Genomic DNA, 117,815 nt, shown 5'->3' with positions numbered 1-117,815 from the left:
TATATAAGCATTCAATTCTGCTTCTTTGGGTCTTAACTTTTCTTGTGAAGATTGCCAGGTGCATGTAAAGAAGATATAATTAAAACTCATATGCTTTCTTTTCTTTTTCATTTTAAGACTTTATTTATTTGACACAGAGAGAGTGTGTGTCTGTGTATAAGCAGGGGGAGACTCAGGCAGGAGAGAGAAGTAGGTTCCCTGCTGAAGAGGGAGCCTGACGTAGGGCTCCATTCCAGGACCCCAGGATCATGACCTGAGCCAAGGGGAAATGCTTAACCCAGGTGCCCCAAAACTTGTATGTTTTCTCCTGTTAATCCTGTTAATCTGTTTTCTGTCAGTTAAATTCATAGGTCCATGCAGAGACCCTAAGAGAGTAGAGGAGAAATTATTCATCCCCTGGAGCATTATTCTGATTCTGTGATTCAAGATGAGCTATTTACTTCTTCATATTTTTTGGTTTTTTTTCTATAGTCATCAATAACTCAAAAGTAAATTTAATATGAAGCACAACATAAATCGAGCGCGTCATTATTAAGTGGTGTCATCATGGTTTCCCCTCTGCTGAGGCTGAAATTGGTTGTGGTCTTAGGAAACCAAGTTTACCTCAATCTGTTTTCACATCTCTGAAATAGGAGAAATACTAGTGTCTTCCTCACGACAGTCTTAGAAGAAGCAAAGCAGGGGTAACAGAAGAATGAGATAGTGATTTTTTGAAAACCTTTTGTAAACTCTAAGCATGAGAGAACCACAAAGCAAAATGATCCCTAAACCAGGGGATTTTCACAATTTTTCATTGAAACAAGGTTCTAGACTTCATTCCTCTCCTGATTGACTCTGGGCAAATCTTTTTACACTGAGGTGGCTGTTTTCTAACTGGTGATGCAGACATATCAAAGTTAATGAATAATTATGCCATGTTTACACTGCTAACAATTTATTTGCATATATAATAATTTGTAAACAGCTTGTACTCTTCGATCATCTCCAACTATCTACCAGCTCTGGTTTTATGATTGTTTCTAAATAAAACATTAACTACTTTGGAGGCCATCCAATGTCCCCACGGTCAGCAGAGCAGAAATATCTAAGGAAACCACCAGAGCACCTGCTTTCCTGGACACAGCAGACTAAGGTGGGAAAGCAATGCATGTGTGGCAGATCCAATAACAAAATCGAAAGTCAGAAAACAATCAGAAATTAACGAGATTTATTTATTTTTTTAAAGATTCTATTTATTCATTCATGCTACACATAGAGAGAGGCAGAGACACAGGCAGAAGGAGAAGCAGGTTCCACGCCAGAAGCCCAGCACAGGACTCAGTCCCGGGACTCCAGGATCGCATCCTGGGCCAAAGGCAGGCGCCAAACCGCCGAGCCACCCAGGGATCCCCTTAACGGGATTTATTAAAGGGTGGTTGAGGATACTTCAGTCAGTGTGGGAAAATTCAGTATTTCGAGAAGGCTTGGCATATGCAGCATCTTAACCTCAGCCTGCCGGCAATCGGGCACCTCTCCGGCTGAGAACCACTCCTTAGCCGCGGGATTCCCAGAGCGCCTCGCGCGGCTTAGGCGGGAAAGCCACTGGAGGTCACAGGACTGGTGTCGTGCCTCCACGGTGACCGTTGAGGGAAGGCGCCTGCGCGTCAAGCTAAGCGCAGGGCGCATGCTGTGAGGGGCAGGTTTTCAGGTCGCTGGCGCTGGCCCTCAGACGTTACGTAATGTATACGTTTCTTTGTTTTCTCTCATATTTTTGTTTTTTGCTTTTTAATTTCTTTTTCTATCAACTCTAGACTACTTTTAAGTTTCTAAAGGTTTTAAGGGTGGAACATACAGGGAGAAATGTTATTTTTATTTCTTATTTTTCACGGGAGGCTCTTCAGACGAAGTTAACTCTGGCGTCTAGTCCGGGCTCTGTCAGGATCGCTGCAAACGTGCCGTCTTCCAGTTGAATTTTCTGATTAAGAAAAGCGAAACTGGGAACCAAAAAAAAAAAAAAAAAAAGGAAACTTACATGAAAAGATCAGTTATAATTGGGACATCAGAATCGGCCAAAATCTGGGATATTTTCTGTTCCCGTTTTTGGTGGTTCCACAGAGCCGATAATATGTCATTGTATCTGGAGCCTGCTAAAGTTCAGTGAAGGAGCGTTACCTCGTTCAGTCATTTTGAAACAGCAAATTTATAACAAAAATTTTAAGATCATTTTTAAGAATTTGGCATGGGCAGTTTTCATTACCTAATACCTACCTAACTGTAGCAATGTAGTCAGTGCTTGAATTCTGTAATTTATTAATTAATATGAAATTACTCACATAAAATTTATTTTTATTTATTTATGTGAAGTTCTTTTGATCTTACATGTAGTAAACTAGAATATTAGGGTTGAAAATAAGATCTGAAGTTAAAGCTCATATTTGTGTCACAAGGTTGAATTAAAGAAAAGACTTTATCGGAAGATGGCCACTGCACAATTGCAGAGAACTTCCATGGTATGATTTCTTATACTTTTAATATGTTGGGTTTTTAAAAAAGATTTTATTTATTAATGAGAGGCACAGAAAGAGAGAAAGAGAGAGGGAGAGACATAGGCAGAGGGAGGAGAAGCAGGCTCCATGCAGGGAGCCTGATGTGGGACTCCATCCGGAACTCTGGGATCATGCCCTGAGCCGAAGGCAGATGTTCAACCACTGAGCCACCCCATATTTTTAATATGTAATTTTATTGTTTCTGAAGTCTCAACTTTTTATGTTCTGAAGCTAGAGTCAGCTGTTTGAGGATTTAATGAGATCAGGAAACTCCATATTTTAAGAAAGGAAGATATTTACTAAACTACTTAGAGTCAGGGGAGAATTGTATTAAATATTTGATGATTCACATTAAATAACTGGTTCATATTCAATTTACATTAGGTGTTAATGAATGCTTTTCTGGTGCTTTGATGAGATTATCATTTACAGCAGTCCATTCCTAGGAAATGAATGTCCATGCCTCACAAATATAAAATCCTCATTTTTGCATAGATATAGATACCTGGGTCAAACCTAGTCAGTAACTAATGAGAAAAGCAGTGTTAGCTATCATGTATTATGCACTCACAGATAGTCAACCTACAGGAGGATTTTTAACACAATTTTTTTTTTCTTTTAAGATTTTACACATTCACTCATGAGAGACACAGAGAGAGAGAGAGAGTCAGAGACACAACAGAGGGAGAAGCAGGCTCATGCAGGGAGCCTGATGTGGGATTCGATCCTGGGACTCCAGAATCATGCCCTGGGCCGAAAGCAGGCGCTAAACCGCTGAGCCACCCAGGGATCCCCTAACACAATTCTTAAGTACTTTTTGCATTTTACCTTTAGGCTGCAACCCTGGAATTACCCTGACTTTCTGGGGATTACTAACCACGATGGTTAGGAATTTCTCTTTTTTTTTTTTTATGGTTAGGAATTCTTTGGGAAAGTATCATGCTTATGCAAAATTAGATCTACTTGAAGTTCAAGAAAGTGTTATTTTTAACAAATCTAAATAATAACATTTTAATTTTCCTTGAATTTAGAGTGCTTTGGTGTTTCCCAATAAGATATCAACAGAGCAGCAGTCTTTGGTGTTGGTGAAGAGGCTCCTAGCAGTTTCAGTATCCTGCATCACGTATTTGAGAGGAATATTTCCAGAATGTGCTTATGGAACAAGATATCTAGATGGTAACACAATGTTTATGTTTTGTTTCTTTTGATTTTTTAAAAATATTTTATATATTTAATCATGAAAGACACAGAGAGAGAGAGAGAGGCAGAGACACAGACCAAGGGAGAAGCAGGCTCCCTGCAAGGAGCCCAACATGGGATTTGATCCCAGATCCCGGGATCATGTGATGGGCCAAAGGCAGACACTCAACCGCTGAGCCACCCAGGTGGCCCATCGATTTTTTAAATTTACTGTTTATTTTAAAACTTTCTTTAGAGGAAAAAAAAAACAAGTTTCTTTAGAGGTGCCTGGGTGGCTCAGTTGGTTAAGTGTCTGACTATTGATTTCAGCTCAGGTCTCAATGTCAGGGTTGTGAATTCAAGCTCCATGTGGGTTCTGTGCTAGGTTGAAACCTATTTAAAAACCAAAAAAAAATTTTTTTAATTAAAAAAAATGAAAAAATAGAAATTAAAATAAATAAAAATAAATAATTAATTAAAAAAACACTCTCTTTAAGCATTCTTTTTTAAAGATTTTATTTATTTATTCATGGAAGACATGAGAGGCAGAGGGAGAAGCAGGTTCCCTGCAAGGAGCCTGGCGTGGGACTGGATCCCGTGTCTCTAGGATCACACTCTGGGCTGAAGGCATCCATCGCTAAACCACTGAATCACCCAGGCTGCCCATCTTTAAACATATTTTTATTTTGGCTTGCTTTAAAACTGATTTTTTTTCTTGGAGATTTTTTAAAATAATAACTATTGAGATATAATACACTTGACAATTCATACATTTAAAGTGTACAGTTGAATGATTTTTAGTGTGTTCAAATTGGTGTACAGCTATTCCCACAGTCAATTTTAGAACATTTCATCACCATAAGGAAACTCCACACCCACTAAGTCACTCTCCATTTCCCCACCTCCCCAGTCCTAGGCATCCACCAATCTGTTCTCTGTCTCTATGGATTTGCCTATTCTGGATGTTTTATGTAAATGAAATCATGCAATATGTGGTCCTTTGTGACCAGCTTCTCTCATTTAAAATGTTTTTCAGATTTATCCATATGGTAACATGAGTTAGTACTTCATTCTCTTTTATTGCTGAATAACATTCCTTTATATAGATTACCACTTTCATTTATCTGTCAGTTGATTTGTTTCAGTTGTTTCTACTTTTTGGCTATTACGTATTTTTTTCTTTTCTCTTTTTAAGATTTTATTTATTCATTCATGAGAGACACAGAGGCAGAGACATAGGCAGAGGGAGAGGCAGGCACCCTGCGGGGAGCCCAATGTGTGACTCGATCCCAGGACCCCGGGATCACAACCCGAGCCAAAGGCAAATGCTCAATCATTGAGCCACCCAGGTGCCCCCTGTTACATATGTTTTTCTTAATTTTTTTTTATTTGAGAGAAAGCACCCATGAGTAGGGGTTAGGGGCAGAGGGAGAGGGAGAGAATCTTAGGCAGACTCTGTGCTGAGCGAGGAGTTCAGTAGGGCTCAGTCTCACAACCCTGAGATCATGATCTGATCCAAAATCAAGAGTTGGATAGCTGAACCCACTGAGCCACCCAGGTGCCCCATATTTTCTTTGGCTGTTATAAATAATGCCGCATTCATGTACAAATTTTTGTGTGGACTAAAAGGTTTTTTTTTTTTAATTTTTATTTATTTTTTTATGATAGTCACACACAGAGAGAGAAAGAGGCAGAGACATAAGCAGGCTCCATGCACCGGGAGCCCAACGTGGGATTTGATCCGGGGTCTCCAGAATCGCGCCCTGGGCCAAAGGCAGGCGCCAAACCACTGCACCACCCAGGGATCCCGACTAAAAGGTTTTTTAAAGTGTAATCAAGAGGCACCTTGGTTTCAGTTCATGTCTGATCTCAGGATCATGAGACTGAGCTCAGAGTGGGGGCTCCATGATCAGAGTTGGCTTGAGTCTCTCTCTCCCTCTCCCAGTGCTCCTCCCCACAGTGTTCTCTGTCTCTTACAGAGATAAATAAACCTTTTTTAAAGTATATTTAAGGGATGCCTGGGTGGCTCAGTGGTTGGGCGTCTGCCTTTGGCTCAGGGTGTGATCCCAGTCCGGGGATCAAGTCCCACAGCAGGCTCCCTGTGAGGAACCTGCTTCTCCCTCTGCCTGTGTCTCTGCCTCTCTCTGTATCTCTCATAAATAAATAAATAATCTTTTTTAAAAATAATAAATATATAAATAAAGTATATTTAATACCTTTGGAAGCATTTGATCATAAAATTTTCCCTCAACTTCTCAAGTTTATTTTGCCTGACATTACTCTTTTTTTTTAATTTTGATTTATTTTTATTTTTTTTGCCTGACATTACTCTTAAAATGACAAACTAGGTAAAAACATTCTGGTGTTTTTGTTTTTGTTTTTTTTTTAAGATTTTCTTTGTTTATTCATGAGAGACACAGAGAGAGAGGCAGAGACATAGGCAGAGGGAGAAGCAGGCTCCATGCAGAGAGCCCGATGTTGGACTCGATCCTGGGACTCTGGGATCACGCCCTGAGCCAAAGGCAAATGCTCAACCACTGAGCCTCCCAGGCATCCCAGCATTCTGTTGTTTATAGCTTTATACAGTGGTAGTATATGTTCTTGTGCTATTTTAAGGAAGTAAAAATAATACAACCTATTTATACTACAGTAATAATTCATTACCCAGCATATAGTATGTACCTAATTTTGTGCACTAACTATATGCTGGGCAATATCTTAAGCACTATGTTATGTATTATATCTTGTTAATTCATATTACAGGCCTGTGAGTTAGATATTATCCCTATTTTTCAGATAAGGAATCTGAGACAGAAATCTCAGTCCTTTCCATTGTATTATTGTTGCTTTCTTGCAGGTTTCTATCTCTGATAGTGAGTTTTCTTCTTGGCCTCTTACAAGTGTTTAATTGGAATAAGGGCTCATGCAATACTCTGAGACTCTTGGATGATGATGGTGTAAAAGCATTATATCTAACTTTAAGTATTCTGTAACTTTTCAAAATTAAAATTTGTACCCATCAACATGTGTTTTAATCATTATGATGCCATTTTATAATAAGAATTAAAAGATTATTTGTTTTTATAAAAATCTTTCTTCTTTTAAATTATAGTAATATGGGATCCCTGGGTGGCTCAGTGGTTTGGTGCCTGCCTTTGGCCCAGGGTGTGATCCTGGGGTCCTGGGATTGAGTCCCACATCAGGATCCAAAACACAGAGTCTGTTTTTCCCTTTGCCTGTGTCTCTGCCTCTCTCTCTCTGTCTCTCTCAGGAATAAATAAAATCTTAATAATAAATAAATAAATAAATAATAAATAAATAAATAAATAAATAAATTATAGTAATACTTATCATCTGGAAGTTCATTGCCATTTAATAATATATCTCTAATACAGAGCTGAAGAAAATAATCTTCACTTAAATTTCTAGTTGTCTACTTATCTTAAGCAACTCTATATTGATATCATTTTGGTGTTTAGATCTTTGTGTCAAAATTCTGAGAGAAGATAAAAACTGTCCAGGATCTACACAGTTAGTGAAATGGTAAGTAAAAGAATACCTAGTGATATAAAATTATCCTTTTCTTAAATCACATTTTTTTTGTACCTTGGATACCTTTCATTGCATAACCCAATTTTAGTAATTCCCCCTTTAACACTAGATACTATTTTTGCAGGTCTTTGGATTTTTGCATTAATAATTTCCTTTATGTTCTATATGAACAGAATTCATTTTCCTAATAATGTTCCCCATGAGTAGCTGTCAGATATTTTACCTTCTATCCCTAGCTATCCTCCATCAACATTTTATGTTTCTGCTATTATTTGTTTTGTTTTATTATTTTAAGCTGATTGATAAGAAGGGAGCTTTGGGGATCCTGACTTGCTCAATCAGTAACACATGTGACTCTTGATCTCAGAGTTATAAGTTTGAGCTCCACATTGGGTGTAGAGATTACTTAAAAAAAATCTTTAAAACAAGGAATTTTAATAGATAATTCTATATTATTTAGTATTGAGATAATACAGAGACTATTTAAAATAATTCTCTCCTGGAAATGCATGCAGTCTAATAATGAATCCTTCATTATTTTTTAGGATGCTAGGATGCTATGATGCTTTACAAAAAAAATATGTAAGTCAACATCTCCTTATCTTTTTTTCTACAGTTTGTACTCTACAAATGTAACAGCAATTCACAAAGTAAAACATTAATCTAACTTGGGCATAGGCCAGTTCAAATTACTCAAAAGTTTGAACATTTGGACATTTTAAAGACTAATATTCAACTCATTTAAAGCCAGTAGAATTAATACTTAACAAATTTTGCCAAGCCAGTTTTGTTAACACTTGTTTTAGTAACACATATTAACTTACAAAAACTTAGTGAATTAATAAAAAGTCTTTATTTATATAAAGGTTTATTTATTTATTTATTTATTTATTTATTTATTTATTTATTCAGAGAGAGCGAGAGAGAGGCAGAGACACAGGCATAGGGAGAAGCAGGCTCCATGCAGGAAGCCTGACGTGGGACTCGATCCCAGGTCTCCAGGATCACACCCCGGGCTTCAGGCGGTGCTAAACTGCTGCGCCACCGGAGCTGCTCCATAAAAAGTCTTTAAAAATAGTTCATTTATTAGTTTCATATGCCTTCTACAATTTTGTTTAGACTAATAATTTAATAAATTATTTCTTTGTGAGAGTTCAAAAATAAACTTCCATGTGGCCTGGGTTAAATTGTTACAAATTCTGAATAAGTGAAATTTCAATTAGTAAGGGTTTATTGTAGACTATAAGCCTTTTTATTTACTTATGTAAGTCAAGCTCTAAACAAAATTGTAAAAAAGATAAAATTTTATCCTTGGTCACTGACCTCCTTTATTAAGGGCATCAAATATTTAAGACTCGTTAAATACTGAGTGCCTGCTATATACTAGACCTATATATTCTAGGTAGGAGCTGGGCGAACTAACAGTGGTCGACAAAACAGAGGAGTCTCTTCTATAGTGGGAAAGCGGTCAATAAAACAAGTAAATCAGATAATTTCCAATTGTGTTAAATGCCAATAAAATATTGAGAGAAGGTGTGTCACAGGTGGAGAGGTGGGGTAACTTTAGATAGGATAGACAGAAGAGCTTCTCTGAGTAGGTGACATTTAAGCTGAGACTTGATTGAGAAGAAACCAGCCAGGTATTGACTTTGGGAGAGAATATTCCTAGCAGAACAGCAAATACAGAAAGTTGACAAGTTTAGAGTTAAAGGAACAGGAAGAACGCCAGTGTAAATGTGAATGGAATGCAGTGAGCGGTGGGGGAGGGTGAGTGGCCTAGAGGAGCCTAGGGAGATAAACAGGGCCAGAGCATTCAGGACTCTGAATAGGTAGGGAGTCGGAATTCTATTTTAAGTGCAAATAAAAGGTAGGGAGTTGGAATTCTATTTTAAGTGCAAATAAAAGCCATTTGAAGGTTTTAAGTAGAAATATAACATCATTTGATTTATATTTTAAATTAAAAATCACTCTGGCTTTTAAAAATCACTGTAGCTTTTAAGACAATATACTGTGGAAGGAGAATAAGATTGGAATCAAGGAGAATGGTGTTTAATCTATTAATACAGTACTGGTGAAAAATCACTGAGGCTTAGACAAGGATGGCAGTGAAGGAAAGAAATGAAAAGATTCAGGATATATTTGGCAGTAGAACTGATTGGACTTGTTGATGATCCAAAGATCATCCAAAGATCCAAATCAAGGATGACTCTTAGATTTTTGGCAGATTACTTGAGCGGATAATTTTCTGATTGTCTGTTCCTATGGTCTCCAAAGCCTCTTCCCTTTATTAAATGAGCAGAGTCCTGATCTCCACTTTACTCTTTTCAAAATCAGTTCTTACTTTGGTAAGGCTTAATGTGATATTTCACAGTATATATTTTCCTTGTAACTAGCAGAAATACCTATATTTGCTTAAGCCAATGACATGAATGTCAAACTGTAGTTAAGTCAACTAGAAATAGATATTTGGGAGATTAAAGAAGGATATCCAAAGTAATGCTTTATATACATCATATTTCCTGCAAGATTATTTCTTATTAGGAATAAATGTTGAAATAAGACAAAGAATTCTTATAATCCATCATGAAAAATATTTTATAGAGTAAAAGTAAGATTTTTGTTCTTTGTTATATTTCAGCTAAGGATGGTTGTTCTAGCTGTAAGTATTTTTAAATTGTATGTTCTTTTTAAAAGACTGTCAAATTTGATCTTGCTTATTTAAATAACACTAAAACCAACAATTAGATTATGTGACTTTATTCAAACAGATTATTCAGTGGCAAAAAGTAACAAAATATTTTGGGGGGTCATTTGTATTTTGTTTTGCTGAATCTATTTAATAGTTTAAACATCCAATTTAGTTCTCCTTGAATACTTAGCCTTATATAACTCAATTATAAATTATTTTTAAATAGGTGTACACCAATCCAGAAGACCCTCAGGTAGGTGTGCTTAAATTAGTAAGGAAACATAATATCTCTAATAACTAAAAATAAGATAAAATTATAATAATACCTTATGCTTTTTTTCCTTTATCGTATGCTTTTAATTGTATTCACTTTCACATGTATTTTCACATTTGAACCTCATAAAGACTTTTCTGAGGTAAGACAAGGCTTGTATTGTTACATTTAAACAGATTAATATATTTACTACCAGAGAGATTGTGTGACTGATCCTGGACCAAAACCCATTAGAAATAACCTAAATCTCCTGACTTCTCCTTCTATATAATATTCTTACAGAATTATGAAGCCGGTTGAGTTTGACAAAAATAAAATACTTATTCTTTGAATATTCATCCCAATCCAGTCACATCTGCCTGTTTAGCTGACAATTAAAGAAGGAATTCAAGAAGTGACAGGGAAAACCAAATAACAAGAAACAAAAGGGGAAAACCTTTTGAGCACCTACTATTATTAGACTTTCTTTTTTGAGGCTTTATGTGCATTATCTCATTTATTTATCATAACCTTCATAAGGTAACTACCATTATCATCTCCACTTTATAGATAAGGAAACTAGATAGAAGGTTTCTTGCCAAAGTTCACAGTGGCAGAACCAGAATTTGGACCTAAGAAGGCTAGTCCATGATCTTAGTGCTTAACTATTCTACTACTTAACCATTATAACTATACTTACAGTTTTTCATTCAGTCATGGAGAAGCATTTTTTTTTTTTAAAGAGAGCTGATCCCCATTCCTGTGTGAGCACTGAAATGTAAAGAAAGCAATAAAAAAAAGCTTCAAGAGGGCTGGCAATATGCCTTCTCTTTGATACTCATGCTTGCAGTTAACACTTAAAATATGTCCATGGATGGGACGCCTAGGTGGCTCAGCAGTTAAGCCTTTGGCTCAGGTGGTGATCCTGGAGCCCCGGGATTAAGCCCTGGGATCTAGCACTCAGATCTGTCTCTGGATCGAGCCCCACATTGGGCTCCTTGCATGGAGCCTGCTTCTCCCTCTGCCTATGTCTCTGCTTCTCTCTCTCTCTTCTCTCTGTGTCTTTCATGAATAAATAAAATCTTACAAAAATATATATATATATATATATGTCCATGGTGACGAAGAAAATATCATGGGCAAAGGCTGTGAATTAGTTCATTGTTCAGAAGCTCAGTACTTGTTTAGAAAATATTCATTTAGTTTCAGATGTTTTATATAGTTGAACATTTGTTTTTCAAAGAGCAACCTTGTTGATTCACTAATATTTTTTGATTGTTTGGTGTTCCAGGCACTTTATTAAGGGCTCTGTATAAATTATCCTATTTGTTAAATATTCACAACCACCAATAAGATAGCTACTATTTTCAGGTGGCCCGGGTGGCTCAGCGGTTTAGCGCTGAGCCTTCATCCCAGGGTGTGACCTGGAGACCCTGGATCAAGTCCCACGTTGGGCTCCCTGCATGGAGCCTGCCTCTCCCTCTGCCTCTCTCTCTGTCTCCTCTCTGTGTATTCTCATGAATAAATAATAAAATTAAAGAAAAAAAAGGTAGGTACTATTTTCAACCCCTTTTATTAGCTGGGGAAACTAAAATCTAGCAGGCTTAAATAACTTGCATCTGGTTACATATAGCTTGGATTTAAGCCCTGTGCTTAAGCCATTCTGCTAAAGTAAGAGATGATGCTGCCCCTCTTAACTGCTTACTAAGCAGTTCCTTCCCTCTGGTATATATGATACACATTGCAGTCAGTGGGAGAATAAATATATTTCCAAAGCTGAAGCCCCAAAACTCAAACTATGGGAATTTACAATTAGGACTTGAAGGATTCAATGGACCAATAAGGATTAATATGGCAGAAAAAAATTATTAAATCAACATTAGGCATACAAAAGGTGTTTTTAGCTAGTTGGCTGCAGGTACTATATATCAGACATGTAACTGTAATGTTTTCTATTAAAGACAATTTCAGAATGTTACCAATTTAAATTCAAGTACACTAGTAATGGACCAGTCATGGACTTCATAAGGTATTGTTTTATCATTTTCTTTTTGCACTACAGATTACCACTTATTCATATTAAAACTATATTCCTAAACTTGTGGATTAATTCTGAAACTTTTTAAACATCACCAAGGAGGTGTGGCTGTACAAAATATCCTTTGAGTGGCTGCAAACCCAGATTACGTGGCTAATTATATATTATTTTAATTGTGAAACAGAGCCAAAGAATAGGAAAGCTATTGTATGCTTGAGTGATTAGAAATGTAATTAAAGTCCATCACTCATTTCCTTTAAAGATCTTATATAAAATGCATATCAATTTAAATAAAATTATTAGCTTATAATATTAGTGATATTAAATTTTAATAATAGTGACATTAAAATGCATTTTATGGTAACTTTCAACTTAAAAACTTAATGATATAATAGGAATAAAAATCTCAAATAGTAAAATGGGTATTTATGTTATTAGAAGCCATGAGTGTCATAAAAGAAATTAATGTGTGATTCTCTTCTAGTAAAAACCAAAGCAATGAATCTAGTATGTCGTCTGCTGACACCAAGAAAGCAAGTATTCTCCTCATTCGCAAGATTTATATTCTAATGCAAAATCTGGGACCTTTACCTAATGATGTTTGTTTGACCATGAAACTTTTTTACTATGATGAAGGTACTTTTTGTAATACATCTATACCTATATGTTTTATTATTGAAACAATTGGTTACCATTCCAAATGATTTTAAGCACCTCAGTTGTATTTTTTGATATAAAATTTTCACTTAATGTCAGTATTTGAGAAAGACTTGAAAAAATAGACTTTCAGACATACACAAACTTTTCCAGTGATGTGAACATATCCATGTGAGGTACAACCTCACTCATAATTAAAGAAATGAAACAGGGCAGCCCGGGTGGCTCAGCGGTTTAGCGCCGCCTTCAGCCCAGGGCCTGATCCTGGAGACCCAGGATCAAGTCGCACATCAGGCTCCCTGCATGGGGCCTGCTTCTCCCTCTGCCTGTGTCTCTGCCTCTCTCTCTCTCTGTCTGTCTCTCATGAATAAATAAATAAATAAAATCTTAAAAAAAAAAAGAAACTTAAAAAAAAAAAAAAGAAATGAAACCGTTGAGATGCTACTTTTCACTTACCAGAGCAGTAAAACTTGCAAACCAATTATTGGCAAGGGTGTGGGGTAAAGCAGGCACTTTTATAAATCTTGAGGGAATGTATATAAGCGCAACATTTTTAGAGAACAGTTTATCAGTATCAAAATTTTAAATGCACATTCTCATTAATCCAGAAATTTTATAGCTAGAAAAGTATCTTGGGAGTATACTTAACACAAACACGGAAGGTTATAGGTTTATAAGGAAACTATGCAAGCTGTTAAAAAGGACGTACTGATAATTTATCCAAGGAATATTAAAAATAAATTTTAAAAAATGTTAAAAACAGCCAAGTAGGTAGGGCATCTGGGTGGCTCAGTTGGTTAAGCCTTCAACTCTTGATTTCGGCTCAAGAGTCATGATCTCAGGGTCCTGAGATGGAGCCCCACTTTGGGCTCCACACTCAGCACCAACCTGCTTGTCCATCTCCCTCTGCTCCCTGCTTCCAGCATGCATACAGGCACATGTTCTCTCTCTCAAGTAAAATGAATAAGTAAAATCTTTTTTTAAAAAATCAGCTAGGTATAAAACAGTATCATTTTATTTGTGTTTTGTAATATGAAATATATATATTTACATGTGTAATATCTTCTAGAAGTACATAAATCAATAACAACTAACATTTATTGAATACTTACAATGTTCCAGTTCTGGTCTGAGTATTTTGCAACTTTAATTTGTCTAATACCCACAATGACCCAATGGAGTAGATATTATTATAAGTACTATTATTTCTCACAGATGAGAAAACCAAATCAAGGATGATATATAATTTATTCAAGGTCCTATAGCCAGTCAAGTGAAGGAAAAAAAGGTTGCCTTTTTTTTTTTTTAAAGATTTTATTTATTTATTCATGAGAGACACAAGAGAGAGAGGCAGAGACACAGGCAGAGGGAGAAGCAGGCTCCATGCAGGGAGCCCGATGTGGGACTCAATCCCAGGTCTCCAGGATCAGGCCAGGCTGTGCTAAACCGCTGAGCCACCTGGGCTGCCCAAAGGTTGCCTTTCTATACTATTTGAAATGTCTTCAATCTGTATATATTATTATTATTATATTACTATGTTCTCTTCAATTTCATTCCTCAGTATTTATGTACAGTTTATACTTATTTTTTCCAGTTACACCCCCAGATTACCAGCCTCCAGGTTTTAAGGATGGTGATTGTGAAGGAGTGATATTTGAAGGGGAGCCTATGTACTTAAATGTGGGAGAAGTCCCAACACCTTTTCACACCTTCAAAGTAAAAGTGACTACTGAGAAAGAACGAATGGAAAATATTGATTCAGCTATATTATCACCAAAACAATTAAAAACACCACTTCAGAAAATTCTCATGGACAAAGATGATGTAGCAGATGAACAGGAGCATTATATAAGTGTCAGTACATTTTAACAAGTTATAAAGTATAAATAACAAATGTTTATCCAATTCTAAGGACTAATAGTTCTCATTAATATTTACATAAATACTGTATTATAATCATAAACTCAAGGTTGGTAGGGACCTTAAAGTATAGGCTTTTCATTTTAAGACTTTTTTTTTTAAAGATTTATTTATTTATGATAGACATAGAGACAGAGAGAGGCAGAGACACAGGAGGAGGGAGAAGCAGGCCCATGCCGGGAGCCTGACGTGGGAGGGACTCCAGGATCGCGCCCTGGGCCAAAGGCAGATGCTAAACCGCTGAGCCACCCAGGGATCCCCCCATTTTTAGACTTTTTACGTTGGTGCAAACATTATTCTCAGAAATTTAAAAGCACAACTATTTTAAGTGAAGTAGGGAATGGTCCTGGAGGCCCGGCCACTCACCACCTCAACTACCCTCATAGTGGACTAACTAATCTTTCTTTCTTTGTTTGAAAACTGAAAGTAGACATTAAACTCGTTTCTATTTCTGCCATGTCGTGACTGAACTTACTCTTCACTAACTCCCTGAAGAGGGTTGGGGCACTTTTTATTCAGTTTGCTAACATCTTTATAAAAATTCAGAGATAATAGAAGCATTAGTTGTGTGAACATGTCTAGTTCAGTGCCCTCAAAAAGTAAGAACTAAGGGTTCTTAGAACCATTATATATTTTTGAGAAAATTGTATATTTGTCCTTAAAGCATCCCTGCAAAGTAAAGTAGTAGTTTATACTTTGGATAAATGTGATACCTTGTCATAGTAATTATAGGACTTTATTTCTAGCAAAGTGTAAGTTAGTTGTAGCGTTATGTTTAACCTTCACATAAAACACATTTGTTCATAAATAATTCTACCCAGTTGTTTTAATTTCTTTCTGAAATGTGTCCATTTTTTTCCCTCATGTAATTATGTTGATTACATGGATTGTAATCCTGTAATCATTACAGGATGATTTTGACGTTGAAACTAAAATGGAAGAGCAGAAAAAAAACCTTGAATCTTCTGAACTTGGAGGTAAGAAGTTAATGAAAATGTAGATTAATTCACTTCCAGTTCAGTTCTATACCATTTTAACTCTTTTTTTTTCTTTAAACAGAACCAAGTTTAGTTTGTGAGGAAGATGAAATTATGAGGTCTAAAGAAAGTCTAGATCTTTCAATTTCTCATTCTCAGGTATAAATTTGATAATTGATCTCACTTTTAACTTTTTTTCTGAAAAAACTATTCTTATTTAGTTATTTTTCAGCTTTTCTTATTTAGTCAAGGTCTTTTAGAAAAATATTAGGTCTTAAGAATGCTTTTTAACAAAATTTGAGAAGTATATGTTGAAAAGTTTTGAGTCGATATTATTGTGGGTTTGTTTAGTAATAAACCTAAATACTGTTCATAAAATTTCAGAATTTCAGAGCTAGATAGGATCTTCAGCAATTAGACCATCACCTTTTGTATTTACAAATGGAGAATATAATACGTTTTTGTTGCCTGGAGCAGACATGATTAATTTTTTTCCCATAGATAGTAAAATCTTGATGAAAATTTAAATAAAAAGAACTTGAAAATAGTGGGACTGATTATTGTCCACCTTCCTCTGTACATCCCATTTCTCCAGTGGGAATAAGCTAAAGTTCTTATCTTCTGGGGTCACCTGGGTGGTTGAGCATCTGTCTTTGGCTCAAGGCATGATCCCGGGGTCCTGGGATCAAGTCCCACATCAGGCTCCCCCTCTGCCTATGTCTCTGTCTGTCTCTGTCTCTCATGAATAAATAAAATCTTAAAAAAAAAAGTTCTGATTTTCTGAAAGAGTGGTCTAGTGCCTGGTGATCATTTGGGAATTTTTCAGTTCAGTGAATTATCAATTGCATATAGTGTCAGTTTCACTACCTTTAGCTTTGCACTTTTTGTGACAGTAAGAACTATTCACAATTAATGGTTTTCATTAATATAACAAGATCCTAGATTTTATGTTATTGAATTTTGGAGCCTCATTATTATGTTATGGAAAGTTTTGATTATGTTATATGATTATGTATTATTATTTTCTAGGTTGAACAGTTAGTCAGTAAAACATCTGAACTTGATGTATCTGAAAGCAAAACAAGAAGTGGAAAAATCTTTCAGAATAAAATGGTAAGTGTATCTTTAGATTTTTTTTCCATTCTAACCTTATAATTTTTTCCCACATATGAGTTTATTTCGGTTCTTAATCCTTCCTTTATTGGACCAATATTTAGTAAGCACCTGTTATGTGTCAGATACTTTACTAGGTGCTGGAGATATAACATGAGTAACACATTATTGCTGCTCTTAGCTAAAAGTTTAGTAATTGGAGGTCAACAAGCAGTGATACAGGGCTATGATAAGAGTTTGAACAGGCTACATGGAACAAAGAAAAGAATGGTTAGTTGTATTGAAGGTACATAAAAGAGAATTCAGGAGCAACTTTGAGAAATGACACTATCATCCAGACTCCCAAGGAGATTTCCTAGAATTCCAAAATAATCTCATGTTCTATCCTGTAAATAGTTTGTCTTGTTAGTAAGACATTAAAAATGGGTGTTTTGTATATATTTTGCATAAAATAAATCTCATGTTTTTAAGCAAAAGACCCACTGCTTTGTTTTAGTTTTCTATTTTTTCTAAACGGAAATTTGTATTTTATTTTAGACCTTTAAGTTACTCAAAGGTTCAGAGGTAAAGAAAAACCATTCTGTAAAATATTACATCTAAATTTAGGAAACAAATTGCATACTCTAACAGTGGCATTTCTTCCCAACTCCTCATTCAGTGACATCATGTTGGTAGCTTGAATTTGGACATGATGAGAATATTCACAGCATGGAAATCAGCAAATGCCTCAATTCAGCATTTGTTACTCCTAGAGAACTAGTTGTTAAACATTTACCAGCACACAGTTGATTATAGTGCTAATTTTAGGTGCCCCTTTTTCCACATTCTTTTTTTAAAATTTTTATTATTTTTAGTAATCTCTATCCCCAATGTGGGGCTCAAACGCATGACCCCAAGATCAAGAATCACATGCTCTTCCAAATGAGCCAGCCAGGCATCCCTTTTTCCACATTCTCAGTTGGAAGTTAGAACTGTCAGAAGGCAGCATTCAAACAAGTATGCTGATGAAAGCGAGACAAAAGAATTTCAAAAATTAGTACAACTAGCAGCAAAATGGTCTTCTAGGCAGCTTCTACTTAGGAGGAGTATCCTTTACTAGGATATAGGGAGAAAAGCAAGAATTTTTTTTTAAAAGATTTTATTTGTTTATTCATGATAGACATAGAAAGAGAGGCAGAGACGCAGGCAGAGGGAGAAGCAGGCTCCATGCAGGGAGCCCGACGCAGGGACTCAATCCTGGGACTCTAGGATCATGCCCTGGGCCAAAGGCAGGCGCCAAACCGCTGAGCTACCCAGGGATCCCCCCCCCCTTTTTTTTTTAAGATTTTATTTATTTATTCTAAAAGTAAGAATTTGAAAAATTTACTAGGCAAGATTTTCTTGTAATACGACATTAAGATACTTTGGGTACATAAATTCATTTCTGAAGTTGCCCGTGTTTTTGGATATGAACTCTTTGCCAAAATACTACTGATTTTGAGACTCATGACTGAATTATTGTTAGGAAAGGGCAAGAAATAAAAATATTTAATAGTATATATACACTAAGAAAGTTATCATTGAAAAGTACATTTTCAACATCAGAAAATGAGTATCTCCTTTTAGAGAATAGTAATACGAAAGCTAATAGTTTGTCATCATCCAATCATCACTTTAAAAACTGCATAGAGGGGATCCCTGGGTGGCTCAGCGGTTTAGCACCTGCCTTTGGCCCAGGGCGCGATCCTGGAGACCTGGGATTGAGTCCCACGTCGGGCTCCTGGCATGGAGCCTGCTTCTCCCTCTGTCTGTGTCTCTGCCTCTCTCTCTCTCTCTCTCTCTGTGACTATCATGAATAAATAAATAAAATCTTTAAATAAAAAAAAAGAAAATGCTATAAAAAATAAAAAATAAAATAAAAACTGCATAGATAGCATTATTTACAATAGCCAAAAGGTAGAAAAACCTAAATATCCATTAACAGACAAATGGAGAAACAAAATGTGATATATCCATACAATGGAATATTATTCAGCTATAAAAAGAAATGAAGTACCAATGTATGTTTCAATATGGATGAACCTTGAAAATATGCTAAATGAAAGAAACCAATCACAAAAGTCCACATATGATATGATTCTACTCATTGAAAGTTCAGGTATTTCTATAGAGAAAAGGTCTTAGAGCTAAGTAGAAGAAGGGGAGAATAGGGAAGTGATATCTATATTCTATATTCAAAGAACCCAGGTATCCTATCTTAGTAGGAAAGTTATACAAGGTATAATTTTAAAAAGAAGAGAAGGAAGAAGGAACAAATCAACCACAGGTTTCTTTTGGAATGATAAAATTGACTACAATTTTGGAATGATAAAATTGACTAAAATTGTCTAAAATTGACTACAATGATGGTTGCACAACTCTGTGAATATACTTAAAATTATTGAATTGTACAGTTTTAAAGAAATGAGTTGTATGGCATCTGAATTATATCTCAGAGAAGCTTTTTTTAAAAACCTGCATGTAGTTGCCTATAGTTAAAAAATCAAGTGGCTATTGTTCTTTGAGAAATAACCAATTAGTAATTATTCCATCTTTGTGGAGGCTAATGGAAATCAACCAGTAAAATCTTCTAAAGAAAATCGGAAGAGAAATCAACTCGAATCTGGGAAAACAGTAAGTCTTATGATAATATATAGGTTGAATAAAATGACAAGTATCAGACTATCATTATTGTAGATTAAATTTTATTTCTGTTTATTTATTTTTAATTTATTTTTCTTAGAGAGGGAGAGTGGGGAAGAGGGACAGAAGCAAAGGGAAAGAGAGACGATCTTAAGCATGCTCCACACCCAGTCAGAGCCTGACTTGATTTCATAACCCTGAGATCATGATCTGAGTGGAAATCAAGAGTCAGATGCTTAACCAACAAAGCCACCTAGGTGCCTCTAAATTAAATTATAAATGACAAATAAGATAAAATCCCTGTATATTACTTCAGAGTACTGTTATCCAAATCTTATTTGTATATAATTGATTCTAAAAAATAAGGTGATTTTAAAATAAAGATATGCTAGGGATCCCTGGGTGGCGCAGCGGTTTGGCGCCTGCCTTTGGCCCAGGGCGCAATCCTGGAGACCCGGGATCGAATCCCACGTCGGGCTCCCGGTGCATGGAGCCTGCTTCTCCCTCTGCCTGCTTCTCCCTCTGCCTGTGTCTCTGCCTTTCTCTCTCTCTCTGTGACTATCATAAATACATAAAAATTAAAAAAAAATAAAGATATGCTATGTTTATTAATTTTTTCCATGTAAATATTTACTGTTCATGAATGATTTGAAGTAGCTGGAGGAATTTATAAAATAAATAAAAATCAGTATGTCTGGAAAAATATTAATAGAATGAGAAAATGAGTATAAGAATATTTAAGCATGGGCAGCCCGGGTGGCTCAGTGGTTTAGCGCTGCCTTTGGCCCAGGCGTGATCCTGGGGACCGGGGGTCGAGTCCCGCGTCGGGCTCCCTGCATGGAACCTGCTTCTCCCTCTGCCCGTGTCTCTGCCTCTCTCTCTCTCTCTCTCTCTCTCTCTCTCTCTCTCTCCCTCTGTGTTTCTCATGAATAAATAAATAAAATCTTTTTAAAAAAGAATACTTAGGCCATTTTATATGTAGAGCTAAAATTGGGCCACAGATTTGATCTGAGCTTCCTAGAGAACAAAAGTGAAATAAAAATAAGTTACCAAATCAACTTGTTCCCTTAAAATATAGCATCTCCTCTCAGTACCTTAGGAGAAAGAAAAATTTTCCTGACCTAAATTTTTTAACAGTTGTTTGGTATTTGGGACCTTATTTTACCAAATGAGATCATGTATTTGTCATTTCTGAGATAAATATTTATATTTTTCAACTAGAATTTTTTGGTATTATTAGACTAAAATTTAGACAACTGAATATCTAAGATTGCTTTTAAAAAAATCAAACGTTGAAGGGGTAATCTCAAAAATATACTTTATAGTATTTTCAATTCACATATCTTAAGAGAATGAAATAACCTGGTACTTCATTAATATAGTGTCTAACTTTTCCCAATGTATTAAGCTTTGATTTTTTTTCAAAATCATTTCATTTTTGGGATACCTGGGTGGCTTAGCGGTAAGCATCTGCCTTCAGCCCAGGGTGTGATCCTGGAGATCCAGGATCGAGTCCCACATCGGGCTCCCTGCATGGAGCCTGCTTCTCCCTCTGTCTGTGTCTCTGCCTCTCTCTCTCTGTGTCTCTCATGAATAAATAAATAAAATCTTTTAAAAAAATTATTTCATTTGTATCATTAGTGAGTTTTTTTCAGAAAAATCAAAGTTGAGTAACTCAGGGAATACTTTTAGGAATTTTCTTAATTTGTCCTCCCATACATTTAAAAGTATGCATTGAATGCTAATATCTATTAGGCACTGCTAAGTAGCAGGGATATAAGAAGAAAACAATTTAAAGTTTAACATGGTGCAACGGTAGAGTGTTTCTCTATATGCAGCTCATTTTTTTTAAGAATTTATTTATTCATGAGACAGAGAGGCAGAGACATAGGAAGAGGGAGGAGAAGCAGGCTCCATGCAGAGAGCCCAATGTGGAACTCAATTCCAGGACTCTGGGATCATGCCTTGAGCCAAAGGCAGACACTCAACCACTGAGCCACCCAGGGATCCCCGTAGCTCATTTTTAAATCTTTTTTTCCCCTCTTATTCCTCCAAAATATTTTGCTATTTTAGGACATAATGTTAGATCTAGTTTGTGACTTCTCCAACAACACTAATGAAGACCTTGTATACTTTACAAGTATATAACTTTCAGCAGCCATCAAATTATATCTGTAAGAAAATTTACCCTACTTTTTAAAGAACTCTTGTAGCCTATCTTAGTAGGAAATAGTTACGCTGCATATTATTTTAAATGGAAAAGGAAGGAATAAATGAACAAAAACATACCTCGGAGACATGAAAATAATCTAAAAGTAAAGACATGTAAATTGGAAAGTATCCTTAATAGTTGTTTTCTTTTGACAGGTCCTTTATCACTTTGATTCTTCTAGTCAAGAGTCAGTGCCCAAAAGAAGAAAGTTTAGTGAACCAAAGGAACATATATAAAAATTATTTTTTTCTTCTGTATGTTTTTGAAGTTCTCAACATTTAAACTAAAGGACACGGTATTACTATTTTAACGTGTATTTGACCTACCTGTGAAGATTTATATGTAGTCTTAAGCAGTTAGTACACTAAAATGAATTTTTAGCTGAGTTTCATATTGTGATTCTTAATCTTATCTGAGACAATGTAAGAGACCTTTTGAATAAAACCAAAAGTAAATGTCATAATAATTGATTTTGCTCATTATCTACTCACTATTGATCTATCTTCCATTTTGGTGGATACTTCCTTTAAATATAAATTTCTAAGGCCCTCTAGAGCCAATTTAAAAACAAATAATGTTTATTTTATCATTAAATTTTGATAGGAATTTACTTTTTACTTATGTTAAAAGTGTAACACTTAACTGTCCCTGGGTCATTAAAACAATGTTCTTCAGTACTTTGATAGAGTGTATTAACATGGTAATATATAACATACCATTAAAAATTGGTTATTTATCTTTTGTAACTTTTTTTTACTTCAAGACAAAATGAGGACTGATTTTTAAGGTCTGGCATTTTGCAGCATAAATAAAATATTGTTCAACATCTAGACTCTCATGGCTTCGAATTTTTAATTAACAGAAAATGTTTAGGTACTAATTTTGAGATCATTTTGGTAGATGATACTTTGCAAGAGTTGAGCACACTTCCCAGAACCTTTGAGCGGTAAGTGTGAAAGATACTGTGCTTTTAGTGAGAAACCTGGGACCTGGTTTCAACTTTGAACATTTCCTTTGCCTTAAAAGAGGAAGAATTAAAACTTGGTCTGTTTGCTTCTAGCAGTTTCAGCAGCCATATTATAAAACATTGATTATCCATAGGTTTGCCAGTAACAAACGCTAATAAAGAAGGTTGGTGTGTATGCGATATAGGAATATACCTATCCTGTTTAATGTAAGCCAAATAAACGTCCACAAAATGACTCAGAACAGAAAGTTAAGGACAAGCTAATTGTCGAAAACAACCGATTTTAAAATGTTTATTTATTCTTAGCTTTTTTGGATCGTAGCACATCTCACCAGATTGTCCTAGAATACATCTACAGTTAACACACCTGCTACAGAGATTGACCAACAAATCCTTTGTAGATCGGCAGCTTGAGCTAGCTCACTGAACGCTTTGATTGGCTGGTTTGATGGGGTTGTGGAGCACAGCTCCCTTTCCGCTCTCCTACCAAGGTTACTTCATTGGATTGACCAGCTGTCAGGTTGACCCAAACCTGCCTCCTTTTGGTGGTGTTTGTTGGGATCGCAACACAATAGCCTGGGGAGAGCCTCCCCTTGTAAGTTCCGATTGGCTGATCTCAACCTTGGCGGTTTCTGATTGGCCCAGTGAAGAAACACCAAGGTAGGTTGCCTAGCGATCCTGAGATCGCTGATGTGTTATTCCTTCTCTGCCTCGAAGGATCAGGAAGTTTGTGCTCTCTGCGTGGCTGAGAAGTTTTTACCTACTAGGCCGAGGGGGGGGGAGGGGGGAGGGACGTGGGGGAACCAGGTGTCCCCCCCCTAAAATAGAGCGCAAGCCGCTCCCTGTGTCCGGCCGTAACCCAGGAGTAACGTCAGGTAAGCCACGGAAGGTACACATTTCCTAATGTACAAAAAAAGCCTACAGATTTTTTTTTTCGTGGGGAGAGGGAGGTTCTCATTTAGTTAGTTTTTGGTCTTTTCTTTTCAAATAGGATTTTTAACTAGTAAATGTCCAGGGGTATATTTTCCTCAAAATTCCGCGCCCCCCCCCCTTTTTTTTCTGAAGACTTATTAAAGTTTCTTGGATTGGGTTAGGAAGTAAACCCTGTTCGCAGTGCCAGATAGTGCCCTTAAGCATTTGTTTCATGGTTTTGTTTTGTTTTGTTTTGTTTTTCTCCTTCACTCTTTTTCCCGCTTCCCACCAATATTTGAAATACAGCCTTGTACAGAGAATCTTTTTTGTAAGTCACCTCATTTGTATTTCTATTTTAAAATGTTCACATGCATTTCTGAGTATTCGTTTTAATCAGTATATATTTATTGAGCAGTTACAACGTTAAAGACATTGTGCTAGTTGCTATGGAGACTATAAAAACCCAAGAAGACAGTATCCCTGCCCTCAAGAAGTTTACAGTTGAGAGACAGCCATACCAAAAGAAAGACTATAATAAATACTTTAAAGGATGTAAGTATTAATAAAGTTCTGTGAAAGTACAGCTGAGAGAGAGACCAATTCTGGCCATGGGACATATGGGTAATGGAGAAGGAGATTCACTTAGGGCTTTTTGTGGATCCTCAATAGGCCTTTGAAGGATGGGTAGAATAAAAAGAGGAAGGAAAGGGGAGAGAACACTGACATGTACAAAGGAACAGAAATGGCAGCATGGGACATGTTGAGAAATGGTTAACAGTACATAATTGAGAGTAATGTAATGAGAAATATCGCTAGAATAGGATCCAGTCACAGAGACTTTTGAATGCGTTCTTTTGATCTTGAAAAAGATACTCTTTTAAAAAATAATTACTGATTAAAAATATTTATTGTATACCATTTTAAAAACTGACATTTAGATTTATTTAAAGTAACTTTAAATCATACATGATTCAGTGCAGTTTCTCTTGACTAGATTTTTTAAAACATTGTAGTATGTGGTATAAAAGGTCATGTGCTTTGATTTTTTTTGAAATTGAGAAAGAACTCATTAATCTTTCAACATTCTGCTGATATTTTTTGTTGGCAGCTGTTTGTGTATTTGCAAGATGGCTAGCTAGGGATAGAAATGAAAGTTTTCTAGCTATATGGAGTTACTACACATGATCTTCTGAGAGTTATTTTGTAGTTATGATTTCCAAAGGGAGTGCATGAGATGAGTTCTTATGCTATGGGAGGAAAATATGAGAATATATATATTTAGTTTTTCTTATTTTTTTACTTTCTCTGTGCATGTTTTATTATGTGCCATTGAATGTTTATAGAGGTTACATATAAATTATATGCATTTGGGGATGCTCACCATTTTTTGCTATCCCATATTTTTACTTGGGAAGGGTCCATTTTGTGAAATAGGAGTTACAACTGATGCATTTATACCCCTGAATTATAGATTATGCACACAAAATCAGCAGGCTTAAAAGATGATCATTTCTTAAAAAAAAAAAAAAAAAAAAGAGGGTAGCCCGGGTGGTTTAGTGCCTCCTTCAGCCCAGGGCCTGATCCTGGAGACCTGGGATCGAGTCCCATGTCTGGGCTCCCTGCAAGGAGCCTGCTTTTCCCCCTGCCTGTGTCTCTGCCTCTCTCTTTGTGTGTCTCTCATGAATAAATAAAATCTTAAAAAAAAAATCATTTCTACTAGTCTTTAAAATTACTGATTTGATTTTCTGTCAATGCTTTCTGTGCCTTAAAGCTCTTGTACTTTGGAAAACATTGTTTTACCTTCCTAATTTTTCTGGTCATTACTACTTTCTCTATTTAAATTTATATATATTTCATATTTGTATATATTTTTAGTATGTCTCTATGAATATGTATGTTTTTGTTTACATAAGCATAAATACAGATTTTTTTTTTATCACCCCTCCAGAAACAGGTGAGAATGACCACTTTAACTCACCGAGCCCGTCGTACTGAAGTAGGCAAGAGCTCTGAAAAGAAGGTGGAATGTGAGGAAGACACTAATCAAGACAGGGGTCCAGACAATGAAGACTCTGGTGATTCTAAAGATATTCGCCTCACCCTTATGGAAGAAGTATTGCTCCTGGGACTAAAAGATAAAGAGGTAACACAGTTGGGTTTCCTAGGCTCTCCCAAAGACTCTTGACTATTGGAATGTTTTAAGGAAGTAATCTGACAGGATATTTTCATTAATGCTAAGTTGGCCTTAGGATTGTGCTATAGCCATCTGGGGGAATGGAGAGTTTGGAAGGGTGGCTGATACTTGGAGGATGTAAAATCCAGAAGTATAATTACTTGAAGTGTAATTTAATTACAACATACTTCAAAATTTTAGAAGATACAAGAGAGAGTGTAACAGGTGTAAAATTCTTATACTTGTAGTTTCCCAAATGAGATTGATGGTGAAATAGCCTCCTATTGAACTAACAAAGAGGACCCACCGTGGAAATTGTCTTGAGCTGTGAAGAGGAAAATCTTTTAAATGACAAGACAAGAAACATAAATGATTAGCTGTCTTACAAAAATAAAGAGTGGATAGATTTCAACTTAAAAGACAGACAGTAGAAATCACTTTTTTTTTTTAAATCGTATTCTGTGGATCTTTAGGAATTAAATAACTGATAAAGGAATATTTTAATTTTAGAAAAAATATTTTTAAATTAATTGCAGATTTCCCTTAAGTTTTCCATTATTTTTTTTTTATTTTTTTTTTATTTTTTTATTTATGATAGTCACAGAGAGATAGAGAGAGGCAGAGACACAGGCAGAGGGAGAAGCAGGCTCCACGCACCGGGAGCCTGACATGGGACTCGATCCCAGGTCTCCAGGATCGCGCCCTGGGCCAAAGGCAAGCGCCAAACCGCTGCGCCACCCAGGGAGCCCCAAATTTTCCATTATTAATAGAATATAAGAGAATTAGTCTTGAAAAAAGAAAAAAAAAAGAGAATTAGTCTTAAGATAGCAAGTCTTACAGTATAACCACATATTTGTTGGCTTTTCTACTAGTAGTACATTATCCTTCATTTGCAATTTAACTTTTTATTGTGTTTCACTTTCTTCCCTCATGAAGAGGTTACGAAGAAATATAACTGTAATATTTTATACAATCTGCTTCTTTTCCAAGAAAGTCTTTTAGTACATATAATAATAATAAAGGCACATTTATTATTGACCTTAGTTTTGGAAACTTAACAAATTAAAATGTTACTTTGCATTTAAAAAAACTAAATTTGGCTTTGATAATTATCCTTAGCTAGGAATGATTTGGCTACATATATCAAGTAACATCTGTTCTTTTCTGCATTGATTCCTCAATTTGGGATTACCTTTGTTTCTTAGCCTTTGCATTTTACTTTCTTTTTTTTATTATTTATTTATTTATTTATTTATTTATTTATTTATTTATTTATTTATTTATTTTTATTTATGATAGTCACACAGAGAGAGAGAGAGAGGCAGAGACCCTCTGCCTATGCAGAGGGAGAAGCAGGCTCCATGCACCGGGAGCCCGATGTGGGATTTGATCCCGGATCTCCAGGATCGTGCCCTGAGCCAAAGGCAGGCGCCAAACCGCTGCGCCACCCAGGGATCCCTGCATTTTACTTTCTTTTTTTTTTTTTTTAAAGCTTTATTTATTTATTTATTTATTTATTTATTTATTTATTTATTTAGAGCGAAAGAGAGGCAGAGACACAGGCAGAGGGAGAAGCAGGCTCCATGCAGGGAGCCCGACGCGGGACTCGATCCCAGGTCTCCAGGATCACACCCCAGGCTGCAGGCGGTGCTAAACCGCTGCGCCACTGGGGCTGCCCTGCATTTTACTTTCTTTACCATTTTTCCCTTATCTGTTTTTTTGTCACATCAAATTACTGATTTGAACAAAACTTATAGGACTTCTTATAGCCTGTGTATTGTTAAAACCAATATTTGAGACATGCACTTAGGTATTTGGCCAAGACACAGATATATCAGAAAATCTTGCCCACAAGTTAACTTTCCTGTTTGCTGAGAAAGTTGATGAAGCTCTAGTTTAATGAAAATCAAACAAATGAAAGTGCAAACCTGACTCTCCAACAAAAGAATATCAGAGTACGTCTGAAGATTAGGTCCTATAAGTACCATTTTGAGACGTTTACACAGTGCCTAGGAAACATTCACTGGCTATGGAAGAGCATATTAGAACTAAAAAGCTATTTGGTTTGTTTTACTTTTTTTTTTTTATAATTTTTTTTTTTTTTTAAATTTATGATAGTCATACACAGAGAGAGAGAGAGAGGCAGAGACATAGGCAGAGGGAGAAGCAGGCTCCATGCACCGGGAGCCTGACGTGGGATTCGATCCCGGGTCTCCAGGATCGCGCCCTGGGCCAAAGGCAGGCGCCAAACCTCTGCGCCACCCAGGGATCCCTGGTTTGTTTTACTTTTGAATAGGAAAATGATTAATTTCCTGCTGACCCTAGATAACTAGAATTTTTTTTGCTTCTGTTTTGTAGAGAATCTAACTTTGGACTTCTCTGTGTGTTTTTAAATTTATAATAGTTCATGGTTAATATAGATACAAGGAAATAGAGTAAAAACTAAAGGAGCTCGGGATGCCTGGGTGGCTCAGCAGTTGAGGGTCTGCCTTCAGCTCAGGGTATGATCCTGGAGTTTCCAGGATCAAGTCCCACATCAGGCTCCCAGCATGGAGCCTGCTTCTCCCTCTGCCTAAGTCTCTGTCTCTCTCTCTCTTTGTGTCTGTCATGAATAAATAAATAAAATCTTTAAAACAAAACAAAACAAAAGCCAGTTGCATAACTATCTCTAAAAATATTGATGGGGCATATGGATGGCTCAGTCAGTTAAGCATCTGCCTTCAGCTCAGGTCATGAACAGGGTCCTGGGATCAAGCTCTGAACTGAGCTCCCTGCTCAGCAGGGAGTCTGCTTCTCCATCAGCTTCTCCCTCTACCTCTTCATACCTTTGCCCTCTCCTCTGCCTCTCCCTCTCCCTCTTCATCCCCTCTCTCTTTCTCTCTCTTGCTCACTCTCAAATAAAATCTTTAAAAAAATACTAATTGGGGCAGCCCCCGTGGCGCAGCGGTTTAGCGCCGCCTGCAGCCCAGGGCATGATCTTGGAGACCCTGGATCGAGTCCCACATCAGGCTCTCTGCATGGAGCCTGCTTCTCCCTCTGCCTGTGTCTCTGCCTCTCTTTCTCTCTCTGCATCTCTATGAATAAATAAATAAAATCTTAAAAAAAAAAAAAGATTTGAAATAAATAAATAAATACTAATTGATTTCCAGCACTATTTCCTCTTCACCTTCTAATCTACTCATAGATTTATTTAGGCATTATTTAGTGTGATTGGGGGCACTCATGATGTGCTTAGCATTATGCAAATATTAAGGTAAATATAAAATAGTATAAAAACGGTCCTTGCCCTCACAAAACTTACATTCCAGCTGGGGAGACAAGGCATACATACTTTCTAAAAGTTAAGTAACCGGGCAGCCTGGCTGGCTCAGCGGTTTAGCACCGCCTTCAGCCGAGGGTGTGATCCTGGAGACCCAGGATCAAGTTCCACATTGGGCTCCCTGCATGGAGACTGCTTCTCCCTCTGCCTGTGTGTCTCTGCCTCTCTCTCTCTCTCTCTGTGTCTCTCATGAATGAATGAATGAATGAATGAATAAATAAATCTATCTATCTTAAAAAAAATAAAAATAAAATAAAAGTTAAGTAACCCAAAGGTTCAACTGTGGAGGGGATAAAAATGAATTGTCCAGTTATCTAAATGAATATAAACATCTTTTCTATACAGAATGAAAATGAGCATTGTTATAAAACGTATGATTCTCATGTAATGTTCAGTAAAGGAAGCCAGACACAAAAGACATACTGTATGATTATATGTAAATAAAATTTTAAAAAACTAACTATAGTGTTTGGGGTTGCATATTTAGGTAATTAAAACTATAAAGAAAAGCAAGAAAGGGATTACCATAGTTGTTAGCATAGTGGTTACCTTTTTGTAAGGAGGATGAGAGAAGAGGAGGGTATTAATGATTAGAAAAGAACATGAGGGAGCTTTCTGGGTACTAACAGTTTTCTATTTCTGTACTTGGGGAAGTTTCATGTATATTCACTTAGAGATAAATCATTGAGCTTTTTTCATTTTTTTTTCATGCACTCTTCTGTGTATGCATTATATTTCACAGTTCAAAAGATTTTTAAAGAGGTAAAAAACAGAAAAAATCCAGCAGGTTTTTCCATGTTGGAACAGTAAGAGCCAAGAGAGTTGGAAGGAAGAGAGAGATCATCATGGGTTGGAATAATCTGGGGAAGATTAGAAGGAAATAAAATAAACTGGACCTGGGCAGCCCTGGTGGCTTAGCGGTTTAGCGCCACCTTCAGCCCCAGGGCGTGATCCTGGAGATCCAGGATCGAGTCCCACGTCGGGCTCCCTGCATGGAGCCTGCTTCTCCCTTTGCCTGTGTCTCTGCCTCTCTCTCTCTCTCTCTCTCTCTCTCTCTCTCTGTGTCTCTAATAAATAAATAAAATCTTTAAAAGATATATTATAAAAATAAAAAATAAACTGGACCTTTAAGAAGAGGTAAGATTAACATAAATGGAGTGAAGGAAACACATTTCTGGCTGAGGGAACCTGAAAGTATCATGAGCTTGATGAGTTTGGGAGATAATTTAAGTAATCACTTATGACTGAAGTAGGTAGTATTCTTGGAGAACAATGAAGGTCAAAAATTGGCAAATTAGGGTTTAGCGCCTGCCTTTGGCCCAGGGCACGATCCTGGAGACCCGGGATCGAATCCCACGTCAGGCTCCTGGTACATGGAGCCTGCTTCTCCCTCTGTCTGTGTCTCTGCCTCTCTCTCTCTCTCTCTCTCTCTCTCTCTCTGTATGACTATCGTAAATAAAAAAATTTAAAAAAAAAGAACCCAATACTATAATTTTAAAAATTACATCCATTTTAAAAAAACATGGGGCATCTGCATGGCTCAGTTTGTTAAGTGTCTGACTTTGGCTCAGGTCATGATCCTAGACCCCATGTCAGGCTTTGTGCTCAGCAGGAAATCTGCTTGAGATTCTCTCCCTTTCCTCCTGTTTTTTTGTGTGTGCCCTCTCTCTCTCTCTCTCTCTCTCTCAAATAAATAAATCTTAAAAAAAAAGTAGAAAATAATAGAGTAGAAAATAATATATAGAAATTATTTTTTAAAATATTTTATTTATTTATTAATGAGAGACATAGAGAGAGCGGCAGAGACATAGGCAGAGGGAGAAGCAGGCCCCATGCAGGGAGCCTGACGTGGGACTCAATCCCGGGACTCCAGGATTACGCCCTGGGCTGAAGGCAGAAACTAAACTGCTGAGCCACCCAGGGATCCTTTTTAAAACCATCCTTAGGGTCAGTTTGAACATAAATTCCACCATTTTTTGGCCAATTAACCGTCTAACTTTGCTTTCATAAAGAGAAGACAATATTTGCCTTGCAGGATCAAGCAAGAGAAAGTGTAAAATGTTTTGAAAAACTCTAAGCTATACAAACACAAAAAAAATGAAGGAGTACAGAAAAGACATGGAATGGCTCACATCAAATTTATAGGTTCAGTGGCTACAGCCAAAGGTGCAAATATAGGTAAATGGTTTTGTCTTAATATCTCTGCCAGATATTTTGGAAGAGAATAGTATGCAATTAGGGGTTGGGTTGTGGGGACAGGGAAAGAGGCAAGCTCTCAATAAAGATGTGTTTCACCTCCCAGAATTCATTTCCAGTTTATTTTTTATTTTTAATTTTTTAAAAAGATTTATTTATTCATGAGAGACACACAGAGAGAGGCAGAGACATTAGGTAGAAGAAGAAGCAGGCTCCATGCAGGGAGCCCTATGTGGCTACTGTCCTACCTGGTCTCCCAGTTTATTTCCTTTTGTACCTTTAGTAAGTTTGGGGAGCTATATATATATATAATAAACAAAACAAACATTCTTTTTTTTTTTTAAACAGCCTATGTTAATAAAATCACAAAACCGGGATCCCTGGGTGGCGCAGTGGTTTGGCGCCTGCCTTTGGCCCAGGGCGTGATCCTGGAGACCCGGGATCGAATCCCACATCGGGCTCCCGGTGCATGGAGCCTGCTTCTCCCTCTGCCTGTGTCTCTACCTCTCTCTCTCTATGTCTATCATGAATAAATAAAATCTTTAAAAAAAAAAAAAAAAAGCACAAATAAAATCACAAAACCTGACAAACAAGCCCTTCTGATACACTTGCCCTATTCACAATGGCAGTAACTACTGACGAGGGATTTATTGCTCATTTTGTGCAATGAGGAAACTAAAAGACCAGGTAGTGACTCAAATGGGACTCTTAATTTTTTGATTTTGATAAAATGTTTTAGGACTCAGCAACTTTTGAAGAGGAATAATTTTCTCTACTGATAGCCATTCATTGACAAGTTGTATACTGACTTCTTATAATTTTTTTAAAGCTTATCGATTGGTTCACTAAAAATTTTTTTACCAGCTTTAAAAAAGCTTGTATTTCCATCTCCCGTTGTTAATAAATTATAATGAGTGAATTAAAACTGATGGAAGATCATTAGTAGCTTGAAAAAGTTAAGAATTAACATATTTTATAACTTTTAAGTTTTATCCAGACTGATTTTCATTTTTCTATATGTATGACTGGTGGTACTGTCTGAAAGAACTAATAAGTACAGGAATATTCTTAGCAGCACTGTTTATAATGGAGTGTCTGTTAACCAGTAGAATGAATGAATTTCAGTATAGTGAAATAACTGAAATTCTTTTTTTTTTTTTTAAAGATTTTATTTATTTATTCATTAGACACAGAGAGAGAGGCAGAGACACAGGCAGAGGGAGAAGCAGGCTCCATGCAGGGAGCCCGACTTGGGACTGGATCACGGGTCTCCAGGGTCACGCCCTGGGCCAAAGGCAGATGCCCAACCCCTGAGCCACCCAGGCTGCCCATAACTGAAATTCTATATTGCAAGAACTGAATTAATTTATGCAACATCGATGAATCTTGAACATTATATTGAACAACATAAATAAAAAGGACATGCTTGGAAAGCATGTATGACATATTTTTCCATATTTCTTGCTAAACAAAGGGAATTAATTATTCAGGATTGTTAATGGTTAGGGGAAACCCAAGAATTTCATCTCCTAGGATAGCTTCATATGGAGCTTAACTTATACCTCCTAGTGAGATAAAAGATTATTATTACTACATTCTGCAGTAATATTTGGCACAAGTTATTTTTTCAAGTGTTATCCATGGCTTTCCTATTTCAATGTTTCATACTCTAGCAACGCTCATTCTGTTTTTGTGTTTTTTGTTTATTTTTTTTATTTATTTTTGTGTGTGTGTGTTTTTTGTTTATTTTGTTAGCAAAGCTCACTCTTAAACATGGGATCCTATAACAATACTCAGTTGACATCAATAATGGCAGAATAAGGGAAAGTACCACTTAGCAAATCTGAACAATATGGTTTTGTTTTATATTTCATCCCATTACCTCACAATTTAAGGAAGAAATATGAAAGTCTTATACATTTTTTTTTCTTTTCTTTCTTCCGTCAAACAAAATAGTCTGGTCATAAGGAAGAATAAATCCAAGTAAGAATTTTAAAGAACCCATTTTGCAAAATGAAAAATGTTTAAAGAAGTAGTAAATAATATTTGATTTGATTTATTATAACCATATCTTCAGAAAGTTCAGTGTATAATTAAACAGGCATTATATTTTTCTTATCAGTTCACAGTGCCAGCCATAGATTACAACCCATGTCATAAATCTTCCTTATAGAAGGGAGAGACTATTACACTAGAAAGATATAAATGAGTAGGTAGTATTTTTTTCTTTAATTTTAAAGCTTACAACAAATTTCTTCTAGGTTTTTCAGCAGGAGTACATTGTATTAAGTTTGTTAGGGCTGCCATAACAAATACCACAGACTGAGTAACTTAATAGAAAAAAATTTAAAAGATTTTATTTATTTATTCATGAGAGACACAGAAAGAGAGAGAGGCAGAGACATATAGGCAGAGGGAGAAGCAGGCTCCATGCAGGAAGCCCGATGCAGGACTCAATCCCGGAACCCCAGGATCACACCCTAAGCCGAAGGCAGACACTCAACCACTGAGCCAGCCAGGAGTCCCTAGAAATTTTTTTCTCCACAATTCCGGATGCTTGAAGTCCAAGATTTGGTTTCTCCTGAGGCCTCTCTACTCATCTTTTCACTGTGTCCTTACATGGTTTTTCTTTTGTGCATGCATCCCTAGTGTCCATGTGTCCAAATTTCCTTCTCCTCTAAGGACACCAGTCAGATTGGATTTGGGCCTACCTTAACAGCTTTATTAATCTTAATCACCTCTATCATGGCAGCATCTCCAGATACAGTCACATTCTGAGGTATTGGGGGTTAAGGTTTCAACACATGGATTTGGAGGAGACATAGTTCACTGTGTAACAATGATTTTGAAAGGTTTGAGAGGAAATAGAAAGGTTTGGGAGATAATTTGGTATAGTTATTTACTTATATGCACCTGGAGTGCAGTTCACCCTCAGGAAGTGTCATTAAAATTATAATGAAGTGATTTTTTCCTTCAGTTCAAGTCAGCCAACATTTATTGAGCATTTGCTCTGTCCAAGGCACTGAGTATAAGGAATAAGAGAAGTAATTAAGATGTGTTCATCTTGGGCGCCTGGGTGGCTCATAGTTGAGTGTCTGCCTCTGGCTTGGGTCATGGTCCCCAGGTTCCCAGGATCGAGTCCCGCATCGGGCTCCCTGCAGGGAGCCTGCTTCTCCTTCTGCCTATGTCTCTGCCACTCTCTCTGTGTCTCTCATGAATAAATAAATAAAATCTTAAGAAAAAAAAAAAAAGATGTGTTTATCTTTCCTCAAGAAGCATTTGAATCTGATATGGGAGAAAACAGACCATTTACTAGATACAATATGTAAGTGCTTTAAGAAAGGTATAAAAAGTGCTATAAGAACATGAAAGAGGAAAAAAAAACATGGAAGAGGAGGAAATTCCTTGGAGGTTACTCTTTACTTTCTTAATTTTTTTTTGAAATACTCTTTACTTTCTATGTTTATCTTCATCTATTCACAGTTGTCCAGGTTTAAGGTGGGAATGACACACAAAACAAGTACTGAATCAACGGTTTTCAGGTTTCCATGTGTTCATTGGTAGATTGTGCTTACCCTTTTTTGATATTAGTGATTTTATTTAAAAAAAAGTCTAAGATTTTTAAAAATGGTTTTATTTTTATTATTTTAAAAGCAAAATATGGAGGCAGCTCAGTGGCTCAGTCAGGTAAGCATCTGCCTTCAGCCTGGGGTCTTAGGATCAAGCCCCACATTGGGCTCTCTGCTCAGCAGCAAGCCTGCTTCTCCTGTTCCCACTGTCTATTCCCTCCCCCCCAAATAAGTAAATAATCCTTTTTTAAAAGCAAAATATGTTTATACTAAGAACTTAAGAAAAATGTCTACATGAGAGAACTTAGTGATAGGAGAATGAGATATGTGAATATATGTATTTGTCAAAACAAACAACATCTGTGCATTTCACTCTATATAAATTATGCCTCAATTCTTTATATAAAGTTTAAAGAGGGAAATAAAAATCACCAGTAATGTCACCACTGAAAGATAATTGCTATTAAAATACTTTATATGTGCTCATAGACTGTTTTCTGTGCATATGCACAGAGATGCATAATTACCCCCGCAAAAATTGGTCACATCAGACAAAGAAAGATTTCTGGTGCTTTCTGCTCTGTCATCTTCCCAGAATCTAACACATTTGTCTTTTGTTACCATCCCTATAGTTTGTTTTAATTTTTTTTAAGATCTTATTTATTTATTTATTTGAGAGAGAGAGAGAGAGAGAGCACGCTCACGCAAGCATGAGCTAGGGGAAGAGGCAGAGGGAGAGAGAAAAGGAGAAGCAGACTCCACCTGAGCAGGGAGCTCCAGTGCAGGACTCTATCCCAGGACCCTGAGATCATGACCTGAGCTGAAGGCAGACAGACACCCAACGGACTGAGCCACCCAGGTGCCCCAGGAAATGTAGAATTTAAATTAAAACAATAGTTTGTTTGAATCAGGAGCCAAACAAAGTCCACTCATTAAGCTCTTTTTTCAACTGTAGTGGGACAATATTTTATTGACGAAGAAAAGCACCATTCAGTTTAACCTCAATTACCCTTTTGTATAAAATTCAAGTAACATTACACTTACCACCTTTTTAACAAAATGGAACAAATCTTTCTAGTTGTGTTATTTAAAATTTTGTATTTATTTTTAGAGAGACAGAGCAGAGGGGCAGGTAGAGAAAGAGAGAGAGAATCTCAAGCAGATTGCAATGTTGAGTGCAGAGCTGACTTGGGGCTTGATCCCAGAACCCTGAGATCATGACCTGAACTGAAATCAAGAGTTGGACATTAACCAACTGAGCCACCTAGGTGCCCCTAGGTTGTGCTATTTAAAAGTAAAACATAGGGATGCCTGGGTGGCTCAGCGGTTAAGCGTCTGCCTTCAGCTCAGGGAGTGATCCTGGAGTTCCAGGATCGAGTCCCACATCAGACTGACTCTATGGAGCCTGCTTCTCTGCCTGCCTATGTTTCTGCCTCTCTGTGTCTCTTATGAATAAATAAGTAAAAACTTTTAAAAAAATAAAAGTAAAACATAATGTAATTTTACTTAAATTTAACATAAGAAAATGAAGTGAAACTAAAGGAATTATTAACTTCAGACATTTCTTTATTATAAGAGATATCTCCTAAAACACTGCTTTCTAAGCTTAAGAAAGATTATTAAGAGGTTAGGGTCATTTTTCTAACTAAATGTTTCAATTTTGGACAATATCCACTGACTTCTTGCTATAAAAAATAAAAGTTAATATCCCTCCTACACTTTCTCCTGTATTCCTCTATCTTTATTCATTTACTTCCAAATTTTTAAATTATAAATTTATATGACTTTTTTTTTTTTTAAGATTGTATTCACTCATGAGAGACACAAAGAGAGAGGCAGAGACATAGGTAGAGGGAGAAGCAAGCTCTTCGCAGGGAATCCAATGCGGGACTTCATCCCATGACCCAGGATCATACCCTGAGCTGAAGGCAAGAGCCCAGCCGCTGAGCCACCCAGGTGTTCCTAAATGGCTTTTTTTTTTTTTTAATATTTTATTTATTTATTCATGAGAGACACACGGCGGGGGTGGGGGCAGAGACACAGGAGAAGCAGGCTCCATGCAGGGAACCCGATACGGGACTCGATCCCGGGACTCCAGGATCAGGCCCTGGGCTGAAGGCAGGCACTAAATTGGTGAGCCACCCAGGGATGCCCATTTTTATGGCTTTTTTTAATTGAAATATAATTGACATATAACATTAGTTTCAGGTACACAACATAATGATTCAATACTTGTACACAAATGATCACCATGGTAAGTCTAGTTAACATCTTACATTACCACACAGTTACAAATTTTTTTTTCTTGTGATGAGAACTCTCAGCAGTATAATCAACTATAGCCATCTATAGCCAACTATAGCTGAGCATTATATCTCCAAGACTTATTTATTTTATAACTAGAAGTTTGCACCTCTTGACCCCCCCTCACCACCTCACTCACTACCCCTGGCAACCCCTGGTTTGTTTTTAATTCCACATATACGTGAGATCATACAGTATTTCTTTTTGTCTTATTTTTCTTTATTTATGGAGTATTTATACTTCTCAGACTCTGAGTTAAATATTTTATATATGTTACTTCATTCTAATGATAGCACTATGAAGTCAGTATTATCTCTATAAAATAAGTGGAAAGCGGGATGTCTGGGTGGCTTAGTCATTTGAGTGTCTGACTCTTGATTTCAGCTCAGGTTATGATCTCAGGGTCATGAGATCCAGCCCTGCTTCAGGCTCTGCACGGAGTTTCTCTCTCCCTCATCTAACCTTACCCCCACCCCCGGAGTGCATTCTCTCTCTCTCTCAAAATAAATAGATAAATATTAAAATACATACATACATATATATATATACATATTTATATATTAAACAATCAGTAGAATTTGAAAGCTTATTGAGTATTTGATAAAGTGAAAGAATTCTTATTAATTTTTAAGTGTGATATTAGTATTAACACTTCTTTTAAACCTTTGTACATTGGGGAGAGTATGGTAATATTTTATAGATGGTATGTTACAATAATTTGGATTTACACTGAAATAGTCTGGTGAGTGGGGAGAGTTATAGAAGAGAGAAGATTATCCTGGTAGCTGTGGAAGCCAAATGATGGATATATAGAGGTTCATAATCTTTCTATTTTGTGTATGTTGGGAACATTAAGCCAAAAATGTTAAAAAGAAAAAAAATGGTATTTTCTTAACTACATGATTCCATTTTACACAATATTTTATTAACTTCCTGTTATGAAAGATGGTGAAATTACCACTCTCACAGTTTGTTCTACCTCTATTCCCCAGTGTTTTATGAAAACTTATATATACATTCTATTGTTTCATAATTCACACAAAGCTGTTCTCTGAAGAAAAGCCCCAAAATTAAAGTTGGGGAAGAAGCATATGGGAAAATTAGTGGTTAGGAGAGAAAAAATACATATTGTATGTATAAAGAAATATCTGGTTTTATATATACCCAAAATATGATGAAATTTATGAGTCATTTTAATTTTCTTATGATTTTTTTCTTTACAAATACTCTAAAATATATCTATACTATTTAATCAAGGAGAAAGCTGTTTGAAAACAAAATAAATCTGCATTTACTTAGTTTTGCTTTTCTGATATTTGATACTATATAATTGCCTTTAAGGGTTTCTAAATCTATTTTAAGTTATTTGAGGGCAGCCTGGGTGGCTCAGCGGTTTAGCGCCACCTTCAGTCCAGGGCATGATCTTAGAGACCCGGGATCTAGTCCCACGTCGGGCTCCCTGCATGGAGCCTGCTTCTCCCTCTGCCTGTGGCTCTGCCTCTCTCTCTCTCTCCCTCTCTCTGTGTCTCTCATGAATAAATAAATAAAATCTTAAAACAAAAAAAAAAAAAAAGATTTTACGGGAACCCTGGGTGGCGCAGCGGTTTAGCGCCTGCCTTTGGTCCAGGGCTCGGTCCTGGAGACCCGGGATCAAATCCCACGTCGGGCTCCCGGTGCATGGAGGCTGCTTCTCCCTCTGCCTATGTCTCTGCCCCCCCCCCCCCCGTGTGTGTGACTATCATAAATAAATAAATAATTAAAAAAAAATATTTTACAAAATAAAATAAAAATAAAAGAGGAATTTAGTTCAAATCTTGAAAGCTATTATTTCAATAGAGGACTTTAAAGAAAAACAGTAAACTATTTTTAAAGTAATTTTTTAGAGGTAAAAAATTAGTCTTGCTTGTATAATTTTCTGATAATTTTTTTTTCTGGTAATTCTTGGCATCCCCTAGAGATCACTATTCAGACATTGGGCATATTAGAAAAGGCTTTAAGAAGACATACTAAGATTCCTTCTCTTATGGAAACTGAAACAGTTTTAAGCTGAATCTTCAGATTTGGAGAGAGGGAAAGATTCTTTTTTTTTTTTCTGAGATTTTTCCTAATAAAATGATACTTTCTCCATGTAGGTAACTTGGAAAAACTAGAATACCATTTTTTTAAGCAACCCCATTTTTAAAAGTAAAGTATTTTACATAATTGTGATAATCTTCAATACACAATTACGTATTTGGCTGTTTTTCATTAAACTTCATCATAATTTTCTTTTTTTTTCTTTTTATCATTTTATTTTTAATTAATCTCTACACCAACATGGGGTTCAAATTTAAAACTTCTGAGATTAAGAGTCACGTGCTTCAACTGAACCAGCTAGGTGCCCCCCCATCATAAGAATTTTCTAATATTATTTTTAAAAATTCCTTGTAAATATAGTTTTTAATGATGTTTTAAATTTCTTTGTTTTCTGTTTTCTTTTTACCCCGAGCAGGCGATTTAAAATCAATAACCTTCAGAGTTGTTTTAAGGCATGTCTTTAAGGAAGTTTGCATAAAGAATACTTAACTAGAAGGAAATTCAGCATAAAATGTTGACTATTTGAATTTATTGAAATCTCATTGCCCTAACAACAAAATGACATTATAAAAATTGTAAATATGTGGGGCACCTGGAAAGCACAGTAGGTTAAGCATCCAACTCTTGGTTTCAGCTCAGGTTGTGATTTTAGGGAACCCCCGGTCAGGGTCTGCATTCAGCAGGGTATCTGCTTAGGACTTTCTCTCCCTCTGCTTCTGTCGCTTCCCTACATCACATATATGTACACTCTTTCTCTCAATCTTTTTTAAAAAATGTAAATGTGTATAATCTTCAACCCAAAATTTTTCTAGGAATTGATTCAACAAAAACACACATAATGAACATTTCTTCATAGCATTTTTTTTGAAATGACAAAAAATTTTAAGCAAATGTCACCAGCAAAGTCTTGAAAAGATAAATTATAGTACATCTAAAGTGCAATACTGTGTAGCCATTATAATGAATGAGGTAGATCTGTATTTACTCATGTGGGAAGATAGCCAAAATAATGGGCAAGTGAAAAGTTGTCACTCAATATGATCTTGTTTTGTAAAAACATATAAAAATAATAATAAAGTAAAAATATAATAAAGATAAAATGTGTATATAAAATCTAGAAAATACATACTAGACTGTTACCCCTCCAGATAAACTTTCACTTTGTAAGTTATACATTTCTATATTATCTTTTTCCCTTCTTTTCTTTTTTTTTTTCTAGTAATTATTTATTACATTTCTAATTAAGACAAAACTGGGGCAGCCTAGGTGGCTCAGTGGTTTAGCACCTGCCTTTGGCTCAGGGCCTGATCCTGGAGACCCGGGATCGAGTCCCGCGTTGGGCTCCCTGCATGGAGCCTGCTTCTCCCTCTGCCTGTGTCTCTGCCTCTCTCTGTGTGTGTCTCTCATGAATAAATAAATAAAATCTTAAAAAAAAAAAAAGAATTAAAAAGTTAAAAAAAATAAATAAATAAAGGGCAGCCCCAATGGCCCCATGGAGCCTGCAGGGAGCCTGACATGGGACTCGATCCCGGTCTCCAGGATCACAACCTAGGCTGCAGGTGGCGCTAAACCGCTGAGTCACTGGGGCTGCCCTTATTTATTTTTTTTTTAAGAGTTTATTTATTCATGAGAGACACAGAGAGAGAGGCAAAGACATAGGCAGAGGGAGAAGCAGGCTCCCTGTGGGGAGCCCGATGTGGGACTCGATCCCAGGACCCTGGGATGATGACCTGAGCCAAAGGCAGGCGTTCAACCCCTGAGGCACCCAGGTACCCCTTCATGTGTATTTTAAAGCTCTTTTCTATTACGATGCATGACTCAATAAAAAAGTTTTAAAAGACTCATTTGGGGAGTTTTACATTCGATACTATGATGGGAATGATATTTTAAAAACATAGTTTCTACATCCTGCCATCCATTGTTTCTTTATTTACAGTGCTTCTCATTTACAGTTCTATTGACAATCTGACATCACTGTTACTGTAACAGAAGTTACATGATCAGGAAGAAATGAAAAAACAACCAAATTAGTTTCCTCTAATTGCTTTAATACTGGCTGATGAGTTTGTACACCTGTTGAGATTTGTAAAATCACCAAGTTATGCCTAATAAATTATATATCCTGAAGAAATTTATAGTTTAACCTTAATTAGGCAGCTAAGTTGTGTAAAACCAAGGATTGGGGCACCTGGCTGGCTCAGTGGTTGAGTGTTTGCCTTTGGCTCAGGTCGTGATCCTGAGGTCCTAGGATCCAATCCCCCATCAGGCTCCCCACATGGATCCTGCTTCTCCTTCTGCCTGTGTCTCTGCCTCTTTCTCTGGGTCTCTCATGAATAAATAAATAAAATCTTTTTTTTTAAGGGATTAATCTTTTAAAAAACCTACTCCCTCCTTAAAGAGGAGTTATAAATACAACTCTCTTGAAGTAGCCATGAGGTGGGTCATACATAGAACTAATCCCAGCTTTGAATCTAAGATCAGGCCCTTAGGAAATATGGATAGGTCTAAGGATATTCGTGTTTCAAACTGAGCTTTTGCCAGGTTAATGTTACTTACTTTCAGTCATAAATTTATGCTGTCAAGAAACATTATTGAGAAATACTATGTATTAGAAATTCTCTCCTTAAGGAATTTATAGTCTAACTATAACTGAGGACAGTTAATTACAGCGTGATAAAAATAAATGATAAGGGAGCAGTATATATAGGCACACCCAGGTGAGGAACCTAAACTAGAGGGTGGAATAGAAGGAAAGACATTGTTAGAGAAGGTATATGGAAGATGTCATCCCTATGTATAGGGATCCTTAAGAACAAGGAGGAATTAGGGAAAGAAGGGTACTGGTTCTTTTAGACAGAACAGTGTGTACAAAGGCCTGTAAGCAAAAATGATATATTAAGAGTACTTAACATAGTTCTCAGGGTGCTCATCTGCCTCAGTCCAAGAAGTATGCGGCCCTTGATCTTGGGGTTGTGAGTCTGAGCCTTATGTTGGGTTTAGAGATTGCAAAAAAATAAAATAGTTCTGGAAACCTGGAGTATGGTGTTCTAGGGAAAAGAGGCCAAGGTGAGACCAGTGAGCAGCCTCCTGGCTTGAGTGTTACACTAAGGAATTTGGACTTGACTGGGAGGAGCATTTGAAAGATTTTTAAGTAGAGAGGAAGAGAATTATATCATTAGATTTGAGCATAAAGATCATCCTGGCTATAATGAGAAAGCTGGTATTGGAAGACCTCTGTCTCTAGCAGTATCATGGGCAGATATTATATCTTGAATAAACTTAATTTCTAAAGTACTATTGGGCCTTTGGAAAGTAAGAAATCTTCAGGGTCCCCAAACAAACACCAAACTTAAAATCCTAGAGGTGAGCAATAAACAAACATGAAAACCAGATTGCCCTGGGACAAATTACCAAATCAGTCCTGAGATCCTGGAATTGGGTAGTCACAAATAAACCTCAGAGTCAAGATAAAATGGGGAAGCTAGGTTTAAATGTGGTTCCAGTTGGGAATGCATAGCTGGCTCAGTCAGTGAAACATGATACTCTTGATCTTGGGGTTGTGAGTTTGAGCCCCACCTTGGGTGTAGAGATTACTTAAAAATAAAATCTTTTTAAAAATGAATGTGGTCCCAGTTGTGTGGAGTCTCCCAATCCCCTCATGCCTGACTCTCAGCAGAAGCAAATACAGATCTCCTTTCTGAAAAAAGACATCTTTAATTTAGGCCTTCAGGATCTCACATATTCACAAAAAATTGAATATGGGCCACTTCTTAATCAAATATCCAACATACAGGGATCCCTGGGTGGCGCAGCGGTTTGGCGCCTGCCTTTGGCCCAGGGCGTGATCCTGGAGACCCGGGATCGAATCCCACGTCGGGCTCCCGGTGCATGGAGCCTGCTTCTCCCTCTGCCTGTGTCTCTGCCTCTCTCTCTCTCTGTGTGACTATCATAAATAAATAAAAATTAATAAAAAATTAAAAAAAAAAACAAAACAAATATCCAACATACAAAGAATCAAATATCCTGAGAAAGATTCAGCAGAAATCACAAATAGGTCATTCATAGACCTCAGATATTAAAATGATCAGACAGCGGCACCTGGGTGGCTCAGTGATTGAGCATTTGCCTTTGGCCCAGGTCGTGATCCTGGGGTCCTGGGATTGAGTGCCACATCAGGCTCCCCGCAGGGAGCCTGCTTCTCCCTCTGTCTGTGTCTCTGCCTCTCTCTCTGTGTCTCTCATGAATAAATAAAATCTTTTAAAAAATGAAATGATCAGACAACATAAAATATCTATGACATTAAAAAAAAGAATCACAAAATGACAGCGAAAAGAAATCAAAAATGACCAAGCAAATGTGAAAAATAACTACATAGAACTTTTTGAAATGAAAAAAAAAAATCAAAGTTGAAATCAAAATCTCAAAAAAAAAAAAGAAATCAAAATCTCATGGAGAGTTTAGCATATTAGATACAGATGGAGAGAGTAAATTGGAAGCCAGATATGAATAATAACTCTTCAAAAAGCAATTTAGAGACAAAAGAAATGGAAGATACAAAAGAGAGGTTAAAAGACATGGAGGTTAGAATAAGTAAGATTGATGTCCCAGAAGGAAAAAATAAAATGGAGGAGAGCTAAAATTCCTAAAGAGAAGTGAGAATTTTTGAAAATAAGAAATGAACCTATAGGTACAGGAAGCATATGCCAAACTGGATGAGTAAATTCACACAGTCTGCAAAACTCTAAGAGACAGATGTGAAAGGACTGAAGATTAAAAGACAATTCACCTACAAGAAACCACAATCAGTAAGAATGATACATTTCTCACTGCAACAATGGAAGCTAGGAGAAGAGGGCTTAATATCTTCAATGTGATAGAGAAAACTATCAACCTAGAATGTTACATCCAGAGAAACTATTGTTGAAAAACAATGGTGAAATAAAGACCTTTCAGATAAAATAGTTTGCCTCCAACAGACTTTCACTTAAGGAAATTCTACTTTAGAAAGAAGGAAAATAGTACCAGAAAGGAGGTCTAAGATGCAAGAAAGCATAGCGAGCAAAGACATCGGTAAGCATCTGAGTAAATCTAAACAAGTACTACCTATGTAAAATAATGATAATGCTAATAATAATGTCTAACATGTGAGTTAAAAAAAAAGATAAAATATTGGTCAGCTAGAAGAGTGGTTAAATATTCTTTTTTAAATAATTAGATTTTGTATTAATTTTTAATTGTCATGCATGTTAAAATTTTGAGGATAACTTCCCTAAAGAAAAGAAAGAACAGGGACGCCTGGGTGGCTCAGTCAGTGGTTGAGTGTCAGCCTTCATCTCAGGTCCTGATCCTGGTTTCCTGGGATCGAGTCCCGCATTGGGCTCTCCACAGGGAACCTGCTTCTCCCTCATCTGTGTCTCTGCCTCTCTCTGTGTCTCTCATGAATAAATAAATAAAATCTTTATTAAAAAAAGAAAAGAAAAAAGTACATAACTTCTAAATCAATAAAGAAGGAAAGTGGAATTAAAAAAATATTAAGTCTTTACCACTATTTAGCTTTATAACCTCTGTCGTGTCACAGAACCTCCATAAGCCTTAGTTTCCTCATCTTTAAAATGTGGATAGTAGGGGCGCCTGGTCTGCCTTTGTCTCTGGTTATGATCCCGGAGCTCTGCGTTTGGCTCCATGCCCAGCAGAGTCTCCTGCTTCCTCTGACCCTCTTCTGGTGCTCTCTATCTCTCTCAAGTAAAGACATCTTTAATAATAATAATAATTATTATTATTATTATTATTATTATTATATATACACAGTAGTACCCCCCTTATCCAATTGTTGTGAAGATGTGATCAGATAGTGCACGCAAAAAAACAGATCTACATAATAAGTATTCAATAAACATTAGACATTACTGCTATTAATAGTAACTTATGGAGCACCTGACTGGCACAGTTGGTAGAGCATGAGGCTCTTGATCTTGGGTTCAAGCTCCACATTGGGCATGGAGTTGTTTTGTTGTTGTTTTTTTAAGTTTAAAATTCAGTAAGTAAACAAGTAAATAAAATAAAAAATTTTAAATAGTGATCATTAAAGGTGATCTTTAATGATCTTTAATGACTTTAAAGCCATGGTAGAACCTTCCTGCCAACATCTCACCCAGCTTCTCTCCCTTGAGAGGGAGTGGTACCCAAAGAAGGCTAGAGTGTTGAACAGTTCTAATAACTCTGATGGATCTTCTTGTGTTAATCATAACTCCTTGCTCAGAACCTTCAGGACTGAATATTGCCTTTCAGTAAAAGTTAAGAGCATCAAGACTTCCCACAGCCCAGCCCCAACCAATTTGATCTCATGTCCTTGAGTTAGATCTCTAAACATATGTAATGTCTCTTTCCTTTATACTTTTTTTTTTTTAATTTTTATTTATTTATGATAGTCACAGAGAGAGAGAGAGAGGCAGAGACACAGGCAGAGGGAGAAGCAGGCTCCATGCAACGGGAGCCCGACGTGGGACTCGATCCCGGGTCTCCAGGATCGCGCCCTGGGCCAAAGGCAGGCGCTAAACCGCTGCGCCACCCAGGGATCCCTCTTTCCTTTATACTTTTGCTTAGAATGCCCTTTTGAAAAATAGTAGAGTTTGGATTATTTCCTTCATCTTCTTTTTTTTTTTAATTTTTTTTTAATTTTTTTTTTTTAATTTATGATAGAGAGAGAGAGAGAGGCAGAGACACAGGCAGAGAGAGAAGCAGGCTCCATGCACCGGGAGCCCGACGTGGGATTCGATCCCGGGTCTCCAGGATCGCGCCCTGGGCCAAAGGCAGGCGCTAAACCACTGCGCCACCCAGGGATCCCTGTTTCCTTCATCTTCATCTGGAAAACCCTCCCTTCTCTGCTAAATTCAACCTATTCTTGAAATCCCACTTCAAGTCCCATTAAAGCTTCTGACTAGCCCAAAAATGATATATGGTTTGAAAAACTAGCATCTAAATCAAATTCCCAGTCGTCATTTTTGCCTGTCTGCTGCTGCTTTTTCAATTGAGGTTTTGTTTAAAATTTGTATTCCTCACATTTGCATGATATTTCCAGTTAGATTTTTTGTTCCTTAAAATGGTTCCTTAAGACAGTCCTCCATAAGACAGTCCTCCTTAAAATGGTTCCTTAAGACAATCCTCCTTAAGACAGTCCTCCTCTTTGTACCTCTATTATAGCTCCTAAGGAAGAGAAAGTAGTATTTAAGTGCCTACTGTATGCCAGCCACTCTACTAAATGCTTTTTTTATATATAACATCTAATTTATTCCTCACAGCAAACTTAAAAAGATAGATGTTAATGTCCCCATTTTACAGATGAGGCCGTTGCACTTGAAGCTGGTTGAATAATGTACCCAGGCACTTAACTAGTCCGTGGCAGAGCTGGGTTTCTACCACACCACCCATCAAATTAGCTTGCAAATAAAACATGTCTTGAGAGAGTAGTAAAAGGCTCAAGTGGTTTATACATTTTTCTACTTAATTATATTCTACTCTGAAGTTTAGGGTGTCAATGGAAACATTTCCAAGAGGCCAAAATTCTTTTCAAAAATTAAAATTTGACGTACTAGTTATCAACTAACAGCTGAACTATGGGAATTTACAAAGAGCTTGAAGTTAGACAGAGAACCTTTATTGGGGGAGGTTTCGATTAAGAGAAAGATTCTATTCTCTCTCTCTCTCTCTCTTTTTTTTTTTTTTTTTAGATTTATTTATTCATGAGAGAGAGAGGGAGAGGCAGAGACACAGGCAGAGGGAGAAGGAGGCTCCATGCAGGGAGCTTGATGTGGGACTTGATTCCGGGACCCCAGAGCCCAAGGACCACGCCCTGGGCCAAAGGCAGATGCTCAACCACTGAGCCTCCCAGGCATCCCAGATTCTGTTCTCTTATTCTGATTTGTGGTCATGTAATGGGACATGAATTGCAACAAAGTGAACTGTCCTTAAGGTGCTTGTTACAAGTCTTTAACCCTTTCAGAACATTCTTTCTCTTTTTCCTTTTCTAGGGTTACACATCTTTCTGGAATGACTGTATATCATCTGGCCTGCGAGGGGGCATCCTGATAGAATTGGCCATGCGGGGTCGAATCTGTCTGGAACCCCCTACCATGCGTAAGAAGCGACTACTGGACAGAAAGGTACAGCACCTCTGTGGACATCCTCCTAACTTATGAAAGGGTAGATACCAATGGTCCATTTTGGAGGAGTGGGAAGTTTTGTTTTTTTTCTGAGGGGCTTGAATTCATAACCCTGAGCTAATATCAAGAGTTGGATGCTTAACCAACTAAGCCACCGAGGCGCCCCTGGAGGAATGGGAAGATCTGAATAGTGAGACAAGATGATTATCACTCACTCAGCCATCCTATTGTTTAACAGATTTAAGGGAGGGAGGGAGAAATTCAAGTATCTGTCATCTACAGAGTTATAAGAAGTTTATGGTTTTGTCTTTTTTTAAGCAGAAAAGTCATTATTAGGATACTGTTGATTATTACTCCCTCTATGTCTGTAACTGAAACATTATGAAATAGAATGTTATATAGGAGGGGGCAAACCACAGGTCAGGTGCAGTCTTTAACACTAGTCATGCTCAGATAACCATTAGATTTTTCTCCTTCCATTTAAATTAAGTCCATTCCACCATACGAGCTATAACCTCTGTCTCCATTTTTTTTACTATGTATTTTTTTCCACTTATAACTTTACTGTCATACTCAGAACTCTACCCAAACTATATATTCTTTAGGTATCACCAGCAGGCCCTATGTCCAGTGTGGTACTTGAACTCACAACCCTTAGACCAAGAGTCACATTCTCTGGGGCACCTGGGTGGCTCAGTTGGTTTAGCGTCTGCCCTTGGCTCAGGTCATAACCCTGGGGTCCTGGGATCAAGCCCTACATCAGGCTTCCTCCTCAGTGGGGAGCCTGCTTCTCCCTATCCCTCTGCCACTCCCCTGTTTGTGCTAGCTCATGCATGCGGGCTATCTATCAAATAAATAATTGTTTTTTTAATTGATGAGAGACACAGAGAGAGAGGCAGAGACATAGGCAGGAGAAGCAGGCTCCTTGAGGGACTTGATCCTAGGACCCTGGGATCACAGCCTGAACCAAAGGCTCAAGCACTGAGCCACACAGGTGCCCCATAAATAAAATCTTTTAAAAAAAAGTCACATACTCTGCCACCTGAGCCAGCCAGGTGCCCTATCACCACCTTCTCTTTTGTCTTCAATTTATTTCTCTCTCTCTCTTTTTTTAAAAGATTTTATTTATTTATTCATGAGAGGCACACAGAGAGAGAGAGAGGCAGAGACACAGGCAGAGGGAGAAGTAAGCTCCACGCAGGGAGCCCAACATGGGACTCGATCCTGGGTTTCCTGGATCACACCCTGGGCTGAAGGTGGCGCTGAACCACTGAGCCACTGGGGCTGCCCTTATTTTTCTCTTTTAACCTATATGTGGCATTTGGCATTTTTGACCACCTCCTCCTACTTGAAATTTTCTTCATTCTTGGCCTTTGTTATATTACATTTTCTTGCTTCTCTGGCTATGTGCTCTCTCTTGTCCTTCTCCATTCCTTAACATCTAAGTCTCAGTTTGTATCCTTTTGCATAAATTCCCATCCTTTTGGAGATATTTACCTTATAGCTTCATCTATCACTTCCATGATATTAACCTATCAAATCCTAGGCCTGTCTTCTTTTTCTAACCCTAGGAACATATTTAACTATTAACTAGGCATTTCAATGTGGCTATCCCTTATCAATTAAAACCAAATTTATCAACTTTTCCCCAAAACTGGCTTCCTTTCCTGACTTTGCTATTTTTATTAATCATTCCACAAGTTGGTTTCCCGACCCAAAGTTATTATTGAATATTTTCTCCATGACCATTTATATCCAGTTTGTCACTAGGGTCCACTTCAAATGTTATTTTTGTCTCCCTACAATTACCCCAACTAGATTTTAAACTTCTTGAGGACAGGGACAGTATAGTATGTTGCTTTGCATTTCCTACAACACTTAACCGATAATGTATATATGGTATACTGAAAGATCTTAATTTGAATTAAATGGATGAACCAGGGCCCCTTGATTCTTCTCTTAAAGGTACTGCTAAAGTCAGATAGCCCAACAGGGGATGTTTTACTGGATGAAACTCTCAAACACATCAAAGCAACTGAACCCACAGAAACCGTCCAGACATGGATAGAGCTACTCACAGGTAAAATGGTTCAAAAATCCCACACTTTGTAATCTTTATCCTACTAGTTCAAGAAAAGGAGTAGAAGAGTTCAAGCTACTGGGTAAGAAGTATATGGTTCACTGTTCATTGAAGAGGGACAGAAAAGGCATGGTTAATCAATACACAAAGTTTTCCAGAGCTTCATCTTATTTCTGCTACTCCAACCCATAAGCTCCCTAATGATATTTTTCATGAGGAATTTTTTTAAAGATTTTGTTTATTCATGAGAGACAGAGAGAGAGGCAGAGACATAGGCAGAGGGAGAAGCAGGCTCCATGTACTGAGCCTAATGTGGGACTCGATCTCAGGACCATGGGGTCATGACCCAAGCCAAAGGTAGATGCTCAACTGCTGAGCCACCCAAGGCAACCCCACAAGAAATTTTTTAAACATCTCTTTGATACATAATTCACACACCACATACCCATGGAAAGTACACAATTAAATGGATTTTAGTATATTCACACAATTGTGCAACCATCCTCACAAACTGAATTGAGAACATTTTCTTCACCCCAAAATAAACCCCCTACTCATTAGCAGTTTTTCCCAAGTCTCCTGCCCAGCTGTGGCAGCCACTACTCTACATTCTGTCTCTGTGGATTGGCTTATTCTAGATATTTCATATAAGGGAAATGTACAATTTTTTGTGACTGGCTAAGATACAACATTTTTAAGGTTCATCCATGTTTTAGCATGTACCAATAGTTTGTTTATTCTCTTTTTTTTAAGGGCAAGTCCAAACACTTTATTTTTTTTAAAGATTTTTATTATTTATTCATGAAAGAGAGAGAGAGGAAGAGACATAAGCAGAGGGAGAAGCAGGCTCCATGCGGGAAGCCCGATGTGGGACTCGATCCCTGATCCCAGGATCAGGCCCTGGGCCAAAGGCAGATGCTCAACCGCTGAGCCACCCAGGCATCCCTCAAAAACTTTAATATAAGTAAGTAGAACTATGGCATAAAATTTTAGGAGAATCTTCCACCGGTCACTTTGAGGTCACAGCCAATGTCACCTTCTGGGACAAATTTTTTTAATTTTTTTTTTTTATTTACTTATGATAGTCACAGAGAGAGAGAGAGAGAGGCAGAGACACAGGCAGAGGGAGAAGCAGGCTCCATGCACCGGGAGCCCGACGTGGGATTCGATCCCGGGTCTCCAGGATCGCGCCCTGGACCAAAGGCAGGCGCCAAACCGCTGCGCCACCCAGGGATCCCTGGGACAAATTTTTTAACTGAAATTTGTACTGAGATACTTGGAGATTTACATGCAGTTGTAAGGGGTAATACTGAGAGATCCTTTATATACTCTGCTCAGAATTCCCCAGTGATAACCTTTTACAAAACTATGATATATTATGATCTATAGGATATTGACATTGATAAAATCCACCAATCTTATTAGAACTTCCCAAGTTTTACTTGACTCCTTTTTATCACTAATATTTCATTGTGTAGATATACCACATTTATATATCGATTCATCAGTTGATAGACATTTGGATTATTTCCACTTTTTCGCTATTATGAATGATGCTCCTATGGACATTCACAGACATGTTTTTTATGGATATATTTTTTTTTCTTTTTTAAGATTTTATTTATTTATTCATGAGAGACACACACAGAGAGAGGCAGAGACACAGTCAGAGGGAGAAGCAGGCTCCACTCAGGGAGCCCCACGTGGGTCTCCATCCTGGGTCTCCAGGATCACTCCCTGGGCCGAAGGTGGCGCTAAACTGCTGAGCCACCCGGGCTGCCCTATGGATATATTTTAATTTGGGGGGACATATAGTTAACTTTTTTCATTGTGGTAAAATACATATAATCTTTATTGTTTTAACCATTCATAAATGTATAATTCAGTGACATTAAATGCATTCAAGGTGTTATGTAACTAATCACTTCTCTCTGTACCCAAAGCTTTCTCATCATCCCAAACATCCTTCTTAACTCCCCACTCCCCATTCTCTACAACCTCTTTTCTATGTGTTGTCTTTATGAATTTGCCTGTACTAGGTAACTCATATAAGTGGAATCATACAATGTTTATCCTTTTATATTTGTCTTATTTCACTAAGCATAATGTTTTCAAGGTCTGTTCATGTTGTAGCATATATCAAAATCTCATTCCTTTTTATGGCCACTGAGTAATCCATTGTTCAGATATACCACATTTGTTTTAATTCATTTGTTGATGGACACTTGGGTTGTTTCCACCTTTTAGGTATTGTGGATAATGCTGCTATGAACATTAATATACAAATATCTATTCAAGTCACTGCTTTCTACTCTTTTAGATATATACCTAAGAGTAGAATTGCTGGGTCATGTAATAGTTCTACGTTTTGAGAAACCACAAAATTATTTTCTACAAAGGATGCACCCTTTTACATTCTCACCAGCCATGCATAAGGGCTCCAGTTTCTCCACATTGTCATCAAAACTTGTTCTATTTTTTTGTTTGTTGGTTTGGTTTGGTTTTTAATTATAGTTCTCTTAGTAGACATGAAGGAATATCTCGATTTGATTTGCATTTTCCTAATGACCAGTGATAAGCATCTTTTTATGGGTGTATTAGCCATTTGCATATCTTCTTTGGAAAAATGTCTATTCAAGTCCTTTGCCCATTTTTTAAATTGGGTTCTGTTGTTATTGTTGCTGAATTTTAGGAGTATTTTGTATTTTATGAATATAAATCCCTATTATTATATATAATATATAATATATATTAATATTATATAATATTAATCAGATCCATCATTTATAGTATTTTCTTCCATTCTGTAGGTTGTCTTCTCAACCTTTTTGATGGTAATCCTTGATACCAAAAGTTCTTAATTTGGATTAAATCCAATTTATCTATTTTTTCTTTTGTTGCTTGCACTTTTGGTCTCATATCCATGAAAAGATCGACCTTTTCCCATTGAATAATCTTAGCAGCCTTGTTGAAAATCAGTTGATCGGGGATCACTGGGTGGCTCAGTGGTTTAGCGCCTGCCTTTGGCCGCAGGGTGTGATCCTGGAGTCCCGGGATCAAGTCCCACATTGGGCTTCCTGCATGAAGCCTGCTTCTCCCTCTCCCTGTGTCTCTGCCTCTCTCTCTGTGTGTGTGTATGTCTCTCATTAATAAATAAATAAAACCTTAAAAAAAAAGGAAAAGAAAATCAGTTGATCATAGATGTGAGGATTTACTTCTGGGCTATCTGCTCTATTGCATTGATCTATGCTTGACCTATGGCAATACCATACTGTTTTACTTACTATAGCTTTGTAATAATTTCTGAAATTGGAAAGTATGAGTGTCACAACTTTATTCTTTTCTTTTTTTTTTTTTAAAGATTTTATTTATTTATTCATGAGAGACACAGAGAGAGAGAGGCAGAGACACAGGCAGAGGGAGATGCAGGCCCCATGCAGGGATCCCCCACATGGGACTCCATCCCAGGTCTCCAGGATCAGGCCCTGGGCTGAAGGTGGCCCTAAACCGCTGAGCCACCTGGGCTGCCCACTTTATTCTTTTTCAAGATTGTTTTGGCTACCCTGGGTCTCATGCAGTTGCATGTGAATTTGAGGATCAGCTTTTCCATTTCAGTGGGAAAGACTCCTGGAATTTTGTTAGGGATTGTGTTGAACCTGTAGATCTCTTTGAGTGGTATTGATAACTTGACGGTGTCAAGTCCTTTGCCCATTAAATATAGGATGTCTTTACATTATTTTTGTCATCTTTAATGTTTTTCAGCAATGTTGTGTAGTTTTCAGCATATATATCTTTCACCTCTGGTTAGACTTATTCCTAAGTTTTTAATTCTTTTAGACACTATTATAAATGGAACTACTTTCTTAATTTCCTTTGTTTACTTGTGTGTAGAAACAGCTGATATTTGTGTGTTTTCCTTGTACCCTGCACTTTAGCTGAATTAGTTTATTAGCTCTAGTAGCATTTTTGTGCATTCTTTGGGATTTTCTATACAGTTAACCCTTGAACAACATGGGTTTGAACCATGCAGGCCCATATATACATAGATTTTTTTCAATACAAAACAAAACAATGTAAATGTATTTTCCTTATGATTTTCTTAAAATTTAATTTTTTTAGCTTATTATAAGAATACAGTATATAATACATGTAACATACAAAATATCAAAATATGTGTTAATTGACTGTTTAGGTTATCAGTAAGGCTTTCAGTTTAGACTATTACTAGTTAAGTTTTTTTTTTAAGATTTTATTTATTTACTCATGAGACACAGAGAGAGAGAGAGAGAGAGAGAGAGAGGCAGAGACACAGGCAGAGGGGAAGCAGGCTCCATGCAGGGAGCCTGATGCGGGACTCGAACCTGGGACCCCAGGATTGCGCCCTGGGCCAAAGGCAGGCTCCAAACAGGAGCCACCCAGGGATCCCACTAGTTAAGTTTTTAAGGAATTAAAAGTTTTTGGTTATTTATTTATTTATTTATTTATTTATTCATGATAGACATAGAGAGAGAGAGAGAGGCAGAGACACAGGCAGAGGGAGAAGCAGGCTCCATGCAGGGAGCCCGACGTGGGACTCAATCCCGGGACTCCAGGATTGCACCCTGGGCCAAAGGCAGGCACCAAACCGCTGAGCCACCCAGGGATCCCCAGGAATTAAAAGTTTTATACAGATTTTAGACTGCAGGGGATTGGCACCCGTAACTCCCAGGTTGTTCAAGGGTCAGCTATATAAGGATCATGGCACATGCAGAGATAGTTTTAGCTTTTCCTTTGCAATATGGATGCCTTTCATCTTTTTATCTTCTCTAATAGCTCTGGTTAGTACCTTATTGAATAGCAGGAGGGAAAGCAATCATCCTTATATTTTCATGACCTTGTGATGTTAGCTGTGGATTTTTCATAAATACCCTTTACTATGTTGAGAAATTTTCCTTTTATTTCTAGTTTTCTGAGAGTTTTTAATTATGAAAGTGTGTTTTTTTTTTTTAAGTGTGTTCATTTTTACCAGATGTCTTTTCTGAGTCAAGTGAAATAACTATGTGGCTTTTTTTTTTTACTCTACTAATGTGATGTATTACATTGTTTAATTATTTTTTTATTGAGGTATAATTGATATACAACATTGTATTAGTTTCAGGTGTAGAACACATTGATTCAGGATTGGTGTATATTGTAAAATGATCACAACATGCCTACTTGACATCCATCACTACATATAGTTACATTTTTTTTCTTTTAATTAGAACTTTTAAGATCTCTCTTAGCAACTTTCAAATATATAATACAGTATTATTAACTACAGTCATCATGCTGTATGTTACATTCCTAGGACTTGGGATCCCTGGGTGGCGCAGCGGTTTGGCGCCTGCCTTTGGCCCAGGGCGCAATCCTGGAGACCCAGGATCGAATCCCACATCGGGCTCCCGGTGCATGGAGCCTGCTTCTCCCTCTGCCTGTGTCTCTGTCTCTCTCTCTCTCTCTCTGTGACTATCATAAAAAAAAAAAAAAATTACATTCCTAGGACTTATTTATTTTATAATTGGAAGTGTGTACCTTTTGACTATATTCTCCCATTTTTTTTCCACCACCACCCCCCAACCGCCCATCTCTTGCCTCTGGCAACCACCAATGATAACTGTTCTCTGTATCTGTGAGCTTTTTTGTTGTTGTCTTGGGGTGGTTGTTTTTTAAGATTTTATTTGTAAGTGATCTGTATACTCAACGTGGGGCTCAAACCCTGAGATCAAGAGTCATATGCTCCACTGATTGAGTCAGCCAGGCACCCCTTTCAGGTTTTTGTTTTTTAGATTATGCATATAAGTGAGATCATAAAATATTTGTCTTTCTCTGTCTCACTTATTTCACTTAGTATAATGCCCTCAGGTTTCAACCACATTGTTGTAAATGACAAGATGTCTTTTTTATGGCTAAATAATATTTCACTGTGTATATATATACACTTTCTTTATCCATTCATCCATTGATGAACACTTAAATTACTTCTATGTTTTGGCTATTATAATGTCATGCTTCAGTGCACATCAGAGTGTATATATCTTTTCCAGTTAGTATTTTCATTTTCTTTGAATAAATATCCAGAAGTGGAATTGCTGGGTCACATGATACTTCTATTTTTAACTTTTGAGGAACTTCATACTGTTTTCTGAAGTGACTGCACCAATTTACATTCTCACTAACAGTGCACAAATGTTCTCTTTTTTTCCCACATCCTCTTTAACACTCGTTTTTTCTTGTCTTTTTTATAACAGCCACTCTAACAGATGTGAACTGTCATTTCATTGTGATTTGATTTGCACTTCTTTGATGATTAATGATGTTGAGCATTTTTTCATGCATCTGTTGACCATCTTTATATCTTCTTTGGAAAGTCTATTCAGATCCTTTGTCCATTTGATTTTTTTATGTTACTTTCCTGGGATAAATTTTACTTGTCCATGGTGAATAGTCCTTTTAATAGGCTGTTGGATTCACTTTGCTAATATTTTATTAAAGATTTTTGCATCTATATTCATAAGGATTATTGGTCTTTAATGTGACTAAAGTGAGTCTCTTGTAGATAGCATATAGTTAGATGATGTTTTTTAACCCATCCTGTCAACCTTTGTCTTGTGACTGAGTTGCTTAATCTATTTACATTCAAAGTAATTACTCATGGTATGTCTGAGTGGCTCAGTCAGTTAAGCATCTGCCTTCAGCTCAGGTCGTGATCCCAGAGTCCCAGGATCAAGCCTTGAATCAGGCTCCCTACTGAACAAGGAGTCTACTTCTTCCTCCTCTACTGCTTCCCCTGCTTGTGTTCTCTCTCTCTCTCAAATGAATAATAAATAGAATATTTTTTAAATAGATTAAAATAATTACTCATAAGGAGACACTTCTGCCATTTTGTTGTTTCTTTGCTGTATGATCTATAGTATTTTGTCCCTCATTTCTTGCATTATATGTCTTTGTGTTTAGGATTTTAGGGGCTAGCCTTCAGTCCAGGGTGTGGTCCCAGAGACCCGGGATCTAGTCCTGCATTGGGCTCCCTGCATGGAGCCTGCTTCTCCCTCTGCCTGTGTCTCTGCCTCTCTCTGTGTGTGTCTCTCATTAATAAATAAATAAATAATATTTTTTTTTAAAGGGGATTTTAGGGGCTAAATATCCACTATTGTGCTGAAGGCTAAAATAGGCTAGTATGAACCACACTTTGCCAGTCAAGCCTTGGCCTGGAACCTACAAGCATTCAAATAGATTCCAGAGTTCCAAATAGTTATTAAAAAGATATATTCTACAGGCTCTGAGTGGGTCACTCAGTTAGGTGTGCAACTCTTGATCTCAGCTCAGGTCCTGATTTCAGGGTCATGAGTGCAAGCCCTGTGTTGGGCACCACCCTGGGTGCATGGCCTAATTAAAAAAAAAAAAAAAAAAGATTCTAGGTTCTAGTATAATTGTTGTCTAGGTGAAGAGATGAATGTCTGGCACTTCCCACTCTATCATCATCCCTGATGTCATATCTCAATGATTAACATTTTAAAGAACCTTATCATCTATGTCCAGTTCGAGTTTGTCTTTAGGGCCTGCTTCAAATATTATTTTTGGGGATGCCTGGGTGGCTCAGCGGTTGGGTGTCTGCCTTCAGCCCAGGGCGTGATCCTGGAGTCCTGGGATCAGGTCCCACGTCTGGCTCCCTGCATGGAGCCTGCTTCTCCCTCTGCCTCTGCCTCTCTCTCTCTCTTTCTCTCTCTCTCTCTCTCTCTCTCTGTGTCTCTCATGGATAAATAAATAAAATATTAAAATATATATATTATTTTTGTCTCCCCACTATTAATCCAGACTAGATTTTAAACATCTTAAGGACAGGGATGGGGCCAGTTTTTCAAAGTTGGCTACACCATTTTATATTTCCACACCAGTGTATGAGTTTCATTCTTCCACATTCTTATCAATACTTGTTATTCTCTTTTATCTATCCTAATGAGTATGTAGTGGTATATCGTGATTTTTATTTGGATTTTTCTAATATATAATGATGTTGACCATCTTTATGGTCATCTTTATGGCTCTTTGTATATCTTCTTTGGAAAAATGTCTATTCATATACTTAACCTATTTTTTAATTGGGTTTACCGTTTTTACTATGAGTTGTACTTTTCAAATATATTCTAGATATAAATCTCTTTTATCATATACAGAATTTGCAAAATTTTCCTTCCATTCTGTCTTTTCACTTCTTTTTTTTTTTTTTAAAGATTTTATTTATTTATTCATGAGAGACACAGAGAGAGAGGCAGAGACACAGGCAGAGGGAGAAGCAGACTCCATGCAAGGAGCCCCACATGGGACTTGATCCCAGGTCTCCAGGATCAGGCCCTGAACTGAAGGCAGCGCTAAACCGCTAAGCCACCCAAGCTGCCCTGTCTTTTCACTTCTTGATGGTGTTCTTTAAAGCATACAGTTTGGGGGTACCAACTGAGTGGCTCAGTTGGTTACATGTCTGCCTTAGGCTCAGGTCATGATCCCAGAGTTCCCAGATCAAGCCCAGCATCAGGCTTCCTCCTCAGAGGAGAGCCTGCTTCTTTCTCTCCCTCTGCTCCTCCCCCTGCTCATGCTTGCTCTCTCTCTCTCACTCTTGCCCACTCAAATAAAATCTTTAAAAAAAAAAAAAAGCATAAAGTTTTCCATTTTAATACTTTTCAATTAATCTTTTTCTTTTATTGCTTGTGTAATATCTAAGGAATGATTGCTTAACCCAACATCATGAAGATTTATTCCTGCATTTTCTTCTAAGAGATTTATAGCTTATCTATTTCACTTAGGTCTATTGTCCGTTTTGAGTTAATTGTAGATCATATGGGTAGAGCTCCAACGTCAGTCTTTTGCATGAATATATAAATACAGTTGTCCTAGCACTGTTCTGTCCTCCATGATTTATCTTGGTACCATTGTCAAAAATCACTTGACCATATATGTATGAATTTATTTCTGGACTCTTTTTTTGATCTATATGTTTGTCCTTATGCAATACCACACTCTCTTGATTATTGTAGGCTTTGTTTGCTTGTTTTGTTTTTTGTTTTTTTTTTTATTATTGTTGTTTCATAGTAGTTTTGAAATCATGAAATGTGAGTACTCCAACTTTACTCTTTTTCAAGATTTTTTTGACCATGCTTGGTCGTTTGCATTTCCCAATGAATTACAGAATTAGCTTGTCAATTTCTGTAATAAAGCAAGGTAGGATTTTAATAGGAATTGTACTGAATCTGTAGATCAATTTGGGGAATATTGCTATCTTAATAATATGAAGTTTTCCAATCCATGAACATGGAATATCTTTCCATTTGGGATGTGTGGGTGGCTCAGCAGTTGAGCCTCTGCCTTTGGCTCAGTGTGTGATCCTGGGGTCCATGATCAAGTCCCATATTGGGCTCCCTGCTGGGAGCCTGCTTCTCTCTCTCTGTGTCTCCCATGAATAAATAAATTTTTTAAAAGGAATATCTTTCCATTTATTTAGATATTCTTGGGGATCCCTGGGTGGATCAGTGGTTTAGCGCCTGCCTTTGGCTGTGGGACATGATCCTGAAGTCCCAGGATCAAGTCCCACATTGTGCTCCCTGCGTGGAGCTTGCTTCCTCCCTCTGCCTGTGTCTCTGCCTCTCTCTCTCTCTCTCTCTTTCTCTCTCTGTGTCTCTCATTAATAAATAAATAAAATCTTTTTAAAAAATAGATATTCTTTATTTCTTTCAACAATATTTTGTAACTTTCAGTGTACAAGTCTTATGCTACTTTTGTTAAATATATTCCTAAGTATTTTGCTCTCTTTGATATTATGTCATTTTAAAAAATTTTTCAGACTATTGCCAATGTATAGAAACTCCTATGATTTTTGTATATTAATCTTATATCATGCAACCTTGCTGAATTTATTTGTTGCAATAGTTTAAGTGGATTCCTTAGATTTTTCTGTATACGAGATCATGTCATCTGGAAATAAAAATAGATTAACTTCTTCCTGTGTGATCTGAATGCTTTCATTTCTTTTCCTTGCCTAATTGCCCTGGCTAGAACTTCCAGTACAGTGCTAAATAGAAGTGATGAAAATGGCATTTTTGTCTTGTTCCTGATCCTAGTAGGACATCGCTGACTCTTTCACCATTAAATATGAAGCTACCTGTGGGGTTTTTGTAAATACCTTCTATCAGATTGAGGAAGTTTCTACCTATCCCTAGTTTGTTGAGTGTTTTTATCATGTAAATATGTTGGATTTTGTCAGATACTTTTTCTGTGTTGATTGAGATGATCATTTGGTTTTTGCTTTTTATTCTATTGATATGATGTGTTACATAATTAGATTTTGGGATTTTTTTAAAAGAGTTTTTATTCATGAGAGACACACAGAGAGAGGCAGAGGGAGAAGCAGGCTCCCTGTGGGATTCCATCCTAGAAACGTGGGATCACACCCTGAGCCAAAGGCAGACGCTCAACCACTGAACCATCCAGGTGTCCCTAGATTTTTGAATATTAAAACAACCTTGCATTTCTGGTATAGTCCCACTTAATTTTGTTACATACTCTTTATTATATGTTGCTGGATTTTTGGGGTAGTATTTTGTTGAATATTTTTGTACTTATATTTGTACTTATAAGGGATGTTGGTCTATAGTCTTCTGATGTCTGTCTGGTTTTGGTATCAGAGTGATACTTAACTGTATGAACTAAGGAAGTGCTCCCTCCTCTTCTGTTTTTTTAAAAGAGTTTGTGAAGGATTAGTAGCATTCTTTAAACATTTGGTACTATTACTAGTAACCCCTCTAAACCATGCTTTTTTTTGTGAGGAGTTTTAAATTACTTATTCAATCTATTTGCTGTTATAGATTTATTCAGATTTTCTCTTTCTTCTTGAGTCAGTTTAGGTAATTTGTGTGTTTTAAGGAATTTGTCCATTTCTTCTAGGTTATCTAATTTGTTGGCATACTGTTATTTATAGTGTCGTCATACTGCCCTTTTTATTTCTCTAAGGTCAGTGGTGATGTTTCCTCTTTCATTCCCAATTTTAGTAAATTAAGTCTTCTTTCTTTCTTGGTCAGTTTAAGTTTGTCAATTTGTTGATCTTTTCAATGAACCAACTTTGATTTTATTGATTTCCTCTATTGTTTTCATTGTTTCTATTTATCTCCTCTCTAATCTTTATTATTTTCTTTTGCTTCCTTCATGTTTAACGTGCTCTTCTTTTTCTACTTTCTTAAGATAGAAAGGTAGGTTATTGATTTGACATCTTTTCTAATACAACGTTTGGGATCATAAATTTTTCTCTTGACACTGCTTTAAGTTGTAGCACATAAGTCTTGGTCTGTTGTGTTTTCATTTTCATTCGACTCAAAATATTTTTAAAATTTCCCTGTGATTTCTTCTTTGATTCATTGGTTCTTTATTTAATTTCCACATATTTTGGATTTCCCAAATTTCCTTCTGTTAATTTCTAATTTAATTCTATTGTGGTTGGATAGCAGATTTTGTGTGTTTCCAGTCCCTTTAAGTTTTTTTTTTTAAGATTTTTTTTATTTATTCATGAGAGACACAGAGAGAGAGGCAGAGACATAGGCAGAGGGAGAAGCAGGCTCCCCTCAGGGAGCCCGATGTGGAACTCAATCCCTGGACCAGGGATCATGACCTGAGCTGAAGGCAGACACACAACCACTGAGCCACCCAAAAGTCCCCCCTTTAAGTTTATTAAGGCTGATTTTTATGGCCTAGAATGTGGTCTGTGCTGGAGAATGTCCCATTTGCACTTGAGGGTAGAATATTCTGTAGATGTCTTATTAGGTCTAGTTGGCTTATAGTGTTGTTCAAGTCTTCTGTTTTTTTTTCCCCAAAGGTGAGACCTGGAACCCCTTCAAATTACAGTACCAGCTGAGAAATGTAAGAGAGCGAATTGCAAAGAATCTAGTAGAGAAGGGTATTCTAACCACTGAGAAGCAGAATTTCCTCCTATTTGACATGACTACTCATCCAGTGACCAATACAACAGAGAAACAGCGACTAGTGAAAAAACTTCAAGATAGTGTCCTAGAGCGGTGGGTAAATGACCCTCAACGTATGGACAAGCGAACACTAGCACTCCTGGTGCTAGCCCACTCCTCTGATGTACTAGAGAATGTCTTCTCCTCTCTGGCGGATGACAAGTATGATGTGGCAATGAATCGAGCCAAGGACCTAGTAGAACTGGACCCTGAAGTGGAGGGGACAAAGCACAGTGCCACAGAGATGATCTGGGCTGTGCTGGCAGCCTTCAATAAATCCTAAAACCAGTGGGTGGGTTTCTCCTTTTTCCTCTGCTGGCTGATGACTATCAGAGACACCACACTGAGTTTTGTGTGATGAGATGTTTTTCATTTTTTTCCTTCTCTTGAATCAGATTTGTGATTTGGGGAAAGCAACTTTAGGGCTTCTCCATAAATTTTGGCCATTGTAAGCAGATTTTATTTCTCCTTATTTTTCCACTACAGAGGTGAATAAACTAGTTGAACCCATACACACACCATAATAATTTTCTCTCATTTCTTGGTTTACTTCCATCCATTGTGCTTTTGAATAAGCAGGAATATCTAATTGGGATTGGAGTTCTCCAGTCACAAAATGTGAGTGAGATATAGAGCAAACCATTTGTTAAATTTTTTAAAATTTGTATCTTGTTTTGTTTTAAAAAGTAGGCTCCACACCCAATGTGGGACTTGAACTCCTGACCCTGAAATTGAGAGTCATGTACTCTCCCAACTGAGCCAGCCAGGGGCCCCTGTTTTCTATCTTAAATACATGTTTTCACAGTCTTTGTCTCTCAGACTCTACTAAGTAATGCAGTTATTGAAATAACTGTCTCTGAATAAGGGGCAGTGGAAACAAAACTGATTTTTGGAGCAGATGGCCTCTGGAACTGTATGTCCCACTAATGATTTTTTCATTTTTCCTTTTCTAACCTAATGAGAATATTGCAAATTTGATTACCTGGCTCTCACAGCTCTAAAATTAGAAATATATTCTATACTCTCTCTTAGCATTATCCTACTCCCTCATTCATTAGGACAAAAGTCTGAATGAGAAATATGTATCTCTCAACCACATCCTTCATGCAGTCAGCATTACAATTTATAAGAGAGGGAGGTAGCATGAGAATTTCTACCCATTAGCACATGACTCCTCATTCCTCCAGATTATATGTCTCCTCTCTGATTGAATTGAGGGAGTTAGAAATTTCAGTTGCTGAATAGCATCCTGAGTCCAGATCTTCTTGTTCCCTATTTTCGACTTCCTTCATAAATTTATAGATTCTGTCTATATTTAAGGGTTCTAGAAATATTTTTGTCTATATTTAAGCCACAGATACTCTCCTAGTCATTAATCTTTCAACACAACCATCTATCTACCCAAATCTCTAAAAAGTTTCAATTTCTTTCAATTCAGTAGTGAGTGCAAAGAGAAGATTAAGACTAAACCTATTTAGAAGGACAATTTGCTGTCAAAAGTATGCTAATATAAAGTCTGGTGTTTGGGAATATAAAGAAGACAGGCACCAAATTGTGCTAAGGTCGAGCATTTATGATGCTAGCATTTTTTAATGGATCATGCTTCTTGACCATTACAGAAAAACAGGCTGTCAAAGGCCTAATACAGACAACCTAGACCTGATACCAGATCTTCAGTAATTAAATGAATGATTATAACTTTCATCTCCACCCCCAAACCTGTCTAGCCCCATAAAATTTCCCAACTCAATGAACTCAATTAAGTTTCACTCCAGGTATTGCTTACGTGACTAGAGATAAATTTTAGTATGAAATGAATTTGAAATGTGAGCCTGAGTGGAGTTTCACTCTGACTCTCTGAAAGTACAAAAACCAGTCCACGTGTTGTCTCTACCTGACTTAGTTTTCCTTTCCATTTGAACAATTCAGCATGAATTGAAACCAGGTTTTCCTGTGGAAAGTATGATTGGAGTAGGGGGTAGAAGTTGAGTTCTTTCTTGCAACTCTTGGTCAGTGTTTATTTTTATATTGTTTCTCAATGTGGATGTCCTTGGTTTGTATAGTATTCACTGCAAAACACCTTCTCCTTTAATGCATATGCATAATGGCCTTCACATTTCTGTATAATAAATATCAATTATTGGTTCTCTGGTTTTACAACTTCAATTATTTTAACTGGAAATAAGAATTTTCCACACAAGGCCAGTAACACTATCCCTTTACATCAGGAGATCAGCCTGTTTCATCCTGTGTAGAAAACTAGGAATACACAAATAGAATCCTAACATATATAGGCTGGGGGGCAAGGGGACATCAAAACTAACCTGAAAAGCAGCTAATATTGCTGTCTGAATTGTCTCTCATTCTCAATCAAAATAATTTACCCAATTATAACATTATCATGAAGAAAAGGAGTATGTTCTGTCCTATTAAGATCTACTTGCAAGTGACACCTAAACTTATCTAAGAGTTGAAAGTCTTAAGTTCAGGGATCCCTGGGTGGCGCAGCGGTTTGGCGCCTGCCTTTGGCCCAGGGCGCGATCCTGGAGACCCGGGATCGAATCCCACGTCAGGCTCCCGGTGCATGGAGCCTGCTTCTCCCTCTGCCTGTGTCTCTGCCTCTCTCTCTCTCTATCATAAATAAATAAAAATTAAAAAAAAAAAAAAGAAAGTCTTAAGTTCAAAACACAGGTAACATACCTAATGGTAACAGATTTAACATGTGAAAAGTATAATGTCTCTCCCAATTAAGTGCAGGCCCCCAAATGTGAGGCAACCCGATTGAGTGGAATCTGGGGGTGCAGGTGGTGAATGGATTTCACCTGAAGCAGAACAAAAGCGAAGTTTACTCAATACACCTTAAGGGAATGGTGGGCAGGACAACAAAACAGAGACTGTGGGAGCTATATTTAAGGAAGAAGGTAAGGAAGTATGGAGCTGAATGGAATCTTCTCTTTTTTGGTAACTATACCTGGTTGTAAATAGCCCATTGGTTAATTAAGGCCTGTGGATATTTGGGGGTGGGTCCCCTGATGGCCTGTCTGTATTGGGGGGGGTTGTCACAGTGGCCCCCTCTGCCTTGCCCAAGTTTTCATTGCTCAAACCTATTGCCTAAAAGTGGCATTTGCAGAAAGATAATTGTGCCGGTAATTGGCTTGTTCTTCCCTTCTTTATAATGTCTATAGCATAAAGGACAATAAGAAATATATTTACTTAGGATTATTTGTATTTCCTTGTCAATTTTATTTCAAGCAAAGCATTATTTGCTTTAAGTCATCCTTTATATAGTGTTTTTCAAAATGTGGTGCAAAGAGTACTGCACCAAAATCACCTGGGGGTGGAGGTTACCTTGCTAAAATGCAGGATCCTAGTAAATCTGTCTCTGGTAGGCTAGGGGCTCAGGAAGCTGCATTTTAAACACAGTCTCCAAAAGCTTGCATGTTAAATTTTGAGAACACTGTTTAATGTTTGGGGGTTTTTTTAGTTTTATTTTTTCATGAGATACAGAGGAAGAGAGGCAGACACAGGCAGAGGGAGAAGCAGGCTCCATGCAGGGAGCCTGAGGTGGGACGCAATCCCAGGACTCTAGGATCACATCCTGAGCTGAAGGTGGCCCTAAACCACTGAGCCACCTGAGCTGCCCATCCCTGCTTGCTGTTTTATTGCTTGTAATTCATTCATCCCAAAAATATTGAGTACTTTCAAATTTGGTACTTACAAGTGCCAAAAACTGGCACTTACTAGGTGTTGACAATAAGTCATATAGAACACAATTTCACTCCCAAGAGCTCACATTTAAAAGGGCTAATACACTTTTTGATAAGTGCTCTAATAGAAATGTAAACTTAATATTTGGACACACAAGGAAGTAACCTTCCTGTGACCATTAGGACAGTTGAAGAGGAGTTACACTAATTTATAGCAGCTTTTGTGAACTGAGCATTTTTTTTTCTTTTTAAGATTTATTAGGGAGAGATTGAGAATGAGCATAAGAGAGACCATGAACAGGGCAGAGGGGTAGAGGGAGAGAAGCAGACTCCCCGCTAAGCAGGGAGCTGGAAGCAAGACTCCATCCCAGGACCCTAGGATCACAACCTGAGCCAAAGGCAGATGCTCAACTGACTGAGCCACCCAGGTGCCTGTACTGAGCATTTGTGAGGTACTATACTGCTTTATATGCTATTTATTTCTCACAACACTAAATCCTATAAAGTTATTTTAAAGAAAATTCAGGTAATTAAGGCTTACCCAAGGACACAATGCAGAGCTTAAGTGACACATGCTTTTAACCACTACTTTCTCCTGCCTCCACTTAATCTCAGTCTTGAAGAATCTTCAGGTTGATGAGGAAGAACCGAGGCTGTTTCAAGGCAGGGGAACAGCATGTAGAAAATAATTTATCATGTGCTGGAATTTGTGTGTAAATGTGTGTGTTCTTCACATATCTTTAGATTTCTAAAAGATACCATTCTAAGGGAATATATTCAAGTTGTAAACAAAGTTTTTTAAAATTAGCAAGTTATCCATTTTTGTTTATCTTCATTTATTCCTTCACTGATCTTTTCTTTATATAAAACTGAGTTTCTGACATATCATTTTGCTTCTAACTTCTTTCACTATTTCTAACAAAGCATATCTGCTGCACATAAAATTCCTCAGTTTTTCTCTTAAAAAGTATTCTTCTCTTTTGTTTTGTTTTTGAGATTTTATTTATTTGAGAGAGAGAGAGAGCGACAGCATGAGCCGGGAGGAGAGGGAGAAGCAGGCTCCCCACTGAGCAGGGAGCCCGACGGGGCTCCCTGCTTCTCCCTCGGCTCTTTCTGCCAGTGGTGCTCGTGCTCTCAAATAAATAAGAGAAATAGAAGACTGAGCAATACCTATTTTTAAAGTGCTTAAGGCAATACAAGACATGTTTTAAAAATAGATGATTTGGGGAGGGCCTGGGTGGCTCAGTCAGTTGAGCATCCAACTCTTGGTTTCAGCTCAGGTCATAGTTTCAGGGTCCTGAAGTTGAGCCCCAAGTCTGGCTCCAGGCTCAACACAGAGTTCTGCTATTCTCCCTCACTCTATCCCTCTGCCCCTCCCCTGGTGCATGATCACTCTTCCTCTCCCCCTCACTAAAATAAACAAAATCTTAAAAAACAAAACAAAACATGGCTTTTTAATTGAAGTGTAGTTGACATAAATGTATATTAGTTTCAGGTGAACAACATAATGATTCAACAATTCTATACATTACACAGTGCTCACTACCATAAATGTGGTCACCATGTGTCATCATACAATGTTATTAAAATATATTGACTATATTCCCTATGCTGTACTTTTCTGCCCTGTGACTTTTTTGTAACTGGAAGCTTGTACCTCTTAATCCTTTTATCTATTCTGCCCATCCCCCAAACCTCTCCCAGTTTGTTCTGTGTATAATTGATTCCGTCTTTTTGTTTGTATGTTTAAGGTAACTAATATGGTTCTGTGCCTTTCCATTCCCACTGCTACTGCCCCTTGTCAATAAGCCAAATGAGACCTTGGGAACAGTGGCTGATGATTGTGAGCAAAAATATGAAGATCATTTCCTACACTCCTCTATACCCCCTTTTAGTATCCACTCACTTCCCTAAAACAGGTGAAACCTTAAATGAGGATTTGTTTGTTTTGTTTTAGCTTAAAGTCTTTTATTGAAATATACTTACAGGAAAGTACACGTGTAGTAAGTGTACAGCTCAGTTTTCACAAACTGAACACACCCATGTAACCAGCACCAAGATTAAGGAACAGAAACCTGGGGACACCTGGGTCTCTCAGTGGTTGAGCATCTACCTTTGGCTCAGGGTGTGATCCTAAGAGTTCTGGGATGGAGTCCCACATCGGGCTTCCTGCAGGGAGCCTGCTTCTCCCTCTGCCTATGTCTCTGCCTCTCTCTGTGTCTATCAAGAATAAATAAATAAATAAATAAAATCTTTTAAAAACAAACAAATAAATAAAATCTTTAAAAAAAAAAAAAAAGCAAGAAACAGAAACCCTCCTTGTACTCCCTCCCAGTTATTAACCTCAGAGGGTAACTTCCAACAACACTGACTGGTTTTATGTTAACAGGGTTTTTCAGATAAATGGAAAAAACCTAGTGGAGGAAAAGAAGTTGGAAAGGAGAGGTCCAGACAATCTAAAATGAAAAAGGAAGAGAAGGGAGGAGGGAAAGGAGAAGGGGGAATGAAGATGAGAAGGGAGGGAAAACTGAGGTTTGAAGAAAGAGAATCTGCTACCTGATTGGCTGTCCAAGAACCCCAACTGCGATACTCTTCTTAAGCTTGCCTCTTTCTCCACCCCACCTCCATTAACAGGGTTGAAAGGTTGAAAGCCCTCTGCTTCAACTCTCCCTCACAAGTCTTAGGTAGCACATTAAATTTCATTAGTGATCCATTCATTTGGGTTGTAATTATCCCCTTTTGGCTGAATACCCTTTTTAATACAAAAACTACAAAAAAGAATAAGCCACTATCAGTAGCTAACACTAGGTACATTTTCTTCCTTTTCTGTTATTTTCTCTAGGCCTTCCCTGGGCCAGTATTTCACACTGTAGCTGTTAGTTGAATTTTATCTGATTACTTAACCCAAGTGTAAAATGGCAACTGATAATAGCTGATTTGGTATCTTCCAGGCAATATATTTGCACTTTAATGCAAGTTCAATGGAACTTGGCAATGGAAGGCCAAGGTGAGGTATTTATGAAAAGAGAGGCTTTTCTGTTCTCATGGGAAAAATTATAAAAGACTTTGAAATGAGCAAAGACATTGTTGGGTATTGTCTAGAGGAATCTTCAGAATCTTCTGGTGTCTTTGAACTATTTTACAATTTCTAAGTTGAGAAAACTGGTGGCAATGCAAATGATTCTTATTCATAGACAACTGAATTTCTTCCTGTGAGATACAATTGCTTACCACCCTGTGAAAATGCTCATCCTAAACATTGTATGTGCTGTAGATACTAATTTTACCTCTATTAGCTAGTTCAGTTCAGCATTCTTAATTGTCTATGTATGTGTCTCTCTTCAGATTCTCCTTTAATACCTTATTTGTTCCATCATTTTCCTTTTTTGAAAATTATCTCTAACACTGTATTATTCTGATCACTTAGCTACTTTTCCCTAGGCTACGCTTCAGGCCCATTCTTTTTTTTTTTTTTTTTTTAAGATTTTATTTATTTATTCATGAGAGACACACAGAGAGAGGCAGAGACACAGGCAGGGGGAGAAGCAGGCTCCATGCAGGGAGCCCAACGTGGGACTCTGGACTGGATCCTGGGTCTGAAGGCGGTGCTAAACTGCTGAGCCACTGGGGCTGCCCTAAGAGTGTAAGTTTGTAAAGGAGGCAAGGAAAGGATAGAGCTTGGTTAACTTCCTGATGTTCTCAATTTGGCCCATCAGAGGGTGCTAATAGCCTAGGTCTTAAATGCAGATATTTCTGCAGTCTCACTTTTTTTTTAAATGTCCATTCTTCTGTAGAATGTAGCTAAAGCACTGACAAATTTTACAGTGTTATTCCCAGATATCCCATCTCATACTCTGAACAGATTTAGGTACTGACCTGAAAAATTCAGACATAGGCAAGAAAAAAAACCTGAAAGGTAGGAAGTTCAGGTCCCCATTTCTCTTTACTTTATATCCTCCAATTTGCTCTTCTCTTTGGATTTGCTTTCCTGTAAATGGTATTTCACTCAGGAACCTAGGATTCATCCTTGGTTCTGTCCTCATCTTTATTCCCTACATCATTTGTCTTTTCAGCTCCTCTGTATTCACATGGCCTGTGTCTTTGATAAGGCCTCTTCAAGTCTTGTCTGGGCTACCACAGTCTGAGGTCCAGCTGGCTTCCCCTTTCCCTCAAGTCTACGCTCCATGCAGCTACCTCAGTTAAATCTTTTCAAATCTCAAGTCTAACGATAACATTTTCTGCTTGAAATCAGGTTTCCCTTTGTCTTCATGAAACCCCAACACTTTAGCATGATTTACTAGTCTCCTCAGGACCCCAGCAACCTAAACAACTTCATGTTTTGCTGCTTCTACACAGGTTCCCAGATCAACCTTATCTGTAGAGAGTCTTTAGGGAGCTCTTCAAAAATACAGATTGAATCAGTAGGATATCTCTTCCTCTAGGAAGTTGTAACTCTTGCTATAGTTTCTTTCTCCCTTTTCCATTGTCTTCAGTGACCCTCTAAATTTTAATAACATAAGGTAGTCCTCTAAATTGTCTTCCTTTCCTCCCTCCCCTGCCAATCTCCAACCTTCCTAATCATCTTTATTGTCCCAGTTTAGGTTCTGCCTGGTCTGAAACATTCCTTGACCAGTTCAGCCAGAATGATCTTTTAAACAGTTACAAATGCAAGTCATTTGGTAAGTGTTGTACACATTTACCTAATATTCTAGGTATTACAATGTGGTGCCTTACATATTTAAATACATATGTTGGAGACCTATAGCTCATTCCCAAAATAGGGGTCACAGTTACCCTATCCTAACCTCCTTCCCTATCATTATGCTCTGAGACTTCATTTGTGATTCCACATTTACTTGAATACATCAAAGTCAGTGACTTTATAGCCATGCCATATCTGCCATCAATTTTAACTATAGGAGCTCATCATAACCTATAATTTCTCCACCTTCCTAGATAGACCTTAAAACTCCCCTCTCACTGCAACCTCCTACTTTTCTGCCTTTCTCTGTCATTCCCACTAAATCTGAGTTTCATCTGTGTCATGACCAATTCTTCATCTCCTTTCTATTCTGTCTTTCCCAAAGAGCCTAGATGCCATGGCCAGAATTTTCAACAAACCAATCTAGACTTCCTCATTGTCCTTCTACCATTCCTTCTTTTCTAGTCGTTTGCCCTTGTTAACAGGATGTCTGTTTTCTCCATTCCAAGGCAGTGGAGAGTTATTGACCAAAGCCATGGTGATTAGGACTATTACAAATTCATACCTATCTAATCTCAGATCTTTCCTACTGATCTATTCCTACTTGAATCATTGCTATTTCCTATAGTGCTATTTCTACCCCTCTTTTTCCTAGATTCTCTATCCCACCCTTTTTTATTTTCAAAAAATTGGCCTTAGACAAGCAAAGCCAATAGGGCACCTGGGTGGCTCAGTGGTTGAGCATTTGCCTTTGGCTCAGGGTGTGATCCCTAGGTCCTGGATCGAGTCCCTCATCAGGTTTCCTATGTCTCTGCCTCTCTCTGTGTGTCTCTCATGAATAAATAAATAAAATCTTAAAAAGAAAAGAAACAAAAAGGCCATTCAATGTGACTTCCCTAAATGTTTAGCTCCTTCAAACTCTCTCTGTATATTTCCCCACCAACCTGCCTGCCTCTCTCCCTCTTGATCTAATGATCTCCTCTGAGACTTTAATTCTTTTATTATCTCCTCCTTAAAATGGATAATTAAATTTTTAGTGTCTCTCAATTAGCCCTTTGTCCTTTCTGAAAATATGCTTGAACCCTTCCTGTTTAAAAAAAAAAAAAATCCTCTGCTGCTTCCTCTTCAATTCATTGCCCTAATTCCCTTCTTTGCTTTACTGTTAAATATTGTTATCACCTCCATACTTTTTTTTAAGATTTTATTTAAAAAAAGATTTTATTTATTTATTCATGAGAGACACAGAAAGAGAGGCAGAGACAGAGGCAGAGAGAGGAGAAGCAGGCTCCATGCAGGGAGCCCAATGGGGTACCTGATCCTGAGAATCCCAGATCAGGCCCTGAGCCAAAGGCAGACATTCAACTGCTGAACCACCCAGGTGTCCCACCACCTCCACATTCTTTAACCATATGCAATTGCTTTTGTTCCGTCTTTTTCTTTTCTTTTTTTAAAGATTTACTTATTCACTGCCACTACCTATCCTTAAAGTCTTAAATGTCTTTCATGAATTACTAAATTATTCACAAGTTTCTTATCCTGGCATTCAAAGCCTTACATATCTGCATTCAATTCTGTCTTTCTGGCCTTCATTTTGAGCCCATCACCTAGAATACCCTTCCTTCCTTCATCTTTATGCAGCCAACTGCTAAGTTCTTTAAAACTTATTTCAGGGGTGCTTGGGTGGCTCAGTCAATTAAGGGTCTGGCTCTTGATTTCAGATTGGGTCATGATCGTGGGGACACGGGTTAAAGCCCCTCTCTGGAGTGGAGCCGCCTTAATATTCTCTCTGCTCCCCCCACTCATTCTCTTAAAACAAAATATATTTCAAATATCACCTCCCTCGTGTTTGTTTTTTCAATCTAAACTGAATTAGTCTTCCTTTGCACCCCCACAGCACTTTATTAACACTTTTATTTCAATGCTTACTAGATTTTGCCTTATATAATAATCTGTGTATTACAAGTTCTTCTCAGACTTTTTCAGAAGTACATCTAATTATACAGAAAAATGATCAGAGAGCCCTAAGGCCGTCACAAGAAGCTGCCTGGAAAATTTAATTTTAATATGAATTTTGCAACATTATTAGTATTAAACTAATGTTTGTTTTTATTTTTGTTTGCTTTTATTTATTTTTTTAAGATTTTATTTATTTATCCAGAGAGAGAGAGAGAGAGAGAGAGAGGCAGAGACACAGACAGAGAGAGAAGCAGGCTCCACACAGGGAGCCCGACGTGGGACTCGATCCCGGGTTCACCGGGGCTGAAGGCGGCGCTAAACCGCTGCGCCACTGGGGCTGCCCTTATGTTTGTTTTTAATATAAAAATGGGGACTAACACTCCAGGAAGACATGTCTATAATCTCGGGGATTTAGGTTACACCTGGCACACTGCGAAACCCTCCCCACATGCCCTCTAAACTAAGCCTTCTAAAGGCAGAGACTGTCTTACTCTATATGTACCCCTAAAAAATAAATTCATTACTATCTACACACAAACACTCAAGAAATGTTGAGCTGTGACTCGAGATACCTTAACTAGTGCTATCTACTCAAGGCTTACCATATACCTAGAACCGTGCTTTCCGTTTCAAGGATCTTACTCTCTATGGACTGACTCTGAACACGTATAAAACTGTGCAGAGGAGTTAAATCATGGAACGTAAAGCCATCTGTGCAAGACACCTTGGTTTGGGGCCTCAGTCTTTCTGCTCCATTCGCCAAGTCCGTACATAGCAACAGTACTACCAATGTAAGGTGCACTCTGACCTCCAAATTATTTTCTGGAGATTGAGAATTTTCTTTCTTTCTTTTTTTAAAGATTGATTGATTGATTGATTGATTGATTCATGACAGACATAGAGAGAGAGAGGCAGAGACACAGGCAGAGGGAGAAGCAGGCTCCATGCCGGGAGGGACTCGATCCCGAGACTCCAGGATCGCGCCCTGGGCCAAAGGCAGGCGCTAAACCGCTGAGCCACCCAGGGATCCCTAGAGATTGATCATTTTCTGCTAATACTGCGCAAAACTGAATCGTCTCCATCCTTTCGCTCTCCAGTTTTGAAGTTCAGCAATGCCTCCCAGGCACCTGGTGCTACAGCTGAAGTAAGCCTGGTCCCCCCAAACCAGCAAAAATGCCAAAGCCAGCAGCACCGCCCCCTAAGATTCACCCACACACACACGGGCTTCCAATTGGTTCTTAGGTCTCACTCTCTTTCCAGATTGGTGTTCCAGCTTGCCTGTCGCCTCCAAAGACCCCACCTTTACCCAGCGACGATTGGCAGATCGTTACGTCATTGCCCCAGCTACCCCATTCCCATTGGCTCCCATAGGAAGGGGCGGCCACAACGTCACAGGCAAGGGCCGCCATTTTGACTGAGCAACCCTAGTGACAGGAGCCGAAGAAGCAGAGCAGGTTGTCCCCGTTTCCCCTCCCCCTTCCCTTCTCCGATCGATTTCCCGGGCCCCTTACACTCCACAGCCCTGGTCCCGCCATGTCCCAGAAACAAGAAGAGGAGAACCCTGCGGAGGAGACCGGCGAGGAGAAGCAGGTGAAATGGAGGGGGTGCGGGCGGGCGAGCCGGGGGCGACTGTGGTGGGGCGGGAGACGATCTCTCACCAGTGCGGATTGGTCGCCATGGTCTCAAGCTCTGCGGGGGTTGGCCACTGCTTGCATCACGCCGGGTGAGCCTCAACACCGCTTGCAGCTCTGGCGCTGATTAGTTGGGCCCATTGTCCGTCAGTGCCATACTCTCTCTGATTGGCCATTCGGCCTACCGCTTTCCTCATAGAGGTCGCGCTATCGTTGGCCAAGCCGGGGCGCGGGGCGGGTGTTTGGAAAGACGGGGTTGAATGAACGGGGGCTGGTGGTACCTGGAAAACGATGTGTGTTATTGGTTAATGGAGGTAAACTACCCAACCACCCGGCTGGGGCCTACATCAGAAAGATGTAGGGAAAGACGTTTAAAAGACCAGCACTGGGCGTAAGGAGAAGTCTTTATCATGGCTAGTTTAAGGCGGCAACTTTCTCAAGAGACCTGTTTTGACGGTTGGGGATGGTCGGTTGCCCACGGTGTGTCAGGAACGAATAGGCTTGAAGAGGACTGGAGTTCCATACAGGATAATGGAGGCTAAATCTAGAAAAGACACCAAAAGAGTCGTGACAAGAAAGACATCACTCTATTTCCACCACCACCCCGACTTCCAAGGCAATGGGACTTAGTTCAACAATTCTGTGATGAAAACACCCCAAGTAAACCTCTTCTTGGGGCTTGTATTTGACATACAACATTTTAGTGCTGGGCTCGGGGGTTCATAAAAGGCACCTGGTTACAATCATGCTGGATTGTCAAGGGAAGGGAATATAAATACATTGAAAAGAGCCACAAATTGGCGTTAGGTCCTTTTAAAAAGTCAACAAAGAGCATTGGGGCCCACAAAAAGCAAGAAGATAGTAACACTGGTTACTAACAAACCAATTGCAGGCTCTTGGCATGTTCCCCAAACTTCCATCACTTGCCCCACTAGAGAAGGTGTTGACTTTTTGGCAAAAACTGTGAGTAAATACTGTTGAGCCTCCTGTATCTTAATTTTCCTGAGGTTAAAAATAATGTCCTTTTCATTTCTGTTTATCTGTCACTTTCCTACCTAATGTTTATGGAAATGTTAAAGCAATGTTGTTCCATTACTAAGTGGAGATTTTTGGAGAAGGCCACATAGCTTTAGCCTCTTCCATAGAAACACTTATCAGATGACTACTGTAGACTCTGGATAAGAGGAAGCATCTCAGCAGAATTATCCCCTTTTATTTTCTGTTTGACTTGTACTGTGTGTTAGGGACAGCCAGGGAACTTTCCTACCTTCTGTGCTGAACGACCTATGGTTTGCCCTTGATTGAAGTATTTTGTTTAGGTATTATCTTTAACCCAATCTCCCAGGTCACTGAAGCTGTTCTTTGGGTGTAGTGTGAGAAGCAGCTTGTTCTGTTTTTCCTCACAATACAGTCATCTTGAGAGCGTTAGGATTTGAACAAAGGTCTGGCTTTATTTAGGAGCAGAATAGAGACAGTATGTTCACAAGGGCGTGGATCTCCAGGAAAAGTTGATAGTATGAAAGTTCTTAGATATTAGAAGCAGTTCCTTCTCAGTTTTTAATTTAAATTGGCCTATTTGTTTCCTCCAGGACACACAGGAGAAAGAAGGTATTCTCCCTGAGAGAGCCGAGGAGGCAAAGCTAAAGGCCAAATATCCAAGCCTAGGACAAAAGCCTGGAGGCTCCGACTTCCTCATGAAGAGACTCCAGAAAGGGGTATGGGACAAAATATCTTCTTACTTTGAAGTCAAAGGGGGCTTTAGGAATGAGATCTGTAGAGCTGCTCCTGAATACTTATCTGGAGGTTTTGTTATTGGGCAGTTTGTAGAGAGGAATTAGAAACTTGTAAAGAGCAAGGCAAATGATTATAAATCCCTGATATGGTATCCTACAGGATATTAAGGCTTAATGTTGAGACATTTAGGTATGGGGGCTTTGGGGGATTGAGAGAAAGAAGGACATTAGGAACTGAAATGCTGACTCCCCCAGGGATTTCTGTGTTTAGATGGTGGGAGTTTTAGACTTGCATTTTTTAAGATTAGAGCTAAATTTTGGGGGTGGATGATTTCAAAAAAGATCACACCATCTGTTCTATAGATTTCTTCAAGTTGAAGTGAATAGATTTCTTACGGAAGGTCTGCCTTCATAGCCATCTAGCTCCTGATCAGGTTTCTCTGTCCCCATTTGTACCTAAAGCTAACTGAGGCATTATATATATATGTCATTAAACCTGGTGTGTATTCCTCGGTGTGGATGAAATGAACAGTAAAACAGATTCCTGTGGAAAATCCTAGTTACTGAGTCTTAGTCACAGATGATGATGTGATGCTGATTTGCAGTTTACCTTGCTGTAGGCAAGGCAGGCGTGGGCAGGCTGTCACAGCCATGGAACATGTGTGGGAGCAGTGGGAGTCAGAGGAAGAGGACATGATCCTCAGGAAAAAGCCCAGTTTCTATTCATGGTCTGAGGGAATCATTTTTAATTTTAAGGTTTTGACTTGAGGTTGCTCTCCTGCTGTTTGCTAGGATAGCCCCAGATTGATGCTTCTGTGTATCTTACTCATTTGTTTCCCCAGCACCAAGCCCACTGGAGACTAACTGATTGGTCCTCAGTAAGGCTTTATGAACAGTCAGTAATTTGGTTGAACCATACTGTACTGATGGGTGTATAAAGGGTGTAGGGGCTATCTCTTAACTTCTAAAATCTAAGCCTTAGCTAGGAAACTGCTTATATACCTGAAAAAGTCAGAACACATTTGGGAGAAGACCTAAGTACATGTCATTAATGCTAAACTATGTGTGTATGAAGTTAATCAAGGAAGACTGGAAAGATCTAAGCACTGTTGAAGGTTTTATAATGGATGTGAGTCTCCTTGCTTTTAGGTAGACCAGAGTTCCTCACTCACTTAAACATCCCTCTTGTCTCTTAGCAAAAGTACTTTGACTCAGGAGACTACAACATGGCCAAAGCCAAGATGAAGAATAAGCAGCTGCCAAGTGCAGGACCAGACAAGAACCTGGTGACTGGTGACCACATCCCCACCCCACAGGATCTGCCCCAGAGAAAGTCCTCGCTCGTCACCAGCAAGCTTGCGGGGTAACCTGGGCCCCCCTTCTGTCCCCTTCCTCACCCACAGGACTTTTATATGTCATAGGCAGGGATGGAATGAGCACCTAGTTAGATCTTCTCAGCTTGCTAGCCAGAAATGACTGTGATTCTGCTGGGGGCTGCTGAGAAGATGATGTGGGTTGAAAAGGGGTTCAAGTTCATTTCTTTGATTAAATTGAGATTTCCACACCCACACTGTAGCCCAGGTAGAGGCCCAGAAGTAAGAGAATAGGACTGGATAATGCTGCAAATGCTCTTTTTTCTTTTGTATGAGAAACCAAGGAGATGTGATTTTTCCTTTTGGAAGAGAATATCCCAAAATTGGTTAGGCTAAGCCTTGGGAATAGTATGGTAGTTTTACATCCAGAGGCTAACTTGACATAGTTGGGAAAGGTAGATGGAATGAGATCTGTTTTCTGTGCTTCTAAGTGTTTTTCCTTAGGCTGCTATTGCTTCGTGTTTCCATTATAGCAGGTTTAGAAAATCCTCAAAAAGGAAAACTGATTTGCTTGCCTAAAACTGTAATGCCCACTTAACCTCCCTTACTCAGTGAGCATCTCTGACAGTTTGCCCTGGCTCTTAAGTAATGTAAAGTTTGGAGAACATCATTTACATGAAGTGGGCACCTTCTCTCTCTCTTCCAGCATGCTGCTTTTACAAGTATCATGGGGTAGTGGAAAGAGCATTGCGTTTGGAGTTAAGATATCTGGGTTCTAGTTGCACTCCGTCTCAGCAAAACTGATGTGTTACCTTGGTCAAGTCATTTAACCTCTATGGATTTCTATTTCCTCATCTGTAAAAGAGCTGAATATAGATAAGATTAATTCAAATTTAAAAATCGTATAACTGCCAGCTGAAAAAAAGTCTCTGCTATTATTTGTAAAACTAAGTGAGGAAGGCTTAGGGGTGAGCCCAAGAGGGGAACCATTTGAAGAAGACATGGGAAGACAGGAAGTTGAGATTTGAGGGTTATAGATGTAGGCAAGAGGGCCTCATAAATATCATGGTCTTAAGGGTCAAGGAAAAAGTTCTAAGAAGCTAGCTTCTGTAGAAGCTTCTTGCTTCTGTCCCCATCCACTCTCCTGGCCCTCCAGTCCAGACCGTTGCTGCTAAAAAGCTGCTCTAGCCGCCAAGCTGCGGGCCTGAGAACACATGTTCAGTCACGCATATGTGGTGGAGTCCCACATTTGAGATTAATCAGATGTCAGGTGTATTGTTAGGGAGACCAGAAGAAAAGGGACAAGCTGAAGCCAGCCTCTGCCTTGGTACTAGGGCAGGGCTAGAGCAGCAGGTTCTTAGTAGATAATTCACCTTGGAAGAAGCTGGTGGAGGAAGGTAGTCAGGTCAGGGAGAGAGAAAAGGAACATTAAGAAATCTCTGCCTTCCTAGGGCTCAGTAACTCAGCTCCTGTGAGATGAGAAGCAGCAATGCAGATTTGTGAGCAGGTGGAGGAGAGGGGTGCAGGTGGCCAGCACCCTCAGCCTCTTTAACTTGGCCTGAGTCCTACTGCTAGTTAGGACAGAGAGGGTCAGAGTGAGAACTGTTAAAGAGGACAAGATTTCTGTAATACTCTCGTGCCCTCTCACCTCATAATTCTGATATGCCAAAACATTTGACCTGATGAGAATGACCATGAACTTGCTGATGCACATGCGGGGTAGGTGGTAGATGTGTATGCTTCTTTCCTGACTGGCCATTCACTTTCAGGCTGTCACTCAGATTGGATAGGAGAGAGTTGGTGAGGAAGGAATGGAGAGAGCAGGATCCCTGGATTCCCTGCCCCCAGATTCCTTGACTGTCACTTGTAACTGTATATAATTTTTGTGTTTCTTGCTCCATTCCTCATGCTGTCTTCCTTAGTCTAAAGTCCGTGTGGGAAGGGGAAAATGCTGAACATCTTTGTATAGTTTCCTCAACTGTCCCAGCCATGTTGTACATAGATATGTCATGTTATTATATATATAAATATATATATAATTTTGTACGTTTTCTTCATCTCCGATCTTCTCAAATTTTGTACTTTTTTCTTTTCTGTCTGAGCTGCTTTCTCTATTGGTCACTTAAATACTCAAGACTGAGGTCACAAGTCTGAATTTTAGGAAGAAATAGAAAAAATAAGGAAACCAGAAAACTGTTGGTCTCGCTGACTCTCTACCTGGTCATCTTCAAGGCTAAAAAAAACAAGCAATGTTCTATATTTGCCACCTGTTTCCAGAGCATGAAATACTTCCATGGCAAAGAAGGGTCATTTCCAAAACCAAATCCAAGTCTCCCTTTTTAAATTATTAGATTATTAAATCCACTCATAACAACATGTGTGTTATCAGGCCCTGGCTCCCGTGCCGCACCACCTCATCACCGTGTGCCCAACAGTCTCTGCTGCTGCAAGTGGCTTTGGCTATGCCTGTGAAATCAAGCCTGTTCTAACCCAGGCCACTTAAGCCCCTGCAAACCTCCAGTTACTTTGATCTTACCTAAAGAATTTCTGTATTGTTTTCATGGGTATCTCCAGAAAGATGGAGAACACTTTGTTTTGTGGTTAGTAGAAAACCTGAAATTCTCTCTCCCTCTCTCCTGACCTTGCCCCCTCTCTCTCGGTCTCCCTTTTTCCTCCTCCACCTCGTCTCCCTGTCTCTCCCTTTACTCTCCCTTCTTCCCTCCCCTCTCTTCCTCTCTCTCTCCTCTCTCCAACTCTGTGGATTGGATTTAGGCTTGTGCCAGGTAGCCTAATGATTGTTAAGTATGGAAGAGTCATGGGCTTGGGACTGGGATGGAACTTCGGGGTTTTTTCCCTTATTACTTGACAGTGTTTTCTTTTTCTTCTTCTGTGTTCATCCACAGTGGCCAAGTTGAATGATGTTGCCCGGGGCTCCGCCAGATCCTGAGACGCTGCCCTCCTGGGTCCTGTGCTGGCTCCTCCCCCTCCCTGTTTTTGCAGCCAGGGGTCAGGAGGTGGCTCGGGCGCGGGCTGGAGAGGCAGAAGCCCCTGCCCGTCGGTGTCCCAGCGCATGGAGCCCCTTGGGCTGAGCACCAAGACCCTGAACCTTTTTTTGTTTTATCTTTTTTCCAAATAACTGTTGGGAAAAATCTCAGTGAAATCCTGGTGGGGGTGGGAGGGGGTGTGGGGGTTGGCATGGGTGTGGTGTTTTGAGAGGGTGGGGTGGTAAATTTGTGGGGGTACGAAATAGGGCTCGGAGTTGATAAAGGCATTCCTGACTATCCTTCCTAACCATTTGGCCTGTGTAGGATGGGTGTGCGGGGGAGGAGTGCAGTAGACTCCAGATGAGGAGTTCTAATTCAGCTCTGTAGAAAAACACCTTGTTTGCTTGTGCCTGGGGATCTGGTATCAGATAAAAGAAACTGTCCATCTAAATATGACAGATGCAAACAGCTCTTCTGGTTCTGCAGAGCCAAGTTGAGAACACAATTAATGTTAATTGTTCATTGAAGAAAGTGCTGTCTTTGAAATAGATTTGCTGTGGGGAGAAGGGCAGTAAGTGTGGGGGAAAGGGGGCCATGAGCGTGGGGAACCCCACAGAGCCCAAGGGACTTTTTCAGTATTTGAAATAAAAAAAAAAGAAGACGACCCACAAAAAAACACAACCCAGAAATATTCTGAAGCAGTTGGTGTGTTTTATTGGGGTTTGGGGAAAGGGAAGAAAATGAAACTGAAGACCCCATTCAGGGGAGAAGCTGGTGTGGGACCCTGAGTTCTAAGGAACAGGGGCTCTTAATGTGGGATGTGACTGGACTCCCTGCTTCCATCACTCAGGGAGAGGGAACAGAGATGTCAGCACAAAGATCGGGGCTTTTCCTGACTCCTGTCTATTGTTTTGTTTCTATAGCTAATGGAGAAGATGTATCAACCTCAGGTTTTGGCTCACAAAATGAAGAATTTGATCTAAATAGTTTATGAACACCAGAGCTCAGTTCAGGCTAAGCAAAAAAAGAGAAGCCCCTCTTTTCCCTTTCGGTCTTCCATTCCTTCACAAGTTCTTGTTTTGTGAAAGAGAAATGTGACCTCTAGTAATAAGCCAAAAAGAACTCAAGCCTTTCTGCTCATGGCCAGCAGGAGGCAGAGTGACTTCTTTCCTCACCATGTCCCGAGCCTCGCCAGAATCCTGCCAGTGCAAGAAGTTTAAAACTGCTTGTGAATGTATTCTAGAAAAGACCATCACCCAAAGGAGAAACAAACTCACTCCTGTCTCTCGCTGCCACACACCAACCTTCACACGTGGTAGATTGAATCTACTTGCCTATTTGCCCAGCTTTGGGGAAGAGAGTATATTTTCCCAAATGTAATTGGCTTCTCAAATGAGTCTGCATCAAGGAAGATAAACAAGGTCCAGTAGACATAGATATTCCAGAGAACTCTCCATCTTAGGGGAAGTTCTGAAGGGAAGGGCACTTCTAAACTGGGCTAGGAATGTTGTTCTTTCCAAGTTTTCAGCTACTCAGGATGTTACTTGCTTTCTCCTGCTTTAGCCAGGGAATTGTGATGCCTCTCAACCATTGGCCTTTAATTTTTTCTTTTTTTCAAGATTTTATTTAGTCATGAGAGACACAGAGGCTGAGAAACAGGCAGAAGGAGAAGCAAGCTCCCTATAGGGAGCCTGATGCAGGACTCGATCCCAGGACCCCGGGATCATGACTTGAGCCAAAGGCAGACGCCCAATCTATGAGCCACCCAGGTGCCCCACCATTGGCCTTTCTGGACAGCATGCTAGACACGGAGTGAGCTGGGTGGTTTGGAGATACATTAAAGACATTCCCTATCTTTGTGGGGTTTATTGTCTTAGTGGGAGAAAATATATGCAAAAATTCACATACTTCAGAAGTTATAAACTCAAAGCTAGGAGCTATACACACACAAATGAGTAGAATGTTTACTGCAGTGGAGTTAGTGTGTCTTCTCATCCCTATTCTTAAACTAATGCCATGACTTGTTTTTGAGAATTCCATCCCTAGTGTATGATTGCCAGGTGGCTACAGCTGAGGAGTGAGATCAGTGAAGCTGAAGTGGGATAATTGGTGCAGTTTCATTTTTAATACAGGTGAAGAAGTTGAAGTATAGAAAATAAATTACTTGTAAGGTGGCAGAGTTAGCTCACTAAAGAGCTTGAGATAGTATCTTTTTCTTTTTTTTAATAGGCTCCATGCCTAGCATGGAGCCCAATGCTGGGCTTGAACTCAGGACCCTGAGATTAAGACCTGAACTGAGATCAAGAGTTGGACACTCAACTGACTGAGCCACCCAGGCACCCCGTAGCTAGCCTTTTATATGACTTTTCCATTATTCCTGGCTTCCCTGGTCCTTCGTTTTAAACTGTAGTCTTAGGAATCCTGGGGTGCCAAGAAAGGATTGTGGCACTCTCTATTTTAGTGTAAAACCTTACCGTGCACTCTTCCTCACTCCCACACTGTAGGGCCAGGCAACCAGAACAGACTGCTCTGCAGTGCTTCAAATAGCTATTCCTGCCCATGTTCCAAAGAGTAGAGACAAGCGTTCCTCCACTGCTCCAACATGGTTGAGTGACGATTATGCTAACAAGCCTCTCAGCCATCTGATATACAGGGTGGCAGGGATGAAGTCACCATTATTATTATCCAGCAGCATTTATTTTAAGCCGGTGTGGCCTGAGCATGGAAAACGCTGGCAAAAGAAAAGTAACTCGGAGAGTTGCCACTGAGAATATCTGCAGCGAGCAAGCCACACCCACACAAGCAGCCATCGCAGGTGTAGTGCCCTCTACCGGGCTTTGAGGGAGGTGAACAAGGAAAGGGAAGCCTAAACCATAACAGGCATAGAAATAAATGCATATTCACATAGTTATAAGCTGAATTCCCAAAGTCAAGGGAAGGAGATCCAGGAGATGAATTCTTCGCTGAATATTCTTAGAGATGGAGGACTTACGAGTGATAAGGTGAGGCTTCTCTTGCTGGGACAAGAATATGTTCATTCACAAGTAGCTGTTGAACACTCACTTTACATTAGCTATTGTTGGGCAGATTGACAATGTAAAAGATGATGTCTGCCTCATTGAGCCGACATTTCTACATATGCAAGACCGCATATCATCAGTCAAGCTGTAGTAAAAGAATTCTGAAGGGCGCCTGGGTGGTGTAGTTAGTTCAGCAACCAATTCTTGGTTTCAGTCCAGGTTGTGATCTCAGAGTCATGAGATTGAGCCCCTTGTCAGGCTCCGTGCTCAACGAGCAGAGTCAGCTTGGGTTTCTCTCTCAAGTAAGTAAATCTTTAATAGAAGAAAAGAATTTCTAAATTACATTAAATCAATAAATAAATAAATCAATAAATAAATAAATAATGAAAGGGACGCCTGGGTGGCTCAGTGGTTGAGCATCTTGCTTCAGCTCTGGGCATGATCCCAGAGTCTCAGGATCTAGTCCCGCATCAGGCTTCCTGCAGGGAGCCTGCTTCTCCCTCTGCGTATGTCTCTGCTTCTCCCTCTGTGTGTGTGTCTCTTGAATAAATAAAATCTTTTTTAAAAATTTTAAAAACTAAACAAAAGAATTTCTGAGAAGAGAAAATCCAAAGGGCTGGATTCATTAGGTAAATATTAGTGGTAGAAATGGAAACTGAACTTGGCCTTGAAAGATGGGTAGTATTTAAATAGTCCAGTTTGAGGGAGACATCTGGGTGGCACAGTCAGTTAAGCCTACAACTCTTGGCTTCGGCTCATATTGTGAGATCAAGCCCCACATTGGGCTCCATGCTCAGCACGGACTAGCTTAAGATGTTCTCTCCCTCTCTCTGCCCTTAAGAATAAATATTCCAGTTCAATTACTTAATAAGACAGGCAAAATATGCCAGGCCCTGTGCTAAAATATAAGTGATATGTGGATGATTTCTTTTTCCGTGTGAAGAAACCATACTGTAGTGTTAAACTTGGGTAGTAGAGGCCCAGCTACATAGAGAAATAGGGGTGAGTAAATAATTGCTAAATGTCTTGAGTACTTAGTCCTGTGCTAAGTACTTAACTTCCATCCTCTCATTGGATCCTCACAGCAATTCTCTGAGTAGACAGTCTTACTGCTGCCATTATACAAGTGAGGAAACTAAAACAGTAATTGCCCAAGTCACATAGTTTCTGAGAGTGGAGGTAGGAGTCACTCCAGTGCCTGCAAAGGAATGGGGAAAGAGTGACCATGAATACTTTCATGGAATGAGTTCTAGGGAGGAACAGGATTTCTCCAGAAGGATAGGGTGACAAGAAACATTCTGGTAGATAAACCAACACTTAGAGAAATATGAGTGTGAAATGGGTGGTGCTTCTGGAGCAGCAGCATCGAGCCCTAGAGCATGGCTGGTACCAGGCCAAGAAGGCAGATGGGAGCCAGATTACAGAGGAGATGTCAGGTAGGCAGACCTGGGTGCCTGGGATATGCCAGGCAGGCAGAGAGGGTGGCAAAGAGAAAACCTGGTCAGATTTGTGTTTTAGGGAGGTTACTGCCAAATTGTGTGGAGAAGGGATTTAAATTAAAGGTGAAGGATTTAGGGATGGACTGGTTCTAATATCAAGCTGTCTGGCTTTAAATTCTGACTTTGATATATTTTGGTAACTCAGGACAAGTTTCCTAAACTCTCTACTCTCTTTGCTTATTTGTAAAATAGAAATGATGTGGTACCGGGATCCCTGGGTGGAGCAGCGATTTGGCGCCTGCCTTTGGCCCAGGGCGCGATCCTGGAGACCCGGGATCGAGTCCCACGTCGGGCTCCTGGTGCATGGAGCCTGCTTCTCCCTCTGCCTATGTCTCTGCCTCTCTCTCTCTCTCTCTCTCTCTCTCTCTCTCTCTCTGACTATCATAAATAAAAAATAAATAAATAAATAAAAGAAATGATGTGGTACCTACCATAAAGGGTGATTGTGCTAATTAAACAAGATAAGATATGTAAGGCCTTTCTTCAGGGATTGCAACAGCACATAAGATACGGTTTCTGCCCTCAAGGAGTTTACAGACTATAGGGGAATATAATGAAGACAGGTAGACAGGCAATTAGAATACAAGATGGGAAAGACGGGATAAGCACAGAATGCTCTGGAATCACCTAATTTGGGGAGACGGAAGAACAGTAAGGAAAATCCATTCACAGAAAGTTGTTTGGAAGCTGAAATCTGATGGAGCAGTAGGACATAGTCATGTAGAGGGTTTAGATTGGGAGAAGGGGTCTTCCAAATGGAAGGACAGCATGTGAAAAAAATTCAGAGGTATTACATTCTGAGAACTTAAAAGAATTGAGGGGCACCTGGGTGGCTCAGTTGGTTGAACATCCAACTCCTGGTCTTTGCTTGGGTCATGATCTCAGGGTTGTGAGCCTGCTTAGTGGGGAGTCTGCTGGAGATTGTCTCTCCTATCCTTCCCCCTACTTGTGCATTCTGTCTCTAAAATAAATAAATCTTTAAAAAATAATAATGAGAGTAGCTGTAGCATACCAAACATTAGATGAAGTGCAGAGAAATGGGTGGAGGGAAGCAAGAGTCCCGATCACAAAGGGCCCTTTGGACTTGATCCTGGAGGCAATGAGAAGCTGCTGAGATTTTGAGCAAGGGAATGACATATCAGATTGACTCTGTAGAATAATCTTTATGACTACAGTGTGGGCAAGAGACTGGAGAGGGTAAAATCGATGTGTTTAGAGGTGCTGTTAACAGGATAGAAAAGTTGGGGCACCTAGGTGGCTCAGTGGTTGAGCATCTGCCTTTGGCTTGGATCATGATCCCAGAGTCCTGGGATCAAGTTCTGTATCAGGCTCCTCAGGGAGCCTGTGGGGAGCCTGCTTCTCCCTCTGCCTATGTCTCCGCCTCTCTCTGTGTGTCTCTCATGAATAAATAAATGAAATCTTAAAAAAAAAAAAAAAGAAAAAAAAAAGGCAGCCTGGGTGGCTCAGCAGTTTAGCGCCACCTTCAGCCCAGGACGTGATCCTGGAGACCCAGCGTGGAGTCCCGCGTTGGGCTCCCTGCAGGGAGCCTGCTTCTCCTTCTGCCTGTGTCTCTGCCTCTCTCTCTGTCTCTCATGAATAAATAAATAAAACCTTAAAAAAAAAAAACAGTATGGGGATCCCTGGGTGGCGCGGTGGTTTAGTGCCTGCCTTTGGCCCAGGGCGCGATCCTGGAGACCCGGGATCGAGTCCCACGTCGGGCTCCCGGTGCATGGAGCCTGCTTCTCCCTCTGCCTGTGTCTCTGCCTCTCTCTCTCTCTCTCTCTCTCTGTGTGTGTGACTATCATAAATTAAAAAAAAAAAAAAAAACAGTATGGAAACATTAAGAAGGAATGGTTGTTGTGAAGAGAAAGATGATTCAATATGTGGCAAAATAAATTTGAAGTAGCAGTGAAACACTTAAGTGGGGACTGTGTACTACACTCCACTTAGTTAACGGTTACCATGGGCTAGTTATGAGTAAGACCGACTATTGTGTTGCTACAGTACTCTAAATTAAGTATGATTAGGAACTACAGAAGATAAGGACAGTAAGGATTAGGAAGAGTGGACAAATTCAAGAGATACACGGGAAGTACAATCAATAGAACTTGATGAGGGATATGCAACTTGGGAAGAGACAAGACTCTAATAAAAAATTCCCAGGTCTCTGGCCTGGGTTACAATGTAAAGGATGATGCCATAACCTAGAGAGAAACGACCACTGGAAGGGCAAGTTTATCTCTTCAGTATTGCAGAAGGGATGATATGAGGTGTCTCTAGGACATCCAAGAGTAGATGACCTGGAAGTTACTGGATTTATGAATCTAGAGGTTGGAGAAATCGAAATAGGAAATGTAGATTCTGGGATTTCAAGATATACTTAGTAAAATGATGGAAGTGAAAGCATATAGAACAGAAAGACTGGAGGGTTGACCCTGATGAAAGCTAACATGTGAAGGGAATAAAGAAAAGGGCCCAACACAAGAGAAGAATCAGGAAGATGTGGTACCCAGTGAGAGTTTATCAGAAGAATAATGTAAAATGCTATTGGAGGTTGATGAAGCAAAAAATTAAACTTTCACCTCTGTAATAAAAAGTGCCCAAAAATGTCAAGAAACAAATGTGCTACAATAGTAGGTAACTCTGTTTGTCAGGAATATAATTTAGAGTATACCTGTATGTCCACTTTCTGTACTTTTTGAGACTTTGGAAATGAGCATATATTTGATAGAGGTCATTTTAATTTTAAAAACACTAATAAAAATTACCCCCCAAAATTTTTTTAAATCGTTCTAAAGGATGTCCATTTGATTTGGCAGTTAGTAACCATTTTGATACCAGAGTCAATGGATTGGTAGAGGTAGAATCTTGCCTATCACACTGAGTAATATGGGAAGATTCTGTTGTTTTAGGATGGGAATGATTTAGGCATATTTATAGACTGAGTGAAAGGAACAAGTAAAAGTTGAAGCTCAGTAGAGAATAACTAAAAAGGGTTCTGAAGAGTAAGGAAGGAATGTAAATAAGTTCAGGTGGGTGTGGTCAATTAAACACTTCAACAAACATTTATTAAGCACTTATTATCTGCTGACTACTATGCTAGGAGAGGTGCTGAGGTTAGTCTAGTGGGAAGCCAGCTAAGTAGGAAATCAGTCACAAGCAGGAAGATGTATACTGCATCCTGCTTGAGACTCAAGGTGAAGATACAACAATGGATAAACTCACAGCTGTTTGTGACTGGGGGTGGTGATTGATGGGAGTCCGTATCTGACAGCTTCATTGTTCTTCATAGAGATGTAAAGTTGCTAGTTGAGAGGGAGGTGGGAGTTAGGGGGCTTAAGAAGAATGGCCACAGTTTAGAAGAGGAGAGGATGAAAGGGAGGTGAATGGGAGAGAGCCAACAATAATACTAAGTAAAAGATTTAGGGAACAGTGTTGAGGGCCTAACACATTGGAACCACAGCAGGTACCAATCTATGCATTTCTGCTGCTTTCTCTAGCAACACACAGCTGCCTAGGTACAAAAGCAGAGAAGATGCATTATTGTTTAGATCCTGGATCATGATTTATAGATACATGGAATGGACTCACAAGGGAAAAAGGGAATGGAAGGTGCTGGGGAGAGAGTTCAAGAAATCCACCTGATTCAGACAGGGTAAGAAGGTAGGCTAAGGAAGGTATGATCAACTCTGGTCAAGAGAAGTCTTGATAAGGTCAAAAAGCTGATGATTTAGGGATCCCTGGGTGGCGCAGCGGTTTGGCGCCTGCCTTTGGCCCAGGGCGCGATCCTGGAGACCCGGGATCGAATCCCACGTCGGGCTCCCAGTGCATGGAGCCTGCTTCTCCCTCTGCCTGTGTTTCTGCCTCTCTCTCTCTCTCTCTCTCTCTCTCTCTCTCTGTGACTATCATTAAAAAAAAAAAAAAAGCTGATGATTTAGAAGTCAAAGTGATTAAGCTGAAGTTCCGGCCCTGGTAGTCAGAATAACATTAAGAGTTGAAGATTTTAGGGGCAGCCCAGGTGGCTCAGTAGTTTAGTGCCGCCTTCAGCCCAGGGCCTGATCCTGGAGACCCGGGATTGAGTCCCACGTCGGGCTCCCTGCATGGAGCCTGCCTCTCCCTCTGCCTATGTCTCTGCCTCTCTCTCTGTGTCTCTCATGAATAAATGAATAAAGTCTTAAAAAAAAAAAGAGTTGAAGATTTTAGAGCTGGAACTCTTCTATGTAACAACATGGGTAGTAGGAATGGACGTCTGAAGTTGAGTAAAAGTAAAGGTCATTAGAGTATTAAAGAACAAGGAGTTCCCACATTCAGCTGCAAAGGTAGGTGGCTCATGTATCTGTGGTTTTGTTGTTATCTCTTGTTAAACCCAACTGTATTATATATATATATATATATATATATATATGAAGATTAAAGCATTTAGCTTAGAAAACAACAATAACAAATTACAGACGTGGGATTTTGGATCAGGAAATCAAGTTGTTGGAATGAATCCAGAATTATGCAGGATTGGGGAGAAAATTAAGCCTCTACCATACTGTTATTGAAGTGACCAGGACTAGCAAAGAACATAAAGGAGAGTGTAGCCTGATGGAATAAACTCCAAAAACAGGAGGAATGGCATATAAATATCTTGGAAGAAAGTTTATTTTTTTGCTTCATTATATAAATATCTTGGAAGAATGACTGAATAATGCCCTGAAAATGACTTTAGGGATCTAGAAGTATCTCAGTTTCCCCACTTTCTGGTATTGGAGAGGGGAAAAAAAACCCTCTCGTGCTGTAAACAAAGCAGTGTCTTAGGAGAAACCTAGATGTAATTTGAATGAATGGGTTGAGGGAAATTCTCTAAAAAGTTTTTGTGTGAGGTATCAGGGAAATGAGCAGACCAGGAAGGAAGGTATAAGTGAGTGGGAGAGTTCTGCATTTGAGGCAGAATCCAAAGATTATAGAGAAATGGGAACCACTTGTGCAATGAATTAACCTTAAGGTTCCCAACTTTGGTTTAAAAGTTGTTTGGTATTTGTACTGACCGAAGGCGCCAGAGGGTTATGGAGCCCAGTCTCCTTAAGTCTGCCTGAGTGGTAGGTTAAGCATTCCACCTTTGAGAAAGCATCCGAAGGCAAAAAGGGAAGACAGCAGTAGTTTGAAACTGATTACAAAGAGGAAAATAAATTAGGCTAGACTAACACAAACAACTGGCAAAGGGTCCTTGACTCATTTTGCAAATATTTATTGAACTACCAGAACTTACTGGTATATTCCCTGCCACCAAGAATGGCACACAAAGTATGTGTTCCGTAAATACTTGCTAAAGGAATGAATTGTTCATTGTGAAAATTCAGAAAAAATTACAAAGAGTTGACTGTTGACTGTTTCAACAGTCTCTGAACAGCAGCAATAGTGGATAAGCAGAGAGATGAAACCTCTAACAAGAAAACAACTTTGGAAGGTTACTCCCCAGACAAAGCTGGGCCTCTCTTGGAAAACTTTTAGATGAGCTGCATGACTAAGACCAAGTAAGAGCCAAATACTCTTATCAACCAAGGATAGCTTTTCTTCAAGACATCTTCAAAACATATCCTAATGACAGGAAGAGAGCACTCAATACTGATAACCACAGTGTGTAAAGTGGCCCCTTCAGGTAAGAGAAAAGTTTTGATATAAATGGAAATTTGGTGACAGAGGCACTTAGTGTATTTACATGGACCTTTTTTGAGCCTTGTTTTGACTTATTTATCATAGGTAGATACTCAGATTAATAGAAAATACAAGCTCTTAGTTATTAAATCTTTATTATAATATTTAGTTGAGAAAGCTCAAACTGAATAGAATTTACACAGTATATGAACTTTTCTCAAAGTAGTCATATTAACTGCTTAGGACTACATACCCATGAACAAGCACTATTCTTGATCTAGTGCCAGCTACTGACCTTACAGCCTCAAATCCAATTAGTAACATCAAACTGTTATTTATGCTAGAATACTTCTATTTCCAACTAGAAAGAAAACTCTTATATGTTAGCAGACCTGTTGGCAGGGGGCAGAGGTGGGGCATGGGCAGTTGGCAGAGGCAACTTACTGTTACTGAAATCACCCCATGAGAAGACCATCTACTCAGATATACACAGGGAAGTCCTGGCATCATTCAGTGATCAGGAGTCCTGGCTCAACATTAAGGTCCTTGTCTGAAATGCCTTTTATTATTAGGAAAGTCTGAGTCAGCCTCAGACTTCCCTCCTTGCATTTGAGTCATTTCCTTTTCCAGTGACCAAAACTGGTACAACTATGTATGAGAAATATTCAAAAATACAAAGTTTTAGAACTAAAGAGACATTAGAGGTCATTGTGTTCAGGGTACTCATTTCACAAATGCTAAAACTGAGGCCAAAAGATAGTGCCTTTTGCCCAGTTGCACAGCCTCTATCAGGTGGCTTTTGCTACACGCGAGGCCCTCTTATCTAGAAGCTGATTTCACAGCAAATTTGGGACTCTGGCTTTCATTTACTTTTATTAGAAGTAAACAAACTAAATACTTAGGTTGGAAGTCTGTGAGGAACTCAGGGCCCAAACAAACAAGCTGGCGTCTATGGTATCCCCTTCAAGTAATATATGATGGTGTCCTGCAGTGGACCAAGGAGAGGGCTCATGTAGAACCAGCATCTTCTAACTCAGGGTTTCTCTACCTTGGGACTATGAACATTTTGGACCAGACATATCTTTGTTGTGGGGGTTGTCCTGTGTATTTTAGGATATTAACAGTAGCTCTGTCCTCTACCCACTAGATGCTCAGTCAGAGCAACAAAAAAGTCCCCAGACATTGCCACATGTCCCCTAGGGTCCTCTGGTTGAGAACCCCTATAAAATCTTTAAAAAGGGGGGGGCAGCCCCGGTGGCTCAGCGGTTTAGTGCCGCCTTTGGCCCAGGATATGATCCTGGAGACCCAGGATTGAGTCCCGCTCGAGGTCCCCGCGTGGAGCCTGCTTCTCCCTCTGCCTGTGTCTCTGCCTCTCTGTGTTTCTCATGAATAAATAAAATTAAAAAAAAAAAAAAGAGAGAGAGAGAGAGAGAGAGAACCCCTGTGCTGACTTAAGGAAGGGACTCATATAACTCAGTCCTGGTCCCATTTAATCCTCTTAGCAGTGCAGTATCCTTACTCCTATACCCCTGTCCTTGGCTTCTCTTCCTCACCTTTCCCTCTGGGGCTACCATGCCTTCAACAGATGGGACCCTCCAACTTCTACCCTCACCAGCCCCGAAAGTGGCACCTGGGGTGAAATGGGAAGCAGAAGTTTCTGCCCTCCCCTTCTTGCACCAAGGGGATCCCCCTGACTGCATAGGAATTTACATACTTGGTTAAAATAAGATGCAGGGATTAGCTCTTGTGACTGCTGTGAATCAAGAAGAGATCAGGGCCTTAAGCCCTTTCCTACCTTGGGATTGGGCTGGGAGAGGTAGATGAGGGCATACCAAAGGAATCTGCCTTTTCTGCACAATTTTCTCTTGACTCAGCGGCCAGCTTTGCCTCCCCAGCCACACTCATCCTCACAGTGCCCATATTTAGACACTGCAAGCCTGTGTTGTCGTAGACAGACAAAAACCAGATGGTTGCTATAGAGATTTGTTTACACACATCCCTAGAGCATGGCCCAAGGCCGAGTGGTAGGGGTAAATGGCAGTTCTTGACGGGACATGCATTTTTCTTAATTTGCTATTCTACCTCTTCTTTTCTTTTTTTTAATTTTTATTTATTTACGATAGTCACACACAGAGAGAGAGAGAGAGGCAGAGGCACAGGCAGAGGGAGAAGCAGACTCCATGCACCGGGAGCCCGACGTGGGATTCGATCCCGGGTCTCCAGGATCGCGCCCTGGGCCAAAGGCAGGCGCCAAACCGCTGCGCAACCCAGGGATCCCTATTCTACCTCTTCTGTTCTTCACAAATCTCCATGCTTCTCATTTCCTGCTTCCAGATACCACTTCCTGTTGAAAAGTGTTGTTCTTAAATATTTCCTTTGCATCAGGAAGTCAATTTAAGAACAGTGCCTGGGTGGCTCAGTTAAATGTCTGACTCTTGATTTCAGCTCAGGTCATGCGTGATGTCAGAGTCATGATCAAGCCTCATATCAGGCTCTGCGCTGAGCATGGGGCCTGCTTAAGATTCTCTCCCTCTGCCCCTCCTCCCACCCCCCCCAAAAGAAAAACAGTAATTAACCTTTCTGAGCATCAGTCCCTTCATCTGTAATAAGAAGGTAATTACAATACAAAACTTATATGGCTTTGTTAGAATTAGATAAAAGAAACTTGTATCGTGACTGGCAAAGTAGATGGTCAATAAATGTAATTTGTTCTTATGCTAAAATAAAATCCTACTCTGGGGTACCTGGGAACCTGCCACTAGTACCTTTGGAAATCTTAGCTTGTGCTTCCTCCCTGATAGTAGGAAAAAGCTACTGTGGGAATACCCCTTGTCCTGTGGAGTGGTAGAAGAGCAGAATTGTGGGAAGAGGAGGGTTCCTTTGTTTTTTGTCTTGTTGTATTCAGTTCAAAAGCTATTTTGGGGGACACCCGAGTGGCTCAGCAGTTGAGCATCTGCCTTCCCCTCAGATCTTGATCCTGTGGTCCCAGGATCGAGTCCCACATCAGGCTCCCTGCATGGAGCCGGCTTCTCCCTCTGCCTATGTCTCTGCCTCTCTCTCTCTGTGTCTCTCATGAATAAATAAATCAAATCTTTAAAAAAAAAAAAAAGCTGTTTTGGAGGAAAAATCTGGGCATATGATCTCTTCCTTTCTGCAATTTGAAATGAAAGCCACCGAGAAGAGAAGATATGAGACATTAACTTATCTTTGCCTGGCTAAGATGGAAGAACAAAAAGGAAGCAAAATGCTCTCTGGAGCTTTGGCTCGGGCTACCCTCCTGCAGTAGACCCCTGTCCAAGCTGAGGCATGTTCCTACTGTAGCTTCTGTGCATGCTGTCGAATTTTGTAGGGAAAAAAACAGACAAAAATTGATATTTCCTAATACCAGGTAGAGGGGCAGGTAGTTTCATCCCAGTAAATAAGTAAGATTTCTCTTCCTCAGCTTGAATTTAGTGCAGAGTTATGTTCCTGCAGGAGGTCTCAGCATCTTCCAACACAGTGAGGAAACAGATAGAAGAAAACATTATGCACTTGCATTTTTACCACTGTTGTCTCACAGAATAGATATTACTATCCTGTTTTTACAGGTAAAATCAATTGGATTGAGGGGCACCTGGGTGACTCGATTAAGAATCAACTCTTGATTTTTGGCTCAGGTCAAGATCTTAGGGTTGTGAGATCGAGCCCTGCCCCAGTCTGGCTCACACTGGGTGTAGAGCCTGCTTAAGATTCTCCCTCCCCCCCCCCCCAGAACTTCACCCTCCTTTTAAGAAAACAAAAACAAAAAACACATAAACAAAAAGATTTGTTTCAAAAAGGCCTAGAAAGATGAATACTAAACTGAGAATTGTTACCTTGGGGAGATGGTTGGGGAGGGGGTTAAAGAGTGGGATTGAAGGTAGGGTAGTTATCAAAGGAAATTTAGTCTCATCTGTCATGTTTTGTTTTTTCTAAGGAGAATATTTATGTATTAATTATGTAATTAAAAATCAAATTTTGAATTAAAAGACTATTTTATATTTTACAAAACTTTAAGAAGCTCAGAAAAGGTAATTTATCCAAGGTACTTGGTAATTGACAGACTCCAAAGTCCATAGCTGCTCTATCAAACCACAATGCCCTGTGTTCAACGCTCAGGGAGAACTAGGCTTAGAGCCAGAAGGGAGTCCTGAACTTTCCATCTCATGGGCAGTGGAATTGTTTTATAGCCCTAGGCCATGGGTCAGCCTTTTTTTTTTTTTTTTTTTAATTGCTAAATGGGAGCATGCCCACACCATCTCAGAACAACTTGCTGACTATTCTATGAGCTGGCCTGTGAAGTATGACTGAATCACAGACTGCAGGGAGGAAACAGGTAAGACTGTAAAGCAGGATTGATAAGGCAGAATATGTTTTATATTTAATAACATTTTTTTTAAGATTTTATTTTTGGGACACCTGGGTGGCTTTACTCTGTTTAGTGTCTGTCTGCCTTTGGCTCAGGTCAACCTGGGATTGAGTCCTGCATCAGGCTCCCTGCTCTTCCAGGAAGCCTGCTTCTCCCTCTCCTCTGCCTGCCACTCCCTCTGTTTGTTCTCTCTCTCTCTCTCTAACAAATAAAATCTTTAAAAAATAAAAATAAGAATTTATTTTTAAGTAATCTCCACATCCAATATGGGGCTCAAAATCACAACTGTAAGATCAAGTGTTGCATACTCCACCAGCTGAGCTAGCCAAGGATCCCTATATTTTTTTACACGATTAAAATGCTTATCTTTTTTCTTTCTTTTTTTAAGTAAGCTCCATGCCCAATGTGGAGCTTGAATTCATGACCCTGAGATCAAGAGTCACATGCTCAGGGCACCTGGGTGCCTCAGTCAGTTAAGCATCCGACTCCTAATTTTGGCTCAGATCATGATCTCAGGGTTGTGGGATCGAGCCCTGCATCATGCTCCTCACTCAGCATGCAGTCTGCTGGGGAGTCTCTCTCCTCCTCTCCCACTGCCTCTCCCCTGTGTAAGTAAATAAGGAAGGAAGGAAGGAAGGAAGGAAGGAAGGAAGGAAGGAAGGAAGGAAGGAAATAAATAAATAAATAAATAAATAAATAAATAAATAAATAAATAATAATTTTTTAGAAAGTGTCACATGCTCTACCACCTGAGCCAGCCAAGTGCCTCTTAGTAGGATTTTAAATTGGGGGATGCCTGAGTGGCTAAGTCAGTTAAACAACCAACTCTTGCTTTCAGCTCAGGTCATGATCCTCTTGGGTTGTGAGATCAAGCCCCGTGTTGGGATGCTCAGTGGGGGGATGTACCTGAAGTTCTTGCCTTTTGCCCCTCCCCCCCACTCATGCTCCCTTGCACTCTTGCTCTCTCACTCTCTCAAGTCTTTTTTTTTTTTTTTTTTTTTTTAAGACTTGACAGGGCAGCTTTTTAGGGCAGCCCGGGTGGCTCAGCGGTTTAGCAGCTGCCTTCAGCCCAGGGCGTGATCCCAGAGACCCGGGATCAGGTCCCACTTCAGGCTCCCTGCATGGAGCCTGCTTCTCCCTCTGCCTGTGTCTCTGCCTCTCTCTGTGTGTGTCTCTCATGAATAAATAAATAAAATGTTTTAAAAATAATAAAAAATAAAATAAAATAAAATAAAGAAAGAAAGAAAGAAAGAAAGAAAGAAAGAAAGAAAGAAAGAAAGAAAGATAGATTTTAAGTTGGATGTTTCAGCTGAGGTACCAAGATATAATAGATATAAAATTCTATTCCTATAAAAAGTGGATACACAGGGTTTTCAAAAGAGATTTATTTGAAGATAGCTACTGTCCTGTTGTGAGCTGCACCAGATCCCAAGGAGAAGCAGTCAGGAGCACTTCTATCTTCTCCTCAAGCTTAGAAAGAGAGGCCTTGAGGGACCACTGAAGCATTTGATATTTGTCTCTGGGTAGAGGATGGTCATTAGACTGTGTATGACTCACTGTAGAGGAATTTCAAAACAAAGATTGGCTAAAAACAACTCCTGAGATAACCAAGTAAATAGCTACATCTTGGAAGTAACTGCACTCCCTTCTGACAAAAGATCAAATACATGTTAATCTTGGGGACCAGGTATGGAGCCAGTTTAAATCTACTCGAGAACTTTGTGGAAGTATAATGGGATTCTTCACAAAGGTTTCTGCATAGAATAGACCCTCTGGAAAACAAAATGATGAGAGAGGATGTGGTGGCCATAGATATGCAGTGCATCATCTTTCAGGAAAGCTGACATTGCCATTGGAAAGGCCCAGCAGGGAAGCCTCTGATGGATCCATACAAATGCCCATGAGACCATCAGCCTTCAACATCAGCCAGGTCTAGAAAACATTTCACCATCTCTCTTTTGCTCCACTCCTGGAGGTGTCAGTGTCAGCAACCAGGAAGTAAAGAAGCATATGTAGCAAAAGGAGAGAAGCCAACCACCCCTCTTCTGTAAAGGCAGGCCACATTGACCCTAGCGGTGGGGCGGAGATATTCTCATATATAATGAAGACTGATATGTTCCTTAATATATTTCTGAATCAAGAGTGTCTTTTGCTTAAAGTGATTGCAAGGCTGTTACCTAAAGGTGATGAAAGGGTAGGAAGGATGCTGGAATCTTTATCCATGTCAGAGGAAAACTACTCCCATTGAAATAAATTTTGCAGAGACAGGGGGAGACAAAATTAAACTTTTAATTTTCATCACATTCCTTCAGTTAGTACTTGTTAAGCATTACAATTATAATCATCTTTGTATTTTTTGAGACATTTAATTGGCACTCATGGAATTGAGACCATTCTTGCCAGTTTGTAGTGTGCCAAAGTACCTCTGAAAAGTTAACATCCCCTGGGATCCCTGGTTAGCTCAGTTAGTAGAGCGTGTGAGTTCAAGCATCACATTTGGTGTAGAGATTACTTAAAAATAGAATATTAAAGGGGGTGGGGGGGGTCAGTTCCCTGGGTGGCTCAGCAGTTTAGCGCCTGGGTTTGGCCCAGGGCATGATCCTGGAGTCCTGGGGATTGAGTCTCGCATTGGGCTCCCTGCATGGAGCCTGCTTCTCCCTCTGCCTCTCTCTCATTCTCTCTCTCTCTCTCTCTCTCTCTCTCTCTCTCTCTCTGTGTGTGTCTCATGAATAAGTAAATAAAATCTTTTATTTATTTTTTTTTTAAATATTTATTTATTTATGATAGTCACACAGAGAGAGAGAGAGAGGCAGAGACATAGGCAGAGGGAGAAGCAGGCTCCATGCACCGGGAGCCCGACGTGGGATTCGATCCCGGGTCTCCAGAATCGCGCGCTGGGCCAAAGGCAGGCGCCAAACCGCTGCGCCACCCAGGGATCCCCAGTAAATAAAATCTTTAAAAAAAAAAATCTTAAAGGGGCACCTGGGTGGCTCAGTTAAGCGCCTCTTTTTTTTTTTTAATCTTTTATTTTTATTTTTATTTATTTATGATAGTCACACAGAGAAAGAGAGAGAGAGGCAGAGACACAGGCAGAGGGAGAAGCAGGCTCCATGCACCGGGAGCCCGACATGGGATTTGATCCGGGATCCCCAGGATCACGCCCTGGGCCAAAGGCAGGCGCCAAACCGCTGCACCACCCAGGGATCCCAAGCGCCTAACTCTTGATCTGAGCTCAGGTCTTGACCTCAGAGTTGTGAGTTCAAGCTCCATATTGGTCTCCATGCTGGGTTTGGAGCCTACTTAAAAAGACAAAACAAGGGCAGCCCGGATGGCTCAGCGGTTTGGCGCCACCTTCAACCCAGGGCCTGATCTGGAGACCTGGGACCAAGTCCCACACGGGGCTCCCTGCATGGAGCCTGCTTCTCCCTCGCCTGTATCTCTGCCTCTCTGTGTGTGTGTCTCTCATGAATAAATAAAATCTTTTAAAAAAGAAAGAAAGAAAAGTTAACATCTATAATAAGACAACTAAAAAGAGTTTTAGGGATTTGGGGTTTGGCAAATCTGGCTAAGGCCAAGGGAATTTAAAATAGACTCTTATAGTTGAATTTTTTTTCTTTTTCCTAAGATTTTATTTATTTATTCATGAGAGACACACAGAGACATGGGCAGAGGGAGGACTAGGCTCCATGCAGGGAGCCCTACATGGGACTCGATTGCGGGTCTCCAGGATCAGGCCCTGGGCTGAAGGCTGCACTAAACTGCTGAGCCACCCAGGCTGCCCTGATAGTTGAAATCTTGACTATCATCTAGTTCCAACAAATTCCTCCTGAATTAATCTCTTCCACAGCATCCGTGACAACTGATCATTCGGTCTTTTCTTGAAAGACATTCCAGTGTCTTAAAATTTACTACTATCTTCACCCTCATTATTACTATCTTTGCCCTCATAAAACTATTCAAATACAGAGGTGCCTGGGTGGCTCAGTTGGTTGAGTGTCTGACTCTTGGTTTCAACTCAAGTCATAATCTCATGGGTCGGGAGATCAAGCCCCTGTGGGTTCCATGCTCAGCAGGGACTCTGCTGAAAGATTCTCTCACTCTGCTCCTCCCCCAACTCGTGTGCATGTGCATGCAGGTGGCTCTTTCCTTCCCTCTCAAATAAATAAATAAATAAATAAATAAATTAATATCTTTAAGATTATTCAAGTATGAAATATTCTGCATCTCTCTACATTTCATTTCACTAGTCTAAACATTCTCCCCTCAGTTATTTCTCCTTGATGTCTGGTATGACCCTTGCTGCTTTCTGGAATAGCTCAAATATGTCAATGTGCCTGTCTAAGTTTGGTCCAGATGTGGCCTGACTGAGGCAAGGAGAACTAAACCATCACTTGCTTGGTTGTGGACTTGGACTGTAAAAGAGCCTTTAGGCATCCTTAGATTCACTGCCTGCCCTATCACACTGTTGACTCATTTTTTAAAAAGATTATTTATTTGAGAGAGAGAAAGAGAAAGCACAAGCAGGGGGAGAGGCAGAGGGACAAGCAGACCCCTCTGAGTAGGGAGACCAATACTGAGCTTGATTTCAGGACCCCAAGACCACCACCTGAGCCAAAGGCAGATACCTAACCAACTGAGCCAACCAGGCGCCCCACACTGTTGACTCATTAAAACTGATACTACATAAAACCTACAGGTATAATTATGGGGTGAGGTAGGGTTATTTTAATTTGTTTTGACTTCATGAATAACATGAATGCATTTACTTTATAAAACATGTAAATAATAGGGATCAAAATCTTCATTCAAAAACACTACAGACAGGGATCCCTGGGTGGCTCAGTGGTTTAGTGCCTGCCTTCAGCCCAGGGCATGATCCTGGAGCCGTGGAATCGAATCCCACATCAGACTCCCTACATGGAGCCTGCTTCTCCCTCTGCCTGTGTCTCCGCCTCTCTCTCTCTCTCTCTCTCTCTCTCTCTCTCTATCTCTCATGAATAAATAAATAGGGATCCCTGGGTGGCGCAGCGGTTTGGCGCCTGCCTTTGGCCCAGGGCGCGATCCTGGAGACCTGGGATCGAATCCGACGTTGGGCTCCTGGTGCATGGAGCCTGCTTCTCCCTCTGCCTGTGTCTCTGCCTCTCTCTCTCTCCCTGTGTGACTATCATAAATAAAAATTTAAAAAAAGAATAAATAAATAAAATATTAAAAAAAACAAAAACACTACAGACAAATTCAAAGTTTTCTTTGACCGTTATCCCAAATCCTGGTCCTTTCCCTCCAGAGATACATAGTTCTCTTCTGGTTATGTTTTAATATGTTACAGAGAACTTTTCACATCAGCAGGTTATAAAGCTATCTCCCTTTTATAACTGCTATATAGTATCCTATTGTATGGATGTATCAGTTTAGACATTCTGTTGTTGGACACAAGATTGTTTCCATTTTTTTTTGTTATTACAATGTTTCATTGAAAATTCTTTATGACTCTTATTGCTATAGAGAAGTATCTTGATTTTTTTTTTTTTTAAATAGGCTCCACACCCAGCATGGAGCCCAACACGGGCCTTACAACCATGCAATTGAGACCTGAGCTGAGATCAAGAATCAGATGCTTAACCAACTGAGTCTCTCTGGGGGAATATTAAAAGATTCAATTGCTAGGTTACAAAATATGTACTTTTAAATTTTTAATATATACTTAAAAATAGCCCTAAAATGATTTATATTCCCACCAACTAACCTTGTGAGGATACTTTGGACACTTTCCCATACTTTTGCTAACACTTGGTATTAGCAGTCTTAAATTTTTGCCAATAAGAAAGGTGAATAAAAGTTATCTCATAAATAGCGCACACATACACACATATATATGTATATATAGGTATAAGTGTCTATGTATGTATATGCTATTTGTATGTCCTCTACTTGAATTGCCTACTTTGCCCATATTTCTTTTCTTTTTTTCTTTTTTTTTTTAAGATTTTAATAGAGAGTGTGAGCACATGGTGGGGGAGTGGGCAAAGGGAGAGGGAGAGAGTCTTAAGTAGACTGCACTGAGCATAAACCCAACATGGGGCTCAATCCCATGACCCTGAGATAACCATCTGAGCTGAAACCAAGAGTCAGAAGCTTAATTGATGTGGCCACCCAGGCGCCTTCTACTTTGCCCATATTTCTACTATTCAGTTTCCTAGGTAATTTTCAAAACATACTATGCCATATCTTTTTTTTAAAGATTTTATTTATTCATGAGAGACACAGAGAGAGGCAGAGATATAGGCAGAGGGAGAAGCAGGCTCCCCATGAGGAGCCTGATGCAGAACTCGATCCCAGGACCCCAGGATCACAACCTGAGCCAAAGGCAGATGCTCAACCACTGAGCCACCCAGGCGTCCCCATATTATGCCATATCTGTCTTCTATGTCATATTCATGCACGTGCGCACACGCACACACACACACAAGCTTGTGCTACACTTTACATTTAACGTATTTAAACTAAATTTTGTTAGATTTGGTCTAGCCTGCCAAGATCCCTTTGCATTCTGATTCTGTTCTCCAACATTGTATTCATTATCCCTCCCATATTCTTGCTATCTACAAATATGATGTCATCAATGTTCTTTTTTCTAAAATTTCTAAAATTAATTAATTTTTAAAGTAATCTCCACACCCAACATGGGGCTCAAACTCAGCCCCATGAGTTCGATGGGTTGAACATCTTATCAAGAGTTGATGTTCCGGCAGCCCCGGTGGCGCAGCGGTTTGGCGCCGCCTGCAGCCCGGGGTGCGATCCTGGGGACCCAGGATCGAGTCCCACGTCGGGCTTCCTGCTTGGAGCCTGCTTCTTCCTCTGCCTGTGTCTCTGCCTCTCTCTCACTCTCTGAATGAATAAATAAATAAATCTTTTAAAAAAAAAAAGAGTTGATGTTCTACCAACTGAGCCAGGTGCAATTGTCATCAATATTAACTAAACCATTTGTACAAATATTGAAAAGGATAGCCCCCAGGTCAAGAGCCCGGGGGGTGGGGAGCCCGGTGGAATGTACTAGAGACCTCTAATTTGGTATTAGTCTATTATTAGTTAATGGGATATTCTAAATGGTGCTCACATTGCCTTCTCACCCTATAACAATCAGGAGCCTGGTTCAGTTGGAACTTGCACCTGCAGGTCCCATTGTCAGACTTTACATAAGAGATGTTAGTCTGAGTTCTATGTCCCGGGCCAAAAGTAACAAGTAAACTTGGTTTACTACCCCTTTCCTAGACTTCAGTCATCTGGGTCAGGCTTCTCTAAGGATCTACTAATTCCATTTCAGAACCTATAGATTTTCTAAAAACTCAGAAAATGGGGGCTCCTGGGTGGCTCAGTCAGTTAAGCATATGCCCTCAGTGTAAGTCATGATCCCAGGGTCCTGGGATTAAGCCCTGTGTCAGGCTCCCTGCTCAGTGGGGAGTCTGCTTCTCCCTCTCATTCTCCCTCTGCTTCTCTACTCTGTGCTCTCACTCTCTCTCTCAAATAAATATAACCTTTAAAAAGATCTTAGGGGATCCCTGGGTGGTGCAGTGGTTTGGCGCCTGTCTTTGGCCCGGGGTGCGATCCTGGAGACCCGGGATCGAGTCCCACATCGGGCTCCCGGTGCATGGAGCCTGCTTCTCCCTCTGCCTGTGTCTCTGCCTCTCTCTCTCTCTGTGACTATCATAAATAAATAAAAATTTAAAAAAAATAAAAATAAAAAGATCTTAGAAAATTTCACTCATTCTTCAATTTTGTAGCACTTAGTTTATACTAACTACAGTTCTGGTCTGTCAGATCCTTTGTGGCTTCACTTCTTACCCTGTCCATCTTAGGCTCCATGGACAATGATATATTTCAAAACACTTTTAACACACCCTCAATTACCTTTGTCTTTTGTTCTTTGGTCCCAACTACCTCACCACACCCCAGTTCTAATTAATCTAATCTTTGTGTTTGTTTATTCAAGAAATTTATTAACTGCCTATTGATGTGCCAAGAGTTGTTCTAGGTATTGGGGATAGAAGTGGGTTTTCTGTACTTGTGGTTTGCCTGCTACTTTTTGGGATAGCATTTATGACAGTCAGAATTAGTACTCATGTGCGATTTCCAGCCTTAACTTGGCAGTCTGCATGGGAAGCTAGGTTCCTTGTGAATCTTCCACAGCTGTTCTCAAGTACCCCACTCTAGTCCTAGCCTCTGGCTTTTATAGACTACCTTGTATTACACCTTAAAAGGAATGGGGTACCTCATCTGTATCTTCTTGCCTAGTTAAGTAGAGAAACTCCTTATAGAGGCATTAATTTTGCCCTCCTATCAGTATCTTCTGGAATACTGTGCCTATCAATTGTCCCTTCTCTCTTCTCTCTCTTTTTAAAGATTGATTTATTTAGGGGCTCCTGGGTGGCTCAGTCAGTTAAGCATCTGACCCCAGCTCAGGTCATGATCCTATGCATCAGGCTTCCTGCTTAGTGGGAAATTTGCTTCTCCCTCTTCTTTCCTCATGCTTGTGCTCATGCATGTGTGCGCTCTCAAATAAATTTACTTGAGACAGGGAGGGACAGAGGAAAAGGGAGAAAATCCCAAGCAGACTCCCCAATGAGTGCAGAGCCCCATCAGGGCTCAGCATAGGCTCAATTTCACAGCGCTGAGATCATGATCTGAGCCAAAAATCGCTAGTCAGATGCTTTACTGACTAAGCTACCCAGGGGCCCCCCTTCTCTCCTTTATAATTTCTCTCATACCAGATCATTCTCCCTAACCTACAAATGTTTGAATCTCTCATTCTAAAAAAAAATTCTTTCTTCAACCCAACCACCCTCTGCTTTCTCATCACTCCAAAATTTCTTGAAAAATAAATGTTTAACTACTATTTACTCTTTTACTCAGTGAAATTCAGCTTTTGCCCTCTTTAATTTACAAAATCTGGGACACCCGGGTGGCTCAGTCAGTTAGGTGTCTGCTTTTGGCTCAGGTCATGATCCTAGAGTCCTGGGATCAAGCCCCACCTAGGGATCCTTGTTCAGTGGGAGCCTGCTTCCCCTCTGCCTCTGCCTGCCACTCCCCCTGCTTGTGAATGCACCTCTCACTTTCTCTGTCAAATAAACAAAATCTTTTTTAAAAAATTTACAAAATCTATTCTCAAAATGACCTAATTGCTAAGTACAATGGCCTATTTTCCGTCCTTACCTGAATTTTTTTCCTCTCTTGCCTTTCAGGGAACTCCTAACTTTCTTTCCACTTTCATACAGAAAATAGCAATGAAGGGGCAGCCTCGGTGACCCAGTGGTTTAGCGCCACCTTTGGCCTGGGACATGATCCTGGAGACCTGGGATTGAGTCCCTCATCGGGCTTCCTGCATGGAGCCTGCTTCTCCCTGTGTCTCTGCCTCTCTCTCTCTCTCTCTCTCTCTCTCTCCTCTCTCTGTCTCTCATGAATAAATAAATAAAATCTTTAAAAAGAAAATAGCTATGGCAAGATGGACCTAGCCTCTGGTCTCATGGAATTTGTAGTGGGGGAGGCAGGAGGGTGTGGGGGAACCAACATGCAACAAAGAATCAGACTTCCATTCTAGCAGTATAACAGACCAGATACCCTGAGAACTATTCCATAACAAAACACCTAAAAACACTAGCTCAAATATAAAAAGTAAAAGCATTAATCCAAAAACATAAGGCTGAAATTGGTGGCTGTTCTACAGACATCTGCTAACCCCAAGAGACAGAGCTTCCATCTTAATTGTTTTTCAAGGACAGCAGACAAAGCCTAGGGCTTGTACAAAAAGAACAGTTGGATTGGAATGCCCCTGAATGAGGCTAGGACTTCTGCAGACTTCACTCTCAGTGAAAAGGTAAACCAGAAAATACCCACCCTGAGAAGAGATGGAAAAGAAATGTCCTGATCTCAGTCATAGCTCAGAATAAAGGGGAAAAGATCTCCCCTTAGAAATCACAAGTTAGTCCTCCCAGGGGTTTATAGCCTAAATTCACATTACCTAAATTAACAGAAATCCTTAAAGCTCAGATTTTATTTTAAAGTAATTTACAAGTTGGATACTATTCCCAGGCATTTGAAAGAAACAAACACAGGGACACCTGGATAGCTCAGTCAGGTAAGTGTCCAACTCTTAATCTCAGCTCAGGCTTGATCTCAAGGTTGTGAGTTCAAGCCCCACATTGGGCTCCACACCCAGCATGGAGCTACTTTAAAAAAAAAAAAAAGAGGAATGCCTGGGTGGCTCAGCGGTTGAGCGTCTGCCTTCAGCTCAGGGCATGATCTCGGGGTCCCAGGATCAAGTCCACATTGGGCTCTTTGTGTGGAGCTTGCTTCTCCCTCTGCCTGGGTCTGCCTCTCCTCTCTCTCTCTCTCTGTCATGAATCAATAACTAAAACCTTTTTAGAAAAAAAGAAAGAAAAGAAACACAAATCCTCTCTGAAGAAAGGCACCTTCAATCCAGACTTCAAAAATTCCCCAAAGTTTCCTTGAATATGAATTCTCAAATAAAAATCCTAAAACACAAGGCAACAGAGACTTTGGATATTGGAATCGTAATACAGCATATAAATAGGTATGTTTAATATATTTAAAGGAAATATAAGTATGACTAAAGGATAAAACACTATAAAAATGACAAGACAGATTTTAAAAGGTAGAATTAAGATCTAGAAATTTAACATATAAAAATAGTAATTCAGGCAGCCCTGGTGGCTTAACAGTTTAGCACCGCCTTCAGCCCAGGGTGAGATCCTGGAGACCCAGGATCGAGTCCCGCATCGGGCTCCCTGCATGGAGCCTGCTTCTCCTGGGATCATGACCTGAGCCAAAGGCAGATGCTTAACTGACTGAGTCATCCAGGCACCCCTGATACATTTTGACTGAAGTCTTTGGAGGAAATATGTCCTCATACAGATAAATAACTGGAAGAAGGAAGAGGAATTTTAATACCCTTTCCAAATAATTTTGGATATTCTTCTTTGATAATACACCAAAACATAGTGGTAGTTTCTCCAAAGTGAATTGTAATGTTGTATTTGAAACCATATCAGTGGAAATCCCTGGGTGGCTCAGCGGTTTAGTGCCTGCCTTCAGCCTAGGGCGTGGTCCTGGAGTCCCGGGATTGAGGCCTGCATCAGGCTCCCTGCGTGGAGCCTGCTCCTCCTTCTACCTGTGTCTCTGCCTCTCTTTCTCTCTGTCTCTCATGAATAAATAAAATCTTAAAAAAAAAATGAAACCATATCAGTGAACTTTCTGTATTGTTAGGTAAAACCCATTGGTCTATCTTGCAATTTGAATGAATCTTTTACCCAAGCATTACTTTAAAACAGCATGCATTTTAGTCATTTGGAAAATAGTGGTTCACTCAGTCATGCAGATATTTCAAATGTTGACACATTTCATTATCCAATTTTTTAAAAAGTTCATTAAGGGGGCATCAGGCCAGTTCAGTCAGAGGAGCTTGCAACTCTTGATCCCAGAGTCATGAATTCAATCAAGCCTCTTGCTAGGTGTATAAATTACTAAATATATATATATATATATATATATATATATATATATATATAGTAAGTAAAAAATTTAAAAAACTCATTCATTAAAATCACAATAAATCCCATCAGCAAATCTTTTAAGTACTGGGAAGCTGTCAAGCTCACTATAGTAGATATAAGTTTTCCAAAATTAAAGGTTTTGCTTGAAATCTCAAATTTTATCATTGGCAGCAAATACTGTTTGTTTTCCTTAAAGTGACTGGCTCACTTTGTTCATTTTTGAGAAAGTACCAATTCCCAGGAAGGAAGGAAATAATAAAGATTAGAGTAGAAATAAATAACATAGAGACTTGAAAACAATAGAAAAGATCAATGAAACTAAGAGCTAATTCTTTGAAAAGATAAACAAAATTGGTAAGCCTTTAGTCAGACTCATTAAGAAAAAAAGAAAGAGGATTCAAATAAAAGAGAAGTTATAAGTGATACCACAGACTACTCTAAGTGACTAATATGAACAATTATACACCAACAAATTAGACAACCTAAAAGAAACAACTAAATTCCTAGAAATATACACCTTTGAATATGGACTCAAAAAGAAATAGAAAATCTGAACAGACCAATTACTAGTAAAGAAATTGAATGTATAATACAAAAAATTCCCAAGAAACAAAAGTCCAAGACCAGATGGCTTCACAGGTGTATTCTACAAAAAAATATAAAAAAGAGTTAATACCTACCCTCCTCATACTATTCCAAAAAATAAAAGAGGAAGGACTGTTTCCAAATTCACTCTGTGAGGCCTGCATTATTCTAATACCAGACCAAAGAGACTACAAAAAAGAAAACTACAGGCCAATATCCCTGATGAACAGAGATGCAAAAATCTTCAACAAAATATTAACTAGAGATTAACAGAGATGCAAAAATCTTCAACAAAATATTAACAGACTGAATTCAAAAATTAATTAAAGGGATACTTCCTCACAATCAAGTAGGATTTATTCTAAGGACACAAGGATGGTTCAATATCTACAAATCAATCAACATGATACACCACATTAACAAAGGATAAAAATCACATGATCATCAATATAGATGCAGAAAAAGTATTTGACAAAATTCAACATCCATTCATAATAAAAACTCTCAACAAAATGGTTTAGAGGAAACAAACCTCAACATAATAAACTTCACATATGATAAACCCACAGCTAACATCACAATGGTAAAAGGCTGAAAGCTTTTCCTCTAAGCTCAGGAATAAGACAAGGATGTTCACTCTCACCACTTTTATTCAACATAGTACTGGAAGTGCTAGCTGCAGCAATCAGACAAGAAAAGGCATCCAAACTGATAAGGAAGAAAAGAGATTATGACTATTTGCAGATGATGTGATACTGTATAGAGAAGACCTTAAAGACTTAACAAAAATCTATTATAACTAATACATGAATCCACTTAAGTTGCAGCATACAAAGTTAATATACTGAAATTTGTTGTGTTTCTAAACACTAGTGAACTAGCAGAGGGGCGCCTGGGTGGCTCAGTAGTTGAGCATCTGCCTTTGGCTCAGGGATTGTGTCCCGCATCAAGCTCCCCATAGGGAGCCTGCTTCACCCTCTGCCTATGTCTCTGCCTCTCTGTGTCTCTCATGAATATATAAATAAATAAAATCTTAAAAAAAAAAACTAGCAGAAAGAAATTAAGGAAACAATTCCATGTACAATTGCATCAAAAAGAATAAAATACCTAGGAATAAATTTAACCTCAGAGGCAAAAGACCTGTACTCTGAAAACTATAAGATACTGATGAAATAAACTGAAGATGACACAAATGGAAAGAATTCCATATTCATAAATAGGAAGAATTAATATTGTTAAAACATCCATACTACTCAAGGCAATCTGCAGTTGCACGCAATCCTTAACAAAATACCAACAGCATTTTAGGGGCAGTTAGTGGAGCATAAAAGACTCTTAATCTCAGGTTTATGAGTTCAAGTCCTATAATGGTTATAGAGATTGCTTTAATTTTTTTTTAAAGATACGAACAGCATTTTTCACAGAACTAGAACAAAAAATACCAGAATTTGTGTGGAACCACAAAAGACCCCAAATAGCCAAAGCAATCTTGGATAAGAACAAAACTGGAGGTATCATAATCCCAGACTTCAAACTATACTACAAAATATAGTAAAACAGTATGGTAACTGATACAAAAATAGACACAGATATCAAAAGAACAGAATAAAGAACGCAGAAATAAACCTGCACACAATTAATATGGTCAATAAATTTATAGCAAAGGAAGCATGAATATACAATGGGGAAAAGGCACTCTTTTCAATAAATGATGTTGGGAAAACCAGACAGCTACATGCAACAGAATGAAACTGGACTGCTTTCTTACACCATACACAGAATAAACTCTAATGGGCTAAAGACCTAAATGTAAGACCTAAAACCATCAAACTCTAAAGAAACATAGTAAGTTCTTGGCACATTGGCCTTAGCAGTATTTTTCTGGATATCTTTCCCCAGACAAGAGAAACAAAAGCAAAAATGAACAGCTAGAAAAGTAAAAAACATTTGCACAATGAAGGAAACCATCAACAAAATGAGAATGCAACCTACTGAATGGGAGAAGATACTTGCAAATGCTCTATCTGATAAGGAGTTAATACCAAAATTTATAAAGAACTCATTCAACTCAATACTAAAAAAAACCCCACATAATCCAATTTAAAAATGGGCAAAGGACCTAAATAGGCATTCTTTCAAAGAAGACATACAGATGGTCAACAGGCACATGAAAAGATGCTCAACGTCATTAATCATAAGAGAAATGGAAGTTAAAAATACAATAAGATATCACCTCACAACTGTTAGAAGGACTAATATCAAAGACAGGAAATAGTGAAGATTTCTATCATAAATTCTAAAACTAACAAAAAGACATGAAATAACAAGTGTCGGTGAGGATATGGAGAAAAGGGAACATTTGTACACCGTTGGAGGGAATGTAAAATGGTACAACCACTATGAAAAACTCTGTAGAAGTTCTTCAAAAAATTAAAAGTAGAAGGGTGCCTCAGTCAGTTAAGCATCTGCCTTCGGCTCCAGTCCTGATCCCAGGGTCCTGAGATTAAGCCCCGCATCAGGCTCCCTGCTCAGTGGGGAGTCTGCTTCTCCCTCTCCCCCTGCTTCTGCGCTCTCTCTCTCTCTCTCTCTCAAATAAACTAAAACTTTTAAAAAATTAAAAGTAGAAATGCCATACAACCCAGTACTGTCACTTCTGAGTACTTACTGAAGAAAACAAAAACACTAATTCAAAAGATATATGTACCCCTGTGTTCATTGCAGCATTATTTACAATAGCTAAGATATGGAAACAACCTAAGTGTCCATCAATGGATGAATGAATAAAGAAATTGTGGTATTATGTACATAATGGGATATCACTCAGCCATAAAAAAAGATGAACCTTGTTATTTGTGACAACAGGGATAGGCCTAGAAGGTATTAAGTGAAAAAAATCAGACCAAGAAAAAGAAATAACACATGATTTCACTTTTATGTAGAATCTAAAAAACAAATGAAACACAGAAACAGACTCGTAGAGAACAAATTGGAGGTTGCCAGAGAGGAGGGGAGTAGGAGATGGGCAAAACAGATGAAGAGTATTACGAAGTGCTAACTTCCAATTATGAAATAAATAAGTCACAGAGTTAAAAAGTACAGCATACGGCAGCCCGGGTGGCTCAGCAGTTTAGCACCGCCTTCAGCCCAGGGCCTGATTCTGGAGACCCGGGATCAAGTCCCACATCAGGCTTCCTGCATGGAGCCTGCTTCTCTCTCTCTCTCTGTGTGTGTGTGTGTGTGTGTCTCTTGTGAATAAATAAATAAAATCTTTTTTTTTAAAGTACAGCATAAAGAATATAATACTATAATAACTTTGTATGGTAATAGTAACTACATTTATCATGGTGATTATTTTGTAATGTATGATTGTTAAATCACTATGTTGCACACCAGAAACTAATCAACTATACTTCAATTTGTTTAAAAAAAAAAAGGAAACAAACAAATTAGGGGTGCCTGGTTGGCTCAGTCGGGTTGAGTGTCTGACTCTTGGTTTTGGCTCAGGTCATTATCTCAGGGTCGTAGGATCAAGTTCCACATTGAGTTCTGTGCTTAGCAGGGAGACTGCTTGAAATTTTCTCCAACTCTCTCTGCCCCTCCCCTCACTCATGCATGTGCGTGTACTCTCTCTAAAGTAAATTTTTTTTTAAGATTTTATTTATTTATTCATGAGAGACAGAGAGTCAGAGATGTAGGCAGAGGGAGAAGCAGGCTCCATGCAGGGAGCCCAATGTGGGACTCGATCCCAGGACTCCAGGATCACAACCTGAGCTAAAGGCAGATGCTCAACTGCTGAGCCACTTAGGCGTCCCTAAAGTAAATAAATCTTGAAAAAAATAAAATAAACAAGAAAGAAACCAAATAATTGCCCAAGGTCACTGAAGTGGTAATTGGCAGAGCTGGGTTGGTATGATTTGTAAGGCTGTGTTGTCATGCAGCCCCACTCTACTCTATATTTCACTATGGTAGTTCTTTAAATACACCACACTGTTTTGGCTCTGTGCCTTCGCCTAGGTTCTTCTCTGCTTACAAGGTTTTGCCCCATGTACTCCCAGTGAACACTCACACACAGTTCAAAACCTACCTCAAAATCACTTCCCCCCATGGCACCCTCCTCTGGGTGCTTGTATATTTTGCTCATAAGTCTTTTGGCACTAAATACGTTTTTATTTTAATACCATTGTATTTGTGAATTTTTTCTTCTATAGTTACTGCTTTTTATATTGCTTAATAACTCTTTTCCTACACTGAGTTCATAAAATATTCTCCTATATATAATGTTTTCAGTTTCAATCCACCTGAATATTTGTTTATATAATATATGGTATGAGTCAGAGATCCAGCTTTATTGTTTTCCATATAAATATCCAGTATCCTAGCTCCATATATTGAGCAATCCTTCTTTTCCCTACTGACCTGCAATGTTGCTTCTGTCATCAAGTTCCCATAATACATATAAGTCTACCTGTGGGCTCTCTATTCTGTCATATTAATCTGCTGGTCTTTCCCTGCTAATACCACTTTTTTTTTCTTTTTAAAAATATTTATTCATGAGAGACACACAGAGAGAGGCAGAGACACAGGCAGAGGGAGAAGCAGGCTCCATGCAGGGACTCAATCCCAGGTCTCCAGGATCATGCCCTGAGCTGAAGGCAGGTGTTCAACCATGGAGCCACCCAGGTGTCCCATCTTTTTTTCTCTATAGACTTATAAGTCATGATGTCCAGCATGGCTACTCCCCTTATTGTTGTTCTTTTTTTTTCTCTCTCTCTCTTTCAAGAGTGTCTTGGCAAATCTTGGTCCTTTGGTCTTCTGTATAAATTTCAGAATCAACTTACCCTACTCCTTATTTGGAACTGCATTCAATATGTATATCAGTTTGAAGGAGAACTGATTTTCACAGTTATGAGTCCATCTACATGTGAACATAGTTTATGTCTCTTTGGGTTTTTATTTTTATTTTTTATTTTTTTTCTATTTGGGTTTTTAAAATGTATTTCAGTAGAGTTTTATAATTTTCTCCACATAGTTTTGCACTTAATAGTAGAATCTGCTAACTTCCTTTCTTCTGTAATAACAGAATCCCCAATTTTTAGTGGGGCACACAGACACTCAGAACAAAGACTATACATCATAGCCTCCCATGACTAATTTCTGGCTAACATGATAATAGCAAAAATAGTATGCAACTTATGGGAAGTGCCATTAAAGGAAGCTAGATACCCTTTGTCTTCTCTTTTCTCCTTCCTGCTGGTTGGAATGCAGGTAACATAAATGAAGCTAGCAGTCTTGGACAATGAAGTTAAAAAAAAGCACTTATGAGGATACCAGAACATATTAGAAGAAAGAAAAGTTCCTAATCAAAATGGAACCACCATGTCAACTTTGGGTTCGTCAGAAAGGGAGAAGAATGGACACTGGATAAGACGACTAGCAATGTTTGTCACACCTTCTGAGAGGCTACAGAACCCTAGTTGTATGCTAGTTTCACCTGTGAGGACTAGGGTCTGAAATTATGATTCTGTAGGCAAAGATAACAATTAGTGTTGTGATGAAGGGTAGGAAAATACTGATGCTGGAGGCACTGTGCGAAAGAGTATGATATGCAGTAAGAAGTGTAGAAAATGGTCAACTATGCAAGAAGTTCAATTAATGATTTTGATACTAAAACATGAGATAAACCATTTTAGTGTATAAGCAAGAGTAACTATTACAGAATATGGTCATGGGGTGACTGTTTAGGAAAAATTATGCACAGCTTAGAAATAAGGACAAAAAATGACTATGTTACCTTTTAATATCGTGCTAGAGCATTTTTAAGTAAATCCGCATGAGGGTCACCAACTTATCTAGCAGAATATAATTTTGACTAGCACCCAAAAATTTTACAACCTTCAAAAGTTAGAGGGTAATTAGTGCAATGATGTTTTTTTATTAAAGATTTTATTTATTTACTCATGAGACACACACAGAGAGGCAGAGACACCGGCAGAGGGAGAAGCTCTATGCTGCAAGTCCAACATGGGACTCGATCCCGGGTCTCCAGGATCATGCCCTGGGCCTTTAGGCAGCGCTAAACCACTGAACCACCCGGGCTGCCTAGTGCAAAGATTTTTTTTCTAGTCTACTAAAGAAGATAACCCTAGGGGCATCTGGGTGGTGCAGTTGGTTGAGTGTCCAGCTCTGTTTTGACTCAGGTCATGATCTCGGGGTCCTGGGATTGAACCCTGCAGTAGACTCCATGCTCAGCTCAGAGTCTGCTTGAGATTATTTTTCCTTCTCTCTCTGCCCCTCCTGCTTATGCTCTCTCTGAAAATAAATAAATAGTTAAAAAAAAAGATAATCCCAAAGTTATAATTTATTCCCCTACAGGACATTAACTGCTCTTGTACCTATTTTTAGCAGTCCTTCCTTAGCAGTTCTTTCCCTAATAATATAAATCTCAATTTTCATATCTTCACAAAATCAGTTTTGGCATTGTTAATTTATTGAAGTAAATAAAATTTGAAATGTGTAAAAAAGGAAAGAGTATGGCATAAAGAGGACATAGAGCTTAAAAGCAAAAGATCAGCTTTACTTTAGTGGAAGAAGACAGGTGTTCCACTAATTCTGGAAATTTCTAATAGCAGAGTAGAGAGCCTCCCAAAATTCAAGTTATATACAGGACCTAAAAATTTTTTTAAAAATGAAATGAAACAAAAACCAAACCAAACAACAGCAACAACAACAACAAAAACCCAAGGTAATGCCTGGGGGGTTCTCTTGGTTAACCCTCTGCCTTCAGCTCAAGTCATGATCCCAAGATCCTGGGATGGAGCCCCTCAATGGGCTCCATGTTCAGTGGGGAGCCTGCTTCTCCCTCTCGTCCTCCCCCTCAACTTGTGCTCTCTTACTCTTTCCCTCTCAAATAAATAAAGTCTTAAAAAAATACTGTTTTCCCAGGATGAGGAATAAAAGGGATGAACAATTAAGAGAGGCAATAAGGAGCAAGGAGCAAGTTTTTTCATTACAGAAGGGGAAAGGCAACATGAAATATTAAGTATACCAAATTTCAGGCCCCAAAAGAGTGGAGAACAAAGCTATTGGAAAACATCTTAGGGCAGCCTGGGTGGCTCAGCGGTTTAACGCTGCCTTCAGCCCAGGGCGTGATCCTGGAGACCCGGGATCGAGTCCCATGTCAGGCTCCCTGCATGGAAACTGCTTCTCCCTCTGCCTGTGTATCTGCCTCTCTCTCTTGTCTCGAATGAATGAATGAATGATGGATGAATGAATACACACACAAATAAAATCTTAAAAAAAAAAAAAAAGGAAAACATCTTAGTTCCAGGGCACCTGAGTGGCTCTGTTGAGCACTGGACTCTTGATTTCAGCTCAGTCACGATCTCAGAGTTGTGGGGTCCAGACTCGCATGGAACCCTATGCTCAGCAGAGTGTCTGCTGAAGATCTCTCTCTCCCTCTGCCCCTCTCCCCCTCTAATAAGTAAATCTCCCTCAAATAAATACATCTTTAGAGATTAATTTTTTTATTTTTTTTAATTTAAAGAGAGAGCAGGGGGAGGGGAGGGGCAGAAGAAGAGGAAAGAGAGTACTAGAATCTGAGCCAAGCACAGAGCCCCATGTGGAGCTTCACCCCACAATCCTGAGATCATGACCTAGCTGAAAGAGTCCAAACTCGACTAAGTCACCTACGTATCCCATTTTTTAAGATTTTATTTATTAAGATCTCTCTCTTTCCCTCTGCTCCTCATCCCCAACTCATACCCCCTCTCTCAAACGAACAACAAAAGAATACATCTTAGTTCCTAAGCTGAGACCTAGTTGTTTTTTCTATTTTAAAAGAAATGATGTAAATGAATTCCCTGAAACAAAGGCACATTTTGAGGAGGAAATGTGCTCACAGATTGGGGAAGTTTCAAAGGATTTAATACATGCCTAAAAAAAAGATTGGCACAGTCAGGATGTCAACAATGCCTTTCTTTTGAGGGTCAGGTCTGTGGCCAAAATAGTTATCCTAAGAACAAGAACCATTCTTGGGGTGCCTGGGTGGCTCCGTAGTTGAGCATGTGCCTTTGGCTCAGGTCATGATCCTGGGGTCCTGGGATCCAGTCCCACATCAGACTCCCCATAGGGAGCCTGCTTCTCCCTCTGCCTATGTCTCTCATGAATAAATAAATAAATCTTAAATAAAAAAAGAAAAAGAACAGGAACCATTCTTGATAGGGTGTGTACACAAATTCAGAGGTTACTCTGACTCTGAACAATACTCAGGATCAGAAGTCCTAAGTGAATTCAGATTCCCTGAGGACAGGACCTCCAAGATATCCTAAAGATATGCTGACTCCTTGCCTCTAAACTGAAGAGACCCTTCCCCTTACTGGTGAGTTTAGTGGTTCATGAGGGCAGTCCACAGGAGTCTGGAAGGTGGTCTACCTGTTCATATTGTGTAATATAGATGCCTACATTATGATAATGTCACACACTGTTCTGTCATTTTCTTAGTCACTAAGCACTATTAGACTCTGCCTCCAGTGTCTCTATGTGTCATCCTTTCCATTTCTACTACCATCACCTAAGCACAGATCACTGTAATTCTTGCCTATCATATTGTAGTACCTCCTAATTTTTCTGCTTCCAATCCTCTCCCTCAATCCATTCTAAAACCCACAATTAGAATATTGAACCTACATCAGAACATATATCGCAGTACTCTAGTGCTCAGTGGATTCCAGCTGCCTAGAAAAGATAAGTTCAAAACTTTGGCTTTCAAAGCCCTCAATAATATCACCCTGTCCCACTTTTCTAGCCTTATATATCCCATATTAGTAAACATTCAGATTCATCCATTCAACAATGGAATGTCTAGGCACCTCTAGGGTTACAAAGGGAAACATAGTAAGTGTCCCCATCAAGTGGACAGCCAGTGGAAGAGACAAGTAAAACTGAAGAGTAGCCAGGGTGGAAAAAGGAAAACCAGGAGAGTGTGGTGTCCTAAAAAGCACATAAATAGTTCCAAGAAGAGAATGATCAACCACATCAAATAATGTGAGATGTCAAATAAAATGAGGATTGCAAATTAACCCCAAGAATTTGGCCATGTGGAAATATTTGATGACATGACAAGAATTATTTCAGTGGAATGGTGAGAATGAAGCTTGATTGGGATGGGTTCAAGAGAGAAAGCTGGTAAGGAGATTAAAGATGTTTGCTATAAAGGAGAGAATCAAAGAATTTAGGTTCTAGGGAAGTCTTCTTGCGGATGTGAGAGAGAACATCAGGTTTATATGCTGGTGAGAATGATTCAACAGAGAGAAACTGATGTAAGAATATAAAGGGATGGGGCGCCACCTGGATGGCTCAGTCTGTTAGGCGTCCAGTCTTGGTTTTGGCTCGGGTCATGCTCTCAAGATAGTGAAATCAAGCCCTGCATTGGACTGTGTGCTCAGCGTGAACTCTGCTTCAGATTCTCTCTCCTTCTCCCTCTGCCCCTCTCCCTGCTCACACACATGCACTGTCTCTAAAAATAAATAAAATCTTAAAAAACAAAAATGTAAAGGGAAAACTGTAAATACTCGAGGCAAAGAAGTGAGATCCAATGCACAAGAGGCTGATCTGAGGTAGCAGGGAAGGTTCATTTAGTTTAACCACACAAAAAGAATGGGAATATAAGGAGTCATACTAGATTTGGTGGAGAGAAATGAAGTTTTTCTCTTCTGATTGCTTCCATTTTCTCAGTAAAGTAAGTTAAACAGCTGAGAATGAGGAAGACAGGAGGGAACGTTGGAGGTTTAGGGACAAGAGAAGTCATGCAATAGTTATCTTGGACCATAAGAGAGTGAATTGACCGAAGAAATGCAATAGGGATGCTGAGCACATGAGATTTCTGGGAATGCATTTCCTTTTTCAGCCTCTTAAAAAGTGTTTGTACTTGCTGTTTCTTCCATCTCTCTCCTCTTGTCTGATAAAATTGCATTCTAGAAAGCCCACTGAAAAAGCTACTTCTTCCATAAGGTCCTCTAGCTCTCCTAGCCCAAAGTGATTTTTCCAGCCTCTCAATTCCAAAAATAAATTGTTGGAGCACCTGGGTGGCTCAAGGGGCTGGCGTGGGCCCTTCACCTCAGGGCGTGATCCTGGGGTCCTGGGATCAAGTCCCGCATCGGGCTCCCCACAGGGAGCCTGTTTCTCCCTCTGCCTATGTCTCATGAATAAAATCTTTATTAAAAAAAATTGTTGACGCCCCCTATAGACCATATATTCCATCTCAAATGGTTAGTGCTGTGCAAGATTAGAAGTTTCTTAAATTAGAAAAACCATTATTTAAAAAATTTTTTTAATTTAAAATTTTAGTTAGGGACACCTGGGTGGCTCAGTGGTTGAGCGTCTACCTTCAGCTCAGGGCGTGATCGACATGGGGCTCCTTGTGGGGAGATTGCTTCTCCCTCTACCTATGTCTTTGCCCCTATCTCTCTCTCATGAATAAATAAAATATATAAATAATAAAAATTTAATTAATATACAGTGCAATATTGGTTTCAGAGAATTCAGTGATTCATCACTTATATACAACACCCAATGCTCATCACAAGGGCATCTTTTTTTTTTTTTAAGATTTTATTTATTCATGAGAGACACAGAGAGAGAGAGGCAGAGGGAGAAGCAGGCTCCACCCAGGGAGCCCGATGTGGGACTCGATCCCAGGACCACAGGATCACTCCCTGGGCCGAAGGCAGGCTCCAAACCACTGAGCCACCCAGGGATCCCACAAGTGCATCTTTAATACCCATCTCCCATCTAGCCTATCCCCCACCCACTTCCCTCCATCAATCCTCAATTTGTTCTCTATCATTAAGAGGCTCCATGGTTAAAAAAAAAAAAAAAAAAAAAAAAAGAGGCTCCATGGTTTGTTTCCCTCTCTCCTTTTATCGGTTTTCTTTCTTAAATTCCACATGAGTAAAATCATATGGTATTTGTCTTTCTCTGGCTTATTTTGCTTAGCAATAATACATTTCAGCTCCATCCAAGTCATTACAAATGGCAAGATTTCATTTTTGTTTTTTTTAATAGATGAGCTATTCTCTAGAATTTATTTCTTTTTTTTAAATTTTTATTTATTTGTGATAGTCACACAGAGAGAGAGAGAGGCAGAGACATAGAGGGAGGGAGAAGCAGGCTCCATGCACGGGGAGCCCGACGTGGGATTCGATCCCGGGTCTCCAGGATCGTGCCGTGGGCCAAAGGCAGGCGCTAAACCGTTGCATCACCCAGGGATCCCAAGATTTCATTTTTGATGGTTAAGTAATATTCCATTGTATATACATACACATACCACATCTTCTTTATCCATTCATCAGTTGATGGGCATATGGGCTCTCTCCATAATTTGGTTATATGCAGCTATAAACATCAGAGTGCATATGCCCCTTTGAATCTGTATTTTTATATCCTTTGGGTAAATACCTATTAGTATAATTGCCAGATTATAGGGTAGTTCTATTTTTAGTTTTTAAGGCACCTCCATACTATTCTCCAGGGTGGCTGCACTGGTTTAG

The 117,815-nt window shown here is 39.2% G+C and overlaps 3 protein-coding genes across 4 annotated transcripts; all 3 read left to right on the top strand.

Annotated features, from left to right (window-relative positions):
* The first annotated feature begins 1,085 nt into the window (after nt 1-1,085).
* Nucleotides 1,086-22,468, top strand: HORMAD1 (HORMA domain containing 1). The gene is made up of 15 exons (XM_055312209.1): nt 1,086-1,132; nt 2,427-2,489; nt 3,557-3,701; nt 7,184-7,247; nt 7,802-7,838; nt 9,895-9,915; nt 10,172-10,198; nt 12,160-12,227; nt 12,721-12,872; nt 14,488-14,747; nt 15,724-15,790; nt 15,873-15,949; nt 16,820-16,903; nt 19,484-19,555; nt 21,932-22,468. Exons 2-15 carry the CDS (start codon nt 2,457-2,459, stop codon nt 22,010-22,012), a joined length of 1,188 nt encoding a protein of 395 aa, XP_055168184.1. The 5' UTR covers nt 1,086-1,132; nt 2,427-2,456; the 3' UTR covers nt 22,013-22,468.
* Nucleotides 22,469-23,429: 961 nt separating this feature from the next.
* Nucleotides 23,430-62,060, top strand: GOLPH3L (golgi phosphoprotein 3 like). Of its 2 annotated transcripts, none has more exons than XM_055312210.1 (5): nt 23,430-23,618; nt 25,604-25,798; nt 47,320-47,451; nt 49,417-49,531; nt 61,380-62,060. In XM_055312210.1, the coding sequence occupies exons 2-5, from the start codon at nt 25,616-25,618 to the stop codon at nt 61,829-61,831; spliced, it is 882 nt and encodes a 293-aa protein (XP_055168185.1). In that variant the 5' UTR covers nt 23,430-23,618; nt 25,604-25,615; the 3' UTR covers nt 61,832-62,060. The 2 variants fall into 2 exon arrangements, with proteins under 2 accessions (XP_055168185.1, XP_055168186.1); XM_055312211.1 differs by having other exon boundaries at nt 23,436-23,618; nt 61,404-62,060.
* An 11,237-nt stretch (nt 62,061-73,297) lies between these two features.
* Nucleotides 73,298-80,263, top strand: ENSA (endosulfine alpha). Its single transcript, XM_055312212.1, has 4 exons — nt 73,298-73,503; nt 75,134-75,259; nt 76,474-76,640; nt 79,494-80,263. Exons 1-4 carry the CDS (start codon nt 73,447-73,449, stop codon nt 79,507-79,509), a joined length of 366 nt encoding a protein of 121 aa, XP_055168187.1. The 5' UTR covers nt 73,298-73,446; the 3' UTR covers nt 79,510-80,263.
* Nucleotides 80,264-117,815: the final 37,552 nt, after the last annotated feature.

This window comes from Nyctereutes procyonoides, unplaced genomic scaffold (assembly GCF_905146905.1).
Source record: "Nyctereutes procyonoides isolate TBG_1078 unplaced genomic scaffold, NYPRO_anot_genome, whole genome shotgun sequence".
Classification (NCBI taxonomy): Eukaryota; Metazoa; Chordata; class Mammalia; order Carnivora; family Canidae; genus Nyctereutes; species Nyctereutes procyonoides.
Note: the sequence above shows the minus strand (reverse complement) of the source record. Positions and strands in the feature narration are given on the sequence as shown.

Bases quoted from the DNA above. Each gene is read 5' to 3' on its own strand.
- GOLPH3L (XM_055312210.1), top strand. From the start codon at position 25,616: ATGACCACTTTAACTCACCGAGCCCGTCGTACTGAAGTAGGCAAGAGC. The intron at 25,799-47,319 runs GTAACACAGTTG...TTCCTTTTCTAG, and splicing joins TGGGACTAAAAGATAAAGAG to GGTTACACATCTTTCTGGAA. The intron at 49,532-61,379 runs GTAAAATGGTTC...GTGTTGTTCAAG, and splicing joins ATGGATAGAGCTACTCACAG to TCTTCTGTTTTTTTTTCCCC.
- ENSA (XM_055312212.1), top strand. From the start codon at position 73,447: ATGTCCCAGAAACAAGAAGAGGAGAACCCTGCGGAGGAGACCGGCGAG. The intron at 73,504-75,133 runs GTGAAATGGAGG...TGTTTCCTCCAG, and splicing joins AGACCGGCGAGGAGAAGCAG to GACACACAGGAGAAAGAAGG. The intron at 75,260-76,473 runs GTATGGGACAAA...CTTGTCTCTTAG, and splicing joins TGAAGAGACTCCAGAAAGGG to CAAAAGTACTTTGACTCAGG.
- HORMAD1 (XM_055312209.1), top strand. From the start codon at position 2,457: ATGGCCACTGCACAATTGCAGAGAACTTCCATG. The intron at 3,702-7,183 runs GTAACACAATGT...TTTGGTGTTTAG, and splicing joins TGGAACAAGATATCTAGATG to ATCTTTGTGTCAAAATTCTG. The intron at 16,904-19,483 runs GTAAGTGTATCT...ATCTTTGTGGAG, and splicing joins AAATCTTTCAGAATAAAATG to GCTAATGGAAATCAACCAGT.